Genomic DNA, 144179 nt, shown 5'->3' with positions numbered 1-144179 from the left:
TGGACTACACGTCTCGAATGTTCAGAAAGTTAAGCTTACGTAGCAAGAATCTTATTGACTAAAATGATTAAAATAATACAGTACTGCTGAAGTAGGCTAGCTGGCAGTGGCTGCGTTGTTGACTTTGTAGGCTAGCTGGCAGTGGCTGCGTTGTTGACACTACACTAATCAAGTCGTTCCGTTGAGTGTAATAGTTTCTGCAGTGCTGCTATTCGGGGGCTAGCTGGCTAGCTAGCAGTGTTGTTTACGTTACGTTACGTTTAAAAGAACACCAGGTTATAAAGTTTTTTTTTTAATTCCATATTCACAACTGCTTCCAAATTACCATAGCTCTCTGTTACTGTCTATGGAAATATATACAGGGACTTCAAAACGTATTCACACCCCTTGACTTTTTACACATGTTCTGTTAGCCTGAATTTAAAATGGATTCAATTGAGATTTTTGTCACAGGCAATACCACATACCTCATAATGTCAAAGTGGAATTGTTATGCAGGTGAATGAGGACCCAAAAGCGACTTGGCGAAAACAGAGTATTTAATCCAGTAAAGTTACTTTACAAACAAAAGGCATAATACTACTCGTAATGACGAGAACAGACAGGAGACTTGATCAAGAACTGCAGGTTGCCTCGGGAAGGCACTTGAACGTAGCAGACTCAGACACCTGCTCACCACGCAGCATCTGAGGGAAACACGACACGACAGGGCAATACATAGACACAGCACGGTGAGCAATAGATAAGGATCCGACAGGACAGGAACGGAAAACAAGGGAAGAAATAGGGACTCTAATCAGGGGAAAAGATAAGGAACAGGTGTGGGAAGACTAAATGATGATTAGGGGAATAGGAACAGCTGGGAGCAGGAACGGAACGATAGAGAGAGGAGAGAGAGGGAGGGGGAGAGAGAGGGATAGAAAAAGGGAACGAACCTAAAAAGACCAGCAGGGGGAAACGAACAGAAGGGAAAGCATAATGACAAGACAATCTAAGACAAAACATGACAGTACCCCCCCACTCACCGAGCGCCTCCTGGCGCACTCGAGGAGGAATCCTGGCGGCAACGGAGGAAATCATCAATAAGTGAACGGTCCAGCACGTCCCGAGACGGAACCCAACTCCTCTCCTCAGGACCGTAACCCTCCCAATCCACTAAGTATTGGTGACCCCGTCCCGAGAACGCATGTCCATGATCTTACGTACCTTGTAAATAGGTGCGCTCTCGACAAGGACGGGAGGGGGAGGGAAGACGAACGGGGGTGCGAAGAAAGGGCTTGACACAGGAGACATGGAAGACAGGATGGACGCGACGAAGATGTCGCGGAAGAAGCAGTTGCACAGCGACAGGATTGACGACCTGGGAGACACGGAACGGACCAATGAACCGCGGAGTCAACTTACGAGAAGCTGTCGTAAGAGGAAGGTTGCGAGTGGAAAGCCACACTCTCTGGCCGCAACAATACCTTGGACTCTTAATCCTGCGTTTATTGGCGGCTCTCACAGTCTGTGCCCTGTAACGGCAAAGTGCAGACCTCACCCTCCTCCAGGTGCGCTCACAACGTTGGACAAACGCTTGAGCGGAGGGAACGCTGGACTCGGCAAGCTGGGATGAGAACAGAGGAGGCTGGTAACCCAGACTACTCTGAAACGGAGATAACCCGGTAGCAGACGAAGGAAGCGAGTTGTGAGCGTATTCTGCCCAGGGGAGCTGTTCTGCCCAAGACGCAGGGTTTCTGAAAGAAAGGCTGCGTAGTATGCGACCAATCGTCTGATTGGCCCTCTCTGCTTGACCGTTAGACTGGGGATGAAACCCGGAAGAGAGACTGACGGACGCACCAATCAAACGACAGAACTCCCTCCAAAACTGTGACGTGAATTGCGGGCCTCTGTCTGAAACGGCGTCTAACGGGAGGCCATGAATTCTGAACACATTCTCGATAATGATTTGTGCCGTCTCCTTAGCGGAAGGAAGTTTAGCGAGGGGAATGAAATGTGCCGCCTTAGAGAACCTATCGACAACCGTAAGAATCACAGTCTTCCCCGCAGACAAAGGCAGACCGGTAATGAAGTCTAGGGCGATGTGAGACCATGGTCGAGAAGGAATGGGGAGCGGTCTGAGACGACCGGCAGGAGGAGAGTTACCCGACTTAGTCTGCGCGCAGTCCGAACAAGCAGCCACGAAACGGCGCGTGTCACGCTCCTGAGTCGGCCACCAAAAGCGCTGGCGAATAGACGCAAGAGTGCCTCGAACACCGGGATGACCAGCTAACTTGGCAGAGTGAGCCCACTGAAGAACAGCCAGACGAGTGGAAACAGGAACGAAAAGGAGGTTACTAGGACAAGCGCGCGGCGACGCAGTGTGCGTGAGTGCTTGCTTAACCTGTCTTTCAATTCCCCAGACTGTCAACCCGACAACACGCCCATAAGGAAGAATCCCCTCGGGATCAGTAGAAGCCACAGAAGAACTAAACAGACGGGATAAGGCATCAGGCTTGGTGTTCTTGCTACCCGGACGGTAAGAAATCACAAACTCGAAACGAGCGAAAAACAACGCCCAACGAGCTTGACGGGCATTAAGTCGTTTGGCAGAACGGATGTACTCAAGGTTCTTATGGTCTGTCCAAACGACAAAAGGAACGGTCGCCCCCTCCAACCACTGTCGCCATTCGCCTAGGGCTAAGCGGATGGCGAGCAGTTCACGGTTACCCACATCATAGTTGCGCTCAGATGGCGACAGGCGATGAGAAAAATAAGCGCAAGGATGAACCTTATCGTCAGACTGGAAGCGCTGGGATAGAATGGCTCCCACGCCTACCTCTGAAGCGTCAACCTCGACAATGAATTGTCTAGTGACGTCAGGAGTAACGAGGATAGGAGCGGACGTAAAACGTTCTTTTAGAAGATCAAAAGCTCCCTGGGCGGAACCGGACCACTTAAAACACGTCTTGACAGAAGTAAGAGCTGTGAGAGGGGCAGCAACTTGACCGAAATTACGAATGAAACGCCGATAGAAATTAGCGAAACCTAAAAAGCGCTGCAACTCGACACGTGACCTTGGAACGGGCCAATCACTGACAGCTTGGACCTTAGCGGAATCCATCTGAATGCCTTCAGCGGAAATAACGGAACCGAGAAAAGTAACGGAGGAGACATGAAAAGAGCACTTCTCAGCCTTTACGTAGAGACAATTCTCTAAAAGGCGCTGTAGAACACGTCGAACGTGCTGAACATGAATCTCGAGTGACGGTGAAAAAATCAGGATATCGTCAAGATAGACAAAAACAAAGATGTTCAGCATGTCTCTCAGAACATCATTAACTAATGCCTGAAAAACAGCTGGCGCATTGGCGAGACCAAACGGCAGAACCCGGTACTCAAAATGCCCTAACGGAGTGTTAAACGCCGTTTTCCACTCGTCCCCCTCTCTGATGCGCACGAGATGGTAAGCGTTACGAAGGTCCAACTTAGTAAAGCACCTGGCTCCCTGCAGAATCTCGAAGGCTGATGACATAAGGGGAAGCGGATAACGATTCTTAACCGTTATGTCATTCAGCCCTCGATAATCCACGCAGGGGCGCAGAGTACCGTCCTTCTTCTTAACAAAAAAGAACCCCGCCCCGGCCGGAGAGGAAGAAGGCACTATGGTACCGGCGTCAAGAGACACAGATAAATAATCCTCGAGAGCCTTACGTTCGGGAGCCGACAGAGAGTATAGTCTACCCCGAGGAGGAGTGGTCCCCGGAAGGAGATCAATACTACAATCATACGACCGGTGAGGAGGAAGGGAGTTGGCTCGGGACCGACTGAAGACCGTGCGCAGATCATGATATTCCTCCGGCACTCCTGTCAAATCGCCAGGTTCCTCCTGAGAAGTGGGGACAGAAGAAATGGGAGGGATGGCAGACATTAAACACTTCACATGACAAGAAACGTTCCAGGATAGGATAGAATTACTAGACCAATTAATAGAAGGATTATGACATACTAGCCAGGGATGACCCAAAACAACAGGTGTAAAAGGTGAACGAAAAATCAAAAAAGAAATAGTCTCACTGTGGTTACCAGATACTGTGAGAGTTAAAGGTAGTGTCTCAAATCTGATACTGGGAAGATGACTACCATCTAAGGCAAACATGGGCGTAGGCTTGTCTAACTGTCTGAAAGGAATGTCATGTTTCCGAGCCCATGCTTCGTCCATGAAACAACCCTCAGCCCCAGAGTCAATCAAGGCACTGCATGTAGCACCCGAACCGGTCCAGCGTAGATGGACCGACATAGTAGTACAGGATCTAGATGAAGAGACCTGAGTAGTAGCGCTCACCAGTAGCCCTCCGCTTACTGATGAGCTCTGGCCTTTAACTGGACATGAATTGACAAAATGTCCATCAAATCCGCAATAGAGGCACAGGCGGTTGGTGATCCTCCGTTCCCTCTCCTTAGTCGAGATGCGAATCCCTCCCAGCTGCATGGGCTCAGTCTCTGAGCCAGAGGAGGGAGATGGTTGCGATGCGGAGCAGGGAAACACCGTTGATGCGAGCTCTCTTCCACGAGCCCGGTGACGAAGATCTACCCGTCGTTCTATGCGGGTGGCGAGAGCAATCAAAGAGTCCACATCTGAAGGAACCTCCCGGGAGAGAATCTCATCCTTAACCACTGCGTGGAGTCCCTCCAGAAAACGAGCGAGCAGCGCCGGCTCGTTCCACTCACTAGAGGCAGCAAGAGTGCGAAACTCAATAGAGTAATCCGTTATGGATCGATCACCTTGGCATAGGGAAGCCAGGGCCCTAGAAGCCTCCCTACCAAAAACTGAACGGTCAAAAACCCGAATCATCTCCTCTTTAAAGTTCTGGTATTTGTTAGAGCAATCAGCCCTTGCCTCCCAGATAGCTGTGCCCCACTCTCGAGCCCGGCCAGTAAGGAGTGAAATGACGTAAGCAACCCGAGCTCTCTCTCTAGAGTATGTGTTGGGTTGGAGAGAGAACACAATCTCACACTGGGTGAGAAAGGAGCGGCACTCAGTGGGCTGCCCGGAGTAGCAAGGTGGGTTATTAACCCTAGGTTCTGGAGGCTCGGCAGGCCAGGAAGTAACAGGTGGCACGAGACGAAGACTCTGGAACTGTCCAGAGAGGTCGGAAACCTGAGCGGCCAGGTTCTCCACGGCATGGCGAGCAGCAGACAATTCCTGCTCGTGTCTGCCGAGCATGGCTCCTTGGATCTCGACGGCAGTGTTACGAACGTCTGTAGTCGCTGGGTCCATTCCTTGGTCGGATCCTTCTGTCATGCAGGTGAATAAGGACCCAAAAGCGACTTGGCGAAAACAGAGTTTTTAATCCAGTAAGATACTTAACAAAACAAAAGGCATAATACTACTCGTAAAGACGAGAACAGACTGGAGACATGATCAAGAACTGCAGGTTGCCTCGGGAAGGCACTTGAACCTAGCAGACTCAGACACCTGCTCACCACGCAGCATCTGAGGGAAACACGAGACGACAGGGCAAAACATAGACACAGCACGGTGAATATAGACAAGGATCCGACAGGGCAGGTACGGAAAACAAGGAGAGAAATAGGGACTCTAATCAGGGAAAAGGATCGGGAACAGGTGTGGGAAGACTAAATGATTGATTAGGGGAATAGGAACAGCTGGGAGCAGGAACGGAACGATAGAGAGAAGAGAGAGCGAGAGAGTGAGAGAGGGAGGGGGAGAGAGAGGGATAGAAAGAGGGAAAGAACCTAATAAGACCAGCAGAGGGAAACGAATAGAAGGGGAAGCACAGGGACAAGACATGATAATTAATGACAAAACATGACAGATAGGTGACAGCACTACACTGTTCCATCAGAAAGCAGCATAACGAACCATCGTTCTTCTCGGGAATGCAGATTGTGATTCCTCATGTCCCCTCTCCTTTCACCCTTCTCAAAATTCGAGAAGATTCCAGGTTCCTGCCCTTTGTCGTGTCCTGACTAGCATTAATGTGATTATTCTGTAAAATAACAGTCAATTGCATACCACGTTAAGTTATTATGCAATTAGATTACTCATGTAACAATTCATTAATTAGTAATCTGGGACACCACATAAAAAGTTATTTAACAAGTTAAATAACAATCTCCCGACTAAACTCTAAATATAAAAATCTCTTACATCAGTCACAGTCAATTCATTCATTCTTATTTACCTTCAGTCTCATTCTGAATGTCGCAAAATCCTTGGATATCTGCACGAACTCTAGTATAAATGATGAATCAGAGATGTACACATTGGCTTAATTATTTATTCACTAACTAATCACACAGAATGACAAACAGACAAACATAATAGTTTAAACATTGATTACTACATAATGCAACTAAACTGGTATGGCGGGTTGTTCCACAAAATGTTGGATTCAAAAGAGAGGGAAAGGGAGGGGCATGAAAGAAAGAGCGGGAGAAGAAACAAAGAACTTCCCTACGCACATACAGCTGATAACTATGCTCATGAAAATGTGAATACTTTGCACATGAATGGCCGCTCATTCAAAAAGAATTGCAATGTACATATATACGTGTGTATGTCTTGTCTCTCTGTTGAAATCGCCGGTCCATCTGGAGAGTAATTCAACAGAAAGTCTCTGGGTTGTCCACCAGAGATGAAAATCTTTCGTAGTTGTAGCTCTGTTATAATGTGTACGTCAGACGTACCAATGGTCGTTTAGAATGGATCTTTCAGAGTACCACTCATGTTTACTAGACTAAAGTACTTAAACAGCTGCAGACTGAATGTTCCTGTGTAGTCTTCATCTTCTGGGTACAGCTAAAGACCACTTTCCACACCAGCAGCAACCCGCCATGTTTTGGTCTAATCGATTCCAACTATTTGTGACGTCCAGTTCACACTGTCCGCCTGCTTGGTCTCTAGTTTTAATCCATTTCTCAGCCATGTAGCCACCGCGTCACACTTTCTGGTCTTTGTAAATTTTCTTAGAAGTAGGTTTTATACTCTCTGGGAAAAGGAGGCGTTCCATAACGCCGACGTAATGTCTGTGCACACGTGGGTGTGGTCAATGACTAGTTAAGGCTTTATATGAAAAACAATTCTCTCATTTACAAGGCTAACATCACATTTCATCTTCTCACAAATAGTTTCATATTTAATCACATAAGTTCCAACATTTGGATATAACTCTGACAACTGGGAAATATACACATTCAGAGATAGGACAGTATAACTGTTCGACAGGATTGTTCTGTAAGTACCCACGGACCATTCCAATTACTTGGATTACAGAAATATTGTTTCATTATTCAATCTTTTTATGTTACCGTTTTGGCGGGAGGAATCTCCTTGTGACAAAGAAGAGGCTTCTTTCCCCTCAATCCTGCCAAACACAAAAGGCAGAGATTCTACAAGGTATTTATGACCGTCATAAAACTGGTGGGGGAGAGAGAGAGGCGGGGGGGGGGAATCTGGCGCCTATGATCTTCACCCTTCTCAACCAATGCATTTCTGGAAGGACACAAGGAAATGGACACATGGGATCAAGGACAGACAAATTGAGATCCACCACCTGTGTTCTTGGGAGGCGCGTGGGCATGTGGGAGAGGGGTGGGCCCTCGCAGGCTAAACGTATCAAGACGGGGCCTTCCCACACACCAGAGAAGGCTCCGCCTCCGATCTCTATGGCTCGCTTGTAGAGCTTTGCTTCTTTCTCAAAGTCCCCTTCCTCATAGCTGGGGAAAAGAGAGGGAGGAGGATGGACAGAGACAAAACAAGGTTGATGACGATGTTCAGCTCATAGTACTGTATGTATACTACCAATAACACTGTGTGTGTGTAACCGCTCTAGTAGCACAAAATTGAAAATAACATTGAGGATAAAGTCTGGAATGTGTACTACATCAAAAGACCTGCATCACTATACTGAGAGCGTTTCAGTTTCTAAAAGTATATATTTAGGTCTTTTTGGAGCCTTTGTTCATGTTTTCGGCACCCCCATACTGCACAATGAGGATAAGGAAGTGCTTCTTCTGTCAGACACAATAACACACAGACAGAATATGGGAGAAACACTCTAAATTTCCATTTGAAATCTAATTAAGCTGGGAATCCAATTAAAATCAAACCACACACAGCTGTCCCTAGTATGCATGCAGCAGACCAGGGGTTCAAATATATGAAAAATCATTTCAAACACGTTTGTGCCTGTTCCAGCTTGACTGGCTTAATAAACCAATCGAAGAGTCCCAAAACTGCAACCCCCCACACATCTGGCACTCCAGGCAGACTCAACCAAACGATCATCTATTTGAAAGGATTTTTAAACTCCAATCTGGTATGCAGTGAACTGTAAGCAGTATTGGTCCTCTCACCAGTTTGCTGTAGAATACAGCCAGGTTGACCAATACTGTGGCCATACTGGGGTGTTTAAGTCCAAAACTCTTCTCCCTGATGTCCAGAGCCAGCTCATACAGGAGCAGCCTTCTCCAGCTTCCCCTGGACATCACACATATCCTCTGTCAGCGTCACAAATCAGGATTACACAACCTACAACCCAATAGAATTTGAGTTGAGTGAGGAATAAGAATTCAAGGTCCCTAAGCTAACTTTCAAAACAGAAACGTTATAGAAGAGAATACTTTTGCGATTTCCCTTGCTTTAGAGAAACTTTCCCCACCAGCGATACACTTCCTCATTGCTCGTTCTGCATTATGGGGGCCGTGGGTAAACATGAACAAAGGCTCCAAAAATACCCAAATACGTCCTTTAGAAACGGCAAAGCTCTCAGTATTAGGGATGCAGGTCTTTAGATGTTGTATACGAGAAATACTGTCAATCAAAACTTTAGAAGTGATACCTCTGTCCATTCTAGCAGCAGGCTACACGGAGACTAGAACAGCTGGATAGGGGAAACCGCTCAATCGCACAAAATGGAATAACTTTGCAGATAAAGTTCAGAATGACACAATGTCATATGTACAAAATCTAAAGACCTTCATCACAACAATGAGTGTTTCCATTTCTAAGAGGACATACGTTTTGAGTGTTCATGTTTTTTGTCTCCCCACGCATCTATAACATGTCATTTACATCCAAAATACAGAATTGGTTGTAAAAAAAAGAGTGAACTTCTCCTGGTCTAGGACTTGGTTTAATGGGATTATATGCAACAGCCCTGTGGTGGCTTGGTTGGAAACATCCCATCCCCTCAACATACCCTGTGTTTGTAGAGCATTCCCAGGGGTTTGGGGGTGTAGGCCAGGGAGGAGTGGTCAGGGTACAGGGCTCTCATCCTGATATCCGGGGCTCTCTCGTACATTTCCTCTGCATTGTCATACTCCCTCCTCTCAGTGTGGCAGGCAGGTTGGTTGTTGAGGGACTGGGCACAATCCGAGCAGACTGGCCCCAACACACTCTGTCCCATCTCCAGATGGGTCAAGAGCTCAAGAACACTTTGGCTGCCCTGGAATACACTGTAGGGAGTGACATGGAACGTTAAAATGGTTCTGGACCATTCTGACCAACATTTTTTGTGTACAGATCGCTCTGTGAACTGTGCAACATCAATTCCTGTGCACCCGGTGACGCCTCTGGTTGTCCCGCATCGTATGCCTTTCCTCATCTGAGATGCAGTATGTGAAATCTGAAATCTAATTTGCATTGGGAGCGAAGCATCACATTCTCTTTTCATCAAGACAAGATCGAACTTCGCAGCTCTTCTCAACATGAAAAAGATACTAAATCATTTCTTAGAATTTAAACAAGACCACTTTTGTTTACATTTCCATTTAAGTCATTTAGCAGACGCTCTTATCCAGAGCGACTTACAAATTGGTGCATTCACCTTATGACATCCAGTGGGACAGTCACTTAACAATAGTGCATCTAAAACTTAGGGGGGGGGGGGGTGAGAGGGATTACTTATCCTATCCTAGGTATTCCTTAAAGAGGTGGGGTTTCAGGTGTCTCCGGAAGGTGGTGTACTGTCACTAAGCATTTATTTCATAGTTAGAAGAATAGTGAAATATAGTTTGACTGTTACTATATTTAGAAAGCATTTCAATAGTTTCAAGCTTTATTCCCCTTTATTATTGTGTTGAATAGAAAACATATATAATATCTATACTGTGTATAGAGCTTGTGTCCTCAAAAGTGACTACAAATCAGCAATTTATAACTATTTTTATTTTTATTTCTGGCAGTATAAGCAATACTAGGTATTGTTTATGGCCCTCATCATTTAACAGGTTAATGCCACAACATGATCAAAACCATTAGATGTAGCAAGTGAAATTAGTATATATATATTTTTTTTAAAATTTGTTTTACCATTTAAATAGGTAAGTCAGTTAAGAACAAGTTCTTATTTTCAATGATGGCCTAGGAACAGTGGGTTAACTGCCCAGAACGACAGATTTTTACCTTGTCAGCTCTGGGATTCGATCTTGCAAAAACAGCACATCATGTGGTAAAAAAACATTGGTGACACTTTCCATGCAGCTTCTGTCATGTGTGCTTTACATTTGATTGTAATAGGCCACAACACTGTCAATTACAACTGTACTTAGTCATATACATCCCCTCACACACCTTAGGTCATGATGGGAGAGGTAGAGAGAGAAACAGAGAGGAGATAGAGACAAACAGGAAGAGAGAGAGAGAAACACAGCGACCACCAGAGACAGAAAGTGAGAGCGAGAGGAAGGAACCTTCGTTACCTTATAGCTGTCCTGCTGTTTTCTGCAGTGGCGGTCATCACACTTGGGGTTGGTCTGCAGTGGCGGTCATCACACCTGGGGTTGGCCTGCAGTGGCGGTCATCACACCTGGGGTTGTCATCACACGTGGGGTTGGCCTGCAGTGGCGGTCATCACACCTGGGGTTGGCCTGCAGTGGCGGTCATCACACCTGGGGTTGGCCTGCAGTGGCGGTCATCACACCTGGGGTTGGCCTGCAGTGGTGGTCATCACACCTGGGGTTGGCCTGCAGTGGCGGTCATCACATGTGGGGTTGGCCTGCAGTGGCGGTCATCACACGTGGGGTTGGCCTGCAGTGGCGGTCATCACACGTGGGGTTGGCCTGCAGTGGCGGTCATCACACCTGGGGTTGGCCTGCAGTGGCGGTCATCATACCTGGGGTTGGCCTGCAGTGGCGGTCATCACACCTGGGGTTGGCCTGCAGTGGCGGTCATCACACCTGGGGTTGGCCTGCAGTGGCGGTCATCACATGTGGGGTTGGCCTGCAGTGGCGGTCATCACACGTGGGGTTGGCCTGCAGTGGCGGTCATCACACGTGGGGTTGGCCTGCAGTGGCGGTCATCACACGTGGGGTTGGCCTGCAGTGGCGGTCATCACATGTGGGGTTGGCCTGCAGTGGCCATAGTGGAAAAGAAGTCCTGCATAGTGTTGTAGCCCAGGTAGGGTCTGACAGTGCCAAACTTCAACAGGTACCTGTAAGAGAACCACAAACCATTGTTAGGGGCTACGATCAGGGTTGGTATTCATTAGGGCAAACTGTTGTAAAACATTTCACAACAGGAAAACATGTGTTTCCTATTGGACAAGTTCAGGTAGTGTCTCCCTGTTTTAGTAAATGTTATTTCCATTTGGTTCCTAATGAATATTGGGGACGCAAACAAATGTCATTCAGATCTTACTTCAGGACATTTTGGTTTTGGGTTGGCTGGCAGCACACCCCCCCATCTTATCATCAATGTTAGCCGCCACCACCAGGGGAGGAGCGCACTGTCACAGGGACAAAGAGATTAGTACACTGCACAGCACTGAAAACTCACTAACATATTTTTTATCTCTATTGCAGTAACTTGTGTTATGTATACATATGAACAAAAATATAAAATGCAACATGTAAAGTGTTGGTCCCATGTTTCATGAGCTGAAATAAAAGATCCCAAAAATTGTCCATATGCAAAAAAAGCTTAGTTCTCTCAAATGTGTTTACCAGTGGAGGCTTGTCAGAGGAGGAAGGGGAGAACCATCCTCCTCAGTGAATTACATAAAAATAGTGAAATATAAAGTTATACATTTTAGATACTAAATATATTCATGTCACTAAATAATTGGTTAAAACACATCGTTTTGCAATGAAAGTCTACAGTAGCACTCTTTAGGGTAGCACCATGGTGTAGCTGGAGGACAGGTAACTTCTGTCTTCCTCTGGGTACATTCACTTCAATACTAAACCTGGGAGGCTCATGGTTCTCACCCCTTTCCATAGACTTACACAGTAATTATGACAACCTCCAGAGGACGTCCTCTAACCTATCAGAGCTCTTGCAGCATGAACTGACATGTCCATCCAATCAAAGGATCAGAGAATGAATCTTGTACTGAAAGAATAAGCTACAGCTAGCTAGCACTGCAGTGCATAAAAATGTGGTGAGTAGTTGACTCAGAGAGAGAAAGACAATAGTTGAACAGTTTAACAAATTAATTTATTCAAAAATGAAGGAGAACAGGCCTCCCGAGTGGCGCAGTGGTCTAAGGCACTTCCTCGCAGTGCTAGCTGTGCCACTAGAGATTCTGGGTTCTAGTCCAGGCTCTGTCGCAGCCGGCCGCGACCGGGAAGCCCATGGGGCGGCGCACAATCGGCCCAACGTCGGCCGGCAGGGATATCCTTGTCTCATCGCGCACTAGCGCCTCCTGTGGCGGGCCGGGCACAGTGCACGCTGACAAGGTCGCCAGGTGTACAGTGTTTCCTCCGACACATTGGTGCGGCTGGCTTCCGGGTTGGATGGGAATTGTGTCAAGAAGCAGTGTGGCTTGGTTGGGCTGTGTTTCAGAGGACGCATGGCTCTCGACCGTCGCCTCTCCCGAGTCCATGCAGAGATGAGAAGACTGTAAATATTACCAGTTGGATACCATAAAATTGGGGAGAAAAAAGGGGTGAAAAATACACTAAATAAAAATTAAGTAGAACCAATGGTCATGGGCAGGCATAAGTTACAGACAACAAACACAATTGCATTTTATCGATGGAAATTTGAATACACAAAGATACCGTGAGGAGATCCTGAGGATCATTGTTGTGCCATTCATCCGCCACCATCACCTCATGTTTCAGCATGATAATGCACGGCCCAACGTCGCAAGGTTCTGTAATCAATTCCTGGAAGCAGTTCTTCCATGGCCTGCATACTCACCAGACAGGTCACCCAATGGGCATGTGTGGGATGCTCTGGATCGATGTGCATGACAGATTGTTCCAGTTCCCGCCAACATTCAGAAAGAAATACAGTGCCTTGCGAAAGTATTCGGCCCCCTTGAACTTTGCGACCTTTTGCCACATTTCAGGATTCAAACATAAAGATATAAAACTGTATTTTTTTGTGAAGAATCAACAACAAGTGGGACACAATCATGAAGTGGAACGACATTTATTGGATATTTCAAATCAAAAACTGAAAAATTGGGCGTGCAAAATTATTTCCTGAGTGGTGATGTGGTGAACGCTGTTGGAGTTCAGGACCATGTGGAGATGTAATGGAGAGATGAAATGCCCTATGGTGACGAGTTCTTTGAGTTAACATGGAACAGACACACGCAGTGCTCTACCCCAGGGTGTGTGTGTGTGTGTGTGTGTGTGTGTGTGTGTGTGTGTGTGTGTGTGTGTGTGTGTGTGTGTGTGTGTGTGTGTGTGTGTGTGTGTGTGTGTGTGTGTGTGTGTGTGTGTGTGTGTGTGTGTGTGTGTGTGTGTGTGTGTGTGTGTGTGTGTGTGTGTGTGTGTGCGTGTGTGCGTGCACATGTGTGTGTATTCATGTGTGCATATGTGTAGAGAGGGGATTACTTTGGGTTGGAGGTTAAGGACATTTTGTCAGCATGAGTGCTTTGTGCCATGTGAAAGCTCTTGGGCTATTGTTCATTTTTTAACCAATGGGGTTCACCACTTAAAATAGACAGGGTATTTGCTGAGTGACTGTACGAATGTACCAGCCTCATCTCTGGGAGCCATTCTTTTAGTTTTTGTTTGGTTTTGTGACAAATTAACTGATCTCAGGTCATAATATTCAGCAGTCAGTGGACTCCACTGTGACTGCTGCTACTAGGTATTACTACTGCCTATTTCGACCAAATCCAAGAGTATGGCACACTAATACCATTACAGTCCATTACAATGCAGGAATGACCAAACTAAATGCTGGCTCCACTGTTCCTCCAATTTATGTCAACCTAACCAGGAAGGTCTGATAGGAGATGGCTAATTGTGAGCTAAAAAAAGTAACAGACTAAAATCCAGACTAAGACGTCATTTTTTAAAAGTCTGTGGATATACCGTATTTACTACAGAGGTCGTTTTTTTCTTTGGAGCGCTTCACTAAGCTGGGCTTGTCAAGATGTCAACACATGCTATGAATAATGCAATAGATGACTTGTGTTAATGTTTCTTTCTTAATTATTAATTGGACCTTCTTTCTGAATACATCAGTATTCTTTCTCTTTATGATATGCCTATCTTGAAAGAAAGTAACACTAAAGTAACACTATATTGTGAAGCCACCTGGCGTTTTTAAGACCTCAGTGACCTATACTGTCAAGGACATTTACATATACTGTAGGATAAAGTATTCACTCTATAGGGGTCGAAACACACACGGTTGCATCAAACAGTAAAAGCATGTCTTGTATCGTTCCTATTGGCTAATTCTATTCAGACTGGCTTAGAAACAACAAACTCTATGCTATTGGAATGATTGTTTATCCATAATAACTAAACACCCTGATACCTGTCATAGCTAGGGGTTTGCAATAGTTACCCTTTTATATGGAACATGTACTAGAAGCTAGGGAGTTAATATATGATGGGTTGTTCTTGACTGTTATGGTGTATGACAGTGATGCACATTATGCATTACAATGCTGTCTCTGGTAACTCACTGTAGAAAGTGTCATGGCCGTTGAATGAAGAGGACCAAAGCGCAGCGTGGTGAGCGTACATATTCCCTTTATTTAGAAATGACGCCGACAAAAACAATAAACAATACAAAACAACCGTGAAGCTTAAGGGCTATGTGCCACAAACAAAGTAAACTTCCCACAAAGAAAGGAGGGAAAAGGGCTACCTAAGTATGGTTCCCAATCAGAGACAACGTTAGACAGCTGTCCCTGATTGAGAACCATACCCGGCCAAAACATAGAAATACAAAATCATAGAAAAACAAAACATAGAATGCCCACCCCACATCACACCCTGACCTAACCAAATAGAGAAATAAAACGTCTCTCTAAGGTCAGGGCGTGACAGTCCCCCCCCCCAAAGGTGCGGGCTCCGGCCAGAAAACCTGAACCTATAGGGGAGGGTCCGGTTGGACATTTATCCGCGGTGGCGGCTCTGGTGTGGTACGTAGACCCCGCTCCACCTATGGCTCACTCCGCTTTGGTGGCGCCTCTGGTGTGGGGACCCTTGCCGCCGACCCCGGACTGGGGACCCTCTCTGCGGGCCCCGGACTGAGGACCCTCGCTGGGGGCTCCGGACTGGAGGACGTCGCTGGAGGCTTTGTGCCATGGATCACCACTGGAGGCTTTTTGCCATGGATCATCACTGGAGGCTTCGTGCCATGGATCATCACTGGAGGCTTCGTGCCATGGACCATCACGGGAGGCTTCATACCATGGATCCACACTGGTGGCTTCGTGCCATGGATCATCACTGGAGGCTTCGTGCCATGGATCATCACTGGAGGCTTCGTGCCATGGATCATCACTGGTGGCTTTGTGCCATGGATCATCACCGGAGGCTTCGTGCCATGGATCATCACTGGAGGCTTCGTGCCATGGATCATCACTGGAGGCTTCGTGCCATGGATCATTACTAGAGGCTTCTTTCCATGGATCATCGCTGGAGGCTTCTTGCCATGGATCATCGCTGGAGTGGAGAGACACACAGGAGGCCTGGCTCTGGGAGCAGGCACAGGACTCACCAGGCTGGGGAGACATAAAGGAGGCTTAGTTCTGGGCACAGGCACAGGACTCACCAGGCTGGGAAGACATATGTCCTTGGCCGAGGCACCGGATACACTGGGCCATGGAGGCGCACTGGAGGTCTCAAGCTTAGAGCCTGCACAACCCATCCTGGCTGGGTGGTTATCTTCGCCCTGCAAATACGGGGCGCTGGCACAGGACGCACTGGGCTGCGCAAGATATCCTGGGCCGAAGAGACGCACTGGAGACCAGGCGCGCTGAGCCGGCACCATCCGTCCTGGCTGGATGCTCACCCCGCAGATGCGGGGAGCTGGGATGTAGCACACCAGGCTGTGAATAGGGCACTGGAGACACTGTGCCCTCCACCGCATAACACGGTGCCTGACCAGTACAACGCTCGCCACGGTAAGTACGGGGAGTTGGCTCAGGTCTCCAACCTGACTCAGTCAAACTCCCTATGTGCCCCTTCCCAAAATGTTTTTGGGGCTGCCTCTCGGGCTTCCTTGCCAGCCCTGTTCCCTCATAACGCTGGGCCCCTTTACCAGCTGCCTTTGCCTTCCTCTCTGCTTCTACCTGCTCCCACGGCAGGCGATCCTTTCCGGTCAGGATCTCCTCCCACGTCCAGGATCCTTCCCTTGCCATTCAAAATGTCCTCCCACGTCCATTCCTCCTTACCACGCTGCTTGGTGTGTTTGTGGTGTGAAGTTCTGTCACGGCCATCGAATGAAGAGGACCAAAGCGCAGCATGGTGAGCGTACATATTCCCTTTATTAGAAATGATGCCAACAATAAACAATACAAAACAACTGTGAAGCTTAAGGACTATGTGCCACAAACAAAGTTAACTTCCCACAGAGAAAGGAGGGAAAAGGACTACGTAAGTATGGTTGCCAATCAGAGACAACTATAGACAGCTGTCCCTGATTGAGAACCATACCCGACCAAAACATAGAAATACAAAATCATAGAAAAACAAAACATAGAATGCCCACCCCACATCACACCCTGACCTAACCAAATAGAGAAATAAAACGTCTCTCTAAGGTCAGGGTGTGACAGAAAGAAATTACCCAACTGTTAAATATGAAAGTAAAGTCTTGATGAAAGTTTTATTTGACACAAATAGGTATCATTTAATGTTGTTGATAACACAGGCTGCCATGTACGACAATATGAATGCCTTGTCTTTGAACGGTATTTTGAGTTAGTTTTGGATGTTCTTGGCAGCAATAATTTCATTCTGAGATTCAAAAGTCATTGTTTTATATTTACATTTACATTTAAGTCATTTAGCAGACGCTCTTATCCAGAGCGACTTACAAATTGGTGCATTCACCTTATGACATCCAGTAGGACAGTCACTTTACAATACTGCATCTAAATCTTAAAGGGGGGGGGGGTGAGAGGGATTACTTATCCTATCCTAGGTATTCCTTAAAGAGGTGGGGTTATATCAATCACCTAGTCTCCGACAGGTCTTCAAGTTAGGTCTTATTTTCAATTTCCTCAAGAATCTCCTAGTGGGGTACATGTGGATATGTGAATGTGTGTGTAAAAAATATTGTGATTAAAGTACTTTAGTCCACGCCTCTAAATAAGCTCACTTCACTCTTAGAAAAATGGGTTCCGTAACAGTTATTCGGCTGTCCCCAAAGCAGCTCTTTTGAGTTCCATGTAGAACCCTGTATGTAACCAAAAGGGTTCTACCTGCAACCAAAAAGGGTTCTTCATAGGGTTCTCTTATGGGGACAGCCAAGAAAACAGTTTAGGTTCTAGATAGCACCTTTTATTCTAAGTGTATAAAAACAAGGAATCCAGGGAGACAAATGAAGTTTGCAATTTACCTGGAACATTTCATCATTCATTTTGACACTTTGAGCCCGACAGCGGCCTGTTTAAGCTTGATTAAGTAGCCAGTGTCTTCTCCCTTCCCTCTCCATCTGATTATGTATCATGTTCACCTTCACACATTCTGAAAAGAGAGAGACGGATCGTGTTCTGCCGTTATTAGCATGCAGGGCATATGGCAACTCACATGCTGAGTGTGAGAATGGACTTTTCCCGGCAGGCCCAAAGCAGGGGGGAAAGAGATTTGACTTCAAACGCAGAAGCAGTTGCTTCCTGTGCCGAGACCAAATGTGTGAGCGGGCTGCAACAGTAGCGTCATTACAACAGGGTAGGATTCGCCAGACATAAACCCTTCTCTAGCAGCCAGTCAAGGGAACCGAAAGAACAAATGGTCTCCCAAGGCTACCATGTGAGAAGCATACTCTTAAATGTGTGTAGAAATCCAATTGTGAGGCATGAGGACGAATACAAAACAACCAAATGGGACTTACAGGGATTGCTTTGTCTGCTGATTGTTATGCATGGGGCTTATTTATAATCAGCATGGAAAATCTAATTAAGCTGTTTTCAAGTAATTAACTGATTAAGGGGCTTATGAATGATTATTACCTTGTCATTTCATGGTTATTATATCAATGTAATAACAAGGAAATTGATGACAAGACATTCACAAGTTAAAGGAGAGACATGACACGCTCTTCGTCTTTGTTATGAATCTCAGAGGGACTTGTCATTGAGTAAGCTGCTTTAGAATGGTCAATGGGCCTGGCCGGTGCAGAATTCATGGAGAGCACTGAACCACACATTAGTCTACCAGTCACAGTCAGCTACAGCATCTCAATCGAGGGGAACCATCGTCGAGGTGATGAAATGTGTTTGGAACGACAAAACGCCCTGCGAGTGTTGGTGGTTTTGCCGGCGTGAGCGTCGTTAACAGGCGATAACATTTCATTAGAGCTGAGCGGGCCAGTCATTGGATCAATCACGACCTCTAACTCGCTCTCCTAAGATGGCCCCTTTTAATGGCGTCGTTCGTCAGAGGTTCCCCCTTAGTCGTGCAAACAATGGCAACCTGTCTGGATAATGATCATTATGTAGGTAATGCTTTTTCACTGATGAGACACACATACTTACAGTATATGGATGTATATTTCGTATCATTCGCATCCCCACAGCTGTTCGTGCGAACCGGAAGTCCCTGGTGTTGTGTATGTGGTTGCTGTCAGCACATTGCAATTGTCACTGACAATAGACACACCTGGAAACATTTTGTGCCAAGTCAAATACATCTAAGTATTATTGGGAAGTTGGTAGGGTGGCTTTCATCACTTCCACCCATTCGGAACGGACATCTTTATACACCTGACGCTGAGTACCATATGGGAGGCATTAATAATAATAATAATAATAATAATATGCCATTTAGCAGACGCTTTTATCCAAAGCGACTTACAGTCATGTGTGCATACATTGTACGTATTGAATCAAGGCAGTCATTGTCAACCTAACTGAACCTGTGGCACCCCAAAACCCATTGCATGCAAGCCCATAGGAACAGCCAAAGAGAGAGAGCGACATTTTACTTAAAGTCTGTTGGTCTGATAGTTGCTGGAATATTTATGCATACAGATTTGGAGTAAGTGTAATTATTGTAAAATGTTGACGGTTTGTGTTAGAAAGCATATCTAAACCGATTGTTTTCCGAAGCCAACCATTTTAGTCATATTTTTTAATGAAGTGTTTATCTACATTGAGTGAGTGATGCAGGGAAGGGTTTTGTTTTGTCTTTCCTACTTGCCCACTTTAGTGGCAATTACAGACTAATTAAGAGGAAGACACCAGGAGGTATAGACATCAAAAACGCCTGGGTGCTGATTGGTTGATAGCAGGGAGTTATTCACAATAATCCCTGGGTAATCCCCAAATAATGCCTGCATTTATCAATGCGCATCCACTATCCAACAGCCCAGCCAGGCAATTCATAAACTTAATCTCCCCTGGAAAAATGGATCTAGACATTTCTTCCACATGCTTATAGCCAAGCATTTGGTTTGCAAATGTTGGGGTTTGTCTTAACCTTGCTGCCATAGAGAATGAACGTGTGTGGACGAGACTGACAGCTTCTCTGAGCCACCCAAATAAATGACAATAGAAACAAAGGTTAAACAAATTAAATGTACATAGTTTGCTGTCATTTCAACTGCTTGATGATTGTGTGTTTGCTTTGGTTGTCTAGCTAGCAAAGGAGAAGTAGCTAACCTCCATAGTGTAACGACGTTCGTCTGTTGTATGAAGAGAGTCAGACCGAAATGCAGCGTGTAAGTTACTCATGACTTAAATGAAAATAATCGCGGTACATGAAAATAACTGTATATGAAAACAACAAACGAAATGTGAAACCTATTACAGCCTATCTGGTGACTACAACACTAAGACAGGAACAAACACCCACAAATTACAACGCGAAAGTCAGGCTGTCTAAATACGGTTCTCAATCAGAGACAACGACAAGCACCTGACTCTGATTGAGAATCGCCCCAGGCAGCCAAGCTTAACTAGACACACCCCTAATCATACACAATCCCAATTACCACAAACCCCAATACGAAACACAACATATAAACCCATGTCACACCCTGGCTTACCCAAACATATACCAAAAACACAAAATACAATGACCAAGGCGTGACAGAACCCCCCCCCCCTAAGGTGCGGACTCCGGGACGCACCTCAAGAGCATAGGGAGGGTCTGGGTGGGCGTCTGTCCATGGTGGCGGTTCTGGCTCGGGACGTGGACCCCACTCCATAAATGTCCTAGTTTCTCCCCTACGCGTCCTGGGATAATCCACCTTCTCCGCCGACCATGGCCTAATAGTCCTCACCCAAATCCCCACATAACTGAGGAGCAGCTCAGGACAGAGGGGCATCTTGGGACAGAGGGGCAGCTCGGGACAGAGGGGCAGCTCAGGACAGAGGGGCAGCTCTGGACAGAAGGGCATCTCAGGACAGAGGGGCAGCTCGGGACAGAAGGGCATCTCAGGACAGAGGGGCAGCCCGGGACTGAGGGGCAGCTCGGGACAGAAGCAGCCTGGTACTGAAAGGAAGCCCAGTACTGAGAGGAAGCTCAGTACTGAGAGGAAGCTCAGGCAGGTAGTAGGCTCCGGTAAATCCTGGCTGGCTGGTGGAACTGGATGATTCAGGTTGTCTGGCCGATCTAGAAGATCTTGGCAGACTGGCACTTCTGGCGGATCCTGGCAGACTAGCACTTCTGGCGGATCCTGGCAGACTGGCGACGCTGGGCCGACTGGCAGCGCTGGGCAGACTGGGAGCACTGGGCAGACTGGGAACACTGGGCAGACTGGGAGCACTGGGCAGACTGGGAGCACTGGGCAGACTGGGAGCACTGGGCAGACTGGGAGCACTGGCGGCGCTGGGCAGACTGGGAGCACTGGCCGCGCTGGGCAGACTGGGAGCACTGGCGGAGCAGGGCAGACTGGGAGCACTGGGCAGACTGGCAGCACTGGGCAGACTGGGAGCACTGGCGGTGCTGGACAGACAGGAGACTCCGGCAGCGCAGGAGAGGAGAAAGAATCTGGCTGCGCTAAACAGGCGGGAGACTCCGGCAGCGCAGGAGAGGAGAAAAGCTCTGGCTGTGCTAAACAGGTGGGAGACTCCAACAGCGCAGGAGAGGAGAAAAGCGCTGGCTGCGCTGAACAGGCGAGGCGCACTGGAGGCCTGGTGCGTGGTGCTGGAACTGGTGGTACTGGATCGAGGACACGCACAGGAAGCCTGGTGCGGGGAGCTGCTACCGGAGGACTGGTGTGTGGAGGTGGCACAGGATGGGCTAGACCGTGAAGGCATACTGGAGATCTTGAGAGCAGTGTAGGCACAGGACGTGCAAGGCTAGGGATGTGCACAGCAGGCCTGGTGCGTGAGGCTGGCACCAAATTCACCAGCTGACTAACACGCACCTCAGGTTGAGTATAGAGCACTAACTCAGGTGCTATCAAATCCCCGACACGATCCGTCGGACGAATATTATATCTATAGCACCAAGCTAGCAACTCCCTCATTACTCTCCACTCCACTTTCCCCATTAACTCCTTCACAGTCTCTGCTTCGCTCACCTCTAACACTGGCTCTAGTTCTGGTCTCCTCCTTGGCTCCTCACGATGAACAAGGAGAGTTGGCTCAGGTCTATCTCCTGACTCAGCCATACTCTCCCTAAGCCCCCCCCAATACATTTTTTGGGGTGACTTTCCGGTTTCCAACCACGTCGCCGTGCTGCCTCCTCATACCTGCGCCTCTCCGCTTTAGCTGCTTCTATTTCCTCCTTGGGACGGCGATATTCTCCCGGCTGCGCCCAGGGTCCTTTTCCGTCTAATTCCTCCTCCCATGTCCAAATCTCCAAATGGTGCAGTCTCTCCCACTGCAACTGCTCTTCACGATTAACAGGGAGAGTAGGCTCAGGTCTGACTCCTGACTCAGCCACTCTCTCTCTGCGCTTTCCCGTTACTTTCGGTTTTCGCTCTGTATAGCCGTGCTCTCCTTTTCGACTCCATGCGTCTATAGCCCTCTTCGCATTGCTGTAGAGAATCCCAGGCGGGCGCCTGCACTCTCTCTGGGTCGGCCGCCCACCTGTCAATTTCTTCCCACGACGTATACTTCATGCTTCTGCTGTCCATAATGTCCTCCTTAGGCTCCTGCCAGTTCACACGCTGCTCGGTCTGTGAGTGGTGGGTGTTTCTGTAAGTCGTTCGTCTGTTGTATGAAGAGAGTCAGACCGAAATGCAGCGTGTAGGTTACTCATGACTTTAATGAAAATAATCGCGGTACATGAAAATAACTGTATATGAAAACAACAAACGAAACGTGAAACCTATTACAGCCTATCTGGTGACTACAACACTAAGACAGGAACAAACACCCACAAATTACAACGCGAAAGTCAGGCTGTCTAAATACGGTTCTCAATCAGAGACAACGACAAGCACCTGACTCTGATTGAGAATCGCCCCAGGCAGCCAAGCTTAACTAGACACACCCCTAATCATACACAATCCCAATTACCACAAACCCCAATACGAAACACAACATATAAACCCATGTCACACCCTGGCTTACCCAAACATATACCAAAAACACAAAATACAATGACCAAGGCGTGACACAAAGCAAACTTTTTTGCTTAGAATGGAAGAATGGACCACCAGCCTGTTTGGCTAGCAAAGTCAGAATCTCAGAACTAGCGACTAGCTTTTGCCCAGACTATATTATATGGATGGAAGGATGAAATAAAAATAATTTATTTGTGAAAATAACTTTTTGTTAATGTAAAACATTTTCACACAATCATGTTGGCAACCGTTTTATTAAAGCAATAGGGACCCTTGAACCCTGGAGTTATCAAATTTCACTTATGTTTTAGCTAGTCTGTATAAAAAAATGTATATGAACATTTCATAAATGGTAAAATTGCGTGTGATATGATTGCATTTTGGAACCCAGCGCCCCTTTTGATTGGTGCAGCTAGATACCACAAGTTTCTCTATCCTATTCTCGTGGTGGCTGCCTATTATAGGATCTGGAGGTGTAGCATGTTGGAGGCATGGCCTTGGGCTAGCTCTGTTGGACAAACTGTGGGTGAAAGTGTCATGCCAGTCCATGTATTATGTTATACTCTGTTAATAAAGAATAAGCTTGTAAACTGCCAGTTCTGCAATCTTCCTGAGACTGACATAAGTGCATGTGATACCTACTAGAGTTCCATTGTTAAGACAGTCACCATTTTACATTACGTTACATTATAATGAAAAGACGCCTACGAAAACAAATTCCACAAACGTGTTTGTCTATTATGTTGTGCTGTTGCTACATTTGTATTGGTGTTTTATTTCGTGTCCGATGCGCTTAGGGTGTTGTTACATATCATTAGCGGCGTACATACTGAGCAAAGTCATTGTTGCCTATCATTTCACTTCTCCGATCTGTAAGATCCATGGCATGAGCACGGGCTGACTTGGCATTGCTGTAGCGCAGCCGAATAGCCTGTCAGCAGCTTATCAAATGTCGCACCGTGTCCATTACAAAGTAGAAAAACGTGTGTCTAGTCCAACCGCTCAATTGCCAGGCTATCCATATTACCGGAGCTTTATCTTATTCTTTATATTTCTATGGCGATTCACGGCCGCAATTTATGGAAGATGCCAAAACTTTGGAGGTAACAAGAGATGGCAAAGTCAAAGATCTTGATTTCCCCTATCCATCTGTGGTGAGTTTTTCCATAAATACCTATGACAAATCCAGCTCCAGAACCAGCCATAGCATTGCCAACCAGGTAATATTTTGAATTATTTATTTAACCTTTATTGAACTAGGCAAGTCAGTTAAGAACAAATGATTTACAATGATTGCCTACCAAAAGGCAAAAGGCAAAAGGCCTCCTGTGGGGACGTGGGTCTGGGATTATTTTTTATTTATTTTTATAAATACAATATAAAAAACACACATCACAACAAGAGAGACACAACACTACTACGACCTAAAACAACAACATAACAAGACAGAAAATCATGACAACACAGCATGGTAGCAACACAACATGACAACAACATGGTAGCAAAACAACATGGTAGCAGCACAAAAACATGGTACAAACATTATTGGGCAAAGTCAACAGCACAAAGGACAAGAAGGTAGAGACAACAATACATCATACAAAGCAGCCACAACTGTCAGTAAGAGTGTCCATGATTGAGTCTTTAAATGAAGAGATTGAGATAAAATTGTCCAGTTTGAGTGTTTGTTGCAGCTCGTTCCAGTCGCCAGCTGCAGCGAACTGAAAAGAGGAGCGACCCAGGGATGTGTGTGCTTTGGGGACCTTTAACAGAATGTGACTGGCATAGCGGGTGTTGTATGTGGAGAGTGAGGGCTGCATTACATATCTCAGATAGGGGGGAGTGAGGCCTAAGAGGGTATTATAAATAAGCATCAACCAGTAGGTCTTGCGACGAGTATACAGAGATGACCAGTTTACAGAGGATTATAGAGTGCAGTGAGGTGTCCTATAAGTAGCATTGGTGGCAAATCTGATGGCCAAATGGTAAAGAACATCTAGCCGCTCGAGAGCACCCAATCTATAAATTATGGCTCCGTGATCTAGCATGGGTAGGGTGGTCATCTGAATTATGGTTAGTTTGGCAGCTGGGGTGAAAGAGGAGCAATTACGATTGAGGAAACCAAGCCTAGATTTAACTTTAGCCTGCAGCTTTGATATGTGCTGAGAGAAGGACAGTGCACCCAAGTACTTGTATGAGGTGACTACCTCAAGCTCTAAACCCTCAGAGGTAGTAATACCACCTGTGGGAAGTATGGTGGGGGCAGCATCACCCTGTGGGGATGGTTTTCAGTGGCAGGGAGACTATCAGGATCGAGGGAAAGATGAACGGAGAAAAGTACAGAGAGATCCTTGATGGAAACCTGCTCCAGAGTGCTCGGGACCTCAGACTGGGGGGGAAGGTTCACCTTCCAATAGGACAACAACCCTGAGCACATAGCCAAGACAATGCAGGAGTGGCTTTGAGACTTGTCCCAAAGCCTCTCCTGAATTGTCCTTGAGTGGCCCAGCCAGAGCCCGGACTTGAACCCAATCGGACATCTCCGGAGAGACCTGAAAATAGCTGTGCAGCGACACTCCCAATCCAAAATGACAGAGCTTGAGAGGATCTGCAGAGAGGAATGGGAGAAACTCCCCAAATACAGGTGTGCCAAGCTTCTAGCATCATACCCAAGAAGACTTTAGGCTGTAATCGCTGCCAAAGGTACTTCAACAAAGTACTGCATAAAGGGTCAGAATATTTATGTTATGTTATGGGGTATTGTGTATAGATAGATGAGCAAAAACAGATATTTAATGAATTTTAGAATAAGGCTGTAACATAACAAAATTTTGAAAAAGTCAAATTACAGATTAATGGCTCAGGCCCATCCGATGGTAAGAGTCAGGGAAAATCCAATAGCTATAGTGAGAAAAATCCAAAATAGATAGAGTACAGATGAGGTACTTACATTACACAATTACAACAAGCAGGTATGAAAGTAGCCTCCAGAGCCTGCAGTGCTAATGGGTTCCCACTAGACAACACAGCCACAAAGTCCATGAAGAGCATGAGGTGTGGCTAACGTCAGTCAGCTTGAGCTATCTACCGAGCTAGCATACGAGCTACCGAGCTAGCATCGGTAGCACAGAGCAGATCCTCCATATGACGTTGACAAATAGTGCATTATGGGTAGATTAGAAGATATCCAAAATAACTTAATAAATATGGAATAACCCAACACCATAACAATGTTTGTACTTATAGGTAACCAGATTGTGACTACAACTAAGCCTTTGAGCACAATGAGTTGCTACATTGGTGACTAAAAACTCATGATTTCTACCCTATAAGGTGACTTTAGCTGTTTATTTAAACTCCTGAAGTATTACGACACCTCTCCAATTCACAATTTTCTTCGGGCTGAGAAGTTATAAACAAAACGGCATGATGAATAATTGATCAGACACTCTTTTTTTTCAGATGGACATGAACCATATGCTGCATCTGCCATGCTGTCATGACCTTCTGAAACATTCAAGTCAGTCGTCTTTAGCCAAGCTCAGCAGGGAACCGCAATGACAAAGAAGATGACGAAGAAGGCGAAGAAGTGGAAAAGAAAACGTGTTAAGAACAGACCTAATAGCTATCACTTTGAAGCAATAAGCAATTCAAATCAAAGAGAATAATGATGCATGCACTCAACCTGAGGACAAGAGAGGGAATAAGGAGGAAGGAAACAGCACAGACAGCAAAGGAGACGACAACAAACACCTTTGAAAGGTTGCTGGCTGAAGCTGAGAGGCAGGAGGTTGCTTTTAGGGGAGGCAGCATGTGGAAGGTGGTGTCAAAGCCTGGAAGTCGGTCAGCATTTGAGGAGCTTTTTGTTTTGGCTGCTCACTCGTGGTCTGGAGAGGTTTTTGCTCATTCGAAAAAGACCCCTTTACAAGGGACAACTCTCCTCCTCTAATATCCTTCATTAAACAAGGGTCACTTCTTATCGTCTTATCACCGATCTTTCAGATAAATGGCATCAGGAGTGGTCCTAACCTCCACCCAAGCACCGGAAGTAAATAATCAAGTGAATGAATGGATAACAACATGCAAGAGACATGTCATCATAGATAACAGATCTTTAGCACGAAAGAAGGAATGCATGAATGACTGAAAAAACAAATGTCCGAAAGTAATTAAACATATGATGAACTGAATGACTGCATGTCAGATTGCTCCATGAGGCACTTCTAAGAAGGTTAATAATTAGCGTCGGCTCAGTTTTTCTAGAAAACACAGAAGGTTATGTTTCCCAGAATGCCACCTGTTTCCACCAGCAAGGACAGTGACATCCTGCAAAGTCAGGTGTGGGTCAGACGAAATCCCGGGGGTAAAAACTTGATGTCTAAAAAAAAAAATGCTTTGATGAATTAACAGCTCTCAAAGGCCTTATTTAGCTTTAATTATATTCAATGGAATAACTGTGTGTTAGTGGTGGTGGTGGTGTAAAAAGGAATAACTCTCCTCTAATATCTCCCAGTCACTCTTCTTATCGTATTCTCACGATCTTCCCAATAAATGGCATGTGGTCCTTACCTCAACCCAAGCATCGCAAGTAAATAATCAAGTGAATAAATGAATAACAACATGAAAGAGACATGAGATCATAAATAACAGCAGCTAGGTTTCCATCCAATTGGCAACAGATTTTATGCAAATTTTTACAAATCTGCATAAAGAAAATACATGCATTTTCGCACCAGTGGTGTGTTTCCATCAAACGGACTAGTTGCAGATAAGAATCTGTGCCTTTTGGCTTAAGTTTTCCTTTACCGAATATAAATTGCATGTTCAATGTGTTTCCATTGCATTTTCCAGTAGTTTTATCTCAAACTGTTGAGTTAAAAAAGCAAATGTGTCTATTCTGGTCTTGGCACGTACGCTCTAGCCAACAGCTCACAGATACAGTGGGTAGGCTCTGCCGGTAGGTCAGGGATGGGCAATTTTGATGGGGGTGGGGGCCACAAAAAACCTGTCTGCGTACCCACATCCATACACCCATTTTTGCAGCACCCCTCATGACAGAGAAGATAATTGTTTCCCTGCAATTCTAAAGCAAGTTTGCTGCTATTCTACAAATTTTGCCATGGGGCAGAGAGATGAATTTGCAATTTTACAACTAAATTCATGCAATTGTACTTTTGGGGGGGGGTTCTGAGGTGCCAGTTGCCCATCCCTGGTCTACATGATGAGATTATTATGGATAAGAGCGAGAATACGTCAAACGGCTGTCAAGCATTGATCATTAAGTCACCAGAATAAGACCCTCTACATCTATTGGAAAGGAGTATCAAAATCACTGTGCACTTTCACAACCCTGCGAAGTTCATCATAAGTTATTTAATCTGTAGTCTAATAAACTCCATGGTTTCCGGAGTCGTTGTCACGCCCTGACCTTAGAGAGCCTTTTTATTTCTCTCTTTGGTTAGGTCGGGGTGTGATTTGGGTGGGCATTCTAGTTTTTCTATTTCTTTGTTGGCCGGGTATGGCTCCCAATCAGAGGCAGCTGTCTATCGTTGTCTGTGATTGGGGATCATACTTAGGCAGCCTTTTTTCCCACCTTAGGTTGTGGGATCTTGTTTTTGTGTAGTGCCTGTGAGCACTCCAGTCGTTACGTCTCGTTTGCTGTTCATTGTTTTGTTTGTGAGTTTCATTTGAATAAACATGTGGAACTCTATGCATGCTACGCCTTGGTCCACTCATTTCAGCGAACGTGACAGTCGTAGTGGGAGGACCACACTCCATGTCGTCGCGAGACTGCAAGTTTACTTCGATATGATGGTTGCTATATCAATATTTGTGCATAATTATTTTTTACTTATCTAGGCAAGTCAGTTAAGAACAAATTCTTATTTACAATGACGGACTAGGAGCAGTGGGTTAACTGCCTTGTTCGGGGACAGAACAACAGATTTTTACCTTGTCAGCTCATGGATTCGATCTAGCAACCTTTCGGTTAATGGCCCAACGCTCTAACCAATAGGCTACCTGCCACTCCGGTTCCACTGCCATTTCTCTGAAAATTAATTCCCACCATGTCGAACTAACAAATGATCTGTTGGCATTTATAAAATTGTACAGAAACTTCCTGTTTCCATCACAGCTGTCATGATTATTTTTTAAAATATGGTATGACTTTACTCTCATAGCAACTGTGGATGGAAATGTGGTTACAGACTGAGAGTTAGATTCTAGAAGTCAACCACATTGACTGTCTTGTGTTTTAGGAACATACTGATCCAGACAGATTCCATTCCTGACATCAATGACCTAAACCGAAGACGTCTGTACCGAGAGGCTTTGGCCTAACTAACCCAGCAGAGCTGACCTATAGGACCAGCATTGGCATGGCTTCTACACCACTGCACTTATCCCCGATGTCAGTGGGCATGAAATTACTTGAATGATAATTAGAGACTGATGCGATGACTTGTGATCATCTTTGGAAATGAAGCTAAATAAAGAGAGAACATGGAGATGGTGCCATGTAGTTTTTGGCCAGATAGCTCACGATTGCCTGAGTTGATCTCATCATGGAGATCACAGTGACTTTAATATTCTAAATGTGTGGATGTTGGAGGTGGCTGGTGGAGATGATCATGATGATGACGACGATTATGACAATGGTAACAATTATTCCAGTTTAAGGTACAGATTGAATTTACTGGGGGGAATTTTATTTATTTTTATTTCACCTTTATTTAACCAGGTAGGCAAGTTGAGAACAAGTTCTCATTTACAATTGCGACCTGGCCAAGATAAAGCAAAGCAGTTCGACAGATACAATGACACAGAGTTACACATGGAGTAAAACAAACATACAGTCAATAATACAGTATAAACAAGTCTATATACAATGTGAGCAAATGAGGTGAGAAGGGAGGTAAAGGCAAAAAAGGCCATGGTGGCAAAGTAAATACAATATAGCAAGTAAAACACTGGAATGGTAGTTTTGCAATGGAAGAATGTGCAAAGTAGACATAAAAATAATGGGGTGCAAAGGAGCAAAATAAATTAATTAATTAAATACAGTTGGGAAAGAGGTAGTTGTTTGGGCTAAATTATAGGTGGGCTATGTACAGGTGCAGTAATCTGTAAGATGCTCTGACAGTTGGTGCTTAAAGCTAGTGAGGGAGATAAGTGTTTCCAGTTTCAGAGATTTTTGCAGTTCGTTCCAGTCACTGGCAGCAGAGAACTGGAAGGAGAGGCGGCCAAAGAAAGAATTGGTTTTGGGGGTGGCCAGAGAGATATACCTGCTGGAGCGTGTGCTACTGGTGGGAGATGCTATGGTGACCAGCGAGCTGAGATAAGGGGGGACTTTACCTAGCAGGGTCTTGTAGATGACATGGAGCCAGTGGGTTTGGCGAAGAGTATGAAGCGAGGGCCAGCCAACGAGAGCGTACAGGTCGCAATGGTGGGTAGTATATGGGGCTTTGGTGACAAAACGGATTGCACTGTGATAGACTGCATCCAATTTGTTGAGTAGGGTATTGGAGGCTATTTTGTAAATGACATCGCCAAAGTCGAGGATTGGTAGGATGGTCAGTTTTACAAGGGTATGTTTGGCAGCATGAGTGAAGGATGCTTTGTTGCGAAATAGGAAGCCAATTCTAGATTTAACTTTGGATTGGAGATGTTTGATATGGGTCTGGAAGGAGAGTTTACAGTCTAACCAGACACCTAAGTATTTGTAGTTGTCCACGTATTCTAAGTCAGAGCCGTCCAGAGTAGTGATGTTGGACAGGCGGGTAGGTGCAGGTAGCGATCGGTTGAAGAGCATGGATTTAGTTTTACTTGTATTTAAGAGCAATTGGAGGCCACGGAAGGAGAGTTGTATGGCGTTGAAGCTTGCCTGGAGGGTTGTTAACACAGTGTCCAAAGAAGGGCCGGAAGTATACAGAATGGTGTCGTCTGCGTAGAGGTGGATCAGGGACTCACCAGCAGCAAGAGCGACCTCATTGATGTATACAGAGAAGAGAGTCGGTCCAAAAATTGAACCCTGTGGCACCCCCATAGAGACTGCCAGAGGTCCGGACAGCAGACCCTCCGATTTGACACACTGAACTCTATCAGAGAAGTAGTTGGTGAACCAGGCGAGGAAATCATTTGAGAAACCAAGGCTGTCGAGTCTGCCGATGAGGATGTGGTGGTTGACAGAATCGAAAGCCTTGGCCAGATCAATGAATACGGCTGCACAGTAATGTTTCTTATCGATGGCGGTTAAGATATCGTTTAGGACCTTGAGCGTGGCTGAGGTGCACCCATGACCAGCTCTGAAACCAGATTGCATAGCAGAGAAGGTATGGTTAGATTCGAAATGGTCGGTAATCTGTTTGTTGACTTGGCTTTCGAAGACCTTAGAAAGGCATGGTAGGATAGATATAGGTCTGTAGCAGTTTGGGTCAAGAGTGTCCCCCCCTTTGAAGAGGGGGATGACCGCAGCTGCTTTCCAATCTTTGGGAATCTCAGACGACACGAAAGAGAGGTTGAACAGGCTAGTAATAGGGGTGGCAACAATGGGGTGGGTGGGAAGGGGTGGTCCAAAATAAAGGAGGATCGTCCAACTTTTTTTTGTTGCTTTGGGGAGGGTTGTTTGGTTTTTTATTGGGCACGGGGGAGGAAAGTGCATTCTGCTCGTATTTTCTCTAATAAACAATGGCTTGACTTACTTTTTATATTATTACCCTGATAAAGTTTAGAAACATTTGTGAAGGTTTGGTATGGTGTGACTATTCCTAAGCTTTAGCTACTGCAGGCCTATGATATGAAACCAGTGTGCTCATTCGCTCCAACTGACTCAGACAGTTGAACTTGAGGTGAGGAAGTCTGTTTCTGTCACCCCCTGATCTGTTTCACCTGTCTTCGTGCTTGTCTCCACCCCCCTCCAGGTGTCGCCCATCTTCCCCATTATCCCCTGTGTATTTATACCTGTGTTCGCTGTTTGTCTGTTGACAATTTGTTTTGTTCGTAGAACCTACCAGCATTTTGTTTCCTTGCTTCCGCCTGTACCTTACTCCTGTTTTCTAGTTTCCCGGTTCTGACCCTGAGCCTGCCTGTCGTACTGTACCTTTGCCCCACTACTCTGGATTACCGACCTCTGCCTGACCTGACCCTAAACCCGCCTGCTGTTCCGGTGCTTTACACCCTCTCTGGATTATTGACCCCTGCCTGCCTTGACCTGTCGTTTGCCTGCCCCTGTTTAAAGAATAAACGTTGGTTTCTTCAACACTGTCTGCACCTGGGTCATACCTTAAAACGTGATAGTTTCAGGCCTGCCAGAGTTATTCGTTATACAAAATATTTGGATCGAAAATTAAGAATTAGATTCCTTCTGCACATCTATATCTCTATAGCAGACGCAGTAGCCATCTGTCATAAATAAATGCATGTCGGTGTCGTAGCATGCCACCATCATATCTCTACCACTCTCTCTCTCTCTGGGGTTAAGCCCAAACTTCTCTTCCTGTATGTATATGTATATATATATATGTATACAGTACCAGTCAAAAGTTTGGACACACCTATTCATTCCAGGGTTTTTCTTTATTTTTACTATTTTCTACATTGTAGAATAATAGTGAAGACATCACAACTATGAAATAACACATATATAATCATGTAGTAACCAAAAAAGTGTTAAACAAATCAAAATATATTTTATATTTGACAATCTTCAAAGTAGCCACCCTTTGCCTTGACAGCTTTACACACTCTTGGCAAGCGTCATGAGGTAGTCACCTGCAATACATTTCAATTGATCGGTGTGCCTTGTTAAAAGTTCATTTGTGGAATTTCTTTCCTCCTTACTGCATTTGAGCCAATCAGTTAGTTGTGTTGTGACAAGATAGGGGTGGTATACAGAAGATAGCCCATCTCCACAGAGGAACTCTGGAGCTCTGTCAGAGTGACCATCGGGTTCTTGGTCACCTCCCTGACAAAGGCCCTTCTCCCCTGATTGCTCAAGGAAGAGTCTTGGGGGCTCCAAACTTATTTCATTTAAGAGGCCACTGTTTTCCTGGGGAACTTCAATGCTGCAGACAATTTTTTGGTACCTTTCCCCAGATCTGTGCCTCAACACAATCCTGTCTCGGAGCTCTACGAACAATTCCTTCAACCTCATGGCTTGGTTTTTTTCTCTGACATGCACTGTCAATCGTGGGACCTTATACAGGCAGGTGTGTGCCTTTCCAAATCATGTCCAATCAATTGAATTTACCACAGGTGAACTCCAATCGAGTTGTAGAAACATCTCAAGGATGATCAATGGAAACCGGATGCACCTGAGCTCAATTTAGATTCTAATAGCAAAGGGTCTGAATACTTGTGTAAAAAGTCAAGGGTCTGAATTCTTTCAGAAGGCAATGTATTTATGTAAAAACAAAAATAGGGACGACAATTGAAATAAGTTCCCAACTTCATTGTGCAATCCCGCTCACTTTTACACTTTTAAAAATCTTTGTGTATATTTGTCTTTTTTTTACTGACAAATAAAAGCAATCAATCAATCCAAACTGTGCAGTGGCCAATGGATGAATGTAAAGAGACATCTATTACAAAACACAAAAATGTTTAATGACATTCGGAGATTGTCAAGCCTTCAATACCGAGTAAGCCTACGAGGTAGGGAGGGATTTGTTTTCTGCTTGTCCAGATTTACATAGTCTATTTACTGTTTTTTTTGATGACACCTTGAGTTGGACCAGCCCCTCCCCCCTAGCAAAAGTCCTTTCATGTATTCACTCCTATTATATCTGTCTTTAAAGTGAGATATTTCAACCTCCATGCAAAGTGAAAATTTGGCTCGAAGCTGGTTGGGAACAACATCAGGCTATGTTTAATGGCTCATCTTCAAACAGCTCCTGACCTTTAGTTTGTTTGTCAGTTTGTTAGCTGAGGCTGGGGAAACAATGCAGGTTCCCTGCTCTTACCATATTCTCCCCACGCAGCATACTGACGCTACAAACAAGTCCACTATGACTTTGAAACGTTTAAGCACTATCTATGATCAACTAACATTTAGAGCTTACAATATTCTGAAATATTATATTAATATATTAACTGACCATAACGTGGTACAATCATAATCATGCTTTCCATGTTTTAACAGAATAGGTGGTCGTCACGTTCGTTGTAAGGCATGGACCAAAGCGCAGCGTGGTAAGTGTTCATGATTCTTTATTGCTCAAAACACTCGAACAAGAAAACAAAGAGAAAAACAAACAGTTCTGTAAGGCAAATCAACTATACAGAAAACAACTACCCACATAAACCAGGTTGGGAAAAGGCTGCCTAAGTATGATTCCCAATCAGAGACAACGATAGACAGCTGCTTCTGATTGGGAACCACACTCGGCCAAAAACGAAGAAATAGAAAACATAGAAATAAAGAAACTAGAATGCCCACCCTAGTCACACCCTGGCCTACCCAAAATAGAGAATAAAAGCCTCTCTATGGCCAGAGCGTGACAGTGGTAGATTTGACTGATTTGGCAGTACACAAAAATATAGGATTTAATTGGGTCTTGCTTCTCCAAAAATATTCCATCAGGAGTTGCATATAGTTTATATTCAACATACTGTACTTGATCATTGGTTTCGCAATAATAAAAATAAAATGAACATATACTCTTACATCATACTCTGCCTGGTTACATGAGTGAATAACATTTGTTGCGCGAATGAGGGATACATGTGCATTGAGAAGTAAATTAAAGGGTGAAGTATATGTCAATATAATGGTTACACGAAATGAATGACTTTGACATTAAAGCTTGCATTGTGTTACTTTCATTTCCGGTCAAAAGGGCTGCTTCTGGTTTTACACTTATTTGTGTTTGTAGTAACAGGACTTCCTTATCTAGCTCAATCAAATGACTCATTATGCAACGTTTAAAGTGTTGGTAGAAGTACAGTATGTACAGGAGACACATTGTATGCACCGTTCAACTAAATGTTTCCTTGCAGGTTCCCTCTCAGTAATGCACAACAATAAGAAAGGATAACACATACAAATAAAGTATAAATACAAGGGACCCAACAATTTATAGTACAATATTTACATGTGTGTCGGATAAGGGGGGATAATGTGTGTGAATGCATGTATGCTAAGGTATGGAGATTCAGTGCAGGTGATCAGTCCAGTGTTCAGCAGCCTGATGACTTGTGGTTAGAAACTGTCTCTGAACCTGTTGGTCTGAGACCCGATGCTCCGATACCATCTGCCTGACGGTAAGGGAGTGAACAGTCTGTGGGAGGGGTGAGTGGGGTCCTTAATGTTGCTGTGGGACTTCCTCAGGCACCATTTTGAGTGGATGTCCTGAATGGGTGGGAGGATGGCCTCAGTGACGTGCTGGGCCGTCTTCACCACCTGCTGGAGGGCCTTGCGGTCGTAGGCTTCTCTGTCAGGTTCTCTGTATACACTGAGGAACTTCAAACTGCTGACTCTCTCCACTGCAGTCGCGTCAATGTGTATCAGGCCCAGGACCCTGAGCTTGGTGACAACCTTATCAATAGTATTGAATGCCGAACTGGGAACAATAGTATTGAATATTGAACGGTAGTCCATGAACAGCATTCTCAAATAGGTGTTCCTCTATTCCAGGTGTGTTAGGGCGTGGATCTGTTGTGGGCAAATTGGAGTGGGTCCAGTGTGTCTGACATTCTGGCCTTGATGTGGGCCATGACCAGCCTCTCAAAACAATTCATGACAGGGGTGAATACAATGGGGCGATAGTCATTCAGGCAGGTCACCTCTGTTTTCTTGGGCACTGTGACAATGGTGGTCTCCTTGAAACAAGTGGGGGCTACAGCCCGGGACATGAAAATGTCTGAGAAGATGCCTTCCAGCTGCTCAGCGCACGCTATGAAGAAGCAGCCAGAGATGCCTTCTGGGCCAGTGGCTTTTTGAGTATTCACTCCCTTCAGAGTTTTCCTCACATCAGCCTCGGAGAGCGAAATCACCTGGTTATCCGGCGCAGCGATTGCCCTCCTGTGTGGCTCGGTGTTGTCTGCCTCGAAGAGAGCATAGAATGTATTAAGCTTGTCTAGGAGAAAGGCTTCAGTGGGCATCACACCTGGATTTGCCTTTGTACTCTGTGATAGCTTGTAGTCCTTGCCACATGCGTCGCGAGTCTGAGTTACCGAACAGTGATTCAAGTTTGAGTCAATATTGTCTTTTAGCATCCCTAATTGTTTTGCGGAGCTCGTACCTGCTTGCCTTGTATGCATCGTGTGCAACCTGGTCATCAGGGTTTGTTTTACTGACCTTGAATGCTGCAGTACGGGCTCTCAGCATGGCATGTACTTCTCCGTTCATCCATTGTTTTTGTTTGGGCTATGTCTGGATTGTTATTGTGGGTATAACATCATCAACACATTTCATGATGAAGCCTGTGACTGACAATGTATATTTTTCAATGTTGATGGATGAGGCCTGGTTGGATGAGTGTTTGATCATATTCCAGTCAGTATTCTCAAAGCAGTCCTGCAGCATTGAGTCTGCATCCGTCTAGCACCTCATTATTCTCTGTGCTTGTGGCTTCCTCTTGAAGAGCTTGCTTGTAGTCATTTATTTCACCTTTATTTAACCAGGTAGGCTAGTTGAGAACAGGTTCTCATTTGCAACTGCGACCTGGCCAAGATAAAGCATAGCAGTGTGAACAGACAACACAGAGTTACACATGGAGTAAACAATTAACAAGTCAATAACACAGAGAAAAAAAGGGGAGTCTATATACAATGTGTGCAAAAGGCATGAGGAGGTAGGCGAATAATTACAATATTGCAGATTAACACTGGAGTGATAAATGATCAGATGATCATGTACAGGTAGAGATATTGGTGTGCAAAAGAGCAGAAAAGTAAATAAATAAAATCTGTGGGGATGAGGTAGGTGAAAATGGGTGTGCTATTTACCAATAGATTATGTACAGCTGCAGCGATCAGTTAGCTGCTCAGCTAGCTGATGTTTGAAGTTGGTGAGGGAGATAAAAGTCTCCAACTTCAGCGATTTTTGCAATTCGTTCCAGTCATGGAGTAGGAACAAAGAGACGTGATCTGATTGGTCAAAGTGGGGGCGGGGAATGGCCATGGCTTATTACCTCGGCAGATAGTGGGGTCTGCATTTTAGCATACACCTCCCCCTACTCTGCGGTTTGATCCATATCGGAAGACGGAGAAACCGTCTGGTTGAATAGCTGAGGTTGGTGTATTGTTCGTCAGCCATGTTTCTGTGAAGACTAAAAACACAGCATTCCCTGATGTCCCTCTGCGATTGAAGCCTTGCTCTGAGTTAGTCAATTTTATTATCCAGTGATTGGCCATTAGCCATCAGAATACTAGCAAGAGGAGGCCGTGGTGCGTGTCCTTTCAGCCTAGCTTGGTGTCCCCTTTGCAGTCCGCCGGTCAGTAGCAACAGGTAAGAGCAAATGAGGGAATATATTCCAGATCTAATGTCCAGAAGTGTTTGTCAGTCATAGGCAATTGTTACATTAATATTCTGAGCAAACAAAGTAATAATTATAGAAATTGCCATACAATCGACCAGGAACCGGCAAGACGAGCACCCTACCCAGCACCGCCATCTTACTTTTACCGTAGCCTATAAGTAAGAGGAGGAAAGAACATTTCCATAAATCTTCAGAAGAATATAAGGGGAAGTGTATAGAGTCCCCACATAATGACATTGTGGCTTTCCCCATGACTCCAGCAAATGTAGATACAATAGACCTTTTGTATATGCCATTATCAGTTCAGTTGGCTGAACGCAACCCAGATATTTCATACATCAGAACGTCTTTCCCCTCCATCTGCACAAATTATGCGTGTTGCGCCCAGTCAATATGAAACAAGGAATCATGGTGCACTCTCAACTATATATCCATCGGGAGAAGTCAGTATTTTAATCACTTCGGCAAGCGAGAGCTGACTGTGAGTGCTGTGTGTGTGCCAGCAAGTCAGCCTGGCTAAAACAAACGTGCTCCTATCACCCCTCCTGAAAGCCAGCAGCCTTTCTTCTCAAATGTAGTTCCCCCCCCCCCGACAATATCTCCCATAGATAGTAATAAAACACTTGGAAAGTGAAAGTTAATAGATATTCGAGTCGGGTTGCCTAGCGCCTGCATTAGTAATGTCGCTCCTTTGTCGGCAGCAGACTTGAGCTAAATTAGAGTTTGATTGCTATGGCGTCATTGACAAATTACAATTGAATTTGGGGTTTTGAAGGGTCTTCTAATTGGCTCCGAACGGAGCCAGCGACTTCTGCCATGAATCACATTTATTGGTGATCATATCAACAAGCATTAGAGGCTAAGGCATGAATGTGTCACATATTGGCCAGTAGAGTCAAGGATGTCTATACTTTTTATTAACTAGTGGTGCGGAAAACAACTGTAGGTGACTAAGGCTTCTGTGAAGCAGCATCATACAGTATACCCTGTGAGGGCCTATCTGTCCTCAAATACAGGATATCACAATACCTAAACTCTTGTGGACAGACTACGTAAAAAAAAAATGGTATCATAGATCTGTCATGACACAACGGGATGTGTGAGATAATGAGCAGCATTAGTTTCGGTGCTTGGGTTTTTCGTCACTGGTTATTTGGACAAATCACAATTTCGCTGGTGTTAGCGTCTTTCGCTGGTGTTAGCGTCTTTCGCTGGTGTTAGCGTCTTTCGCTGGTTTTAGCGTCTTTCGCTGCTGTTAGCATCTTTCGCTGGTGTTAGCGTCTTTCGAATTTCAGAAGGGGATGGGACATTTGACCAATAGACTTGGACGTAACTTGCAAAGAGACAGGGTTGAGCGCTTAGTTCCGTTTCCGATCCTCATTCTATCTCTTCACTTAACAAGTTTGCAAGACTTTAGTTCTGGGTAAACTGAGATTACATAACTTAACTATATTCAAACCAACCAATATCGTCAATGACAATAGCAAAGTCGTAGCTGTGAGGAGACGACAGCCTAGCTTGAAAGAGGTAAACATAAGTATTTCGCTCCTGACATTACATTTTACTTTATCAATAGCATCACACAACGAGTATTACTTACATTGGTTCTAGTTGGCCTACTGTATTCCCCCTGTGTATCAGCTCAGGAAACATAATGGATATACACTGAGTGTACAAAACATTATGAACACTTACTCTTTCCATGACAGACTGACCAGGTGAATCCAGGGGGAAAGCTATGATCCCTTAATGATGTCACTTGTTTAATCCACTTCAAATCAGTGTAGATGAAGGGAAGGAGACAGTTTAAAGAATAATAGTTAGGTCTTGAGACATTGATTTGTGTATGTGTGCCATTAAGAGGGTGAATTGGCAAGAAAAAGTGAACGGGGTAAGGTAGTAGGTGCCAGGCGCACCGGGGATGTCAAGAATTGCAATGCTATGTGTTTTTCACACACACAACAGTTTCCCATGTGTATCACACACACAACAGTTTCCCATGTGTATCACACACACACAACAGTTTCCCATGTGTATCACACACACACAACAGTTTCCCATGTGTATCACACACACACAACAGTTTCCCATGTGTATCACACACACAACAGTTTCCCATGTATATCACACACACAACAGTTTCCCATGTGTATCACACACACAACAGTTTCCCATGTGTATCACACACACAACAGTTTCCCTAGTGTATCACACACACACAACAGTTTCCCATGTGTATCACACACACAACAGTTTCCCATATGTATCACACACGCAACAGTTTCCCATATGTATCACACACACAACAGTTTCCCATGTGTATCACACACACAACAGTTTCCCATATGTATCCTGTGGTAGCGAACCATTCCGGTAAACTTGCTAGAACAGGTGGCCTGCAAGGCTAGCATTTATCTTTATTGCAGTTTATTCCCTTTCAGAGCGTCCTTGACTATTGCACAGATGGGAAACCTGGACAAATTGGAAATAACAGGAATTTGACCAAATTACCGTAACCGCAACCTCATTCACCTCAACCTCATTCACAAAAAAAAGTAATATGACAGTTTGACATAAGGATGTGAAAGAAGAGTTCTCTCAAGCTCCAAATTAATTGTCATGACTGTGCCATTACTTCTCCATGGCAACTGGTTCAAGCAGGCTTCAACGACAGTGCATTAGACCTTTCAAAAGATACTAATAACATGAAAGAGACTACAACAATGACAATTGTCTTAATTTCATTGCCAAGTAATTTCCTACAGCATATTCTTAGACATCTATTGTAGTCTCTCTACTCTCCACAATGATTATCTATCATCTTTTGCCAATCGTATCTTTGTTGTAGGAGGTATCTCGCAAATGATTCATGATTTAGTTTAGTTGGTTGATAGTCAAGCTCAGTCATATTCAATTCAACTCAAGATGTAGCCTTAAAATGTAAATTAATGTATCTTTCTGCAAAAACTCAAAGGCCATGAATTTCAAGTTCACATGGCCTTTATGAAGCAGGTTAGGATCCAAGCCTTTTCTGGGTCAGTCCTCGGGACACAATTCTTAATTGAAAGAGACAGGGGAACAGGGACTAGGCACGGAGCACATGAGAGGGTAGAGTACCTCATCTCGTTCATCCATCAGAACTAGCCTATATGCCAAACCACCAAAAGGCCAGGCTCAGCACAGGAATTAAAGGGATAGTTTGTGATTTTGGAAGTGAAGACCTTTATCTACTTCCCCAGAGTCAGATGTGATCATGGATAACATTTTTATGACTCTGCGTGCTGTTTGAAAGAAGCTGCTAACTAATGTTAGTGCAATTGCTAACTATTGGCTAGCGAAACTACCTCTAACTTCCTTCACACTGGACTCTGGGGAAGTAGATAATGGGCTTCATTGCCCAAATCCCGAACTATCCCTTTAAGAGAGTTGACTCCAGAAAATGTCTGCTTACATTTTGGTCTCCTGTTTGAGGATCATTCCTAGTTAAAGATCCCCAAATAGAAGTAGGTTACCTTTCCACCATAGCCTACAGAGCAGCATGTCAACGTCATGATGGTAGATAAATGATAATGGATGCTGTGAGACCCTATGGAATCTCACAACCTGGGGTATGTTCAATGAGCTGAAACATTAGTTGTGAACATTCTACACAATGCATTTATGTCTAAATGTTCTGTCATTGACGGCCTACCAAAAGGCAAAAGGCAAAAGGCCTCCTGCATTCTATATAAATAAATATAGGACAAAACATACATCACGACAAGAGAGACAACACAACACTACATAAAGAGAGACCTAAAGACAACAACATAGCAAGGCAGCAACACATGACAACAACATGGTAGCAACACAACACTGTGTTGGTAGCAGCACAAAACATGGTACACACATTATTGGGCACTAACAACAGCACAAAGGGCAAGAAGGTAGAGACAACAATACATCATGCAGAGCAGCCACAACTGTCAGTAAGAGTGACCATGATTGAGTCTTTGAATGATTGAGAATAAACTGTCCAGTTTTAGAGTTTGTGTCCTGCTCGTTCCAGTCACTAGCTGCAGCGAACTGAAAAGAGGAGCGACCCAGGGATGTGTGTGCTTTGATCTTTAACAGAATGAGACTGGCAGAACGGGTGTTGTATGTGGAGGATGAGGACTGCAGTAGATATATCAGATAGGGGAGTGAGGCCTAAGAGGGTTTTATAAATACCATCAACCAGTGGGTTTTGCGACGGGTATACAGAGGAGTATAGAGTGCAGTGATGTGTCCTATAAGGAGCATTAGTGGCAAATCTGATGGCCGAATGGTAAAGCACATCCAGCCGCTCGAGAGCACCCTTACCTGTCGATCTATAAATTATGTCTCCATAATCTAGCAGGGGTAGGATGGTCATCTGAATCAGGGTTAGTTTGGCAGCTGGGGTGAAAGAGGAACAATTACTATAGAGGAAATCTGTCTAGATTTAACTTTAGCCTGCAGCTTAGATATGTGCTGAGAGAACGACAGTGTACCACCTAGCCATACTCCCAAGTAGTTGTATGAGGTGACTACCTCAAGCTCTAAACCCTCAGAGGTAGTAATCACACCTGTCGGGAGAGGGGCATTCTTCTTACCAAACAACAGGACCTTTGTTTTGGAGGTATTTAGAATAAGGTTAAGGGTAGAGAAAGCTTGTTGGACACTAAGAAAGCTTTGTTGTAGAGCATTTAACACAAAACCAAGGGAGGGGCCATGTGAGTATCAGACTGTATCATCTGCATATAAATATTTGAGAGACCTTCTTACTGCCTGAGCTATGTTGTTGATGTCAATTGAGAAGAGCGTGGCGCCTAGGATTGAGCCTTGTGGTTCTCCCTTGGTGACAGGTAGTGGCTGAGACAGCAGATTCTGACTTTATACACTGCACTCTTTGAGAGAGGTAGTTAGCAAACCAGGCCAAAGACCCCTCAGAGACACCAATACTCCTTAGCCGGTCCACAAGAATGGAATGGTCTACCGTATCAAAAACTTTGGCCAAGTCAATAAAAATAGCAGCACAACATTGCTTAGATTCAAGGGCAATGGTGACATCATTGAGGACATTTAAGGTTGCAGTGACACATCCATAACCTGAGCAGAAACCATATTGCATACCAGAGAGAATACTATAGACATCAAGAAAGCCAGTCAATTGATTTTTGACACATTTGTCCAACTTTTGATAAACAGGGCAAAAAAGGGGTTGTATATACAGTGGGACAAAAAAGTATTTAGTCAGCCACCAATTGTGCAAGCTCTCCCACTTAAAAATATGAGAGAGGCCTGTAATTTTAATCATAGGTACAATTCAACTATGACAGACAAAATGAGGACGAAAAAAATCCAGAAAATCACATTGTAGGATTTTTTATGAAGTTATTTGCACATTTTGGTGGAAAATAAGTATGAAAATTACAGGCCTCTCATCTTTTTAAGTGGGAGAACTTGCACAATTGGTGGCTGACTAAATACTTTTTTGCCTCACTGTAAAAAATAGCCCTAAGACATGAAGTTCAGTCAATCCGGAACATTTCAAGAACTATAGCGATGTGGAAATGTCAATGAAAATACTCACAAGAAGTCGACAGAATGTTGAAATTCTGAATTACAGTGAAAACTCTAAAATTAGACCAGCCGTAGACAGAGCTGTATCTACATATGAGGACAACTAAGGTCCGGACCTCTGTAAAAAAATTATAATAATCCTAATAACAGATATAAACACGACCGGTCAAAAGTTTTAGAACACTCATGCAAGGGTTTATCTTTATTTTGTACTATTTCTACATTGTAGAATTGTAGTGAAGATATCAAAACTATGAAATAACACATATGGAATCATAAGATAGCCCTAAGACATGAAGTTCAGTCAATCCGGAATATTTCAAGAACTTTGAAAGTTTCTTCAAGTGCAGTCACAAAAACCATCAAGCACTATGATGAAACTGGCACTCATGAGGACCGCCACAGGAAAGGAAGACCCGGAGTTACCTCTGCTGCAGAGGATAAGTTCATTAGAGTTACTAGCCTCAGAAATGGCAGCCCAAATAAATGCTTCACAGGGTTCAAGTAACAGACCCATCTCAAAATCAACTGTTCAGAGGAGACTGCGTGTATCAGGCCTTCATGGTCGAAAGGATCATATTGGTGACCACAGGGCAACAGGTTTGAATCATAATGCGCTCTACTCGCCCATGTGAGTAATGACACAACATCACCTGAATTCCTTCAGTAAATGATTTAAAAGGACTGTTGAATAAAGACATCTCAAATCTTTGAGGAAATCTTTAAAATAATTGCCAACTGAAAGCTATGCCTCAGTCTATATATCCCTTTTCAAATCAACCTTTTTCTGCCTGCAACTGATATTGACTTTTAAGAATAGTTTGTTATGCATTTTATCTTATTTTCAGTGCTACCTAAGTCAGGTCGAGTGCTCCTGGGTAGCTTGGATGTTAAATTGTATTGGAAAAGAGGAAAGTTCAATAATGAAAAAGTCAGGAGGAAAATCATTCACTATCACACTTCATCAAACCCAAGCTCAAGAGTAAAACATGAGAGTTGTCAGCAATCTATCTTGCGACGCAGGAAATGGAACGGTTCATTTAGTTAAGAAGTGGAACATAAAATACATTAATTCAAACCGGAATAATTCATGTTGGAGCTGAGGTGTGGTAGGATGAAGAGGGTGCTATAAGTCATAGGAGTCACCAGCCTCGACTGACCGAGCCTGGCAGCAGACCCAGAACTTCTCTGACGTCCATGCCAACCCACTGGCGTACCACCTCACTGATACTTGCAAATGCTGCTGCTATAGCAATGTGGAAATGTCAATAGAAATACTCACAAGAAGTCAACAGAATGTTGAAAATCTGAATTACATTGAAAACTCAAAATGTAGTGTCACGGCGGGCTATGTGTGTAGAGAGGAATCAGGCGCAGAGAGCAGAGAGGTCCAGGGGAAAGATGCATTAATGCGGCACCAAAATGAAATGTCCAAACACGCAGGGCGCAAACACTGACCAACCCATAACAACGGGTAACAAGGTCCAGAGCACTAACAACACCAACAACACAACGTGAACATCAAAATAATCCCGCACAACAAAGGGGCGGGTTCCATACGCTAAATAGGGAAGCAAATCAAGCACACACAAAATAGGAACAGGTGTAACAAATGAGACAAAACTAACTCAAAAAGAAAAAGGGATCGGTGGCGGCTGGTAGGCCGGTCCGAACCTCTGTAAAAATTATTTTTAGAATGATCATAATAATAAATATAAACACAAATTTCAATGTTTTTTCTTTATTTGGACTATTTTCTACATTGTAGAATAATAGTGAAGACACCAAAACAATGAAGTAACACATGGAATAATGTACTAATCAAAAAAGTGTAGTAACCAAAAAGGGGTTGTATACAGAAGATAGCCCTAAGACATGAAGTTCGGTCAATTCGGATCTTGCTTTGGTCTTATGAGTCCAAATTTGAGATTGTCTTTGTGTGATGATGGTTGCTGAAAATGGGCCTCTGTGCGCCTATGTAGATATTCCATAAAAAATCTGCTGTTTCCAGCTACAATAGTAATTTACAAGATTGAAACTACTTCAGGCTAGGCTATTTTTCTCCACTTCCTGTCTGAATGACGTGCCCAAAGTTAACTGCCTGTTACTCAGACCCAGAAGCCAGGATATGCATATAATTTGTACCATTGGATAGAAAACACATTGAAGTTTGTAGATATGTTAAAACAATGTATGAGACTATAACACAATTGATATGGTAGGTGAAAATCCAAAGAAAAACCAACCAGAATTGTTTTTTTCAGAGCCCATACTCTTTCAATGGAATGCTATTTTTTACCCCTTTTTCTCCCCAATTTCGTGGTATCCAATTGTTGTAGTAGCTATTATCTTGTCTCATCGCTACAACTCCCGTACGGGCTCTGGAGAGACGAAGGTTGAAAGTAATGCGTCCTCCGATACACAACTCAACCAAGCCGCACTGCTTCTTAACACAGTGCGCATCCAACCCGGAAGCCAGCCGCACCAATGCGCCGGAGGAAACACCGTGCACCTGGCCACCTTGGCTAGCGCACACTGCGCCCAGCCCGCCACAGGAATCGCTGGTGCGCGATGAGACAAGGACACCCCTACCGACCAAGCCCTCCCTAACCCGGGCGACGGTAGGCCAATTGTGCATCGCCCCACGGACCTCCCGGTTGTGGCCGGTTACGACAGAGCCTGGGCACGAACCCAGGGACTCTGATGGCACAGCTGGCGCTGCAGTACAGTGCCCTTAAGCACTGCGCCACCCGGGAGGCCAGATTAACAAGGATTTCAACCTGACTGACGGGCGGCTCCGGCAGCTCCTGACTGACGGGCGGCTCCGGCAGCTCCTGACTGACGGGCGGCTCTGGCAGCTCCTTACTAACGAGGTGTACCTGTGGATGTATTTTAAGGCCTACCTGCAAACTCAGTGCCTCATTGCTTGACATCATGGGAAAATCAAAAGAAATCAACCAAGGGACCACCATGGGACCACGCAGCTGTAACACCGCTCAGGAAGGAGACACGTTCTGTCTCCTAGAGATGAACGTACTTTGGTGCGAAAAGTGTGAATCAATCCCAGAACAACAGCAAATGACCTTGTGAAGATGCTGGAGGAAACAGGTACAAAAGCACAGAAGAAGCCACTGCTCCAAAACTGCCATAAAAATGCCAGATTACGGTTTGCAACTGCACATGGGGACAAAGATTGTACTTTTTGGAGAAATGTCCTCTGTTCTGATCATCGACCTGGCCAAGGCTTTCGACTCTGTCAATCACCATATTCTTATCGGCAGACTCAGCAGCCTCGGTTTTTCTAATGACTGCCTTGCCTGGTTCACCAACTACTTTGCAGACAGAGTTCAGTGTGTCAAATCAGAGGGCATGTTGTCCGGTCCTCTGGCAGTCTCTATGGGGGTGCCACAGGGTTCAATTCTCGGGCCGACGCTTTTCTCTGTATATATCAATGATGCTCTTGCTGCGGGCGATTCCCTGATCCACCTCTTTGCAGACCTCCGGCCCGTCCTTGGACACTGTGCTATCTAACCTACAAACGAGCTTCAATGCCATACAACACTCCTTCTGTGGCCTCCAACTGCTCTTAAACGCTAGTAAAACCAAATGCATGCTTTTCAAACATTCGCTGCCTGCACCCGCACGCCCGACTAGCATCACCACCCTGGATAGTTCCGACCTAGAATATGTGGACATCTATAAGTACCTAGGTGTCTGGTGTCTCCTTCCAGACTCATATCAAACATCTCCAATCTAAAATCAAATCTAGAGTTGGCTTTCTATTCCGCAACAAAGCCTCCTTCACTCACGCCGCCAAACTTATTATCCTCGTAAAACTGACTACTGTCATCTACAAAATAGCTTCCAATACTCTACTCAGCAAACTGGATGCAGTTTATCACAGTGCCATCCGTTTTGTTACTAAAGCACCTTATACCACCCACCACTGCGACCTGTATGCTCTAGTCGGCTGGTCCTCGCTACATATTCGTTGCCAGACCCACTGGCTCCAGGTCATCTACAAGTCCATGCTAGGTAAAGCTCTGCCTTATCTCAGTTCACTGGTCACGATGGCAACACCCAACCGTAGCACGCACTCCAGCAGGTCTATCTCACTGACATCCCTAAAGCCAACACCTGATTTGGCCGCCTTTCCTTCCAGTTCTCTGCTGCCTGTGACTGGAACGAAATGCAAAAATCGCTGAAGTTGGAGACTTTTATCTCCCTCACCAACTTTAAACATCTGCTATCTGAGCAGCTAACCGATCGCTGCAGCTGTACAAGTCCATCGGTAAATAGCCCACCCAATTCACCTCCCTCATCCCCATACTGTTTTTATTTATTTACTTTTCTGCTCTTTTGCACACTAATATCTCTACCTGCACATAACCATTTGATAATTTATCACTCCAGTGCTAATCTGCTAAATTGTAAATTGTAATTATTCGCCTACCTCATGCCTTTTGCACACAATGTATAATGACTATTTTTTCCTTTTTTCTACTGTGTTATTGACTTGTTTATTGTTTACTCCATGTGTAACTTTGTGTTGTTGTCTGTTCACACTGCCAGGTCGCAGTTGTAAATGAGAACTTGTTCTCAACTAGCCTACCTGGTTAAATAAAGGTGGGGGGGGGTAGAACTGTTTATCCATAATGACCATCATTATGTTTGGAGGAAAAGGGGGATGCTTTCAAGCGGGAGAACACCATCCCAACCTTGAAACATGGGGGTGGCAGCATCATGTTGTGGGGGTGCTTTGATGGAGGAGGGACTGGTGCACTTCACAAAATAGATGGCATCATGAGTGAGGAAAATTATATGGATATATTTGAAGCAACATCTCAAGACATCATTCAGGGAGTTAAACCTGGGACCAACACTTTACAAGTTCCGTTGAAATACCTGTATATATACATTTGGATGCCTCCCGGGTGGCACAGTGGTTTAAGGCACTGCATCACAGTGCTAGCTGTGCGCAGCGCATGCTGACCAGGTTGCTAGGTGTACGGTGTTTCCTCCAACACATTGGTGCGGCTGGCTTCCGGGTTGGATGTGCGTTGTGTCAAGAAGCATGGTTGGGTTGTGTTTCAGAGGACGCATGGCTCTCGACCTTCACCTCTCCCGAGCCTGTACGGGAGTTGCAGCAATGAGACCAGACAGTAACTACTACCAATCGGGGAGAAAAAAGGGGGGGTTAAAATATATATATATATTTCAACTTACTGTTGAGAGTTGGAATAGTAGAATACAAAAGGTGCCATTTCAAAACGTAGTTGTGCATTAGCAGTTTTCCTCTTGTTATCTAGATCACCTGTACTCCACACAGAGAGACACGTACAAAGCTCTCCCTCGCCCTTCATTAGGCAAATCTGACCATAATTATATCCTCCTGATTCCTGCTTACAAGCAAAAATTTAAGCTGGAAGCACCAGTGACTCTATCAATAAAAAAGTGGTCAGATGAAGCAGATGCTAAAATACAGGACTGGTTTGCTAGCACAGACTGGACTATGTTCCGGCATTCTTCCTATGGCATTGAGGAGTACACCACATCAGTCATTGGCTTCATCAATAAGTGCATCAATGACGTCGTCCCCACAGTGACGTACATACATACCCCAACCAGAAGCCATGGATTACAGGCAACATCCACACTGAGCTAATGACTAGAGCTGCTGCTTTCAAGGAGCGGGACTCTAACCCGGAAGCTTATAAGAAAACCCGCTATGCCCTCCGACAAACCATCAAATAGGCAAAGTGTCAATACGGGACTAAGATCGAATCGTACAACATCGGCTCCGGTCGGATGTGGCAGGGCTTGCAAACCATTACAGACTACAAAGGGAAGCACAGCCGAGAGCCTACAAGACAAGCTAAACTACTTCTATGCTCGCTTCAACGCAAGCAACACTGAAACATGCATGAGAGCACCAGCTGTTCTGGATGACTGTGTGATCTCGCACTCCGCAGCCGATGTGAGTAAGACCTTTAAACAGGTCAACATTCAGAAGGCCGCAGGGCCAGATGGATTACCAGGACACTGCGAGCATGATTACCTCGTACTCGCACCTCGCATGCTCTGACAAACTGGCAAGTGTCTTCACTGACATTTTCATCCTCTCCCTATCCGAGTCTGTAATACCAACATGTTTTACGCAGACCACCATAGTCGCTGTGCCTAAGAAAAGTAAGGTAACCTGCCTAAATGACTATTGACCCATAGCACTCACATCTGTAGCCATGAAATGCTTTGAAAGGCTGGTCATGGCTCACATCAACACCATTATCCCAGAAACCCTAGACCCACTCCAATTTGCATACCGAACGATGACGACGATGATGTAATCTCTATTGCACTCCACACGGCCCTTTCCCACCTGGACAAGAGGAACACCTATGTGAGAATGCTATTCATTGACTACAGCTCAGCGATCAACAACATAGTGCCTTAGCTAATCAATAAGCTAATAAGCTAATCAATAAGCTAAGGATCCTGGGACTAAACACCTTACTCTGCAACTGGATCCTAGACTTCCTGACAGGCCAACCCAGGTGGTAAGGGTAGGTAACAACACATCTGCCACGCTGATCCTCAACACGGGCCTATAGGGAGGAGGTCAGATACCTGACCTTGTGGTGCAAGGACAACAACCTCTCCCTCAGCGTGATCAAGACAAAGGAGATGATTGGGGACTACAGGAAAAGGAGGACCGAGCACGCCACCCATTCTCACCGACGGGGCTGTAGTGGAGCAGGTTGAGAGCTTCATGTTCCTTGGTGTCCACATTACCAACAAACTAACATGGTCCAAGCACACCAAGGCAGTCATGAAGAGGGCAGGACAAAACCTATTCTCCCTCAGGAGACTGAAAAGATTTGGCATGGGTCCACAGATCCTCAAAAGGTTTTACAGCTGCACCATCAAGAGCAGGCCTCCTAATTGTCCCTAGAATTTCTAAGCAAACAGCTGGAGGCAGGGCTTTCTCCTATAGAGCTCCATTTTTATGGAATGGTCTGCCTACCCATGTAAGAGACGCAAACTCGGTCTCAACCTTTAAGTCTTTACTGAAGACTCATTTCTTCAGTGGGTCATATGATTGACTGTTGTCTGGCCCAGGAGTGGGAAGGTGAACGGAAAGGCTCTGGCGCAACGAACCACCCTTGCTGCCTCTGCCTGGCCGGTTCCCCTCTTTCCACTGGGATTCTCTGCCTCTAACCCTATTACAGGGGCTGAGTCACTGGCTTTCATACCGTCCCTAGGAGGGGTGCGTCACTTGAGTGGGTTGAGTCACTGATGTGATCTTCCTGTCCCGGGTTGCCCCCCCCCCCCCCCTTGTGTTGTGCCGTGGCAGAGATCTTTGTGGGCTATACTCGGCCTTGTCTCAGGATGGTAAGTTGGTGGTTGAAGATATCCCTCTAGTGGTGTGGGGGCTGTGCTTTGGCAAAGTGGGTGGGGTTATATCCTTCCTGTTTGGCCCTCGGATGGGGTGTCCTCGGATAGGGCCACAGTGTCTCCTGACCCCACCTGTCTCAGCCTCCAGTATTTATGCTGCAGTAGTTTATGTGTTGGGGGGCTAGGATCAGTTTGTTATATCTAGAGTACTTCTCCTGTCCTATTCATTTACATTACATTTAAGTCATTTAGCAGACGCTCTTATCCAGAGCGACTTACAAATTGGTGCATTCACCTTATGACATCCAGTGGGACAGTCACTATTCGGTGTCCTGTGTGAATTTAAGTGTGCTCTCTCTAATTTTCTCTTTCTCTCTTTCTTTCTCTCTCTCTGAGGACTTGAGCCCTAGGACCATGCCTTAGGACTACCTGACATGATGACTCCTTGTTGTCCCCAGTCCACCTGGTCGTGCTGCTGCTCCAGTTTCAACTGTTCTGCCTTATTATTATTTGACCATGCTGGTCATTTATTAACATTTGAACATCTTGGCCATGTTCTGCTATAGTCTCCACCCGGCAAAGCCAGAAGAAGACTGGCAACCCCACATAGCCTGGTTCCTCTCTAGGTTTCTTCCTAGGTTTTGGCCTTTCTAGGGAGTTTTTCCTAGCCACCGTGCTTCTACACCTGCATTGCTTGCTGTTTGGGGTTTTAGGCTGGGTTTCTGTACAGCACTTTGAGATATCAGCTGATGTACGAAGGGCTATATAAATCAATTTGATTGGATTTGATTTGATCCTGAGTGGTTGCATCACTGCCTGGTATGGCAACTGCTCTGCCTCCGACCGCAAGGTATTACAGAGGGTAGTGTGTACGGCCCAGTACATCACTGGGGCCACGCTTCCTGCCATTCAGGACCTCTATACCAGGCGGTGTCAGAGGAAGGCCCTAAAAATTGTCAAAGACTCCAGTCACCCTAGTCATAGACTATTCTCTCTGCTACCACACGGCAAGTGGTACCGTCTAGGTCCAAGAGGCTTCTAAACAGTTTCTACCCCCAAGCCATAAGACTCCTGAACATCTAATCAAATGGCTACCCAGACTATTTGCATACCCCCCCCCCCTTTTACGCCGCTGCTACTCTCTGTTGTTATCTATGCTTAGTCACTTCAATAACTCTACCTACATGTACATATTACCACAATTACCTTGACTAACCGGTGCCCCCGCACATGGACTCTGAACCGGTACCCCCTGTATACTTGTTACTTTTATTTCTTATTCTTATTAATATTTGTTCAACTGCATTGTTGGTTAGGGGCTTGTAAATAAGCATTTCACTGTAAGCAGTTGTATTAAGCACGTGTGTCATGTTTTGTCATTTATTATCATGTCTTGTCTCTGTGCTTCCCTTCTATTCGTTTCCCTCTGCTGGTCTTATTAGGTTCTTTCCCTCTTTCTATCCCTCTCTCTCCCCCTCCCTCTCTCCCTCTCTCGCTCTCTCTCTCTATCGTTCCGTTCCTGCTCCCAGCTGTTCCTCATTCTCCTAACTACCTCATTTACTCTTTTCACACCTGTCCCCTATTTTGCCCTCTGATTAGAGTCCCTATTTCTCCCTCTGTTTTCCGCTTCTGTCCTTGTCGGATCCTTGTATGATGTTCGCTGTTCTGTGTCCTTGTTCCGCCCTGTCGTGTTTTACCTTCTTCAGATGCTGCGGGTGAGCAGGTGTCATTGTCAGCTACGGCCGATGCCTTCCCGAAGCGACCTGCAGTCTGTGGTCGCGTCTCCAGTCATTCCTCTCTACTGATGAGTGGATTTCAGTTTTCCTGTGTTTGCTTTCACCTAGATAATATCCAGGATTATCGCTTTTGTCTAATACTGGAATAAAGACTCTGTTTTCGTTAAGTCGCTTTTGGGTCCTCATTCACCTGCATAACAGAAGGATCCGACCAAGAATGGACCCAGCGACTACGGATTCTCGCAACACTGCCGTCGAGATCCAGGGAGCAATGCTCGGCAGACACGAGCAGGAATTGTCTGCTGCTCGTCATGCCGTTGAGACCCTGGCCGCTCAGGTTTCCGACCTCTCAGGACAGTTTCAGAGTCTTCGTCTCGTGCCACCAGCTACTTCCTGGTCTTCCGAGTCTCCGGAACCTAGGGTTAATAACCCACCATGTTACTCTGGGCAGCCCACTGAGTGCCGCTCCTTTCTCACCCAGTGTGATATTGTGTTCTCTCTCCAACCCAACACATACTCAGAGAGAGAGCTCGGATCGCTTACGTCATTTCACTCCTTACTGGTCGGGCTCGGGAGTGGGGCACAGCTATCTGGGAGGCAAGCGCTGAGTGTTCTAACAATTATCTGAACTTTAAAGAGGAGATGATACGGGTTTTTGATCGTTCAGTTTTTGGTAAGGAGGCTTCCAGGGCCCTGGCTTCCCTATGTCAAGGTGATCGATCCATAACGGATTACTCTATAGAGTTTCGCACTCTTGCTGCCTCCAGTGACTGGAACGAGCCGGCGTTGCTCGCTCGTTTTCTGGAGGGACTCCACGCTGAGGTTAAAGATGAGATTCTCTCCCGGGAGGTTCCTTCCAGCGTGGACTCTTTGATTGCACTCGCCATCCACATAGAACGACGGGTAGATCTTCATCACCGAGCTCGTGGAAGAGAGCTCGCGTTAACGGTGTTCCCCCTCTCCGCATCTCAACCATCGCCTCCCTCCGGCTCAGAGACTGAGCCCATGCAGCTGGGAGGTATTCGCATCTCGACTAAGGAGAGGGAACGGAGGATCACCAACCGCCTTTGCCTCTATTGCGGTTCTGCTGGACATTTTGTCATTTCATGTCCAGTAAAAGCCAGAGCTCATCAGTAAGCGGAGGGCTACTGGTGAGCGCTACTACTCAGGTCTCTCCATCAAGATCCTGTACTACCTTGTCGGTCCATCTACGCTGGACCGGTTCGGCTGCTTCCTGCAGTGCCTTGATAGACTCTGGGGCTGAGGATTGTTTTATGGACGAAGCATGGGCTCGGAAACATGACATTCCTCTCAGACAGTTAGGGAAGCCCACGCCCATGTTCGCCTTAGATGGTAGTCTTCTCCCCAGTATCAGATGTGAGACACTACCTTTAACCCTCACAGTATCTGGTAACCACAGTGAGACCATTTCTTTTTTGATTTTTCGTTCACCTTTTACACCTGTTGTTTTGGGTCATCCCTGGCTAGTATGTCATAATCCTTCTATTAATTGGTCTAGTAATTCTATCCTATCCTGGAACGTTTCTTGTCATGTGAAGTGTTTAATGTCTGCTATCCCTCCTGTTTCTTCTGTCCCCTCTTCTCAGGAGGAACCTGGTGATTTGACAGGAGTGCCGGAGGAATATCATGATCTGCGCACGGTCTTCAGTCGGTCCAGAGCCAACTCCCTTCCTCCTCACCGGTCGTATGATTGTTGTATTGATCTCCTTCCGGGGACCACTCCCCCTCGGGGTAGACTATACTCTCTGTCGGCTCCCGAACGTAAGGCTCTCGAGGATTATTTGTCTGTTTCTCTCGACACCGGTACCGTGGTGCCTTCTTCCTCTCCCGCCGGAGCGGGGTTTATTTGTTAAGAAGAAGGACGGTACTCTGCGCCCCTGCGTGGATTATCGAGGGTTGAATGACATAACGGTTCCCCTTATGTCGTCAGCCTTCGAGATTCTGCAGGGAGCCAGGTTCTTTACTAAGTTGGACCTTCGTAACGCTTACCATCTCGTGCGCATCAGAGAGGGGGACGAGTGGAAAACGGCGTTTAACACTCCATTAGGGCATTTTGAATACCGGGTTCTGCCGTTCGGTCTCGCTAATGCTCCAGCTGTCTTTCAGGCATTAGTTAATGATGTACTGAGAGACATGCTGAACATCTTTGTTTTCGTCTACCTTGACGATATCCTGATTTTTTCACCGTCACTCGAGATTCATGTTCAGCACGTTCGACGTGTACTCCAGCGCCTTTTAGAGAATTGTCTCTACGTGAAGGCTGAGAAGTGCGCCTTTCATGTCTCCTCTGTCACATTTCTCGGTTCTGTTATTTCCGCTGAAGGCATTCAGATGGATCCCGCTAAGGTCCAGGCTGTCAGTGATTGGCCCGTTCCTAAGTCACGTGTCGAGTTGCAGCGCTTTCTAGGTTTCGCTAATTTCTATCGGCGTTTCATTCGTAATTTCGGTCAAGTTGCTGCCCCTCTCACAGCTCTTACTTCTGTCAAGACGTGCTTTAAGTGGTCCGGTTCCGCCCAGGGAGCTTTTGATCTCCTCAAGAAGCGTTTTACATCCGCTCCTATCCTTGTTACTCCTGACGTCACTAACCAATTCATTGTCGAGGTTGACGCTTCAGAGGTGGGCGTGGGAGCCATTCTATCCCATCGCTTCCATTCTGACGATAAGGTCCATCCTTGCGCTTATTTTTCTCATCGCCTGTCGCCATCGGAACGCAACTATGATGTGGGTAACCGCGAACTGCTCGCCATCTGCTTAGCCCTAGGCGAATGGCGACAGTGGTTGGAGGGGGCGACCGTTCCTTTTGTCGTTTGGACTGACCATAAGAACCTTGAGTACATCCGTTCTGCCAAACGACTTAATGCACGTCAAGCTCGTTGGGCGTTGTTTTTCGCTCGTTTCGAGTTCGTGATTTCTTATTGCCCGGGTAATAAGAACACCAAGCCTGATGCCTTATCCCGTCTCTTTAGTTCTTCTGTGGCTTCTACCGACCCCGAGGGGATTCTCCCTGAAGGACGTGTTGTCGGGTTGACTGTCTGGGGAATTGAGAGACAGGTAAAACAAGCACTCACTCACACTGCATCGCCGCGCGCTTGTCCTAGTAACCTTCTTTTCGTTCCTGTCTCTACTCGTCTGGCTGTTCTTCAGTGGGCTCACTCTGCCAAGTTAGCTGGCCACCCCGGCGTTCGGGGTACGCTTGCTTCTATTCGCCAGCGGTTTTGGTGGCCTACTCAGGAGCGTGACACGCTCCGTTTCGTGGCTGCTTGTTCGGACTGCGAGCAGACTAAGTCAGGTAACTCTCCTCCTGCCGGTCGTCTCAGACCGCTTCCCATTCCTTCTCGACCATGGTCTCACATCGCCTTAGACTTTATTACCGGTCTGCCTTCGTCTGCGGGGAAGACTGTGATACTTACGGTTGTCGATAGGTTCTCTAAGGCGGCACATTTCATTCCCCTCGCTAAGCTTCCTTCCGCTAAGGAGACGGCACAAATCATCATTGAGAATGTATTCAGAATTCATGGCCTCCCGTTAGACGCCGTTTCAGACAGAGGCCCGCAATTCACGTCACAGTTTTGGAGGGAGTTCTGTCGTTTGATTGGTGCTTCCGTCAGTCTCTCTTCCGGTTTTCATCCCCAGTCTAACGGTCAAGCAGAAAGGGCCAATCAGACGATTGGTCGCATATTACGCAGCCTTTCTTTTCGAAACCCTGCGTCTTGGGCAGAACAGCTCCCCTGGGCAGAATACGCTCACAACTCGCTTCCTTCGTCTGCTACCGGGCTATCTCCGTTTCAGAGTAGTCTGGGGTACCAGCCTCCTCTGTTCTCATCCCAGCTCGCCGAGTCCAGCGTTCCCTCCGCTCAGGCTTTTGTCCAACGTTGTGAGCGCACCTGGAGGAGGGTCAGGTCTGCACCTTGCCGTTACAGGGCGCAGACTGTGAGAGCCGCCAATAAACGTAGGATTAAGAGTCCTAGGTATTGTCGCGGTCAGAGAGTGTGGCTTTCCACTCGTAACCTTCCCCTTACGACAGCTTCTCGCAAGTTGACTCCGCGGTTCATTGGTCCGTTCCGTGTCTCTCAGGTCATCAATTCTGTCGCTGTGCGACTGCTTCTTCCGCGACATCTTCGTCGCGTCCACCCTGTCTTCCATGCCTCCTGTGTCAAACCTTTTCTTCGCGCCCCCATTCGTCTTCCCCCCCCCCCCCCCCCCCCCGTCCTTGTCGAGGGCGCACCTATTTACAAGGTACGGAAGATCATGGACATGCGTTCTCGGGGACGTGGTCACCAGTACTTAGTGGATTGGGAGGGTTACGGTCCTGAGGAGAGGAGTTGGGTTCCATCTCGGGACGTGCTGGACCGTTCGTTGATTGATGATTTCCTCCGTTGCCGCCAGGGTTCCTCCTCGAGTGCGCCAGGAGGCGCTCGGTGAGTGGGGGGGGTACTGTCATGTTTTGTCATTTATTATCATGTCTTGTCTCTGTGCTTCCCTTCTATTCGTTTCCCTCTGCTGGTCTTATTAGGTTCTTTCCCTCTTTCTATCCCTCTCTCCCCCTCCCTCTCTCCCTCTCTCGCTCTCTCTCTCTATCGTTCCGTTCCTGCTCCCAGCTGTTCCTCATTCTCCTAACTACCTCATTTACTCTTTTCACACCTGTCCCCTATTTTGCCCTCTGATTAGAGTCCCTATTTCTCCCTCTGTTTTCCGCTTCTGTCCTTGTCGGATCCTTGTATGATGTTCGCTGTTCTGTGTCCTTGTTCCGCCCTGTCGTGTTTTACCTTCTTCAGATGCTGCGTGTGAGCAGGTGTCATTGTCAGCTACGGCCGATGCCTTCCCGAAGCGACCTGCAGTCTGTGGTCGCGTCTCCAGTCATTCCTCTCTACTGACGAGTGGATTTCAGTTTTCCTGTGTTTGCTTTCACCTAGATAATATCCAGGATTATCGCTTTTGTCTAATACTGGAATAAAGACTCTGTTTTCGTTAAGTCGCTTTTGGGTCCTCATTCACCTGCATAACAACGTGACTAATAAAATGTGATTTTATTTGAAATCACCTTGTAGAGTCCATGCCCAGACGAATTGAGGCTGTTATGAGTGCAACTCCATAATAAGAAGGTTTTTCAAATGTTTGATATACTCAATGTATGTTGGTTGTTTTTCGTCAATTTCAATTCACCGCAGAATTGTTTTTTTGCTGTGTGGTTGACTGTGTAATGGTCCAATGAAGAACCACTTTGGGTATTTCAGAGTAATTCTATTCGGTTTTGAAACACTTTATGTGTATCATGACGCTTACGTTGGGTTTACATTCAAACACCCTCCAAACACCAAATATCAGGTTAGGTGCATTACTTTCCATGGTTTTAATACACAATGATGGTGTTTTGAGTCGTTCTATTTTTACAGTGCATGTAATCTTATTCAAATCCAAATTATGCTGCCCACTTCTCTTAACATCCATGACCCTCTCCTCCAATTGGCAGTTATTGCAGTGTAACATGTCCACGCATCTCTCATCTCTGGCTCTACTACGCATTTGTCTCCCTGCCGCTATGTGAATACTAAATTAGACCAAGTAGCCGTCTGCTGCTTACTTGGGCATCGGTCCTCTCCAAGCATAACATCATCTCCCCGGGGCAGAGTTCAAAACATTTATCTTTTCATGCCTTCTCTCTATTCCTTAGCTTTTTGTTATCGCCTGCAATTTCTGTGATCTCCTAATTTGTGTTTAGGAGTTGTTGTCATGCAAGCCCCAGAGCAGTGGGATTGTGAAAGTGGAGGCACCTGATCACTGTCGCTGTTACCTCCTGGGAAGATCGTTGAGGGATAGCTGGGGTCAGAGGGAGGTCATGGGTCATTCCCACGCATGGCAGGCCCATCTGTGACCATATCCCAGACTGCACTTCAAGGACCATGTGGTTGTTACCTTGAACAAGGGGGCTTCACGGTCATTACTTACTTTCATGGTTGTTACTAGGCTACCATGCCATGCTGGAGAAAAGCACAAATGAGAAGTAAATACCTTACCCGAACCTTAACCCTATGTAAAGCACATACAGTAGAGCTCATTTACTTGCTCAGCGGCCCGCTGTTCTGATGTCAATTCCACTGTAGCATGGCTGGGGATTCATTACATGGCTATTGGATAGTACAGGGTTTATTCCTCAAAAACCCAGTGATATTGGAAACTGACCTTCTGTGTCAGCCATTTTATTCAGCAGAAAATAATTACGTGCCAAAAGACAATATGCTTTGTGTTACAGTGGATTCTAGAGTGGCCTAACTACAGTTTCTACCATAAAAATGATTCATACTCTGTGTATGGGTACCGGATTTCACTTATGAACTGAGCTATGTGGGCTCATCTGAAATGGATCTGTGGTCAGCTTCGGATCAAAACTAGTTCGCTGTTCTTAGAAGATATTACTTTTACATTATAAATAGTATATTTTAATACAAAGGAAACCTTATTCAAATCGCTTCTTAAATACATTAAACGCCACAGTAAAGATGAATGTCACTGTAAAACATGTTTGCCACTAAGTGAGTCAAATCTAAGCATCTTAGAATTGCACAGTGCTGTTCAGATTAGTTAAGGATGTTACATAAAGCATATTTTCGCATGTCGGCAGATTTGTTCAAACAAAAGCAATGAGAAAGTCAGCTCCATTGTGAACAGGATTGAGTGATTACATTGCAAATTTGTATTCTTTATGCGCTGGGCTTTGAAGTAAAATATTTTAGTTGTCAAAATAGAAATGAAAGAGGGGGAGTTTTGTGGGGAAAATGGGCAACTCTCTCAGTGTGTGTCATAGACTGTGACAGAAAGCTGGAGTCAGTGAAAAAGGAGTGAGGAGAAAGCTAAGATGATAGAGAGCGAATAATGGCGAAGATCAGTCTGAATTGAAACGTTGCAAATAAAAACTTCAAATTAAGAGTCATTTAGAAACAGGGGTTTGAGATACAATGCATATACAATGCATATTCTGAGAAATGGTTATATTGTGCAGTTATTTAACATCCACAAATAGCGCATTAACTGATTATTAGCAGCAATTTGTGCAATTAGAAAGCCTAATATTTATGTGATGGCATGGTCTTTACATTTTCCCTATAAGTTAATTGAGAATCATTAGAAGACAGGTACTGCTATTAGTGTTCCGAAAGGTCGGGACGTATTTCATATCGGAATGGTCAGTCCGGTTTTACACTGAACAAAAATCGAAACGCAACATGTAAAGTGTAAGTCCCATGTTTCATGAGCTGAAATAAAAGATCCCAGAAATGTTCCGTACACACAAAAAAGCTTATTTTTCAAAAATGTAAAAATGTAAAAATTTGTTTACATCCCTGTTAGTGATCATTTCTCATTTGCCAAGTAAATCCATAACACCTGACAGGTGTGGCATATCAAGAAGCTGATTAAACAACATGATCTTTACACAGGTGCACCTTGTGCTGGTGACAATAAAAGACCACACTAAAATGTGCAGTTTTGTCACAAAACACAATGCCACAGATGTCTCCACCAGAGCTGTTGCCAGATAACTGAATGTTCATTTTTCCTACATAAGTTTGCTCCACGTCATTTTCGAGAATTTGGCAGAACGTCCAACCGGTATCACACCCGTAAATCAAGTGTATGGCGTTGTGTGGGTGAGCGGTTTGCTGATGTCAACATTGTGAACAAAGTTCTCCATGGTGACAGTGGCCTGCATACTCACCAGACATGTCACCCATTGAGCATGTTTGGGATGCTCTGGGTCGACGTGTATGACAGCGTGTTCCAGTTCCCGCCATTATCCAGCAACTTCACACAGCCACTGAAGAGGAGTGGGACAACATTCCACAGACCACAATCAACTGCCTGATCAACTCTATGCAAAGGAGATGTGCACGAGGCAAATTGTGGTCACAGCAGATACTGACTGGTTTGCCTATCTGTATTCCCAGTCATGTGAAATCCATAGTTTAGATCCTAATGAATGTATTTCAATTGACTGATTTCCTTCTGTGAACTGTAACTCTGAAAAATCTTTAAATTGTTGCATGTAGCATTCATATTTTTGTTCAGTATAGCTGCAGCCACTAGACTTGATCCATCACCAGAATTCCCCTTTCTCAGAGCTTAACAGTTTGTACTACTACAGCTATAACATTGTCAACATCGACAGCTACTGTACAGCATGTCACTTGTGCGCGTGCATGTATGCATGTTCCATCCATTATTTTACCTTGATGTAGAAATTGGACAAAGAGCACAAGGCTAGAAGCATGCATACATCACAACAAGTTTCAGTGCACACGAAGAGGAAAACACAGAGAGATAAGGAGTCATATCAGTCACATCTGTTCTTCCCCCGCCCGCCTCACACACAGACTGGTATTATGTGATCCGTTTTCAAGTCAGTGACATGTACAATTGGGTGGGCTGTTTATGCATTGAATGTCTCGCAGCGGCATGTTCATTGTTTGCCCGTCTTCATGTATGTGTGACATTTACCACAATTAAAAACACAATTAAAAGTCGCTTTTTTATTTAAAACAATTAAAGGTTATTGTTTACATTTCAAACGTTGTATATTTAGCCTATTGTTGAAGCATGAAACATCACATAGGGACATTCAGAACAAGACTTTTAAGAAGCTTTTATATGCTCAGCGGGAACGATTTCATGGAAGTGACCTTCGTCTTTTGGTTCTCCAGATGAGATTTGTATTTCAATATTTACTCAATTTCTGTTTGGTGCTTTCTGCCATTGTGAGGCGTTTTGATTAACCCCTTAGGGCAGGGGAAGGCAACTAGATTCAGCCGCGGGCCAATTTTTGTCGGAGCGCGTGGTCGGTGGCCAGAACATAATTATAATAATTTGTACACTGCAAATTGACCACAACTAAGGCCAAAAAATTATTTTACAAAATTGATTTTGAAATTACAATCATTTCAAACCTTGATTACATTGAGATCATATTCGTGGGAATACTACAGATGTCCTTTAGCTGAATTCCTGGTGATTTTACAGTCTTTTTTGACCAGATTTGTAAGTCGCTCTGGATAAGAGCGTCTGCTAAATGACTTAAATGTAAATGTAAATGTAGAAATGAAAATGTTATATAACTTCTTCACACACAATGAGGCAGAGGAGAGAGAACCTTTGCTGTTTGACAAGTTTGAGATGAGTGCTATGGCGAGTTGTCCCAGAGGACAGGGCACTTGAGAAAACTGAAATTAATTTGAAGGATGTTATGAAACACTTTTTCTACAGAGGCAGGATTAGCAACTTTAGTATGCATTGTTAACATGACATTTAATCAGTGGTATAAAGTATTTTAGTAAAAATACTTTAAAGTACTTCTTAAGTAGTTTTGGGGGGGATATCTCTGTACTTTACTTTACTCTTTATATTTTTGACTAATTTTACTTTTACTTCACCACATTCCTAAAGAAAATAATGTACTTTTTTCCCTAGCACCCAAAAGTAGTTACATATGAAATTCTTAGCAGGACAGAAAATGGTCCAATTCACACACTTATCAAAATAACATTCCTGGACATCCCTAATGCCTCTGATCTGGTGGACTCATTCAACATAAATGCTTTGTTTGTAAATTAGTGTTGGAGAGTGCCCCTGGCTATCCATAAAAAAATGTAAAACAAGAAAATTGTGCCGTCTGGTTTTCTTAATATAAATATTTTTTAATAATTCATACTTTTACTTTTGATACTTAAGTATATTTTAACAATTACATTTACTTTTGATACTTAAGTATATTTAAAACCAAATACTTTTAGACTTTTACTCAAATAGTATTTTACTGGGTGACTTTCACTTTTACTTGAGTCATTTTCTAGTAAATTATCTTTACTTTTACTCAAGTATAACATTTGGGTACTTTTTCCACCACTGCATTTAATGTTATTCGAAACTATAAATAGTTAAGTTTCGAAGTACTTTACAGGTCATAAATTGAGACGTACACTCAGATACAAGCAATCTCACTGTATATTTTGAACACGGTATAGTGGGGTGTTGGGTAAGTTGAGTCAAAGGGGTAAGTTGAGCGACCCTTGTTTGAAGGAAACCATACACAAAATGTATCATTTTACCAAATATTTAGGAAGAGGTCATCATTTCATGATCAAGGAAGAAGCCCCATGGAAAAAAAGTGATAAGCAAGTTAAGTCCACAAAACAGTCAAATTAATTTATTGTGTTAGACATTTCATGATGCTTGTATCTAAACCAAAATAGATAATTTCAAGATTGTTCTACAGTATACATCAGTTGGGGTCTCTATAAGCTTCAATATGAGGTCCTAAACCTAGCATGAAAGTGCATCCTTGTAGCTGTGTGAGATAATGTAGTCAAAATGTTTACCATGGGGTAAGTTGAGCCAATGGCCATGGTGTAGAGAAAATTGAAGTGTTTTCTTCGACGAACGTAATGCAAGGTATTATCACTGTGAGGTAACAGCAGGGCCTGGCCTATGTTAAAAGTATTTTAAAAAGTACAAAGTGTTTGCTAGGTGTGTTAAAAGATGCTTAAAATGACTAAAATACAAAAAGGTGATTGTTTTGAATTGTGTTTGGGAAAGAAAGATAGACATGGTTTTATATGATTACATCAAGCTTGTGAGTCTACAAACTTGTTGGATGCATTTGCTGTTTGTTTTGGTTGTGTTTCAGATTATTTGGTGGCCAATAGAAATTCATGGTAAATCATATATTTTGTCATTTTGGAGTCACTTTTATTGTAAATAAGAATAGAATATGTTTCTAAACACTTCTACATTCATTAGGATGCTACCGTTATTACAGCTGGTCCTGAATGAATCGTGATTAATGATGAGTGAGAAAGTTAGACGCACAAATTTCATACCCTAAAGACATGCTAACCTCTCACCATTACAATAACAGGGGAGGTTAGCATTTTTGGTGGGTATGATATTTATGCCTCTGACACTTTCTCACTCATCATTAATCATGATTCAGTCAGGACTATCCGTAAACATGGTAGCATCAACAAATCAAAGAAATCAGCTGTAATCAAAGTCAAAAATAGGATATACATAGTTGATAGCACGTTATACTGTACATCATTATTATCAAACCGGCGAATGAGGAACTTTACTTTCTGACATGATAAAAAGGATATTTAAGAAATGTTTTAACCACTGATAAACAGCTGGGTTGACCCTGTATTAAACTATAAATATCTATTCACACTCCTGTTACCTGACAGTTATTTCAATGTCAAGGCACATACAGTATATTAATTTGTCCAAAGCTGTATTTTTACCCCACCAACAGAAAACTCATACTATACACTAAATGAAACGTTATAGGTTATCTAAAAACTTGCCATTGGCTTGAAATCCAGTTGTTTCTGTTCAATTGTTAAGCGGTAATTAGGTCTTGTTAGAATGCTAGAATGACGCAATGACTTCTAAGAATGCTTGTTAGAAGTCATTGCGTTGTTAACTGACTTACAGACAGATTCATTTCACCAGTGCATTGGAATCTCACAGAGCTGAATGTGTTGACTATTACTGCAAGTGCAATGTGTGTGCGTTACAGAGTGAAGGTAAGAGTGAAGGTTAGAGTTGTATCTGCCGCCCCAATGGTTTACAGTACTTGGTCACTTACAGAACAAGATGACTGTGTTTCAAGATGTCAATGACTTAAGGAGGCCAGGATCTCAAGTCATGGCTTGTACAGAAAGAGGTCTGATACTCATTTTTACTATAGGTTCATGAGATGAACTAGAACAGCCCAACCACCTTTGAAACTGCTGTTCACTTATTGGTTTTGTGAAACTTCCCAGAACATTGGTTTGGTCGCATCAAATGTTCTCATGACACAAAAACAAAACAGTCCGGTCGTGGTGACGATTACAGAATTGTTTGTATAAAATATTTGCCTGATGTTGCAAGAATGTTCCAGAACACATTTCATACTGTTCTTTAATGGTTCCCAGAATGTTTCTTTCGGTTGTGGGAACAGTCTGGGACAAAAAAACAAGTCCTTCCCGGAGGAAGAGCACATCTTGCCGAGGTTCAGCTTGAGGTGGTTGTGGCAGATGTGCCACCTGGTCAGAAGGGGGGAAAGGAGAAGAAGGCAGAAGTCACAAAACATATGTTCCCAAAACACAAAAACTGTCCAGTTGTGTGGATGATTCCACAATGTTTCTATTAGGGTGCAGAAAAGGTTATTTAGATGTTGCAAGAATGTGGACAGAACAACCTTTCTGAGCTCTTTAAAGGTTCCTAGAAAATGTAATTAGGTTGTTGGAGCAGTGTGGGTACATTACAAGAGGCAGGTTCCCAAAACATAAAATATGCTCAGTTGTGATGACATTCATGCAATGTTTAAGTTAGGTTGCACAAGACATTCCTTTAATGTTGTAAGAATGAAATTGTCCGTTTTTATTACCACAACCTAATAGAGTGCAATGAGAAAAGTAAAGACCCTCCCCCCACCTGGACCAATTGTGCGCCGCCCTATGGGACTTCAGATCACAACCGGTTGTGATACAGCCCATGATCAAACCCAGGTCTGTAGTGATCCTGCATACATTTTCATACTTTTTCATACTGATCCTCTGTGGGAATTGAACCCACAACCCTGGTGTTGCAAGCACCATGCTCTAACAACTGAGCCACACCAACTTAGCCACATTGGACATGACATCACTATATACCATTCATCAGACCATCGTATAACCGAGATCAATTGAAATCAATAAAAAAAATGATGTAAAGAAATACTTTTAAAAAAGTCTAAATCTCATCAAGGATAAGCTCTGGGCTGCATAATCAACACAGTGACGTCATTGATAAGTGGATTGTTTTTGTGATTATATCGCCTTTAGTTTTGAGGACAGGGAGGATGCTCTGCAGGCACCCCAAGGTGCTTGCGCACGACAGTCAAAGCTCCATGTACGAGCTGCGGATTTTGATGCGGCTTAAGTGCTAGTCATCACATCCTCTGGTTGGCCAGAAGTAACCTTGTCGAGTTCTGATGACAGCACCTCTCTGACGCTTACCATTTCATCCTAATTAGCCTACACGTAGCACACTATACTGGTTAACTGGTAATGTTGTTCTGAGCCTACCTTGAGCCATGTTTACCTCCCCGAATATTCAATTTCACCCTAGCTAGTCTACACGACTCATAGCACACTATACTGCGGCGAGTTGCAAAGACAAAGGTAATTAACTTATAATGTTGTTCTGTACCTTGAGCCTTGTTTGTGCCTCTGGAATCTTCCATGAAGACATCACAGAGCCGGTCTTGTGTCCCCCACTGGCAGTCATTCTGTCAAGGAAGGGCCTAACACAGACAATAAACAGGTTTGAGTATACCCATTCACGTTATTCATTTATTTTCTTATTTGAACTTTATTCATTCCAGATTTATTTCGGGAACATCACTTCTGTAGTTTTAGCAACAACAACATTCTCATCAAGGTGGGGTCAAACAATTTGAAATAGTGTAACATCAGTATAACATGTGTACCATAGAGAGAGAGAGAGAGAGAGAGAGAGAGAGAGAGAGAGAGAGAGAGAGAGAGAGAGAGAGAGAGAGAGAGAGAGAGAGAGAGAGAGAGAGAGAGAGAGAGAGAGAGAGAGAGAGAGAGAGAGAGAGAGAGACCAAATCAAGAGAGCATCAACTAGTGGAGCAGCAGTAACAACAACAACAACAACAGAGAGAAAGAAAGAAAGAAAGAAAGAAAGAAAGAAAGAAAGAAAGAAAGAAAGAAAGAAAGAAAGAAAAGAGGGTATTATACATGAAAAACAACGAGATTAGGACATCTCTCCTCCACAATGCCTCCTGGGTACTGCCTGTAAGAGCTACTTTCTGTGGGACATTAGGGGCTGTAATCGAGTTACGTTCAACGAGGCCAATGACCAGGGCCCAATGACCAGGACGGAAAGGTCAGTGGCCAAGGTTTATTGGGTTGCCAGGCGTTTGGAAATGTTACCCAGCCCTCCAGGCCTTGACCATTCACAACAAATCACGTCCGACAGCTAAACTGATAAGCTGCTATTTGTGGAGGCATAGCATTTACTTAGAATCGATGCAGGTTGAAGGTTGGAGCGCCAATGTGCGTCAAAGACCATTTTAAAACACTTGGAGACCATTTCCTAAACACTTATGAGGACGAGCATGACACCTGTGAGTTGACATGATTGCCATGATAGTCGTGATGCTCACTCACAGAGATGCTTTAGTGGAGGGGGTACGTACGAGGTCGTTTACCATTCTTACATAAGCATAATATGACACTCAACATTAGTACTACATGTCATTTGAATTGACACGTGCATTATTGTACTTTCACATTGCGTGCAACACACTGAACGAGTGCAAAGGCATTCAAATGTCAAACGAACGTGTCAAGTGTGTCACGCTTCTGTTTTCCGGTGCTCAACTGAAAGCCTTTTCAAGTGTGACTCCGTCCTTTCTGCCGTATACACCCAGCTGCATGAACGACTCAAGAGCAAAAAAAAAAAAGATTAATGTAGATCGAAACAACGTCGGGGGAAAAAGGCGATTAAGTCAATCGACAATGATGTTGATCGATAAAGTCAAATGGCTAAAATACTTCCGTGGCTAATGTATTGTATCTATTATATCACTCAATATGTACTTTTGTAAAGTTGACCCGCACAGTGCCTTCCGGGGGGCCTTTGAAAAGGTTTGTTGGGGAAACTGATGGAGACAGGATGGGGGAAGAGGGGACCTATCACCTGGTTCTAATCATAGAGCTGGTCGTTATGCATTTACACCTTCAGGGGGGTTTCTTTCCATCTGCCCTTCACTCCTCTAGTTGGCCAGCCCTCTTTTCTCTCTCCTGCGCGTAATTATCAAGTAAAAACAACAGATAAGGGTGAGATATTGGTGACCTTTTGGATGGAAAAAGGTAACAAAACGGGATGGAGAAAAAAAGGAGAAAAGCAGAGGGGAAGAAGTGAGAAAGGTCATTGTGTGGTCTTGTTGTCATGAGAGAACTGACATGGTGTTATGCTGACTCATTCCCGACCATGTCACCATATACTCTGGAAATCTAATATCATCATATTCTCAATGTTATTAACTAAAGCTTAATAAACCATGCCCAGGCTCGGCTATTCCTGTGTTGTCCGCTCTCTGTGTTTGATGATAAGGTGCGAATAAGGCTCAGTCTCCCTCTGTTGTTGAATTTTTTATTGAATTTGGTGGTTTATTCATTTTAAGTTGTTTGAAAAACCAGGAATTTAGACTGCTATAAAGCTGAGTAAGTATTTTCCAGCAGAATAGCGCCTGAATAATTGAGAAGTGTGCAGTTATTTGAATTTGTTTTTGACGAGACGTAAGATTGACAAATCAAACATCAGGTCTCATTTTCAGGTCTACATAACTAATTCAACAGTTGTAATTTTCTCCAACGCTAAAAGCTAGAGGGTTTCAGAGACAAAAAAAAACTCACTGAACTCGTTAAATGATCTCTCTCATATGTCAGCTACATCCTTGCTTTCATAGGCACCTCACATTGTAGTAGGAATCCTGCTTGGTGAGAGGAGGCTTGAACCAAAGATTATGGATATACTGACAATATACTGTACATGTCTTTCCACCCAAACAATGGGAGTTGTTGTCCACAAAGCGGCACGGCAGGCTGTCTAGCTCCCGCCTAATCCTGTCTTTGGATTGGTGGGATACATCTCATTATTGTAATCCTTTTTAAAATTTCGATGAGGATTGTTGACGTCAACCGCATTGCATTCAAGGGAGAGAGATGCTATTTTACTAGCCTCATGCCATGAATATGAATAGCCATCTCAAGACAACTCCAGTATAAAGTCTACTTATAGCAGTAGACTCGTAACAACTTAAGCATTCCAAAACTACTATTCGATCAAATAAACCTCACGCAGCAAATAAGCCATTGATTTTTTTTGTTGACCAACTTCTACACTCTCATTGACCTCCAAACAAAAGCTTCTTGCTTGGTGGGCGAAACAACAACAATAAAACGGGAGGGAGACAGAGGGAGACAGATTTTCCCCAGTTGGGCCTCTCTTCGTCTCTGCTTGAACATACAGTATTATGCATGCCAATTAAAAGAGGCAGGAGCATCACTTCAAACACACTTGAGTGACAGAAAGATTTCACTACACATGATTGGTCTTACTGCGGGCAGACAGAGCAGTCGGTTGGCATGGCTTCCTGAGGAAACCTCAGACCCATCTCCCTCTGGCTCGGAGCCTCGGATGAGGAGACCTCAACCTTTCCCATTTCAACAACAATCAATCAAAGTGTTGGTCAAAGTTTAAATGAAACTTAAAATACATTGAATGATGTGGTTGGCGGGTTGACTGTAAGTGTAAGTGTACCATATGTGTATTATTTCACATCCGGGAACACTTTTTACTTGGCCAAGATCCCAAGCTTGTGGGTATCTAGGTCTGTCTGCCTGTCCATGGGTTACCATGGTGACCTGGTTTGCCTAAAGCCCACCAAGCCAGTGTTTACAGTAAAACCAGGCTACACAATCCTAGAAATCAACGGAGACCACAGAGTTACTTGTGGGATTTACAAACAGCAGAAACAGTGCGAGAACAAGCAGCAGTTCTGATAAAAGCTTACCAGCTGCCATGTTGGGAGACTAAAGTGGTGTTAATTACAGCTCTGCTGTAGCTGGGTGATTTGGGGATGAGGCTCAGCTGTGTGGCTTTGGACAATGTTTGCCTTGTCTGTGGTGCTGATTTTGGCCAAGTCATATTGGCGTTGTGGTTTTCTGCCTATGTAGTCGATTCATAATGTTTTTATGAATAATTCACATCATGTTTGAGTAAAACATGTGAGCATGCTGTCTACATAGACCCAGAGGTATTGAAAAGAATACGCTGCGCCTGTGTCAAGTGAAGTTTATTTGCCATACGCACAGGATACACATGGCACACAATACAATGAAACGCTTACTTGCAGGTTCACTCTAGACAATGCCGCATAGTAAGAATTTAAAAAAAGGAACAATCAAATAGATTTAGCTCGATGGAATAGAAATAGAGTACATTTTTCAGAAATATAAATACAGGTAGGCATTTAAACAATTTAAAGGGGGCAAACATTTACAGTAGAATATTTACACGTGCCAGGAAGGTGGAATTGAGAGCAAATTGTTGAATGTGCAATAATAGTATGTAATAGCTGGAGTCGTGGATATGTACCGTGAAAGTATGTGTGTGTGTGCGTCCGTGTGTATACAGTATGTGTTTACTTTGTACGTACTGTATGTGTGCTAAGGTGTGAGTCCAGTGCAAGGAGACTGTTGGTATGCAGGTGGTCGGTCCTGATTCAGGTGTTCAGCAGTCAGATGGCTTGAGGGTGAAAACCGTCTCGGAGCCTCGAGGTCCGGATCTCGATTTACCGATACCACGATAAAGGAGTGAACAGTCAGTCAGTGGCTGGGGTGTGTGCGTCCTTGATGATGTTGCAGACCTTCCTGAGGAACCGCTTGGAATAAATGTCCTCTATGGGTGGGAGCTGGGCCCCAGTGATAGACTGGGCTATCTTCAGCACCCGTTGAAGGGCCTTGCGGGTCGGGAGCGGAGCAGTTTCCGTAACAGGCCATGATGCAGCCTGTCAGGACGCTATCAATTGTGCAGTGGTAGAAGTTGCAGATTGTTTGGGGGATATGCAAAATTTCTTCAGCCGCCTGTGGTAGAAGAGGCGCTGTTAAGCCTTTTTGACTAAAGTTGTCATGTTGTGGGTCCATGTCAAGTTCTCTGTGATGTGGATGCCGATTAACTTGAAGCGCTCTCTCCACTGTGGTCCCACTGACAGGTCTCTGACCTCCTCCCTGTAGGCCATCTCATCGCTGTTGGTGATCAGGCCTACAACCTCGGTGCCATCAGCAAGCTTGATAATGGAGTTGGTGTCGTGTTTCGCCACGCAGTCGTAGGTGAACAAGGAGTAGAGCAGTGGGCTAAGCACACATCCCTGAGGGTCCCCCGTGTTGAGAGCCATTGTGGAGGTGTTGTTGCCAACTCTCACAGCCTGTGGTCTGCCCGTCAGGATATACAGGATCCAGTTATAGAGGGTGGCCCTGAGCTTGGTGACAAGCTTGAAGTGAACAATGGTGTTGAATGCTGAACTATAGTCAATGAACAGCATTCTCACAGATGTTCTTCTTGTCCAAGTGTGATGGAGCTGTGTGGATTGAGATGGAAATGGCATCTTGATTGGATATGTTGGATGGGTAAGCAAATTGGAGTGTTTATGTCTGTCTGTCTGTCTGTCGGTCTGACTGTTTGTCTGTCTTATGAGTGTATATGTCTGTCTGTCTTATGAGTGTATATGTCTGTCTGTCTGTCTTTGTGGTTATGTCTGTCTGTCTGCCTGAGTCGCTAAACAATATCTCTATTGCAGCTTTATCACCAACTTTTTAAAAATGAAATGCAATGTCTTAACCTAAGCATCAACCACTGTGACGCTCATATTTTCCTATTGAATGTAATGTATTGACCTAAGCTTCAACTGCTGTGACGCTCATGTTTTGGCCTGGTTTGAAGCGGAATCACCCCATTGGTATAAAGCTGTCTGTTTATCAGAAGTGCTGTGCTTCACTTCTGTTCTACCTCAGGTATACAGTATGTGCTGGAGGAACAACGTGAAAAAAAGAGTACAGTTTACTATAGAATACTACAGTACTTACTATACTGTAGAATGCTATACTACACACTGTAGTATCCTTCTAACATATGTGGTACTACAGTATTATCGGCAAAAAAACATTATAGTGAATACTACAGTAATGTCTGCAAAAACATGACAGTCTGCAAAAACACTATACTTTTTTTTACTTTAGTAAATACGACAGTATTTAAAATGTTAATGTCCTGCCCATTCCCCTCCCCCATACCCCAATTTGTGCCACCCATAAGTGAGAAACCTGAACTCTGTTCAGACCCCAGTCCTATCTACCTACCAGTTATGGAAAATGTACTCTTTTAGTATTTATCCAGTAGGTTTCCTCAAGGAGAACGCTTTAACTTCAATGTCAAAGATAATAAAACAAAACCACTATAGTAAACGCTACAGTAAATATCATAGTATACTACATACAATCTGCAAAAACACTACATTAATTATATAGTATATATAGTACAATTTTCTTTTACACTATAGTTAACTGTAAATACTACAGTATAGTACAGTAAATACTACATCATGCTGACTTAAGTCCACAAAAACAGTACAGTGAATACTACTGTGAAGTCTGCAAAAACACTAGTGAATACTATAGTATTTATGCCATAGTATACTATAATATTTTTTTTCATGTGGGGTGGCCTGGTATACCCCAACCTGCTATAGTTGTTTTGGCAGAGTAGGTCTGATTTTGAGGTTTTTATTTAATTCAAATCAGTGTTTTGACAGTATTTGAGAATCTGCCTATTTTGTAAATATTTTTTGTAGTCCTATGTAAATATCCATTGGATTGCTTACACTTTTTGCACCGAATTCTGTTGCCTCCTGTTACTTACTGCCCTTAAGACAGCTCCAACATCCGGTCCCTATGACAAACAGGACTAGACTCTTTTACTCCAACCAAAACAAACAACCATTTGGTTGTAAAGGTTGTTGTAAGTGCAGTGTAACCATTGGCTTTATGTTCAATGAGCCACATGAGGATAAAAATAGTCCAATCAGTGAACCAGTACATAAAGAAATGAACTCAACACGTCAAAGCAATGGTTGTTATTTGTTATAAATAAAATGTTCAAAAAAAAAGGCTTCTGAAAAAATACAGACATCGTATGTAAAACTCTTAACATTGATCTGTACATACACATTATCTTCAAATATATGATGTACGGCAGTCCAAGACATCTAGAACAGAAACAGGGAAATGTATTTACAGATACCGGAGAAATATATATTGGTTTTAATACAAGTATATTTCTCTCTAGACAAGGTTACATTTGCGTATATGAAAAAGTGATATACGTACTAATATAATGAGAACCGCACTAACATCACAATAATGACTGTCTAAAGTATCAGCAAAACAAACACATACGTTCAACACACAGTAGGGAATATAGACAAGAAGAAATTTCTATTCCAATAAGGTTACTTTTACATAGGAACTCTTGTCTTAAATGATCTAGCTATTTAAAAAAAAAAGATATATGTTTGCATAATGGGGGGCCACAGGCGCTTCTGACAAACATTTCCGGGATATTGTTTTTCATTTTTCCTTTCTGCGAAGCTGAAAAAAATCCAATGAATTATTTATAGGGTGTATGTTGCTGAAGCTCTGTCTGTCTGTCTGTCTGTCTGTCTGTCTGTCTGTCTGTCTGTCTGTCTGTCTGTCTGTCTGTCTGTCTGTCTGTCTGTCTGTCTGTCTGTCTGTCTGTCTGTCTGTCTGTCTGTCTGTCTGTCTGTCTGTCTGTCTGTCTGTCTGTCTGTCTGTCTGTCTGTCTGTCTGTCCCTCAGCGAAGCCATGTGAACCGTGTAGTTGAAAAACAAATGGAGAGCGCCCAGAAACGAACGCTACGGATGTGGTCAACAGCGGGCAATTAGGCACACTCAAGCCAACCAAAGTTCATTTAGCCAACGCGGAACAATTACAAGCCTGGGCTGAGTCACCAGAACCCAATAATGAGGGCTTAATCGCGTTGGTCTCATTGGTATACAAACACCGCCGGAACGTCTATGCCCACTTTGTTGCATTAGCTTCATAAAGGTCTCAAAAAGTTTGTTGAACGTCGCTGTAGCTACGACATTCTGAATGAGTAAGACTGCATGTACTGTACAGGATAAATATAGACTGATTATCCATTATCTATCTGGCCCTGTGCTAAACTAAACTAGTCTCTTTCAAAAGGCCTCAATCAAGGCTTTCATACAAGTAAACACTATAGAATTAGTAAAACGATAATCAGAGAGGAGTTAGAGGGTGATGCTTTTTTCCAACTCCCTCCTCATCTCCCCCAAACGAGGTACTAACCGTATTGTATTAGATTAGGGGTGGCACAGACGAGGCTGTGAAAAACCCACTGCTCCTCCGGGGGTTTGTGCCTGGGTAATGACTCAGTTCCAAGACTGGCACTTTCAGCCCCCCACTCCTCCCAAGTCTGCCCAGGGCTGTGACAGTGACAGTGATGCCTTCTAATGAGATGTCTGGTTCCACAAGGGATTGAAATGTCCCCTTTACATCCCTTAAATCCATGCAGCAGCTTTTGTCTTTTTAATTACAGTTTGTTTTCATGTTGCTTTCGTGATTGCAGAATGACAGTACTGTCCGAAGACATCAACAATTGATGTTAGAGAAATCAAATGTGGCAGATCTCGGAGGAGTTTGACATCATGGCAGCTGGAGGTGCCCCAGGAAATCCATGTTTCTGGTGAATTCTAGAGATTTATACAACAGTGTGGTCTGGGCCAGCGGCCCTGTGGAGGTCAAGATTGGAGGTGTGATATCACTGTGGTACTCCTCTCCTCCTCTGCTCCAGGGTGCGAAGACCCTCCTCTCGCCCCAGGGCATGCTGGGTACCCGTTTTGTGGGCGGCATCCGTAGCATTGATGTCAATCTGGGCATATTTAGTGGAACTTTTCCCTGTAGAGGGAAGAAAACAGGCAGTCTATGAGATGAGTAATAATGAGTATTGTTGACCCTTCTTTCAGGGTGTCATGCATAAAAATAAAATAAACATGGTAGAGAGGTTTATTCAAAAACACAGTGACCACACTTATGTACGATTATCATTCAAATGAGAGAAAACAGTAATATCTTCCTGTCTGTGAACTACAGAGGAAGCATTAAGTACCATTGCTTCAGTTATACTTTCTCCCGGCAGTTTCATGAAGTGGAAAAATGAACAAACACACAACACAGTCTGGGAAGATGACCCCATTAGAGCAAGTGAATTCACTGCGGTATTCTGAACGCCCTACGACCTTTCATCCCGGCTACACTGGCACACTCCTCCAAATGACAGAACCCGTCAAGATGACCTTGGAAATGAACCTTTCTCGCCGCGAGCAAGAGCGTCCCTCATATTCCCGGAGAGTAACCACGTTATTAGACCCGCGCTGTCGCATCCCCGCACCTGACGACAGCAGCTCGAGTGTCGCTCGGCCAGACGGGGAGCGAATCAACGTGAGCGCTGGAGGGTTATTTTCTTATCTCTGACTAAGCGGGGAATCGAATTGAAGGAGTATCATTTACTAAGAGTCTATTGAGTCTGATTTGAATCGATACGCTAGTGGTCGCAAGCTACCCTGTCGCTCCTCACCCTTCTGTCCCTCTTTGCCATTCTAGTTGTGAGCAAAAAACAAGAAATCTGGAGGACCCAGTGCAGTCAAAAATGTATATATATTTCCACAGTATGAGGTTGGAGTAATACTGTGAAATTGTGAACATTGTGATAATGCACTTTCAGTGTAAGAGCTGTTTGAAATGAATGTCAGCCTGTTTTGGTGGGGATGGAGTTTTAGCCTGCCTGTTGACATTTCGGGCAGTAAATTAGTTAAAGGCCCAATGCAGCCATTTTTATATCAATATCAAATAATTTCTGGTTACAAGCATGAATTTGACTTGGACTCTGTGGGAGTGGTCTGAGTGGGGACCCACTGGACAAAAAGTGGTTGAATCAAACTTTCCACATCATACATTTTTTTAAATCAATGCGATGACAACGTGGAAAACTGATTGGATTTTTAAAAAGTCACCAATGTAAGGGAATTCCGCTTTTTCCCCACAAAACTTTCAACTAAACTAAATCACCATGGAAATCCAAAACTCCCACCCATGCAAACCCGCTAGTTAGATGTTTTGTGTCGATTGTATTTTCAACCAGCAACTATCAGGAAATAACACTGATCAAATTCACACTTTTACAGTGTTAGTTTCATCAGCTGCTGTACAATAGTAGATAAAACACAGGGAAATCTGATTTGTTGACTGCACCGGGCCGTTAATTGACCAATAAGAAAGAGAGTTCCAAATCTCTCTGCCAATAACTCCCAAACAGTCCTAGCAAAATTCTTGCTTGAGAAATTGCTCTTTGCTAAGAAGCAATTTTTGTTTATTTTTTACCATTCACAATTAGGTACCTATAAATTGATATTGAGATTAAAAATAATGGCTGCATTGGACCTTTAAATAAAAATGGTCACGTTTGAGTACTCTGCTCACACAAGAAATATCATGTTTACCACTTTTTTTTCTTTGACCACAACATCACTTTTGAATATAGTGTACCTGCATGTACACTATTGCACTTCAAGAGGCACATCATGTCGATTGGCTATAGAAACATTTGTAGCAAGATCAAAGACATTGGAACCACAACCGCCAATGACCTACAAAAAAAACGGGTTGTTATTGAGAAAATGGGCCCTTACTCTGTCCTGGGAGGTGTTGACCAGTCCCCCTGACCCCAGTTTGCTCCTGATGCTCCAGCTCCATGTAGTTCAGCTGTTTCTTGGACGTGGGGCTGATGGGAATATTGACGTAGGTCACTCCATCACCGCGGGGTCTTTCTGGAGCCGCCATTTCTGTCGGGAACACAAACATGGCCCCTGCCAATGGAGAAATACCAGGATGTTATTGAACCACAAATCAGTCTGGGTGGCCTAATGAGGCCGGTTTATCAGCAGGCACAGGTGAGGTTAGCCCAATAATGGACTAAAGGAGCCTCACGTTACTCCTTCTAGTCCAAGGACCTTACATGTTCTGTTTCGAGGAGAATTGGCTCTGGCAGGCAAAACAGACAAATAATCCATCTGAACGTGAATCGATTCTCAATCGCGGTATAATTCTAGAAACATATCAGGTCAAAATAACTTCACAGATGCAAAATATCTATGGTTTTAACACAGTTGCAGCCAACAACACGTTTGTTGTTTCCGTCTTCCGTTTACACACAGGTGTTCGGAGACACAGACAGCTAATTAGCACAGGTAAGCCTATGTCTTCCATCTGTTTGATAGGACCTACAAGCTACAACATGCGTTAGCAAATGTGTGCAACTGAACATACTATACATAATACGACACAGTACTAGAGTCATAGTTTATTGATGAACAGTTGAAATGCTGTGAAAAATGTTTATACAACCAATTATATCCATTTGTTTATACAGTCTATTATATCCATTTGTCAGGAAAGTATTTTCTGCCAAACACACAAATGAGAGAAATACAGTGAGTCAATATGTTAAATCAACATGCTTTGAACCAGCTCTTTGATGTGCACAGTGATAAGAGGAGATCTCCAAAGTGCTTTGCCTGTCATAAAGCTGAAAGCCATTCAGGGTAAAGAGGGCTACATTGCTGTGTTGCTGAGTGCCATTGACCTCAATGTCTTATTCATACAAGGGTATAGACCACAGCTAAAATATGTGCATTTCAGAGAAGTGGCTTTTTATCAGCTACAGTAAGTGTCAACACTTTTCTTTTAATCCCCCAAAAAACACCCTAGTCCTTGCTGATGACAAGCATGCCCATAACATGATGCAGCCACCACCGTGTTGAAAATATTAAGAGTGGTACTCAGCGATGTGTTGTGTTTTCTCCAAAGATGACGCTTTGTATTCAGGACGAAAAGTGTATTTCTTCGTCACATATTTGCAGTTTTACTTTAGTGCCTTGTTGCAAACAGGATGGATGTTTGGGAATATCTGTATTATGTACAGACTTTTTTCAATATGTCATTTAGGTTAGTATTGTGAAGCAACTACAATGTTGTTGATCCTTCCTTAGTTTTCTTATATCACAACCATTAAACTCTATGCGTTTTGAAATCCCCTTTGGCCTCATTGTGAAATCCCTGAGCAGTTTCCTTCCTCTCCGGCAACTGAGTTAGGAAGGACGCCTGTATCTTTGTAATGACTAATTAATAAATTCACCATGCTCAAAGGGATATTCAGCATCTGTTTTTTAAATTATTTTACACATTTACCAATCGGTGCCCTTCTTTGTGAGACATTGAAAACCCTCCCTGGTCTTTGTGGTTGAATCTCTACTTGAAATTCAACACTCAACAAATTGAGGGAACTTACAGATAATTGTATGTGTGGGGTACAGAGATGGGATAGTCATTCAGAAATCATGTTAACCACTATTATTGAATATGGAATGAGTCCATGCAACTTAATATGCGATTTGTTAAGCACATTTTCATTCCTGACCTTATTTAGTCATTTTTTTAAAACTACAAACAAAATTCCACTTTAACATTATGGAGTATTGTGTATAGATCTGGGACACAAGGCTAAATGTAATACATTTTAAATTCAAGTTGTAACACAACAAAATGTGGGAAAAGTAAAGGGGTGTGAATAATTTCTGAAAGCACTGTAAATCATTACTGCTATCGTGACTACATCTGCTATTCTAGCCTACTTATCTACTACCACCAATGGCAAGGTGCAAAACACTTGAAGCAGCTCTTCTTTAGTAAACATGATTAAATCCACACATCAAATTAACATTTTTAGGTCAGTGTATCTAGCTACTCTCAAAAGCCAGGGGCCATTTTATGGAAGAACAAACACTGCATTAAAGGCCCTGTATTATATAAAACAGTTGTGTGAAAACAGTGGGATATGAAAACAGATATACTTGTATCTCTGCACAGACAGCTCTAAACAGACCATGGGAGGTGAGACATCACTTTTTCCTAGCGAGCTTCCTTCGGGATCTAAAAGCACCGAATACAACACGCTTCACAGATACAACTAGGACAAAACCTTTTATTCAGACATTTGGAACAACACAAATAAATGAATCATAACATTTAAAATGATATAAATATATACACAAATAAGTGACAAAGACAAATAGAAACCAATTGTAGTATATAAATACAAATAAAAACAGATAAATCAAATTATTACACTATTACCCTATTGCTAACAAAAAACACAAATAAAACTAAATTGCACAAATACTATATCACACAAATACACAAATATAATAACACACTTATAAAGAAGATAACCTGAAACACACAAACTAAATTGCACAACTGCCATCTGGCAAGTCAGGAAGTTCTTCAATTCCTGTGCAAGCTCTCTGCCATCCAATTCTGAATGTTCTTTGTAGTTCAGTGTCATACTAAGGGCCTCACACTGTTCTGTCAGCTCCTCATTTGAGAGACTTTGGAAGGTTGACAGGACTCCAAACTTCTCTCCCACATTTTCCAAGGTTGCAGGTTGAGGTTGCAGCATCAACAACAAATTTGAAAAATGTCACCCCCAGATTCTTCAGGGCATCATTCAAAGGCTCATCAAATGATTCGTATGATATGTGCCTCTCCGTAGACCGCAAACTTTTTTGTTGTAGAACGGCCTCTACATTCATTCCCACGCAAATATCCTTGGCTGACGTTTGTGCAGTCATAAAGCCTGTTGACCTGTAGTTGCTGAGACCTCTCTCTGTCTTTCTGAGAAGACGGACTGCAACATCCACATGCACATACGGCATCAGCTTGCTCACATGTTGGATCTGGCTCAAGATGTCATACCACACCACTGTAGATGCTGAAGCGGTATAATCCCACCTCCTCTGACAAGGACTGGGCCTCAATCTTTATCACAGGATCGTTGCTTTGATCCCTCACCTCAATCAGCGCCTCTCTCACCGCTGCTGCCTGATACCGCAGTGGCTCAACACTCTAAACTTTACTCTCCCGCCTTGTCTCAGTCCACATCTTCAAAGTGATGTCCACATGTTTTTTTCAGGATGGCCCATCGCTGTGTGGAGGCTGAGAACAAGGTGTACAGTTTGTGTAAGATGCCAAAGTAACCTGTGGCATCGACAGAACTTTTAGCAGCATCAGCCACAACCAGGTTCAATGTGTGAGCTCCACATGGCACAAATAGAGCTCTTGGATTCATTTCCAGGAGTCTGGCTTGGGCACCTTTGTTTTTGCCTTTCACGTTGGCCCCATTATCATAAAACTGTCCTCTGCAGTCCTCAAAATGAATTTTTTGAGAATCAGGGATGCCAAACGTTGGCCCGTGGACTCCTCTGCCTCCAAAACTCCTGTAAAACGTTCCTTTATCTGGGGCTCCTCCTTCAGGGACACAATTCTAATCACAACTGACAACTGTTCAGTGTGGCTGACATCTGAGGTGCAATCTAGAATGATAGAGAGTCATTTTGCCAGCTTGATGTCACTCACCATTATTGAAATGCTGCTCAACAAATCAATGAGTTCATTCTGTATTTGGTGGCCAAGGTGGTGTGACTTGAAGTCCCTTTTTGGACACGGTTAAGGTTCTCATTCATGACTGGATCAAATTGTGCCATCAGTTCAACCTCTTTGAGGATATTTCCATTTGATGGAGAGTACAGTGTTTCCGTGTGTCCCCTTAGTGCCAGATTTCTAATTGCCAGAGACTGCACAATAGCAGTCAGATGTGTCAACACCTCTCTCCATCTCATCCTCTCAGCCTCCATAAGTGCCATCTCATGCTTATCAATTGTTTCCCCTTTTGTGATCCTCATTGTCAGTTCTCTCCATGTTTTCATGCAGTTTTGGTGTTCTGGACTGCTGTCGTGTGAAGTCAGCAAAGAACTTGCATGTTTCCAAATACATTTTCTTCCTAGAAAAGAGTTTGCAGCAGGAGCAGAAGAGGCTGTTGTTTCTTTCAGAATACACCAACCAACTTCTAGGGATTGTTTCAACACTCACCAAGGTCTTCCTGAAATACTGGTGGTGGCAACTTATTCTATCACTCTCATTCCTAGGGAAAACAAAGTTAGGTGGTACCTCACTTGGTCCTCTGCAAACTAGTTGTGTCCGAATTCTGTCAGTGAGAACTGAAGGCCAGTCAGTAGGGTCTGTAGACAGTGGTTCATCCTCAGCAGCAGGGTCTGTAGACAGTGGTTCATCCTCAGCAGCAGGGTCTGTAGACAGTGGTTCATCCTCAGTCACCAGGGTCTGTAGACAGTGATTCATCCTCAGTCACCAGGGTCTGTAGACAGTGGTTCATCCTCAGTCACCAGGGTCTGTAGACAGTGGTTCATCCTCAGCAGCAGGGTCTGTAGACAGTGGTTCATCCTCAGCAGCAGGGTCTGTAGACAGTGGTTCATCCTCAGCAGCAGGGTCTGTAGACAGTGGTTCATCCTCAGTCACCAGGGTCTGTAGACAGTGATTCATCCTCAGTCACCAGGGTCTGTAGACAGTGGTTCATCCTCAGCAGCAGGGTCTGTAGACAGTGGTTCATCCTCAGTCACCAGGGTCTGTAGACAGTGATTCATCCTCAGTCACCAGGGTCTGTAGACAGTGGTTCATCCTCAGTCACCAGGGTCTGTAGACAGTGGTTCATCCTCAGCAGCAGGGTCTGTAGACAGTGGTTCATCCTCAGCAGCAGGGTCTGTAGACAGTGGTTCATCCTCAGCAGCAGGGTATGTAGACAGTGGTTCATCCTCAGCAGCAGGGTCTGTAGACAGTGATTCATCCTCAGCAGCAGGGTCTGTAGACAGTGGTTCATCCTCAGCAGCAGGGTCTGTAGACAGGATTTTGTGGGGATGCTGCTACAGGCATTTCCAATGGGCATTAGTTTACACACGTTATTCACAGAATTTATAGTGGTGGAACATCCCACATACACACCCAGTAATAATAAAAGCATCATTGTTACCTACAAGATGGAAACTTAAAACTTGGCAAAGGGAAATGATTGATTTTGCTTATGTTATACAGGTATGCACACATAAACACATGTACGTGTACCCACACACACACCTGAAGAATCCTGCAGAATCCTGTTGGGGAGAAGTGGAAGCAAATGGGTCTTTATCCTCAGTCTCAGACATTTGTGAAGACACCTGTGTGGCTGAGGAGGTGGATGGCTCCTCATCTTGAGGCTCCGAGATAATTTCTGAAGAGGCCTGTGTGGCTGAGGAGGTAGATGCCTCCTCATCCTGGCCAGTGCCAGAGGGTGCTCCAAAATATTTCAGAAGTGCCTCTGAATTTGCATTGAAATACAGTATATGAGTCTGACACCCTAAATACATTTGTTGCACAATTAAATATACATGTCATTATGCACAATTGATCAAACTTTCAGAATAGGAACCAAATGAACCATACAACCTCCTTGTCTAATTCTAGGGCTCAATATATCACAAAAGATACAAAATATCAGCATAATATATTTTAAGTTAGCCTACATTGGAAATTCCCCTTACTGAGCTCAGGACCTAGTCAATACAATCACAGAAAACCTTTATGATGTCACCTCAATGAAAGTTAACCAAATCAATAATGTGCTAGTTAGGTTGTAATCGTTCTTCTGCAGGCTACACACATAATCATGATGAAACTGTGTTAAATTATATCCAATGTTATGTAAGCTAGTTGGACAGAAACCAGAATATTGTCGCCTTAGCAACATAGACTAACAAACATAAGTGTTATACTAGCCTATTACGTGCATAATATTATACTCATAAAGAGATGACATAGCTGCAAACCTTTATCTTTTGTACGTTTCTCCTCTTCTTCTTTCCTCTTTTTCCTAAACTGGGCACCTGATGGCTTAGACCTTTTCGTGTCCATTTGTGCTGATTTGGCACTCGAGCATCAATACATTACCCATCCCCCAACACTGTCAACCAAGAGTCGACTACATTACCCATCCCCCAACACTGTCAACCTAGAGTCAAGACTAAACCAATTCACCTTGGTGGTGTGCAGACTGGTTTTATATTATTCTTAATGCCAGTCCCTCCAGGATTTGGCCGATTTTTTTAAATATATATTTGCGGGCAAAAATGCTTGATTTTGCTGCGGCAATTCTGACATTTTGCATGGCAATATGCAATGATTTTTATCCAATTTCTCACGAAAATGCGTTGACGAGAGAAAACGTTTGTTGACGTGTGGCTTGCTTGATTTTACCATTATGAGATAACTGTGCAGCGATTGGTTGAAATTGCGAGCCATCTTCTTGTACTGCGGTGATGGGTCATTTTTATGCAATGAGAAATAATAAAGTAAATACAATTATGTTAGAGTACTAGCGTCCTATGCACAGGCTGTACCTGTACATCAAGCTGCCTCACACTACAGAAACAGTAAATAGGCTCCTGCCCTGAGGGCTATTCTGGCTCGGACAAAGCTACTTCTACAGTGATTCCTTTCCTTCATTCCATTTAAATCCTTCAAAATGGCAACATGGACCCCCTAATCAGCTGCGCACCAACAGTTACAGGGCAATATTTCTCCACAGTCATTGCGAAGCCATTAGAGACTGCCAGAGTCTCTGCGGGTCTGTCCTTTGGCATCATCTGTGAGGTCTGATGCCTAATTGATCACATTAACCGGCCCTCACAATCACAACAGGCCATAATGGCTGCCCATTACAACAGTGGGCATGCCAACAGCTTAGTGCAGGGGCCCTTTAGACAGCGTTGACACGGAGTTAGCCCAGCATGGGGCAGGCCATTTTGGCAGATGGCTCTTTGTGAAGCAGCACCGCTCTGTGGATTCTCTTTGAAAGTGGATGTCACGGAGGTAACCCCTGGCGAAGGTTAGCGACGGGAGCTCAGCACAGTCGACTGCTCCAGCTTTTAGAACAAAGTGCCAATGGTCGGTGCCGATGCAGTAAGCAGGGGCTCTGTGCTTCTATGCTATCTTTTTGTTTGGGGACACTGGCAGTGAGGATTTGTTTCATTGAGCCCATGTGAAAGATTATGTTGTCACAGACGTTCTGTGAATTTTAAGAAGAACGGTTGTTTTTAATAAGGAGCTAAAGGTGGCCAGTTTTGAGAAGCTCAAGGAATTGTGCAGCACAGGTTGTTGGGCATAAAAATGTACAGTCGCTAGACAGCTAATGCCTTCGTACGGTTAACAACACTGTCCCCAGTGGTCATGACCAAAGACCTGTCCTAAAGAGGGAGTTCTAGAGGGAGTTCTTGCACTAATTAATAATGTTATGGCTTCAACAGGAGGAGGGTGGGAAGGTGGCGTGGGAACTAAAGCCAGGTGCGGCAGGCAAATGAGCGGTGGAGTGAGTGATGGATGTGGTGCCAATGTGTGACAGCGGTAAGGATAGTTCTAGAACAGGTGTGTAAAGGACTACGGTGACGTATCAGGAAGTGACCGGTGCTCCCCTGTGTACGTATGTGTGCGTGTTCTTCTCACAGCTGTAGCACAAGAATGTGCGCTCATTATGCAACATTAGTTTGTAAGTCGCTCTGGATAAGAGCGTCTGCTAAATGACTTAAATGTAAATGTAAATTAGTTACTGAGTTACATAAATACACAGCCAGAATGAATCTCTCAGCAATTTTCATAGGCACAGGTGAGGTGAGCCACTCAGACATGGAAACAGACAGAGGCCTGAGAAGTGTACAGTGTGTTAACAAAACAAGTTCTGACTCACTGTACTGTACAATACTTCAACGCATAAAGCTAGCCTGACACAGGCACTACTGTGCATTCACCTATTATAGTCCATTCTGTAATGCCATTTACAGATGCTAGGTAAGGCACTCTAGGGGTCCGAATCAGATAGAGGGAATGTACTCCTTTCTTACTCATGCCTTTCCTTCTCAGCGTAGTTCTCTTTGCGTGCACTGAATACATTTAATTCAACCTCTGAAAACCCTCCCACTTGCTGGCCAACAGAGTTTTAATTCAATAGGGTTTCTGTACATTTTCTAAAGCCATCCCTTCAAATTTGGTGTACCTTTTCATTCAAAGTTTATTTGAATTTTCTCTCCAGACTAATGCACAAAATATATTGGTGAATAACTAAATAGTGGTTGGATTCATCCTGAAAGTTGTCAAATGTAATTGTTCAATCGATTAAATATTGGAAGGTGAGAAAAGTGTACAATAGGGGCTGAGCAGTAGTGCTATAGACCAACCCTAATTATCCTCACTAATCATGGAACTGTGATGACAACAGTCCAGTCATCGTGAACCATGCGCCAGGCTCCAGGTTTAAAATGGCTACAAATGGACTACGTTCCATATTGATTCAAATTGGCTACATCCTAAATGATTTGCCAAATTGTAATACGTTAGCCTAATTTCATCCACTATTGCTAGCGGTCCTCAGGAACTTCCACACGAATGTGACAGAGGAAAGAAAGGTAAACTAACTATGTAATGCAACGATGCAAAATGTATGGAAAGTACCACTAAAGTGACAGCTATAAATGTATGTGGGTGTATAACTAACATTGGCTACTGATAGTGGCTAATTTAACACAAAACACATTTTGTAAAAAAATACAGTTAAAAGTCAAGGCATATAATTAAAACATTGTAGAAATCATAAATCAACTCGGTAGGTTTGGCGCTCTACTGTCATTTGAGCATGGCTACAGAAGCCTATTACTTGGGTCTCCAAATGGCATTCTTGAAAGTTATATGGTCAGCATTTCATAAACTTCACTGTGGAAAAGGTTTAGTAAATAATAGCTATTTTTCAAGAACTGCATTGTTGGTTAAGGGCTTGTAAGTAAAGCCTTTCACGGTAAGGTCTACACTATTTGTATTCGGCACATGTGATAAATAACATTTGATTTGAAAAGATTCGCCATTGCCAGATGATCCTCAGAAAGTTCTACAGCTGCACCATTGAGAGCTTCTAGACTGTGTCGTGTCTTTGGCATCATTAAACTGAAGACTTATTTTTATCAAAAAGTCTCTGTAATTATATTATTATATTATAGGTGATTAAACTAACTTAATCATGTAACTGTAATTAACTAGGAAGTTGGGGCACCAAGGAAAATATTCAGATTACAAAGTTATAATTTTCCTAATATAGCTTTCAGATATTTTAAAATCTGATTAATTTGTCTTCCGATTAATCAATTATTCTTTACCTCACGTTAGTCTCATTCCAAACATCGTAAATTGTTGGTTACCTCCACGAACCCAGTTTTCACTATGAGTCATCCATACATCAATTGTCTAAAATCATTGATTTACTAACTAAATAATCACAGAAATGCACACAAACAAAGAGTAGATGTAGTTACAAGGAAATGATAGCAGAGTTTCCCTAGTGGGATAAACCGGTATCGCGGCTTGGTGGACAAAAGGGAAGTGGGGGTCGACTGAGATAAAAGTTGAATTGAAATGCTAATCCTTTGCACATGAACACTCACTCATTCGGGCATAATTGCAAACAATATATATATATATTTCAGTGTGTCGCCGTGATCTCTGTTTGAACGTTTGTTTCTGTTGGAGAGTTTGTCTGCCCTCTCTCTCTGCCGTGGTTAGAATGGATAGTTCAGAGTAACATTCAGCAATGTTGTTATAGAATAGATGTTTCGGCGGTTGTCGGTCTATGCGTTCAATGATGTCGAATTCCTAGCTTCAGACTATTAATTAGTATCAAAGAAGTGTTCTTATTCTGTAGGTTAGATAGTCTCAGAGTTAAACACGTGATATGGTTAAGAATTCAGCAATGGGCTCAAACCTTAGCCCTCTCGTAATTGAGAGAAGCATGATCTGAAGATAAATTCCCAAGGTGGGGTTTATATTTGGAAGAGCAGAAAGGGGCGGTCCCATGACGCCAGATCAATGTCTGCACTCATTGGGCGGGCCCATGACTTAGTTAAACTCCAAAGAGAATTGAGAGTTTCCTTCATTAAACAGTCTAAAATCACATTACACAAATAGTTTAATCTTTACTCATTCATCCCATACAACAATTAGATGCAAGCCCCACAACAGAGACTCTTGTATAAACAGGGTTATGGTAATGTGGCTGTATTGTCTCTCATGAGTTTCACAAAATTGTACCAAACGGACCAGTTCGTAGCTGGCTACTTCACCGACTTTTTATACATTCTCCAGAACATGAATATTGCTCAGTTCTCAAGTTCTGTGAGGTGGAAGAAATTCCTTTGTTCTCTCTATGAAAACTCAGAGAGGGGGATGGTGCTCGCTGTACCCAAAGAGGGCAATGTCATGACAACTGCCTGCATCACCGCTTGGTATGGCAACTGCTTGGCATCCGACTGCAAGGCGCTACAGAGGTTAGTGCGTACGGCCCAGTAGATAACTGGGGCCGAGCTCGCTCCCTCCCATCCAGGACATCTATACCAGGCGGTGTCAGAGGAACGTGGCCGAGGGAAGAGGTTTAGTGGTGGGGTGCTGAGAAAATGTTTGTCGACTCCAGCCACCCAAGTCATACTGTTCTCTTTGCTACTGCACAGCAAGCGGTACCGATGCACCAAGTCTGGATCCAATATTTTATTTTACCTTTATTTTACTAGGCAAGACAGTTAAGAACAAATTCTTATTTTCAATGACGGCCTAGGAACATTGGGTTAACTGCCTGTTCAGGGGCAGAACGACAGATCTGTACCTTGTCAGCTCGGGGATTCGAACTTGCAACCTTTCGGTTACTAGTCCAACGCTCTAACCACTAGGCTACCCTGCCGCCCCAATAGGACCCTGAAGTGTATAAAATGTGTGGAATTCTGAGGGAATTCAGTCAGAATACAGTGTAGACACAACTCCACCACAAACAAATAACAGGTGAATAGCATGCTATTCTCATGCTTAGATGTTCTACAGAAGTTGTGTACACCTCTTCAAATTAAGTTTTACCTGTCAGGCACTAGTCCATTAGCTTGGCTCAATTTCACAGAGCACTCCAGGTGTCGCAGACCTGTCTGTACCTCGTCACCCGCTTCTGAGACTTCACCATTGCCCTCTCTGACCCTTGCATCTGATTTCTGTATAAATCCACCAGGGTGCTGTCTGTCTTCCATTCCACACGGTCATGCACACAGAGTAACAGGTGAGGGAGGGGATATGTTGATTCAAGATAGATGACTCATCAAAATGATCCACTTTAATGGAGAGAGAGCACAGGAAGTTGTGTCAGAAAGGGCAAGGTGAAATTCAGCTGAGACAGACAGCTGAGAACTGAGAACTGTTTTGATTGACTCCGCATTCAGACAAAAACAAAGACCACAAATAACTGTAACATCAATGACAGACTGGATTATTTTGCTCTCTCCGTGCTCATTTCTGTCTATGGTGAGACAGAACACTGGAATAGAGGGCTGCATTCGGTCAGGCGGACAATTTGAGATGAAAAAATGTATTTATTTCGTAAGTTATTTGGAAACAGACATCTATATCGTTCTGCTTTCTATGAGTTAGCCTAGGCCTACTGATTGTATTGAAAGCACCTCTGGCGCATTATTCACACGCTCTCAGCAATCCCTGCTTCAAGTTCAGTAGCCTCTCTTCTACTAGTTGGGTGTGCAAGATCAAGTGTGGTCTCAAAAGAGGTGGCACCACAGGTTCAACAGTGGTGTGTCAAAATGTATTTTATTTTCTGGGGCCTGGAGTTTTCCCAGATCTCATGACCTGGTCAGGCAAAACAGGTCCCAAATGGGTCCTATTTGTAGGCTATGACACGGTCCAACATTCAAGGGATACTTCGGGATTTTGGCAATAAGACCATTTATCTACCCTTTATCTACTTCTCTGTGTGCAGTATGAAGTTAAGTAGTTAGCACAATTACTGGGAGTCTATGGTATCTGCTAGCCGTTGGTCAAAAATCTACTGGCCCAAACAACATTTCTACTGTCCCGGACATGGTGTAGTTTTTAAATGCATTGGGGTCATGCAGAACCTATAGCTTGGCATGCTTTCTCTCTATATTCAACAGTTAACAGGCTATATTTGGTTATTATGATATGTATTAAACATCAGTTTAATATAATTTAGCAATGTAAGTCATTACGCTATTTTTTAGAATGACATTTTTGTACATATTTCGTTCTAAAAAGGAATATCTCAAAATAAGACTCTCCCCCTTAATTAAAAACAATTGCGTTCCAAAATACAGTAGATATCGACCTGGCTACAGTAGGCTAGCCAAGACAAATGCCAACGTGTATTTTTGTAGCTTTCTTTTTGCGGACTATCCACAGTAGCCAGCATATTCAATAGTATGTTCACTATTGAAGCTTAACTTTTGAAAAATCCCTTTCCCTAAAATAAACAAGCTCGGCAAGTAGATTGACGGCCCCTTTTTTTTAGCTCAGGACAACTCGCGTGTGCTGTGTGAACGTAGCTGTCAATAACTGTACTGCTCGAGTGCTTGACGCGGGAGCATGGGTCTCAATGGAATAGAGTACGCCTAGGTTGCCAATTCAATGGGTGGAGAATCACGTGGCATTTGGGCTTTCCAAAGAAATTATCTTAAATATGATTAGGCTATTGTTTACCACATTGTCTGTAAATAAATATTGGTAATGGAAAGAAGTGAAGGGCGCTTAACCAACGTGATTTGAGCTGCAATCAAAAATGTTATCATCAATGAAAAGGAAAAGGCGCAATGCACGCATAACTTAGCCCTTTCCTTTTCAATAAATATTGATAACCTAATTATTTGTCACTGCTTGCAAATAGTCCCACTGCTATAAGGTGGGCTACATCCTATATGCAATACGTAGGTCAAGAGAAAGTGCAAGTGTTTGCTCTCATCATTCGTGCTGCATCAAGTTCAGTAGCTTACCTCTCCTCTCCTAGTTGGGCATGCGTGTGGGGGAGTGCTACGCTAACATGGAATTGTTTTAAGATGGTCATACAATGGATCATTTAGCTATTTGATTTGAAATTGTAGGACCCCTTTAGGTATATATATATATTTAATTTGACCTTCACCACTATAGCCCATAGAAACGCATTGAATAACACATTCATAATGGCAAAAAAAATATCATAAATCATATGGAATAAGGTTTTGAAGTGTCTGTCCTATATTTAGGAGATGTAAGAAAGCTCTGGAAATATTTTTGTCTTTTGGACACATAAGCTGTGTTTGAAGAATCATACTAACTGCACTAACTATGTACAGTCGTAGCCCAAAATTTTGAGAATGACACAAATATTAATTTCCACAAAGTTTGCTGCTTCGGTGTCTTTAGATATTTTTGTCAGATGTTACTATGGAATACTGAAGTATAATGACAAGCATTTCATAAGTGTCAAATTACATGAAGTTGATGCAAAGAGTCAATATTTGCCAGTGTTGACCCTTATTACATTTACATTTACATTTAAGTCGTTTAGCAGATGCTCTTATCCAGAGCGACTTACAAATTGGTGCATTCACCTTATGACATCCAGTGGAACAGCCACTTTACAATAGTGCATCTAAATCTTTTAAGGGGGGGGGTAGAAGGATTACTTTATCCTATCCTAGGTATTCCTTAAAGAGGTGGGGTTTCAGGTGTCTCTTGAAGGTGGTGATTGACTCCGCTGTCCTGGCGTCGTGAGGGAGTTTGTTCCACCATTGGGGGGCCTGAGCAGCGAACAGTTTTGACTGGGCTGAGCGGGAACTGTACTTCCTCAGTGGTAGGGAGGCGAGCAGGCCAGAGGTGGATGAACGCAGTGCCCTTGTTTGGGTGTAGGGCCTGATCAGAGCCTGGAGGTACTGAGGTGCCGTTCCCCTCACAGCTCCGTAGGCAAGACCTCTGCAATCCGCCCTGGCATGCTGTCAAATAACTTATGGGCCACATCCTGACTGATGGCAGCCCATTCTTGCATAATCAGTGCTTGCAGTTTGTCAGAATTTGTGGGGTTTTGTTTGTCCACCCGCCTCTTGAGGATTGACCACAAGTTCTCAATGGGATTAAGGTCTGTGGAGTTTCCTGGCCATGGACCCAAAATATGGATGTTTTGTTCCCAGAGCCACTTAGTTATCACTTTTGCCTTATAGCAAGGTGCTCCATCATGTTGGAAAAGGCATTGTTCGTCACCACAAAGTGAGTAAGCCCACTCCCTTGGCTGAGAAGCAATCACACACATGAATGGTCTCAGGATGCTTTACTGTTGGCATGACACAGGACTGATGGTAGTGCTCACCTTGTCTTCTCTGGGCAAGCTTTTTTCCGGATGCCCCAATCAATCGGAAAAGGGGATTCATCAGAGAAAATGACTTTATCCCAGTCCTCAGCAGTCCAATCCCTGTACCTTTTGCAGAATATCAGTCTGTCCATGATGTTTTTCCCAGAGAGAAGTGGCTTCTTTGCTGCCCTTCTTGAGACCAGGCCATCTTCCAAAATTCTACCCCTCACTGTGTGTGCAGATGCACTCACACCTGCCTGCTGCCATTCCTGAGCAAGCTCTGTACTGGTGGTGCCCCGATCCTGCAGCTGAATCAACTTTAGGAGACGGTCCTGGCGCTTGCTGGACTTTCTTGGGCGCCTTGAAACCTTCTTCACAACAGTTGAACCGCTCTCCTTGAAGTTCTTGATGATCCGATAAATGGTTGATTTAGGTGCAATCTTACTGGCAGCAATATCCCTGCCTGTGAAGCCCTTTTTGTGCAAAGCAATGATGACAGCACGTGTTTCCTTGCCAGTAACCATGTTTGACAGAGCAAGAACAATGATTCCAAGCACCACCGTCATTTTGAAGCTTCCAGTCTGTTATTCGAACTCAATCAGCATGACAGAGTGATCTCCAGCCTTGTCCTCGTCAACACTCACACCTGTGTTAACGAGAGAATCACTGACATAATGTCAGCTGGTCCTTTTGTGGCAGGGCTAAAATGCAGTGAAAATGTTTTTGGGGGATTCAGTTTATTTGCATAGCAAAGAGGGACTTTGCAATTAATTGCAATTCATCTGGTCACTATTCATAACATTCTGGAGTATATGCAAATTGCCATCATACAAACTGAGGCAGCAGACTTTGTGAAAATTAATATTTGTGTCATTCTCAAAACTTTTGGCCACAACTGTAGTATGATAATTAGTCATAGTATGGATATAGTTTTAGTATGCCAAAAGTTCCAGGATGTCGTACTAAAACACGTCGTAATTTGAAGTATAGAAGCAGTAGACACTATTTCCGTGCTTTTAGGGCCCATAATGCAGTTCTTCTGAAAATGGCCGTGGCTTCACAACGTTGTCAGATTTGAAGAAAATGGCGGAAAATATGCAGACGAAGTCCGACGAGACGGATACAAATTCATTGCAAATGTTAAGAAAATTTTGAGGAAAGTAATAAAGCAAATAAGTTACGTTGCATGTTGTTGGCTGACAATTTGTTAGCTATGCTATCCTTATGAACCGCATAGCATTGCAGCAGTATGTACCTGTATGTTAGCTAGTTACCTCACGTTAGTTGGCTACTAATACATCGAACTTGCCAGGCAGTATATTAACTAAATTCTAACTAACTATTTAATGTTTATTGCCTTGATTATTCATGTAGTTCTTACCTAAGCGGTAGAGTCGTTGTGAGCTCTCAATGGACATTGTCAATTATATCTAGCTACTCCGATTTCAGAGCACTCTCCTCTTAGTGTGCCAGAGTGCAGAATAACTGATGCATTTATGAACGCTCAACACCCGTTGAATATATGGCCGGTGTCAGTAAACATTCGCAAAAAAAGCGTAATTAAATTGTTGCCAGCAGCACAGTTACAGTCACCAATGCTTTGGATAACATGAAGACAGTCTAACCAGCTCTGCTAGGGAAAGTAAAATGGTCAGAGTGAGGTGTTTTTTCATTTGTGCCTGGAAATAGCTCGCAAACTAGATAACGTTAGCCAGTTAGCTTGGGTGCTTGACTGCCGTTGTGAGGTCAGAACGCACGGATCAACCCTACTCTTCTGCCAGAGCGTCCAGTGACGCGCTCTGAAAGCTAAACACTCTGAATTTACGAATGTACAATCTAACAATGCTCTGGATTTAGGAACGCCCAGAGCGCACTTTGGCACTTCAAATTGAATTCAAGAACACACCAGAAATCGTCAAATGTCTAGCTAGTCATTTGTTATGCTGACAAACTAACAAGAGGTTGCATAGCAACAGCATCAACTTCCGGTATGTTTTTACTTTTTTATTTCACCTTTATTTAACCAGGTAGGCAAGTTGAGAACAAGTTCTCATTTACAATTGCGACCTGGCCAAGATAAAGCAAAGCAGTGCGACAGATACAACTACACAGAGTTACACGTGGAGTAAAACAAACATACAGTCAATAATATAGTATAAATAAGTCTATATACAACGTGAGCAAATGAGGTGAGAAGGGAGGTAAAGGCAAAAAAGGCCATGGTGGCAAAGTAAATACAATATAGCAAGTAAAACACTGGAATGGTAGTTTTGCAATGGAAGAATGTGCAAAGTAGAAATACAAATAATGGGGTGCAAAGGAGCAAAATAAATAAATTAATTAAATACAGTTGGGAAAGAGGTAGTTGATTGGGCTAAATTATAGGTGGGCTATGTACAGGTGCAGTAATCTGTGAGCTGCTCTGACAGTTGGTGCTTAAAGCTAGTGAGGGAGATAGTGTGTTTCCAGTTTCAGAGATTTTTGTAGTTCGTTCCAGTCATTGGCAGCAGAGAACTGGAAGGAGAGGCGGCCAAAGAAATAATTGGTTTTGGGGGTGACTTGAGAGATATACCTGCTGGAGCGTGTGCTACAGGTGGGAGATGCTATGGTGACCAGCGAGCTGAGATAAGGGGGACTTTACCTAGCAGGGTCTTGTAGATGACATGGAGCCAGTGGGTTTGGCGACGAGTATGAAGCGGGGGCCAGCCAACGAGAACGTACAGGTCGCAATGGTGGGTAGTATATGGGGCTTTGGTGACAAAACGGATTGCACTGTGATAGACTGCATCCAATTTGTTGAGTAGGGTATTGGAGGCTATTTTGTAAATGACATCGCCAAAGTCGAGGATTGGTAGGATGGTCAGTTTTACAAGGGTATGTTTGGCAGCATGAGTGAATGATGCTTTGTTGCGAAATAGGAAGCCAATTCTAGATTTAACTTTGGATTGGAGATGTTTGATATGGGTCTGGAAGGAGAGTTTACAGTCTAACCAGACAAAAATAAGTATGTGTAATTGTCCACGTATTCTAAGTCAGAGCCGTCCAGAGTAGTGATGTTGGACAGGCGGGTAGGTGCAGGTAGCGATCGGTTGAAGAGCATGCATTTAGTTTTACTTGTATTTAAGAGCAATTGGAGGCCACGGAAGGAGAGTTGTATGGCATTGAAGCTTGCCTGGAGGGTTGTTAACACAGTGTCCAAAGAAGGGCCGGAAGTATACAGAATGGTGTCGTCTGCGTAGAGGTGGATCAGAGACTCACCAGCAGCAAGAGCGACCTCATTGATGTATACAGAGAAGAGAGTCGGTCCAAGAATAGAACCCTGTGGCACCCCCATAGAGACTGCCAGAGGTCCGGACACAGACCCTCCGATTTGACACACTGAACTCTATCAGAGAAGTAGTTGGTGAACCAGGCGAGGCAATCATTTGAGAAACCAAGGCTGTCGAGTCTGCCGATGAGGATGTGGTGATTGACAGAGTCGAAAGCCTTGGCCAGATCAATGAATACGGCTGCACAGTAATGTTTCTTATCGATGGCGGTTAACATATCGTTTAGGACCTTGAGCGTGGTTGAGGTGCACCCATGACAAGCTCTGAAACCAGATCGCATAGCAGAGAAGGTATGGTGAGATTCGAAATGGTCGGTAATCTGTTTGTTGACTTGGCTTTCGAAGACCTTAGAAAGGCATAGTAGGATAGATATAGGTCTGTAACAGTTTGGGTCAAGAGTGTCCCCCCCTTTGAAGTGGGGGATGACCGCAGCTGCTTTCCAATCTTTGGGAATCTCAGACGACACGAACGGGAGGTTGAACAGGCTAGTAATAGGGGTGGCAACAATTTTGGCAGATCATTTTAGAAAGAAAGGGTCCAGATTGTCTAGCCCGGCTGATTTGTAGGGGTCCAGATTTTGCAGCTCTTTCAGAACATCAGCTGAATGGATTTGGGAGAAGGAGAAATGGGGAAGGCTTGGGCGAGTTGCTGTTGGGGGTGCAGTGCTGTTGACCGGGGTAGGAGTAGCCAGGTGGAAAGCATGACCAGCCGTAGAAAAATGCTTATTGAAATTCTCAATTATGGTGGATTTATCAGTGGTGACAGTGTTTCCTATCTTCAGTGCAGTGGGCAGCTGGGAGGAGGTGTTCTTATTCTCCATGGACTTTACAGTGTCCCAGAACTTTTTTGAGTTAGTGTTGCAAGAAGCAAATTTCTGCTTGAAAAAGCTAGCCGTGGCTTTTCTAACTGCCTGTGTATAATGGTTTCTAGCTTCCCTGAACAGCTGAATATCACGGGGGCTGTTCGATGCTAATGCAGAACGCCATAGGATGTTTTTGTGTTGGTTAAGGGCAGTCAGGTCTGGGGAGAACCAAGGGCTATATCTGTTCCTGGTTCTAAATTTCTTGAGTGGGGCATGTTTATTTAAGGCATTTAAAAAAAATATCCAGGCATCCTCTACTGACGGGATGAGATCAATATCCTTCCAGGATATTGAAAGGATACCGTTCGGAGAACATCATCGTATTCATGAGAGTCTCCCCATAGTGAAGTCATATTAGTTTGTAGCTCAAACGTTTCAGATCCTACAGACAGAAGTTGGCACATCAGCATTACCGACTTCAGATGAGTCCTGTGACACTCTGTGGGGGTCATAGAGCAGCAAAACGGAGAACGCCATCATGTTCCGTCTCCCCTTTCCATAGAGTCTAGGCCAAACCGTTTGGACGCTACAGACGTTATCGCGAGGAGACCGGTCTGACAGCTGTATCTCGGCCACCTCCCACCGCAGATGCGGAAGGACATAGGCAGATGTGGTGGATTGAGATGCAGCCCAATGCAAAAAACCTGATATCTCTATCTTAAACTGACAGATTTTGATGGGGAATATTTTATTATGTTACTTAGATTGACAGGTGCGCACAGGTGAGTCAATAGACTCTTAAATTAAATAGGAGTAGGCACTGGACAGGTATCTTTCCAAGGAAATGTACTTCCTAAATATGATTAGGCTACAGTTTACTACATTGCCAGGAAATAAATATTGATCACCCATATTTGTCTCCGTCTGAATATCGCCCCATTCCAAAAAAGGATATATGTAAAACGCAGCTCAAGAGAAAGTGTCGGCTCTCTCTCCAACTCAGCTCTCTTCAAACTACGTCTAGCATATTAGCAGATATAGCCCAGTAATACTGATAGCCTCATATAATGGGCAACGTGAGAATCGCTGGTAATTTAATCTATTTCTTAGGATATTTTTGCAGAGTGGGCAGGTCCAGTATAAAAACCTGCGAGAGTGGACAGGAGTGGGATGAAGAAATCAGTCCTGCACAGTCCTCTACACTGGAACATAAAACACACTCACCTTCAGTCTCATGAAGGAACCGTTGTTGTCCACAACTGCCCATCAGCTCGTACTTGCTTTTCTCTTCTGGCTGAAAGACACAGTACACAGTAAATAAGATGCTGGTTTCTAAGTGGTAGCTTAGGCTACATCTAACTAAGGTCAAGCCTGAGGCTTGAATTAATTACAAAGATTTCAGTCCATGTTGAGTAAAACAAAATTATACCGCAGACAAATGCTAATCTCTATTTAACAGTTCACTGGAGGCACTCGAGTTAGATTTAGACTTGACTAATTTGAGTGTACTGAATGAAACCTCACAGACTTGTCTACTTAAGTTGAAAAAAATAATGTAGCCTGAAGTGTCTCTTGTCCTTATTGAAGCTTATTCATGCCTTTCCAACTGAGTCAAGTGTTCCGGAGGTTTTGCTAGTCTCTGGTGTGAAAACATGGTGGAAAGGTGCATCCTCATTGCCCTCTGTCTGACTGAAAAGTGGGATGTGACTGAGGTAACACTCTCACACAATGTGTTCTGTCTGTTCTGCCCTACAGTACCATAACACTATGTTACACTGACTTCCACAGTCCTCACAAAAAGAACTGTAACTTACTTAAGAGCATTATTGTCTGAGCATTGCTGACATTAAATGAACATTGTTGACATTTGCCAATGTTTTTTCCACTCATGTTAAATGCCAGCCTCACAAGGAAATGGCATATACTAAATGTATGGGACAATTATAAAAGCAGTATAAACAGCCCTGTCATATCTTGCTGTTATAAAGGACTTCCATACTGCAGTGTACACCCTTTAAAGTATTCCTCTTTCTTTCACAGACATTGGCCTCACAGGTATATAATTATAAGTTTGGACCATAGTAAGAATACAATTGAAACAGGTGAGTGTGATGATCTTAAGAGGATTGAGTAATCCCACTTCCTGATGCTCCACCTCTGAACTCTTCTCCAACGCCCGGCTCTCCATGATCTCATACTCGACTTTGTGCCTCTCCTCCTTACTCTTCTGCTTCTTGTCTGGTGGAAAGAGGGAAATAAAGTGTGATTGAGATGTGCAACAATACAACAGACTCCTATTACACTGCAGTACAGCCGGTGAGGATAAGATCCCTATGTCATGTTCTCCTTTTCGTCTACTACATGCTGTGAACTAATGCAGTCGAAGCGGCGTCTCTCGGTCCCCAAACACACATAACTTGTTTGATCCAAGGATGGGAAACGACTTGGAAGACGATTGCAAGGGACAGATTAATCATCGTTGTACAAGACCGCAACATGTCAGAGGACAGGATATAGCATTACATTGTTGATGTTGTCTAGAGCTCCCTAGTGTGGTTGGGATAAGTGCTGTATTACTCATGGGGATGGCTTTGTTACGAGCACAGCAGCCAACACAGTGGCCCTGATGTAGTTTCCAGTACAAATGGAAACCTCCACAAAACCACATAGTCTAAATAACTGTCAGAGCGATGGTATACAATCTGGGGTCATGCTGAACAAATATGACAATAGTCATTTCAGTTTGTAATTTTCTTGTGTACTGTCACAGTCATGTAAAATGCCATTGTATCTAGTCACATTTTGTTTCATACTGCAGCAGCTGGTTGAGCTTCTCTGCATCTATCCCAACCTTCAAAGCAGCTCAATCACAAAATGAACACAGCATGGAGAGAACATAGAGGCATCACCAGCTTGCAGAGGGAGGAGAAATAGTCCCCCCCCAAAAACAGAGGAAACGAAGACGAAAGGATATTTTTTAAATTAAAGTCAAAGAAAAGAACAGGGAGGAAAACATTAAAGAAACAATTTTAGGGGCGCAGATGAGAAGGAAGGAAGGAGGAAGCCAGGAAGGAAGAGGCTGACTTTGTTTGTTAGCATGAAGTTCATTCCATGAAGAGAGGAGAAGAATAAATCAGTCGTGGGCATTCTCTTACCTTCAACCGATACTGAATGATCTTTCACCTCCACACATGGAAGGTCTCCATCTTGGAGTGTAGGGTCCAGCAGTTGCACTTCAATAGGCTGCTCTTCATTAGATGTCTTTTCACAGTCCACACTGTTCTTCAAGGGCTCAGAGGGTAGTGGCTGTCCAAAACATACACCACTGTGGTGCATTTGACCAACCTGTAGGACAAAGCTGTTCCGGGGAAATGCTGGTGTCCCCCAAGGAGGCGGGTGGCATTCCTCCCCTTTCTTGCACTTGAAGCAATTTTCGTAAATGATAGTCCCTTTGTCCCCTTGTCTTGCTGAGTTCAGATCACACAAAAGTTCACAGTTGATAACAGGTTGTTGGGATCTAAGCTCACGTCCCAAAGCAGAAGCCATTGATTCATAAAGATTCAGGTCGTTTGTCTTTGTACCTGGCTCTCCGGATGTGCCTAATAGGTCTGTGCCTATGCCTAATAGGTCTGCTAAGACGTCAGCTAATTTCCCCTTGCCTTTCTTCTGTAGAGGTGCTGATTCCTCATTCCTCATCTTTAGCTTCTCAGAGCTGTGATTGGTCACTGAGGCAGGTGCGAACGTGGTCTCTGTAGTTTTCCTCAGTGCGTCAACCTTGATATATTCTGAGGAGCTGCTGTTGGGTCTGCACGGGCACTTATCAATACTTTCACCTGCTGGATTTTCAAAATGGGAGGTTCTGAGGCAAAATTGCCAATCCTCAGTCCATAGGTTATGTCCTTGGAGCTTAACGCATCTCCTTTCTAGTTATACAGGTTAGGAAATCTGCACATCGGTTTAATAATTCATTGGATTCATTCATAAGAACAAACGACTTATCTAAACACGCTGCAAAGTAAACACAGGTCTAAAAAATCTGTTCATGCTTGGACAGGGATATTGAAGGGAAATCATTGCATCGGGTGCGCACACACACCTAGTGGAGCTGACTTACCTGGTACGGCTGGCATTGCTGAGCCCCCAGTGTAGGAGAGTGGAGTCCCCTGTGAGAAGATGAGGAAAGAGAACATCTTCAATAACTAGATGAACCAGTGTCAGCAGGTACTTCCTTTCACAATATTATTTTTGTACCAGAGTCTTTCAATGAATACTACTAGGGCATTGTGTATTGGTAAAAACATGAGAGCTGCTATTGCTTGTTCACATAGAGTTACAATGAGTTATTGGAACCCATGGGCCCTTAAGGGTCTTTGTTTTCCTAGCTGATAACTGAGGTTGAGTATTACAACTGTGTTGATAGATGTCCACCCACACAATGCTTTATCCCATAGGACTGGTGCTAGGCAACGAACAGAGGAATTGTTGCACTGTAAGGCTGGAGCTTTACATCACTCTCGGGAAATATCCTTCAAAGAGACTGAAGGCTAGACTTAAGAAAAGTCAGAGGAAACAACAGAAATTACATTTTTGTTTTCTACAAAGATCATCAGAAATTAACCTTGATAAATGTCTCTCCAACCCGTTTTGGATGATTAATGTCTAAATGCACCACCAGCAGATGGGGCTCTAAGTTTAAACAATCAATAGAAAGTCACTCATATACGGGGTAGTAAAAAAACATAAACATCAATTGAAGTTGTTTCATCAGAGAGTAAAAGAGACCCAATTTGAGAAAAGAAAAGCACTTTGTTATTCATTGATTTGGATGTCTTTTTAATATAATCAAAAGCCATGCTTAATAAAAGAGATATATTGTGGATGACAAAAAAAAGATCAATGACTATTATCAGTTATTTTATTCCACAGATAATTTTTTATGAATAAATTGGGATCTAATCACGTCATACTCTGTATGAATATGTCCTCTTTCAAAGTATATGAGTATGAGGCTTTATGTTGTAAATCACTTGTAAACGAGATTCATCTTCAAAGATCAAACGGAAGGGCTATCCTTTCTAGTTTCCATAACAAGCAAAGACGGAGGAAGAAAAAGTTTGCGATGAGAAGAAGTTCAAATCAATTTCTTGCACTTGGATGACCTCAAAGAGAGAGAAGAAGAGTATCCGTTGGAAAAGCCCAAGACAACCCAGACTGATATTACAATCCCAAAATGGAGGCCCAATTAGAAGAGCCATAATTATGGTGACACAGAGGCTCTTATGAAGACACTTCTTACAGAGATGGGAGTGTTTGAGAGACTATAAGAACAACATCTACGCACAGAGAAGCATGTCCAGACCTTTTTGAGTGAAAGGACAGCTAGAACCTCAAATGTCTAGTAGAGTGCACACCTTGCCAGACAGATAGGCAGCAAGAATGTTAATGTTCCAACACCAATTGCTGTGAGATTTCACAGTAAAGGCCATATTGACAGCTATAGCCGGCAACAGGTGATACCAAGATGACTAAGCCTTACTTGCAGTCATACAAGCTGTTATAAAGACTTGTTATACAAGAGGAGCAGAGCTGCAGAAAAGACTGAGTTGGAGTTGGATGGACATGCTACAGTATATGAGAGTGGGAGGGAGCTATGTTTTTTAATGCAAAAATTCAGATACAAACCAAAAAAGGAAGCAATTGCCATAAATTCTTCTGTCCAAGACTGCTTTGTTTGTGAATCTGAATGATGAAGTCTAATCGAAAGCTGCTGACAGTATTTTTGTACTTTGGTAGTTGGTACTCATGAGACAAACAAAGCAATTCTGAAGAAATGTAACATTTTGGCCCAACCTGTATCAATTTGATGATGTTCATCTCATGATGTGAGATGAACCAGTGGAATACAGTAAATTGGATGAAAATAAACAAACGGTACACTTTTCAACCATAGAGTAATAAAAGTAACCAGGGCAGCATCTCAATTGTATTTCCTTAATTCATCGTGTCTACTCTCCTCGCGCCTCCTTCACAAAACGCATTGGAGAGGATCAAAAGTTCCTCCACTCCAATAAGTTTTGAGAAGTAAGTCAGGAGAGAGGACACACAACCAAGCTAGCACATTTGGTTCCTTGGAAGTTGTGGGAACGTACAATTTTGTTTTCTCGTTGGTTCTGGGAACGAAGCTGTACGATTTCTGACCAGTAAAACGGAAAGTTATTTTATTGTCCTGAGAACAGAAGTAAAACTGTCGCCTTTTCTGGGACCGTTAATTTTGTGGTTGCAGGAAGATTCTGAGAATGTTTTACTATGATTCCCTGAAAGTTTTCCTGAGAGGTTTTATTAAGATTCTGGGAATATAAATTATAAGTTATTTGAATGTAATTAAATGACATTATGAGAAAATATTTTAATAAGACTGCTAGCTCAACTGTTTTGAACTGCATGCACAGAACATATGGAAATAAATGTGTTTATTCATTCAAACACATTTATTTTTATTGTGGCATGGGGGTCAGTGAGACTCTAACCTATGATCTTCTGTTCTCTATATATGGCAATAATCCACTGCCCCACCAGGATGGAGCTAGCATGCCATGTTTATTACTCATACAAAGCTGTTCCTTTTAGTCTATTCAAACTGACCACATTTCAAAGAAAACAAGCACTCATTATGATCAGGTGTGGCCAAAATAGTGGGTGCAGCCAACACAGCTGAACACACTTAACGAGACAGAGGATAGAGAGAGTTTTGTTGACGCTGAGAACGGAATGTATATGTTTTTATAATAATAATCATTATGGAATGTTACAAATGTTCTATTGGTATGTTTTCTTAATGTTCTGAGAACATTAATTTAAATAGAACCATAAGGAAACCTGAAGAAAACGTTATGCTAAAGTACTGTACAAGTTTGTATGCAAAATAACAATAGGACAACCAACCTCTCACCAAGCTCTAAGAAACATATGGTTCTCAGAATGTTATGTGCTCGCTTGGAAGGAATTAAGGAAATACAATAACCCCAGCTGTCTGTACCTTGAATCCTCCACAGGTGGCGCAGATGGTTAGGAGGGTTTTGGAGGCAGTGGCTTGGGAACTGCTGCATATCTGATAGGAGTCTGGATGTTGACTGTCACTAGAGGGCGCCACCCCGCTCTTACTCTCCTCTGAGTGGCCCTGTAAGAGATCAGCCATCGAGCGCCTCGCAACAGTGTCCGAGCGACCCCCGAGAGGACCCTCTTTTTCCCTCTGTACTGACTTACATGATGGGTGTGATTGGGGTGAACTACCCGCCTGGTCCTTAGATGTTGTGGAGGTCTGATGCCTCCTGGCCCCTCCTGTTCCCCCCTGCAGTAGATTCCGGGGGGTGTCGTAGAGGTATCTCAGTGACGTGGGTACCTGGTACTCCTGTCCTGGGGCTGGGGGGCATGTACAGGGGGCCAGGTCCAGGTGAGGGGGCAGGCTGAGCATGGAGCCAAAGTCATCCCCCCCAGAACCAATGTCCAGGCTACCTGCATAGGAGGAGAAACTCCCAGAGTAGGAGGAGTGGCTTCCTGTGGCGATGCCGCTGTCGGATGAGCTCTGTCGACCAATCTCCTGCAGCTGCCGGGACCGAGGGGGCTTGGCTACTGCACGAGCTCCACCCACCTGGATGACGGACAGTTTATCATCGGCCTGTAAGGCCACCTTGGGCCCAGACTGGCCAATGATGGTCTCTGTGGGGGCGGAGCTTGTTGTGACGGGCTCAGTCCAAATGGCCAGCCGGCTGCCGATGCTGGAGTCTGATTGGCTGGTGTCGGAGGTGTCAGAGGAGCCTGATATGCTGCGGTCGTCTCCCGCCACAGACAGACCATACGTGGAGGAGGCTTCCAAAACCACATAAGAAAACAGATTATTTATTCTACAAAAACAAAACTATTACTTATACACCTTATCTACACAAGCACATCAATAAAGCATAACATCAGATTCTCCAAAATAGGTCTCCTCACTTGTCTGACTGGTAGTCACAGTCACAATACTCACAATAAATCAACAACATAAGACACATTTATACATGACGCTATAGAAACTTGCTTTTAGAAAGTTACGATAATGCAACAAGCACCATTACTGGGCAATGTATCATTTCCCATGGATTAGCCATGGAGAATACTAACTCTAATACATGTTCCATAAATTGTTGAAGGAAGATGAATGGTGAGTAGTGGATGCTGGTGTCCCTTTTGTCACTCATAAACTATATTGTAGTAGTATGTTCATTAGCCCATTGTTAATACAATCCCTCCAAAAAGGTGCATGTCAGCAGTCAAGTTTTCAAGATAGAGTACTTTCAGGACAGCGGAATGACTGTGATGGTTTTGCATTGAAGGACAGGTTCATTCTAATGGCTGGAATAGACTGAACGGTGAGGTAACGCACCTGTGCTGCTCTGGTGAGACAGCATGCTAAGGCGTTTCTCCAGCTCCTGGGCCTCATGGTTCACCCTCTCCTCAGAGTAGGCCTGGTTGGCGGCGGCGTTGGGGTCTATCGGCGTGAAACACAACGGTATTCATGTTACTTTACCTTTATTTTAATAGTAGTCAACAACAATACATAGTATCAATAACACACCATAGCAATGATAAAGTAATTCCAATAAACAATATTCTACTGCTCTTTGGTCATTTACTACAGTATTCTAAAATAATATATCCGTTTATGCAGGCCCTTGTGAGACAATTCAGTGGAAAGGACAAAATTCTGTTTTATGTTTGTTGATTAATAGTCGTAAATCTTGATAGGAGGCCTAATGATAATCGTATACATAGTTATCTGTGAGGAGAGGTTAACCTTGGGTGCCTTTCTGATGTCACAGTGACATGGGATCAAAAGAGTGACGCAGAGTGTCTCGTATTGAGGCTCGGATGCATCCAGTTTTCAGGGGAAATGGAAAGAGAGCCTGTGACGTGACTTCCCCTTTTGGACGTTAACAAGGCAACACTCTATCTTAACTCCTCCTCCACATTGACTGGATTGGTTCAACAGTGCAGAAGAGAACATCCCCTGACAGGACTAGAAAGAAAGAAGCGCTGCTCAGGCGTTCATTTTCTGCCTGCTGCATTAGGTGCATGAGGTGACACTGGGAAAGATGTGCACATAAATCACCAGTGTGCCAATGAATCCTTGAGGGGCCGCTGTGATGAGGGTGATTACATGTCCCGGAATGTGTGGCAGAGTCCCGCATTTTAACGCTTCGTCCCGTGTCCCACAACCAAACAATCATGTACCACATTTTATCATAACAGTTCTAACACCTTTCAATTTTTTTTGTATTTGTTCCATATTTTAGTCAGGCATTCTAACATGTCTCTTTTGCAAAAGAGAGGAAGAGGCAAAGAGAGAGGTTTCACTCCCCCAAATCTGTCCAAAATAAGCACAATCCTCCCAGACCTCGACTAAAGCATCCGCCAACTCCTGGACAGCCTGTGGTACAATGTGGCGTTGGTGGATGGAGCGAGACATGATGTCCCAGATGTGCTCAATTGGATTCAGGTCTGGGGAACGGGCGGGCCAGTCCATTGCATCAATTCCTTCCTCTTGCAGGAACTGCTGACACACTCCAGCCACATGAGGTCTAGCATTGTCTTGCATTAGGAGGAACCCAGGGCCAACCGCACCAGCATATGATCTCACAAGGGGTCTGAGGATCTCATCTCTGTACCTAATGGCAGTCAGGCTACCTCTGGCGAGCACATGGAGGGCTGTGCGGCCCCCCAAAGAAATGCCACCCCACACCATAACTGACCCACCGCAAAACCGGTCACGCTGGAGGATGTTTCAGGCAGCAGAACGTTCTCCACGGCGTCTCCAGACTCTGTCACGTCTGTCACATGTGCTCAGTGTAAATCTGCTTTCATCTGTGAAGAGCACAGGGCGCCAGTGGCGAATTTGCCAATCTTGGTGTTCTCTGGCAAATGCCAAACGTCCTGCACGGTGTTGGGCTGTAAGCACAACCCCCACTTGTGGACGTCGGGCCCTCATACCACCCTCATGGAGTCTGTTCCTGACCATTTGAGCAGACACATGCACATTTGTGGCCTGCTGGAGGTCATTTTGCAGGGCTCTGGCAGTGCTCCTCCTGCTCCTCCTTGCACAAAGAAGAAGGTAGCGGTCCTGCTGCTGGGTTGTTGCCCTCCTACGGCCTCCTCCACGTCTCCTGATGTACTGGCCTGTCTCCTGGTATCGTCTCCATGCTCTGGACACTACGCTGACAGACACAGCAAACCTTCTTGCCACAGCTCGCATTGATGTGCCCTCCTGGATGAGCTGCACTACCTGAGCCACTTGTGTGGGTTGTAGACTCCGTCTCATGCTACCACTAGAGTGAAAGCACCGCCAGCATTCAAAAGTGACCAAAACATCAGCCAGGAAGCATAGGAACTGAGAAGTGGTCTGTGGTAACCACCTGCAGAAACACTCCTTTAATGGGGGTGTCTTGCTAATTGCCTAGAATTTCCACCTGTTGTCTATTCCATTTGCACAACAGCATGTGAAATTTATTGTCAATCAGTGTTGCTTCCTAAGTGGACAGTTTGATTTCACAGAAGTGTGATTGACTTGGAGTTACATTGTGTTGTTTAAGTGTTCCGTTTATTTTTTTGAGCAGTGTATATCATAAGGATGTGGTACCGGAGATGTTAAACACTTCTCCAATCGTTGTTGAGATATGATATTCTGCACAGCATAAGGTGAGACGTAGGCCAATGTCATCGTCAACCAATCAAATCCTTTCGGTCGAGAGGACAGTTAAAGCAGCATGCTTCTGAGGAAGAGTTACGGAAGTAAGTAAACATCCGTATTAGACTGAAAATATATATAAGGTGATTAAACTGAAAACGTGTAAAGTAATTTTTTCAAACTTGAGGCTCTCCATTCTCATTTAACATATTCGCTGCTACTTCACTCTGCTACTTCACTCTGCTACTTCACTCAATCCAATTTTCAGTCTCCCTCCCTAACTGTTTTAAATTCACTGAGACTGACCAGAATATTCCCAGATATTACTTCAATTAGCTTGTTTGGGCTTTTTGTGTGTGTGTGTGTGGGGGGGGGGGGGGGGGGGGAGAAAACGGACCTTAAACGAAGTCAAACCGAAAGGTAATACCTGAACGTATCCAATAAGAATAGAGATGTTTGTGTTCCTATGCAAATCCTTTTGCTACGGTGTGCCTTACTGAACATGACCCAGTACTGAGTGCTATCGTGCTATCGTTATTCTGTCACGATGCCCTCTATCTGTGAGGGTGAATACGCCAGGCCTTTAGTGAGGTAATACAGAACAGGGTCACACAGGGGTACACCTTGCTGTTTGTGCAACACTACATGTGTTTATTAATAGCACTGCTTGCCACGTGGCCCCTGTGGTACGCGTAATGGAGATGGTGTGGCTATGGATCATTAGTACCGCGCCGAGGATCTAATGTAAGTTACCTTAGTCCCAACCCAAGGTCAGCTGTTATTGCTAAGTTACATTGATTTCCTGGTCAACCAATATGTTGCCAAGGGTCATTTCCAAGGGTCATTGTCATTTTGATTGTGCAAGTAGTGTGGAAAATGACATACAAATGGCAAAAGACTCGCATGAGAATTTCAAAAGGATTGCCATTAATGTGATACCGGCATATCTATCAGTTCCCGAAAGGACTGCAATCAACAAGATGTAACAGCTGACATCTGCTTCAGCTTCTTGTCAACAACCATGTTCCCTTTGCATGAGAAGGGACAGTGGTGTTTACAGGAGAGTAGGGATATTAGAAACACACACACAGAGAGAGAGAGAGAGAGAGAGAGAGAGAGAGAGAGAGAGAGAGAGAGAGAGAGAGAGAGAGAGAGAGAGAGAGAGAGAGAGAGAGAGAGAGAGAGAGAGAGAGAGAGAGAGAGAGAGAGAGAGAGAGAGAGAGGGGGGGGCAAAGCAAGGGGAAAATGTGAAAGAGACAAAGAGAGAGGCACAGAGTGTGTGCTTTTGGTGGTGGGGTTGGGGGCGCAGTGACACAGGAATCCTGGGGATGAGGTTACACACATGCCCAGAGTGATTAGAAGGGTTTGGTGTGCTCTGCTTGTGTGAACTGTGACTTTGACCTCCCGCTCTCCCTCTGACATCGTCCCCTGCTATTTATTCTACTACAGGCAACAATAATAGGAGATGAGCTCAATGCCTGATTGGCCGAGAGGATGTGTGAAACCAGGAACACCCAGTGGGACAAGCCACAGCTGCAGTGCCCACCCTAACCCCTACTGTACCTCTCTCACGGCGCGAAAGACTATACAGAGGTGACTGGATTGAATTTGCTGCTATAATTACAGTTATTACAGTGGTTATCCTATTACATATGTATAAGGTGGCCCCGTTGTATACGCTGCTTGCGGTACAGTTAGTCCAGTGGTTATCAAATTATATTCACTAATATTATAGTCTGTACCCAGCTAATCCAATTATGTATATAACAGCTGTCAGTCATAATGCTGCTGGATCAAAGTACATTGGATGGAATCCATGGGTCTCAGAGTAACAACCTCTGGAAGTGGCTGCATTCCAGAAAGCACATGGTGGGCCATTATTATAGTGAGGATAAATCCCACACAAAGTATCTCTTGAAGAACACTTGTTTGAATTAAGACAGCAAGTGTTCGATTAAAGTGTTTGCCAAATCAGAAGGCGAAAGGGCAATGGATAATATCCCTCTACATAACTTACCTCAGAATGACCACAAGGATACATTAAGGCTACATTTCATCCATATTCTCCATTTAAATGCCCAGAAATTTGATAAAAATACTCCTAACTCCCATATGTCATGTACTATAAATTCACCACCCTGGTCTGTATGTACTTGTTTGGGCAAGCCGTATAGCCAGCAGTAAACACCTTTGGTACTGACCAGGCAGGATTGGCCTCAGTCCAAAAGGGCCTCTGGTGGGGGAGATGCCCCTGACGATGCAGTCGAACAGAAAGCTGATCTGCTCTCCCTCCATGGACGATAGGAAGAAGACGCCAGCCCCTGTAGGAAACACACATAGTCCGCCGGCTTAATGTCACATTTCGCTCTTTAGATAGAATGTTTTACCACACCCCTCTGGGTCAATTATAACTGGATGGAAGTAGTGTACAGAGATACATCTTTGTACTGGCCAGTTGGCACACAAGCGCACTAATAGCTAGCACCCACTCATTTTGTTTGCAGACTGAATGGACATCACCTTGGATTGTCATCCATCTGGTAATTGACATCCATTTCAACTGAGCCTGATACTGAAATAAGAGCAGCATTGAACTTCTTTAGATATTAAAAAAATGCTGAGGTGAATTAAATGATGTTAACCCACTACATTCCAGAATACAGATATATGATCTTAATTTGAGCCAGTTTGCTGCAGCAGGAAAATATTCATGCAACAATTTCAAAGATTTTACTGAGTTACAGTTCATACAGGGAAATCAGTCAATTGAAATAAATTCATTAGGCCCTAATCTATAGATTTCACATGACTGGGAATACAGATGAGCATCTGTTGGTCACAGATACTTTTAAAAAACAAGGTAAGGCCAGTGATCAGAAAACCAGTCAGTATCTGGTAACCACCATTTGCCTCATGCAGCGTGACACATCCCTTTTGCATAGAGTTGATCAGGCTATTGATTGTGACCTGTGGATTGTTGTCACACTACTCTTCAAAGGCTATGCGAAGTTGGTGGATTTTGGCAGGAACTGGAACATGCTGTCATTATCGTCAATTTAGAGCATCCTAAACATGCTCAATGGGTGGCATGTCTGCGAAGTATGCAGGCCATGGAAGAACTGGGACATTTTCAGCTTCCAGCAATTGTGTACAGATCCTTGCGACATGGGGCTGTGCATTATCATGCTGAAATATGAGGTCATGGCACTGGATGAATGGCAAGACAATGGGCTTCAGGATCTCGTCACAGGATCTCTATGCATTCAAAATGACATTGCTTAAATTAAATTGTGTTCATGTTCAGACACTACTCTAGTTCGTGTATTCACTTTGTTTGTTCATATTAAACTCACCGACTGCACCTGCTTCATGACTCCCTGCGTCTTTGTCACACAATGTGTTGTGTGACAAAACTGCACATTTTAGAGTAACCTTTTATAGTACCCGGCACAAGGTACACTTGTGTGATGACCATGCTATTTAATCAGCTTCTTGATATGGCTTACCTGTCAGGTGGATGGATTATCTTGGCAAAGGAGAAATGCTCACGAACAGGGATTACGTCGACAACATTTGAGAGAAATAAGCTTTTTGTGTGAATGGAACATTTCTGGGATCTTTCATTTCAGGTCATGAAAAATGTAACCAACCCTTTACATGTTGTGTTTATATTTTTGTTCAGTGTAGTATGTGGATTAAAATTAATAGCCATTTTCTGTAGGTAAATCAAGTCTTTAGAAGCCTTTTCAAACCTTAAATACATGACAAATGTGCATTTCCTGCTGTGATCAAATTCAGATCCTACATCTGTATGCTAAATAACCTAGGCTAAATAAAGCCTCACACAACACGAATGAACGGTCAAAATTCTAAATCTCTCATATACAGCTCCGGTTACTCAAAATGTCAAATGAAAAGTATAAAGGTGGTAAAGGGTACAAGGGTGTGAGGGTTAATGGGTCAGGAACTCTCCTGCCCTCTTGCCATTCCCAAGCCCAAGACACACCAGGGGGTGTCACCAAGAGGGTCTTTCTGTCACCTGGTCGTCGTGAGACCACCCACCACAGAGCTACCCCCTGTCGCATGTTTTAGATGCCACCGACCCTAAGAAGGGGTCAGAGGTTAGCAGCTAAAACCACTCAGATGTTTACACTGAGGGGGACTCAAGACATATGTTTCAACTAGTGGCGGTCGGTGCCGTTTAAGATGAGGGAGGATGATCATTTTTTTAATGAGCATCGCCTTATTTCTATTACAGCATATTGGATGACTGTCATTCATATTCCATTCACCCAGCTCAATGTAACATCGATAGGTTTAGACTACTACATGATCCTCAAATTGTCCCTATACCCATCATGAAGTTGCTACAACCTATCCTATGAATGACAGTTTACAACATACTGTAAGTGCACAGATCGAGAGAAATTTGAAGGTGACAGACACTTACACATTCAATACTGCCTTGCACAATCTTGCCTGCGTTTAGCTGATCTAGGGTGTAATCAGTCCAGCAGTTGCAAACGAGAGTTTCTATTGAACAAATTCAGTTATGTTTATCTCCGTTTTGTTCCATTTGCTTACGTTTAACGGATGTTTTTCAACAGAATTGGAGGAATAAATACGTCCCTGATCACACACAAACACATTTCACTTTCATAGCAGCCAGCCAGATCGTTGTATAATTCCTTCTTGCATCTACGCCACAGTGTATAAAGGATTTTGGAGACAGGCGTAGGAATACACAATAGGGGTTTTTCATACACCCATAACAAACACATATACAAAAACACTGGGCTGTACCCAAACAAAAGGGTGAGGGTAAATGAGGGTAACACCACGGGACAATACCCGTAATACACAATATATATATATAGCATGCAGCATAACAGCTGCACCAACGCATAGGAACGCACAGCACCAGCGGACATAGGAACAATAACCGACAAAGACAGAGGGAACAGAGGGCACATATATAACATACTAATCAGGGGAAATGGGAACCAGGTGTGTATAATCAGACAAGACAGTCCGGGGTTGATGATAATGAATCCCATTCAGTGAAGCCTAGAAAGTCTGTGACGTAGACCTCCCGGAACTGGTGAACAGAATGAGCATCAGTACCGGGGGGGATACGTGACTCAGGAGGCTGGTGAGGGGAAGACGCTTCATAATAATGTCTGGAACAGAGCGAATGAAATTGCATCAAACACATAGAAACAATGTGTTTGATTTATTTCATAACATTCCACTGATAACGCTCCAGCCATTACTACGAGACAGTCCTCCCCAATTAAGATGCCACCAACCTCCTGTGATCGACACGGTCTCTTCCTCACACCTTTTCCCTTTGCTTGTGGACACACAGCTTAGATAGTTGTCACCATATTAGCTAACGTCAAGTCAATAACATAGCTACTATAACTAATGCCTTAGTAAATTCGCTACAATCATGCAGTACAGTGTACAGTTAGCAAGCAGTTTAGCAGTTACACCGGCGAGCCCCGGTGGCAATAAATTAATAAAGCCAAAAGCTTACCGTGACTTGGAAGAGTTCTAGAGTTGGATAACCATTGTCAGCTAGGTAACATATCATCCCTCTGTTTGAGCAGGGTGTTTGAGTAGGCTCAACTAGCTAGCTGGAAGTGGGTGGGAGCCTCCTAGGTTTTGTATTGAAGTCAATGTACCCAGAAGAGGATGGAAACTAGCTGTCCTCCGGCTAAACCACGGTGCTACCCTACAGAGTGCTGTTGAGCCTACTGAAGACCTCCATTGAAAACAGTGTGTTAAATTCAGTTATTTGGTGACGTGAATATATTTAGTATAGTGTTATCTAAAAAGGATAACTTTTGAAATGTTTCACTATTTAAATGTTTATGAAATTCACTGAGGGGGATGGTCCTCCCTTTCCTCCAATGAAGAGCCTCCACTGTTTACAACATCTCCTGTCTGCAGTAATCTGTTGTCAAATATCATCTGGTTCTGAATAAAATGGCCAATTCAAAATACTAGTTGACTTGAGTATCATTTACAGTATAAATGGGTTCAACAGATGCAATGTCTACTACTGCATCGATTTATTTCCGTACTTGAGTGAAAAGTCATCTGTCATTGAGTGGTGCTTTGAATGAATGAGTGGAATGAGTGGTGCTTTGAGGACAACTCAAGGCTCTGGCTGCAACAAAGACAACAAGCAACAGGTGAGATAACTAACTTCCTTAATAATGACATCATAAAAAGGTTTCAACAAAGCTACACAGCACACATCACACCATCCCCACCCCCACCCTAACGTGATGGACCTCTCCACTTCTACCTAATAATGTCTGAACCATAGTAGCAAACCAGGGAGCCGCCATTCGGTGCGGGGATAGGGTTTTAGACTGGCGTGTAAATAAGTTCTGCAGCGAAGGAATTGTCTGTAGAGCTCCGAGACAAGATTGTTTCGAGGCACAGATCTGGGGAAGGGTACAAAATAAATTCTGCGGCATTGAAGGTCCCCAAGAACACAGTCTCCATCATTCTTAAATGGAAGAAGTTTGGAACCACCAAGACTTCCTAGAGCTGGCCGCCCGGACAAACTGAGAAATCGGAAGAGAAGGGCCTTGGTCAGGGAGGTGACCAAGAAACCGTTGGTCACTCTGACAGAGCTCCATAATTCCTCTGTGGAGATGGGAGAACCTTCTAGAAGGACAACCATCTCTGCAGCACTCCACCAATCAGGCCTTCATGGTAGAGAGGTGAGACGTAAGCAAATCCTCAGTAAAAAGGCACATGACAGACAGTTTAGAGTTTGCCAAAAGGCACCTAAAAGACTCTCACATGAGAAACATGATTCTTTGGCCTGAATACCAAGCATCACGTCTGGAGGAAACCTGGCACCATCCCTACGGTGAAGCATGGTGGTGGCAGCATCATGCTGTGGTGATGTTTTTCAGCGGTAGGAACTGGGAGACTAGTCAGGAACGAGGGAAAGATGAACGGAGCAAAGTACAGAGAGATCCTTGATGAAAACCTGCTCCAGAGCGTTCAAGACCTCAGACTGAGGCGAAGATTCACTTTCCAACAGGACAAGTCTCTGAATGTCCTTGAGTGGCCCAGCCAGAGCCCAGACTTGAACCTGATTTAACATCTCTGGAGAGACCTGAAAATAGCTGTGCGGCGACGCTCCCCATCCAACCTGACAGAGCCTGAGAGGATCTGCAGAGAAGAATGGGAAAACTCCCCAAATACAGGTGTGCCAAGCTTGTAGCGTCATACCCAAGGAGACTCGAGACTGTAATCGCTGTCAAAGGGGCTTCAACAAAGTACTGAGTGAAGGGTCTGAATAATTATGTAAATGTCATATTTCCGGGATTGTTGTTTTTTTTGCAAAAATGTCTAAAAACCTGGTGTTGCTTTGTCATTGTGGAGTATTGTGTGTAGATTGTGTGTAGATAAAACAACAACATATATTTTAGAATAAGGCTGTAATGCAACAAAATGTGGAAAAAGTGATAGGGTCTGAATACTTTCTGAATGCACTGTAGATCCCATGTGCACACAAACACACGCACATTTTTCCCCATCTTTAAAAAAAGGGATGTGCTTTCCTTTTTTTACGACGCATGGATTGGAAAACTCTCCCCGATGTGACCTTCACGATATTAAGTTGTGCCTCTAGTGGAAGACTGAATGGAGCTAAATAAATCACGGTTCACATACTGGAGTCTCGTGTTTCCAGTGGATCGTGTGTATTAATATTGATTTCTTCAGCTATGTGGCGTACTTTGCGTGCCTGTCGGTGTCCACTCCAGGTGTTGACACGCGTCCATTCCCCCTCTAACGGTTTTGTGTTTATTCCAGGAAGTAAACTGCAAAATACCATACCGCAAATCACATACCCATGTTTCAGATATGTAAATGAACTTAAAGCGCTCTCTGACTTCTCAAGTATGACTTCTCATGGACTTTTTTATATTTACAGATGAAGTCTTGCTGGACCAAGGCTAACTGAGATTGGATTTCTATTCAAAGCCTGCAAGCTTAGTGAAACAAAATCGCCTATGACACCAAGTCCTTTATCTCATGTTGTTACCAAAGCAGATGCAATACACAATACTTCATATACACAACGATACATTTGTATGTTTCTGTCTCGCCAAACACCATTGAGCACATTTAATGTGAGTTGGCCCCAAGGAGAGCTACACTGGAGTCTGAAAAATGAAGAAACACCCAGCAACTCTGTTCATCCCTCTAGTCACTAGTCGTAGTTCCGACACTAATGTTCTCTGTCTGATTGATGCCAGCTCTTCCAACAGGGTAGAGGAATCTAAGAGTAAAAACCCATGGAAGTGTAATGATTTAATCCTCCGAAATGCCTAAACGTGTCTTTCATGCTCTCGATGAAAAAGTCCCGAAGAGCAGATCAATCATAGAAACATGTCAGTTAGACCAACTTGTGGTGTGATACAACAGGCTGAAAGAACAAGTCAACATACTCTGCATGTGAATGAGGTGTGAAACAAGGCAAATGTGTAGTTTGAATGCACTTCTGTAACTGTCCACTTTCCAGTCATTAAAATCCTCTCATCATCTTAGATCGATAAAATCAAGCCTTTTGTCCTTTCAAAGTAGGTCATCGGAAATAATAACAGTGTAACCTACAGAAAATGCCAGAGTGCCATTTGACTCCATCAACATTTTACTGTGGGGGGGGGGGATCATTCTCTCTTGCCACATACTGTTATGTACTGTGTTGGATTAGTATTCTTATGACTTCGCTCAAGCAGATGCATCCTCTTTCCTACCTCCATGGTACTTAATCAGATCACATAGACATAGATGTTTGTGCCAGTTCTTAGAAAACAGTCCAGGTCTAAACTTATTGGGTTTAGGTTCAAAGGATCCACATGCCCGAAGCCAAATGTCGAACTGGAAAGCACCAGTGACGATGCCATTCTTCTTTTTTCGTTAGGCAACAGAACAGCTCAATGGTTAATAGACGTAGCGCGACCACAACAGCAACATCAGTCAACTCACAGTAGCCGCAGCGTGTTCCCCCCTCAAAGACGAAGCCGTTTGGTACAGGTCCATATCTGCGTAGGTCCGGGAGGTTCCACTGACCGATGATAACAGGGGGGATGTCTCTGGCCAGAACCAGTAGGTTGTTACACAAGTGAAGGATTGCAGGCCCACTCTCCAACTTGGTGCCTGGTAAGATGCCAACGCTAAACCTATGGACTGGACAGAGAAGAGGAGAAGTTGAAAACCACTTAAACAAAAGACAATAAAAACAAATGAGGTCATTGACTTTATAAAAACGCATCCCATCATAGACTATGCCTCCCTCGGCTTTAATGGTAGGCAATAACTGTAGAGGGACAGAGAAAACTATTTAATTCCAAACATTATTGCTCCAGTATGGCTTTGATTTAATTGCACAATAAAAAGAAGGGGAAACAGTTGAGCGCATTGAGAGTGAGATCAGTAAGCTGAATTAAGAACAGAGTAGAGCTCAGATCCGAAACCCAAACGTAATCAATCAGAGCCTGTCACTAACAACAATGTAATGGACTCAATATTTCCGTTAATGAGCAACATAAGAGGAAAGACGGGCCTGGCCAGAGTAGGAACATGTGTTGTGTGTCTGTTTATCTATTTGTTTTAAGCGGTGTGTGTGTGTGTGTGTGTGCGTGCGCGTGCATGTGAATTGTAAGTGTTTGAGAAACAGGGATTGTGTATGTGCATAGGTTGGAGTTCCTCGATGCTAAACAGTAACTACATTAAAACACATGACTGATAGCAGTGAGTAAACTCTGATAGGTGAGAGATTGATGGCTTCGATGATGAAAAAATGTCGGCCAGTCCCGTCACATCAACGCTCAGTTTAAGAGATTCATGGGGTGACACAACTCACAACAAAAGCGCTGGCACACAGCAGACCTCAGCCATGGGCTGGCAGGTGACATTTCTACGTGCCTGGACACACTTCAGACCAGAGCACGACAATCAGTACACACTCACACACACAGTGGAACACATACACAGTGGAGTGGAACAGACACACATTGGCATACACATTGTACACACACACACACACACACAAATTGGCGTAAACTTTGGACACACAGACACACACAGCACAGGGCAGCTGTGATATGTTCGCCTGACCGTTCCAATTATACTCCACACAATATATGAATTACCTCTGTGATTTGTGACCTCTTTTACACTCATTTGTTCCACAACACAAATCAGTTGGACTCTGTGGAGTAATTGAGATTCCTACAAAATCTGACTTGCATTAATAAACATTCAAAACAACACCAGAACATCGAAAAGTCGAAGCAGATGTAAATGAATAGGTATTTCCAGGTGCTGACAGGGATATCATCAGACACAACCCGTTATAACCTTTGTTTCCACACTAAATCAGTTATGAAACTGACATCTAAAACACCTCACTATAACATTATTTGGTTTGATGCCCATGTTACATGAATCCATATTACACAACACATGGGTCACCCAGAAGAGCATGTAATTGGAGAACACTGTCAACAGGGACCTACGCATCAGACTACCTGCTGCCTATGCTGTAGCAGATATCGATGTGCCAGGTCAAGTTATACCAAGCTGATTGGACGCAGCGCCTCACAGAGTAATACATATTATCCACTACCTACCTGGTGGCATAACACTTTCTTAGCCCCAGGCTTTGTTTTGGCCCCATGTTGATTCAACCACGGAAACACAAAAGCCTAAGACTTTGGGCCAAAACCTTTTGGAAGTTAAAACTTCGAAGTGGAAAAGACCTATGGTTTTGCACACCTATTCATTTATTCTTTGGTTCTAAAAAAAAAAAGAAGGGAAAAAAATAAAAAAAGAAGGCGGATCTAGGTACAAAAACAAAACCCCAAATGAATTAACGCTCCCAAAAGGGATGTTTGGTTGTTAACAACTTCAGAAAAGAAAGTGTCCTACCTTCACCAAGACTGTAGCGGATGCGGATATCCCAGGCCAGCAGAGCCTCCTTGCCGTCGAAGCCCAGCACAGCAACCTGGCCCAGGCAGAGGATAGCCAGCGTGTAGTTTACCCCCTCATAGGAGAGACCTGTCTCCAGTCCACAGATATCCTCCAAGGTGATGCTGCCCTTCTCCCGGTGGCCGTGGGCTTTATCCGACTTGTCTTTGTAGACGAGAAGTACCAAACAGTCTAGGAAAATGGGGAGAAAAAAAGAGAACATAACAAAAACCTTACAATTGACAAAATACTGATGGTCTGTAACATACAGGTTCTGTTTTCTGGACACAGACGACAACTTAAAAGTATGTTCAAAGGAAACCTCCAATGAAAGTGCTTTTTAGTCCAGGACTAGTCTTAATCTGTGTCCAGGAACCTAGCTCACGGTCTAAAAACAGTCCTAGTTGTTGGTGAATGTTGAGGCTAGGTATTTTATTTATTTTATTTCACCTTTATTTAACCAGGTAGGCTAGTTGAGAACAAGTTCTCATTTGCAACTGCGACCTGGCCAATATTAAGCATAGCAGTGTGAACAGACAACACAGAGTTACACATGGAGTAAACAATTAACAAGTCAATAACACAGTAGAAAAAAAGAGAGTCTATATACATTGTGTGCAAAAGGCATGAGGAGGTAGGCGAATAATTACAATTTTGCAGATTAACACTGGAGTGATAAATGATCAGATGGTCATGTACAGGTAGAGATATTGGTGTGCAAAAGAGCAGAAAAGTAAATAAATAAAAACAGTATGGGGATGAGGTAGGTAAAATTGGGTGAGCCATTTACCGATAGACTATGTACAGCTGCAGCGATCAGTTAGCTGCTCAGATAGCAGATGTTTGAAATTGGTGAGGGAGATAAAAATTCTCCAACTTCAGTGATTTTTGCATTTCGTTCCAGTCACAGGCAGCAGAGAACTGGAACGAAAGGTGGCCAAATGACGTGTTGGCTTTAGGGATGATCAGTGAGATACGCCTGCTGGTAAACGTGCTACGGGTGGGTGTTGCCATCGTGACCAGTGAACTGAGATAAGGCGGAGCTTTACCTAGCATGGACTTGTAGATGACCTGGAGCCAGTGGGTCTGGCGACGAATATGTAGCGAGCGCCAGCCGACTAGAGCATACAGGTCGCAGTGGTGGGTGGTATAAGGTGCTTTAGTAACAAAACGGATGGCACTGTGATAAACTGCATCCAGTTTGCTGAGTAGAGTGTTGGAAGCTATTTTGTAGATGACATTGCCGAAGTCGAGGATCGGTAGGATAGTCAATTTTACCATGGTAAGTTTGGCGGCGTGAGTGAAGGAGGCTTTGTTGCGGAATAGAAAGCCGACTCTAGATTTGATTTTAGATTGGAGATGTTTGATATGAGTCTGGAAGGAGAGTTTACAGTCTAGCCAGACACCTAAGTACTTATAGATGTCCACATATTCTAGGTCGGAACCATCCAGGGTGGTGATGCTAGTCGGGCGTGCGGGTGCAGGCAGTGAACAGTTGAAAAGCATGTATGACAGGAACTTAAATACAACCAGAAAAGTGTGTTATAAATTGAGTTACCATAGTACTGAGAAACTTTCCGGGGAATAGGGTGAAGTGAGAATCAATTTGAGCTTTTAAAAAACAGGTATTCCTTGAACAGTTAGGCAAAAAAGTTAAACGTGTATTGTATTGTATCGTAACACATCGTCCTATACTGTATTATATTGCACTGTACTAAATTGAAGTGTAGTGTACTGTACTGACTGTTCGGATGTGAGAGGACGAGATGGGGAGGGGAAAAAAAAGAGAGAGAAAAGTAACATTAGATGTCAGTTCTTCAGTGGATCCCTGCTGTCTAGGGAAGAAATTTGGCTGAAATAAATGGTCCAAAAGATCAAAAGGACTCTGACTTCACTATAAAATCCTGGAATGCTACACTCAACACAATAACTCCATAAGCAACATTTGCACTTTCAGCCAGCCTGTTGACAGCACCTGGCTCCTGTAAGACATGGCTAAATCCCATTATAGGCCTATGCCATTTAAAACATGCTGATTGTTCTCTAGTCCAGTCTCATCATCACTCAAGGCGATAAAACGATAACAGGCCTACTGTAAGTACCAGTACCCTTTGACACGGCATGAAAGTCAGAGGGTAGCCTACAGATATCTTGAATGCTTGGCATTTACTGTGGCTGTACAGGCACGGTGAAGATAGACAGTAGTCGGTGACGGAGGCCTCCTCGCACCTCTCTTTGGCACTTTCGAAGTACAATCACAGTGTCAACTGACAAAACAAGACCTTTTATTATCTCTGTCACATACACACTGGCGCCAAGCGCACGCACACACACACACACACACACACACACACACACACACACACACACACACACACACACACACACACACACACACACACACACACACACACACACACACACACACACACACACACACACACACACACACACACACACACACAGCTCACGCATGACTGTGGACAGCTGAGATAACAGGGACTTCAAAGGGACGAGGAATGGTTGCATCCAACCTCGGCCTAGTCCATTAAACACCTAGGGACGGTCAGAGCCCAGATAGGCAAAGAGAAGGAGGCTATAGTGTAACACAATATGGCTGCTCCATCTATTTCCACTGCGGTTGCATAATCAAAGTGCGGAAGAGCACGAAAGCCCATGTCTTTTTGAGTTACCCCACTTTAAAGCATGAAATGTCAGTCAATGGTGCAAAACAGTTGGCGCCCGCTGCCCTACAAGTCTTCAATGCGTGCAAATGATTTCCATTGGAGAATAGTAGGCTATTCATGTGGTATCCCAGAATCACAATAAGATGCACTGAAGAAAAGTCAACACTTCCCTAGAGTGCATTATCTGAACATATAATAAATAAACACAATAATTATAACATAGTAAGGGTAATCACTTCCAATCAGAAGACTATAGTTTAAATTCTTTATAATTAAAGACATTTTACTATAGGCCTACATTTTCTACATTGTATTTACAGCTTAATTGACTGATATTCATGGTTATAAACCAGTTATACCCTGAAGAAGGCACAGTGATTCCCGAAACGTTGGCGTTTTAACCAATTACTTGGGAGTTTATACATATGGATGTGCGACTCTGTTTTTATACACCAGTTATGAACACACGCTGCAGAAGCGTCTGTAAATGTAGCCTAGTAGCCTACCAGAACACATGAACTTTAATACATGGGCCACCGGGATAGCCTAAGTTCTGAATGAGCAACCTGAAATTCAAACCTATCTGATATCAGCACAGTGGCCTATGCATGAGAACATATTTCATTCCATGGCATGCAGTAATGAAACTTCGTTTCCAGTTGCTTTTCATTTGGGATGTTTAGTAAATGACAAGCATAAATTATTTATCAATTTACTAGGGTAGTAATAGACCACTGTAGAAAACTTCCGAATGAAATGGTTTTAAATTACCACATACATTTAACGAAGACAAACGTTGTAAAGCTGTGCGCTGTTATTCCAACAACGTGTATGGTATTACGCGCGTTGAAATGTCGAACAGAATGAGCGACGTACCTGCTACAGGCGATGGCTTGCGAAGTACGACCCACCTAGTCTTCCACTGAAAGAGATAAGCGTACAAAATAGACGCTAGCGTTAATATGCCGAATAACTTTGAAGCACATGGTAATTCAATTAATTATTTAGTTTTGTAAACACCTTTTTTCCATCTCTGAATTTGACATATCCTTCCACGACAACCGAATCCGTCATCTTCAGTCATGGTTCCAAACAGCTGCAGTGTCGCTGTCCCGTGCCCGAATGAGGGGTCACTTTCAAAATAGCTTTAGACTACTGGTGAGGGGCGCACACTCGTTTCGTGCACCCCCCTCTGGCACCAACACACAGAACCGCACACACCCAATTAAGACATTTTCCTGGATATTTTTTCAGCAGGTGATTTTTCAAGAGGTGAAGTTTAACCGAAATATAAGTATAATAAAATCTGCTTGCAATTGACTCTAAGATTAATTCCAATTAATAAAATATTAAATTGTTATTATCTGGGAGTGGTTCACTAAGACAGAAATAATGTACAGTTACAGGGACCCCTTCATCAAATTACGATTTTTCAAGACAGGTGGACATACACGTTTAACAACATTTAAAATGTTTATTCAGTCACAAAATAATATTTATTTCACAGTTGTGTAAATATCACTATTCTTCCACAGTATGTACACATCGTACATATAAAAAATACCAGCGGTAATGTCCATTTATTTAGACTTGGGCTTGCGCTTGATAATTGTGTTGATCCAGTTCACATAGTTAACGACTTTGGTGTAGACGCCAGGCTTCCCAGTCTTTCCACAGCCATCGCCCCAGCTGATAACTCCATACAGGAAGCTGACATCATCCTTCACACAAGCCAGGGGGCCTCCTGAGTCACCCTGGGGGAACACACATACACAGACACACACACACATACACGCACACACACACACAAACAACAAACAATGAGTCATCCCCTTGAAACTTTATATTACACACACCAATATAAACCAATTCCATTCCTACCTAAACACAATATTTGTCATTACAACCCATAAACAAGGTGGGAAGTTAACCATAGCTTTATATTAAAGAGAAAGCAACTGAAGGCCATGCAATTCTTACAGCAGCCTCCATGTGCATGTTCTGTGAACCAAAAGCGCCACTAGCATTTTGGGGGCAGTAAGCTAGATTTGGTTGGGGCCCCCTCACCCCCACCCCCATCTTGAGGGCAAAACATTTTAGTGGCCTCCATTTTGACGGCGGAGTGAACAATTGCAGCATTAAAGTTCATGTCCTGCAATTCTACAAATGTTTCCATAGAGCATAGGGAAAAATGTGTATAGGCAGAGCTGCTTGTTCTGTAAACTTTGCCCAGTGGTTCCTCCATATTATACAGTATATATATTTTTATTTTATGTTATTTAACTAGGCAAGTCAGTTAAGAACAAATTCTTATTTACAATGACGGACTACCCTGGCCAAACCTGGACGACGCTGGGCCAATTGTGCGCAGCCCTATGGGACTCCCAATCACGGCCGGATGTGATTCAGCCTGATTCACACAATACACATCGTTATCTCATGGCTGGCTGTACCATCTACAAGAAAACATGATCTAAATCATTCTATTTCAATTTGGGTCCAGAGAGCCCATGATCTATGCACCATTACCTGGCAGGCATCCACACATCGGTTGGTCCCGGCACAGACCATGTTGGAGGTCACATGGTTGCCGTAGACTTCAGGCAGGTTACACCTCTCAAACGGGACAATCCTCACCCCGGCCTCCTGCAGGTTGGTGTATTTATTTGCCTCTTTGGAAAAACAAGACCAACAAATCAGTAATGAAAGGGATATAGTCATATACTATAAGCATTTGGTCATATGGAAACAGTGTCATCCATGAGACATTCATGTAAAGACATGAATAGGAAGGAGGGGCCTATATGGGAGCACACATGATTGGATATGATGCATATATGCCTATTTGAGGTGTTACCATGTAGTTTTCAAGGTGATATGAAAACATTCAAGACCATAATGACATAGCTGACCACCACACAATGAAGCAGAAGCAATGAAGCAAGGAAGTTTTTGACACAACACTTACTCTCATGCATGTGGCCCCAGCCAGTAATCTGACAGCAGTATTGGTCCGGGAAGGTCATGTCTTTATCGGGCAGGCAGATTGGCCGTATAAACGGGCTCTTTTTTACACAGCGGCCATCTTGTTTTTTCAGTTTCACAAGAACTGTTGGAATAGAAACATTCTCATCATAACACAGGAAAATGTGACAAGGAGTCAATAGCAGGTGTTATTTTTCTGAACCTGTATTTAACCTTCAAGTAGGTCAAATCGAGAACCCCTGATCATTTTCCAATGATAACGCCCTTGATCAGGTGAAACATCCAAAATAAGTTACAGCACGCTGTATGATGTACTGTCATCGTTTACTCAAATGTTGAATCATGAAATCACAGAACGATTGCTGCACTATTGAATAATGTCTGTTTTGCTTTCAGAAAAGAGAAGAAAAAGAGAGAAGTGTAAGTCCCCTCGGAATGGATGCAGATGCCCGGAGACTGTCACACTCAAATGTGTGTGTCAGTGTGTGTGTGTTCAGATTGGAGCCAGCTGTTCCAAGATGCACAGCTGTGAGTGCAGACAGAGTGTGTGCTGCAGACAGGCAGACTGGCATGTGTGAGTGTTTTTGTTAGTCTGTGTGTGGGCGAGTGTGGTAGTTTTTGGATGATGTGTGTGAGTCAGTGTACGAGCGTGTGCTATAATGTCAACTTTGTGTGAGTGTTTGAGCGTGTGTGTTTGCTAATAGTCAGTGTGAGTGAATAGGAAAGTGAAATAATAGATTTACCAATGTCATGGAGAGTTGGATTGAAAACAGAGAAACGCTCTGGAAAGATGTACTTCTCCACTCCAAAGGTTTTGGTGTCAGGAGTCGTAACGTTGAACTTATGCTGACCCAGAATCACACGAATCTTTGACACAAGGGGACTGAGGACAGACACATCATTCTCTGTCATTAGTAGCACATTGTAGGATAATTATGTCACATGAATTAAACTGAATGCAATGACACTTATTTTGTATGATATTCATACCCTGGGGCTTTATGTATCAAGTATCTCAGAGTAAGAGTACTGATCTAGGGCCAGGTTCCCCCCCCGTCCATGTAATTTCTGTCATTGTAATCTAAAAGGTGAAACTGATCCTAAGCACTCCTACAGAGATGCTTGATACATACAGTGCCTGAACTGAAAAGTTTAAACCTAAAGACCCAAGACCATAGTAACCATGAAAACCCTCCCCTATTGACCTACAAAGGGCATTTGAAAAGCTTTCCTCAAACTGAATATTTGCATCTAAATATAGTGTGTTCATAAAACGGGAAATGTTGAGGTCAAAGTCCAGAATGTCAATCATCTCTCTACTGACCACTAGTGTCTGTGATGTGCTGTGCCAAAATGTGAGGTTAAAGGTTGAATGTGAAAGTAATCACACAAAATACCCTACTCTCCACTGTCTTTACGTACCTGTGCAACATGCTAACTCCTAAGATATTAATTATTCTTTATTTAACAAGGCCTATATGTGGGGCCTCCCGAATGACGCAGCAGTCTGAGGCACTGCATCGCATGACTCTCGACCTTCGCCTCTCCCGACTCGGGATGGGAGTGGCCAAGTTGCAGCGATGGGATAAGACTGTAACTACCAATTGGAAATCACGACAAAGGTGTAAAAAGTACCCAGAAATATCATAAACCATTTATTATTATTTTTTCATTAGAAGGCTTAAATATGTGCATGGTCCCTCAAAGAATATAAGGACTAACTCATAGATCCATACCACACAAACAGGTGACAAAATAAACGTAAATGCCAATGTAGTGTCCAACTGTCTATATGCTCTATTTAGAAATAGAGCATATACTCTATATGCTCTATTTCTACGGTCTAATAGGCTCAGTGTTGCATAACACAAACAGGTGAAAAAATATATAAACACAAGTGGATGCTCCAAATAGTGCTGTACAGGTGTAGGATATTCATTTGAGTCAGTATGTGAATTATTATGTGGATTACAGTTAATGGACATTTTTGTAGGGATTGATACACTAAATGACCAAAAGTATGTGGACACCTGCTCATTCCAAGATCATGGGCATTAATATAGAGTTTGTCCCCCATTTGCTGCTTTAAACAGCCTCCACTTTTCTGGGAAGGCTTTCCACTAGATGTTGGAACATTGCTGTGGTGACTTCCATTTTGTCACAAGAGCATTAGTTCCAATTCCAATTCATCCCAAAGGTGATCGATGGGGTTGAGATCAAGGCTCTGTGCATGCAAGTCGAGTTCTTCCACACCGATCCCGACAAACCATTTCTGTATGGACCTCGTTTTGTGCAAACGGGCCATTGTCATGCTGAAACAGGAAAGAGCCTTCCCCAAACTGTATCCACAAAGTTGAAGTCATAGTATTGTATATAATGTAATTGTATGCTGTAGTGTTAAGATTTCCCTTCATTGGAACTAAGGGGCCTAGCCCAAACCATAAAAAACAGACCCACACTATTATTCCTCCTCCACCAAACTTTACCGTTGGCACTATGCATTTGGGCAGGTAGCGTTCTCCTGGCATCCGCCAAACCCAGATTCATCCGTCGGACTGCCAGATGATGAAGCATGATTCATCATTCCAGAGAATGCGTTTGCACTGCTCCACAGTCTAATGGCGGCGAGCTTTACACGACTCCAGCCGACGCTTGGCATAGCACATTGGTGATCTTAAGCTTGTGTACGGCTATGTTGCTTCCAGAGGCAATTTGGAACTCGGTAGTGAGTGTTGCAGCTCTAACAGGGCAGAAAATTGACAAACTGACCAGTTGGAAAGGTGGCATCCTATGACGGCGCCACGTTGAAAGTCCCAGAGCTCTTCAGAAAGTGCATTCTACTGCCAATGTTTGTCTATGGAGATGGCATGGTTGTCTGCTCAATTTCATACACCTGTCAGCAACGGGTGTGGCGGAAATAACAGAATAGACTCATTTGAAGGGGTGTCCACATACTATTGTGTATATAGTGCACATTTTTCGTATGTGGAAATTACAAACTTCAGAAGACTTTTCAAACCTCAAATAAACTACAAGTTTTAAATGACCTGCATTGCAGAAAGGTTATCCTGCAACAAACTGATACAATTAAGATCATACATCTGTAGTGTCTATATGCTGTATTTCTACTGTACCTGCGGAAGAAGCAGTGGGCAGCAGAGACCACCCAGCAGGACGAGACCAGGGTACCCGCACAAAAGATGTCATCTCCTATGTAGAGGGCTGCCATCCAGGGATGGGTACCGGGCAGGGCAGAGCTGCCACCCAGGATACGACCCCTGGCCACCGGTATCCTCTTATTGTTCCTCTTTCCGCACACAGGCTTCTTGTCTGGCTTGGTGTGGTTGGTTTGGTTGGTGTCAGGAAGGACATTAGCTGGCGATGGCAGCTGTGGCAATGGAACCACTCTCCGCAAAGAAGCTGTGTAAACGAATATGGAAGCAGAGTTAAGTTTACAAGGGCTTCCTTTCTAATCAGTGCAAAATCAATTCACGTTTACTGAAGAGCATTGACTTCAGTGTCAACATGTGATAGGGTAATACTAGTCATAAACTGGTACTACTAAACTACTACTGCTGGTAGTCTTCTTCTACTACTACTGCTACTACTACTACTACTACTACTGCTACTACTACTACTACTACTACTACTACTACTACTAGTGCTACTACTACTAGTGCTACTACTACTAGTAGTAGTGCAACTACTACTACTGCTACTACTACTACTACTACTACTACTAGTAGTGCTACTACTACTACTACTAGTGCTACTACTTCTACTACTACTGCTACTACTACTACTACTACTGATACTACTACTACTACTACCACTAGTGCTACTACTACTACTACTACTACTGCTACTACTACTACTACTGCTACTGCTACTGCTGCTACTGCTACTGCTACTGCTACTGCTACTGCTACTGCTACTGCTACTGCTACTAGTGCTACTACTACTACTACTAGTGCTACTACTACTACTACTACTACTAGTGCTACTACTACTACTACTACTAATAAGAATAAGAATATTCCTACTGACACTTCTACTAGTAGTGCTACTACTGCTACTCCTACAGCTACTACTACTACTAGTGCTACTACTACTACTACTAGTGCTACTACTACTACTACTAGTGCTACTACTACTACTACTACTACTAGTAGTGCTACTACTACTACTACTACTACTACTAGTGCTACTACTACTAGTGCGACTACTACTACAACTACTACCAGTACTAGTGCTACTGCTACTACTACTAGTGCTACTACTACTACCCACTTCTCAGAAGTTCAGAATTGCATACAATTTGCCACCCAACAATTAACATTAACAAAAGTGGTGAAATAGTGGTTGGCCAAAGAATGTGCTTTCTGTGCATACTCATGGCATCATGACATCGATATAACAGAGCCAAGTTGTCCCAGTCACTACAGAAGCATTTGGCAAACCTTGACATGTTGATTCTGAGTGACTCATACTTCCTCTCATCTAACCTATTCTCTTCAAACAGCAGGCTACATGTGTCAAGATACTATCCTGACTTTCTACTGAAACAGTACTTATGTAAAGTTAACATTCTCTTCTGGCACAGGGAAGGTAAGTGCAGTACATTTCCATGAAGCTTATTTTTAATGCCTAACGCAGACATCTTTTTAATTAAAAAAGTGATGCTTTTTAATTAAGTTTGCAGAGTGCTTTTGAATGTTACGGAGGCGTCGTGTCATGGGGTTGTCATAGTTCTGTGAAACCGGAGCACAACATTTTTAGAGGGAATATAAAGAGAGAGGATGTTCTATTCTACTTAAATGAGAAGCAGCTGCTGGTGGGATTCAAAATGCTGTCAAACTCTTCATAGCTCATAACAATACAGTAAACGTTTTAAGGGAGAAGAAATTGAAGACTGCCAAATGCATATTTCACCGTTGATTAAAGACAAAGCCCCTCACGGATCAGAGAGACTCGCCGAGCTCTATAATTTGAAGCAGGTTCAATTGGAGACATGTAACTCAACACTGTTTTTTTTTTTTAAAGTAAGCTTTATCCACAAAGGTATAATCAATCAATCCGTTAAACCAGAGTTCTTTTTTCAAGAATTTGGACACGCGGCTCACACCTGAAAATATTTGATCAAGTGGCTTGCGGCTCTTTTCGCGCTGGGAAGAACTAAGCTTCCAGCGTAGCAACTAAAAAACCCGCTGCTTTTGCGATGCCCCATTATAGCACTTTCAGGCCCGTAGCTACATATGAGGACACCATTTTTTCAAGGAACTCAGTCGGGGCCTCAATTTACTGTTGAGAATTAGAGCAGTAGAATACAAAAGGTGCAATTTCGAAACTTGGTAGTGCATCAGCAGTTTTCCTCTTCTTATGTCACTCACTGAGTCACTCAATTTCGCCCATAGACAGTAAAACATTTTTAGATTGGTAAATTAGTCCAGCCAGCTATCTAAACTTGTAGTAATCTTGGCCGAATTACCGACCGAGCACGCGGTCGCAGGGCCCCACGTGGGCATTGATTTTGTTCGTCACTCTCCTTCAAATATCATATTAACATGACATAAGTCATGGCAAAATGTGTAGAATTGCAGAAATGTTGCTATAACACTGCAATTTAAAAAAAGTTCTGTAAAGCAAACTTATTTGTTAAACCTTTGCTAATAAAAATGTTTTTTTTTCTGCTAACAGATCCATCTGTACGTATTAAATTATCGTTTTTAATCTCAGTTTCTGAGTTAATGTGAGTTCATGTGTAGCGGCTAACTGTAACTGTGATAATGGCTGGGGACATTTTGTTTTTGTTTTTGCCGTTTTCCAAATAACATGGACGTCACTAAAATTCAGACCATGGCTACAGCCCTGAGCACTTATGCTACTCACATGAACTTATGACACAAGACGGAATATCATACATCTCCCAGGAGATGGCTCCATCACTGAGAATGTAGCACCACGGCATCTTGTCCCTATCTGGGTTTCTGGACACAGTGGAAATGTTACACTGCTGTTATGACACTTAACAGTACCCTGGCCTGGACTCACAAAGAGTAAGCAGAAGCACAGTGCCAAAAAACAAATCCCAAGAAGGAAGAAACCTTCAAATTAATCAGAGTCAGAGGGGAAGCCCATCCTTTTCTGTCTGTACCAGGTAGAATAACCATATCAGCATCAAGGCCTGACAGACAGGGGAAGGTGAATGACCATATTACCATCAAGGCCTGACAGACAGGGGAAGGTGAATGACCATATCAGCATCAAGGCCTGACAGACAGGGGAAGGTGAATGACCATATTACCATCAAGGCCTGACAGACAGGGGAAGGTGAATGACCATATCAGCATCAAGGCCTGACAGACAGGGGAAGGTGAATGACCATATTACCATCAAGGCCTGACAGACAGGGGAAGGTGAATGACCATATCAGCATCAAGGCCTGACAGACAAGGGAAGGTGAATGACCATATTACCATCAAGGCCTGACAGACAGGGGAAGGTGAATGACCATATCAGCATCAAGGCCTGACAGACAGGGGAAGGTGAATGACCATATTACCATCAAGGCCTGACAGACAGGGGAAGGTGAATGACCATATCAGCATCAAGGCCTGACAGACAGGGGAAGGTGAATGACCATATCAGCATCAAGGCCTGACAGACAGGGGAAGGTGAATGACCATATTACCATCAAGGCCTGACAGACAGGGGAAGGTGAATGACCATATTACCATCAAGGCCTGACAGACAGGGGAAGGTGAATGACCATATCAGCATCAAGGCCTGACAGACAGGGGAAGGTGAATGACCATATCAGCATCAAGGCCTGACAGACAGGGGAAGGTGAATGACCATATTACCATCAAGGCCTGACAGACAGGGGAAGGTGAATGACCATATTACCATCAAGGCCAGACAAAGGGGAAGGTGAATGACCATATTACCATCAAGGCCTGACAGACAGGGGAAGGTGAATGACCATATTACCATCAAGGCCTGACAGACAGGGGAAGGTGAATGACCATATTACCATCAAGGCCAGACAAAGGGGAAGGTGAATGACCATATTACCATCAAGGCCTGACAGACAGGGGAAGGTAAATGACCATATTACCATCAAGGCCTGACAGACAGGGGAAGGTGAATGACCATATTACCATCAAGGCCAGACAAAGGGGAAGGTGAATGACCATATTACCATCAAGGCCAGACAGATTGAGGGAGGTGGATGATAGTGGTGAGATAGTGCTGACATGACAGGCATGAAGCATAGACTTCAGCTTCTGTTTTGGGTTGCCAGATTGGTTGTCAATAAAGACATAGAAATAAAGAAAGGAAGACAACCTAATGCTGGACACACGCCTGCAGTAGGAGATTTCCCCCAAGCCCCTGAGGGGGGCGCTCACCACGGCAGAAAGCGGGCACCAGAGACAGTGGTGCCCACCACGCCACGGTAAGTCTGTTCCCTTGTTGTCATAGCACTCCACCTCCGGAGCTGAACAACAAGAGATGTGGGGGATGAGACAGTATACCATGTATATGACAGTTTCCTGTGTTTAAGTGTTATGAGAGTGTGTGCGTGTCTATCTGTTTACCTTATTTGTATTGGACTATCTAAATGTTTGTAGTCACAGAGCAGAATAAACATCATAAAATGTCTTCTCTATCCCAGTGTATGACCTCTGGCTAAGACCAGTAATGCTAAACTACAGCTATGCTAAGCTAGGCTAACCTAGCAATGTAAATCGAACAGTGACTGTGTTAGCATGTAGCAGTTGGACTCACCAATGCTACAGTAGGGTCCACTGTAACCAGGCCTGCAGGCACACACCTCCTCCCTGGTGGCTGTGATGAGTCGGCACGTACCATCGTTCTCACAGGGGTTCTCACTGCAGACTGAGGACAGTTACACACATCAGGTATAATACATTATGACAAACCACAGCACTGGGATCAGTTCCAACCACCTTTATCCTGCCTCCCGCTGCTGCATGATAAACACAGGAGCTGTTCTTGCATCAGTGCTTAAAGCGTGTTTACTTTGATCAAAACACACAAGCATTAGATTACCCACGTAGTCGAGCACTTATGGTTCAGGGTTGCAAAAGTAGAATGGGAGAAATGCTTTCACAAACACAAACACAAACACCGGTATACAGTAGTTGTCTGATTTTGTTCTTGGAGTGGCCATGTGGGGGCAGTATGAGTGGGAATAGCATATATAACAGGCTGGGAAGGTGGGGTGCAGGAAATGGTAGCACTAAATCAAATCTGTTTGCAGAACCTTGTAAAAATCCTAATACCATGACAAAACAAAACAGGTTTGGTTCAAGGGGCTCTCCAAAGTGTCTTTTCAACACCCATCAAACGTCCACCGTAGAGACGAAAGCACCTTTATATTTTGGCTGAGAGGTTTCTCTCACGCGTTCTGAGGGGCCTCAAAAGGAGAGTGGGAGTTCAGAGGGTTTCTCAAGGCCTGGTAGGCTCGCCCGAACCACTCCCAACCATTAAGGCATTGAGAATACAGTGAGATGCCTGGCAACACAGTCGAGGCTAGAGATCTGATCATCCAAAAGGTGTGGGAGATTGAGGAATGTCGGGATGGGAAGATTTTCAACTAGAGAAGCCCTCATACTCCAAAGGTTTAAGGGGGCCCTCAACTCAGGGGCCCATCCAGGGACCAAGTTCTAAGCCAAGAGACAGCACCTCATCAACTCTAAGGTTCCACTCTCATTTTCAACAACGACAAAAAAGCACAGAGTGGCTGAAGCTAAAGTAACAAAGGATCTGAGTAAGAATGTCTTTTACCAGTATAGCGGACTCTCTCACAGGAGATCTCCCCGTCCACACATGTGCACCGTTCCACGTTACGAAGGTAGATCCTTCCCCATGATTTTCCAGTGTCGTAATATCTCAGGTGTATGGTTTCATAGCACTTCCCTGACAAAGGGGAGAATAGAGAGATCAAAGGTAGTTGGGTAAAACAAGAGAAGAGGAAAAAGTGAACAGGCCAATGAGGAGTTAGGGGGGCATGTTTTGTGGTAAGTGTTTGGCATTGTGAAGAGCAAAATAAGGGTTAATGCACTAAAGGTACTTCTCAAAAGGGAAGACAGTTTCTCTACCACCCCCACACTTTGTCATACCGCAATGAGAAATAAAACCCCATTGACAATTGACTCTAACCTAAAATGTATAATTGGTTTAGTTTAATTGAAACTGCTTTGAAACACAAGTCCATATAGAAAGTATGATACTGGAAGTTACTCACTCTGATCACAGTGCTTCCCAGTGAAGCTCTCTGGACAGGAGCACTCGAAGGAGCGTCTGCGGGGTACCAGAGTGCACATGCCGCCATTTTGACATGGATTCACCTGACAAGGGTCTGTGAATCTGCGTGATGAGTGGACGAACACTAAAACACAACAACTGAGAACATTAGTGAAAACATTACAAAGAAACAGCATGCTACCTCAGTAACATAAGAATAAAGAATTGACCAACTTTGGTGTTTTTAATTTGAACACTGTTTGACAATTGGATGGAAACCTAGCTAGTGATTAAAAAATATTATGTTTATGCATGCCACTACTGTAAATAGCAGGAAATGTATCTTTAAGATCGTATAAATACACAGAGACAACATAGACTTTGTAGATCTTGTCCACAGAATCTACAAGAATGACCTCTCACCAATGGGTTGAGTGTTCGCAGGTGCACAGTATCCCCAGAGAAAGTCCCGATCAAAGTTGTGCGTCAGAGAACACCTATGATGCGGAAATAAAAACATTCCTGTAGCTCACATGCAACAGTTTCAACCTGGCCATTGAGATCAAGGAGTCAGATAGGAAATCAACAGCACATTGAACACGATCAGTCACCTGACTAAGAACCATAAGGATACTCCGCAGAAACCTGCATATCTCCAGCAAGTACAAGAAGTGGGTTTTAAACTGATACCATACTTATTAACTGTCTTTCATAATAGTTGAGGAGCACTGCACTTTAATCCTTTTGGGACCAAAGCTATATTACCAAAATGGGTTAGACGTTTTATTGATTCCCCCACCCATCCATCCACACCCGCTAACTACAGTAACTACACCCAATACACCAAACCAAAAGACTTGGCTTTCAAAATCCCTTGAGAAACTAATGGAGAAACATTGAGATCAAAGTGACTTTCAAGCTGGGATCCCAGTGGCTGAGTTCATAAGCAGACACACACACACACACACACACACACACACACACACACACACACACACACACACACACACACACACACACACACACACACACACACACACACACACACACACACACACACACACACACACACACACACACACAACCATGCATACATATACACACACACACACACACACACACACACACACACACACACACACACACACACACACACACACACACACACACACACACACACACACACACACACACACACACACACACACACACACACACACACACACACACACACACCTACACAACCATGCATACATATACACACACACACACACACACACACACACACACACACACACACACACACACACACACACACACACACACACACACACACACACACACACACACACACACACACACACACACACACACACACACACACCTACACAACCATGCATACATACACACACACACACACACACACACACACACACACACACACACACACACACACACACACACACACACACACACACACACACACACACACACACACACACACACACACACACACACACACACACACACACACACACACACACCTACACAACCATGCATACATATACATATACACGCACACACACACCTGCACAACCATGCATACATATACACACACACACACCCTCGAAAACCCTCAGAGTTTAAGATGAGCCAGCACTGAGCACTTGCTGTTACTTGAGGACTGAGTGGGAGAGGGCAAGAGCATGATTCATATTGAATTACATCCTAGTTGTTCATACTTGCAGACGCCAACCAGCCATGTCATAGCCTGAGTGGATTTACTCTGCAGCTGCAGCGCAGTCACACAGATTACTTTATCATAGCACTCCCTATCCAACAGCTCTGTGGTTATGAGACACAGATCTGTGGTCTAGTTGTTTTCACAAGAAGGCAGTGAGGCATCTTGCTGTGTCACAATTTGTGGAAAGTAAATAGTTAGTTCTGAGACATGAGACAGTCATTACTATAAACCATGAACTCAAACCTAGGCTATAAAACCTGCGCAACCGTGTCATAAGCATGTTATAACATGACATTAGCATTTATGACAGTTTTTGGGGAATAAATTAGCAGTGCTGACTAGCGTTGGCATATGAAGCCATTTAGGATAGCCCAATTAGGTCGTGGAAGTTTGCATACAGTCACCTCGTTACTTTTTAGGGCAATACCACATGGATTAACGAGGACTATAATTAAGTTTAAGTCTTTATATTTACTGTAGTAATATAGGGTCTTGAGACAGTCACAGTGCAGATGCATGTCTCAATGAATGTCTGTTAATGGTTAGAATGTCTGTCAGTGGTTACATTTTCAAATCATGTTGTGTTCGTCACATGCTTGGTAAACAACAGGTGTGGACCTACAGTGAAATGCTTACTTACGGGCCCTTCCCAACAGTGAGGAGAGAAAGAACATACCAAAATAATACAAAAGTAATAACACGTAATAATAAAGGTAATAATAGATACACATTGAGAAACGATAACTTGGCTATATACAGGGGCACCAGTACTGAGTCGATGTGCAGGGGTACGAGGTATTTGAGGTAGACATATACATATAACTAAGAATAAAATGACTAGGCAACAGGATAGATAATAAACAGTAACAGTCACGTATGTGATTTAGTCAAAGAAGTTAGTGCAAAAAGTGTCAATGCAGACAGTCCGGGTAGCTATTTGGTGAACTATTTAACCAACTATATAGCAGTCTTATGACTTGGAGGCAGAAGCTGTTCGGGGTCCTGTTGGTTCCAGACTTGGTGCATAGGTATCGTTTGGAGCTCGGCCCCAGTGATATTTATTTTTTTATTTTTTATTTTACCTTTATTTAACCAGGCAAGTCAGTTAAGAACAAATTCTTATTTTCAATGACGGCCTAGGAACAGCGGGTTAACTGCCTGTTCAGGGGCAGAATGACAGATTTGTACCTTGTCAGCTCGGGGGTTTGAACTTGCAACCTTCCGGTTACTAGTCCAACGCTCTAACCACTAGGCTACCCTGCCGCCGCAACTGGGCCGTACGCACTACCCGCTGTAGCGGCTTGCGGGTCGGATGCCATACTAAGCGGTGATGCAGCCAGTCAAGATGCTCTCAATGGTGCAGCTGTAGAACCTTTTGAGGATCTGCGGGCACATGGCAAATCTTTTCGGCCTCCTGAGGGGGAAGAGGCGTTGTCGTGGTCTCTTCATGCATGTGCTGGTGTGTTTAGACCATGACAGATGCTTAGTGATGTGGACACGGCATGGCTTTCACATGGCTCTCGTGTGCGTGTGTGCGTGGGTGTCTCACCTCACCAATCTATGACTGGGAAACCCCTTTGTGTGTACAAGAGTGAGGTACACTACATGGCCAAAACTATGTGGACACCTGCTCATCGAACATCTCATTCTAAAATCATGGGCATTAATATGGAGTTGGTCCCCCCTTCGCAGCTTTAACAGCCTCCACTCTTCTGGGAAGGCTTTCCATTAGACGTTGGAACATTGCTGCATGGACTTGCTTCCATTCAGCCACAAGAGCATTAGTGAGGTCGGGCACTGATGTTGGGAGATTAGGCCTGGCAGTGGCCATTCCAATTCATCCCAAAGGTGTTTGATGGAGTTGAGGTCAGGACTCAGTGCAGGCCAGTCAAGTTCTTCTACACCGATCTCGACAAAACATTTCTGTATGGAACTTGCTTTGTGCACAGCGGCATTGTCATGCTGAGACAGGAAAGGGCCTTCCCCAAACTGTTCCCACAAAGTTGGAAGCACAGAATCGTCTAGAATGTTATTGTGTGCTGTAGCATTAATATTTCCCTTCACTGGAACTTAGGGGCTTAGCCCAAACCATAAAAAACAGCCCCAGACCATTATTTATCCTCCACCAAACTTTGAGGTTGGCACTATACATTCGGCAAGTAGCGTTCTCCTGGCATCTGCCACACCCAGATTCGGCCGTTGAACTTCCAGATGGTGAAGCGTGACTCATCACTCCAGAGAATGAAATTCCACTGCTCCAGAGTCCAACGGCGGCAAGCTTTACACTACTTGGCATTGCGCATGGTGATATTAGGCTTGTGTGCAGCTGCTCAGCCATTGAAACCCATTTCATGTATCTCCCGACGAACAGTTCTTGAGCTGATGTTGCTTCCAGAGGCAGTTTGGAACTCCGTAGTGAGTGTTGCAACAAAGGACAGAGGATTTTTACACGCTACGCGCTTCAGCATTCGGTGGTACCATTCTGTGAGCTTGTGTGGCCTACCACCTTGCGGCGGAGCCGTTGTTGCTCCAAGACGTTTTCACTTCACAATAACAGCCCTTACAATTGACCGGGGCAGGTCTAGCAGGGCAGAAATTTAACGAACTGACTTGTTGGAAAGGTGGCATCCTATGACGGTGCCACGTTGAAAGTCACTGAGCTCTTCAGTTAAGGCCATTCCACTGGAAATGTTTGTCTATGGAGATTGCATGGCGGTGTGCTCAATTTATAACACCTGAAATAGCCAAAATCCACACATTGTGTGGCAATGTTACGCTGAATGTGTGTGTGGTTGAAGTGCTTGTTTGTGTCTCTAAAACATTGGATACTAAAGTGACCAAGAGACACTTGAAATGGATGACACTGGACTCACCAAGAGCTGGAGAAGCTGATGGTGATACAGTGATGGTGAATGCTTTCTCCATGACGGAATGGGAATTGACATTCTTTCCCCTCTACTGTAAGGACTGGATCCACAGAAACAGGAGTAGATACATATGGTTATTAGTGAACATATTGTGAACATATTGTGAACATATTGTGAACATATTGTATTTTACACATATTCTAGTCATAAATTCCTCATTCTCCGCAAGAACATTTAAAAAATCTGTATTTCATTAAGTTTACTGCAGAAGATCAGTTCAACACCAATATTGAAAGTAGAAACAATACCAACCCTAAAACACTTTGCGGCAAAATAGAGGCCACTTGAATATGAGAAAGCAGGTGTTCTCCCATGGCTTGGGATCACAGCATATGATAGACAATTAATCTTTTGAGGTTGACAGTGGCTCCTGCCAGGACCCAATCAAATTATATTACTAGGGAAGCACAGTAGAAGGGATGCATAGATCTCAGCACTATATCATTCCCCTAGACAGCCTAATCGTTGTTCTGTTATGAAAAGAGATTGTGTACCCTTGCCAACACAAGATGAATAATTCTGGATTCCAACTCCATCGACTAAAGAGGTCATTATCATTGAGTTCTTGACTGGTAAATTGGTTGATGGGCTGTATGGCACAGTTGTGTAAACATATTATATAAACAACATTTTATAAACAACATTGAAACAGGATAGTGAAGACTACGCACAAAACTGTAGTCAATTAAACAGGTAATGTATGTTGTTAATGTTAATAGTAATGATTACCTTTATGACTATCTCTGTTCACATTTCTTGCACTAAACGTTTCATATCTTGGGAGTACCATTCGCTGGAACCAAAGTGAAAACAGTATTAAAGTAATGCACGGTTAGTTTACTTTTTTGGGCAAATTATGCACGCCCAAATATGCCTATCCAAACGCAAACCGTGCACTTGTTGCACTCTTGAAGAACTGCTATAATTGTAAGAAATGGCTTCACTTACCGTTCGTACACTGATGACATACGGCAGGAAAAGTAGCACAAAGTATAGCATCATAATATTTTGGGTTATGTAGTCTCTGTTATCGTGCGCAAAATTATTTGAAGTTAATTTCTTGAATCAGGTCCGTCAGATAAATGTCACGTTTTATCTGTCAATTCCAGAGAACTAAGTCTGCTTTTGGTCATGGAGAACGTGGGATATGCTGCAAGAGCGAGCCTGTTCCCTGCAAACTCTATTGAGTAAATCAAATGCGTCATTAGACCTACTTTTTGATTATGGCCATCACTCTACGCAAAACATCGAATTGCAACTAATTTCCCCTACGAGACGCCCACGATTAAACATGCAAGATCTTGAAAGTGCTGATCTTTGATGTAATGGAAAGTCACATTTTGGAGGAGGTGGCGGGTGATGGTTTCGGATCCCTCCTCTTATAGCTTGGTAACCATGCATAAACATTCCAAGTGCTGCGTGCTGTGGCAAGAACACCCCCTGTCCCATAACCAAGCCTCTAATTTTCAAAGATTGCAGTAATTGAAATGCCTGCTATAGTAAACTACACTCGGAGATATATTATTCTTACTGACAAGACACGACTTACTGACAAGACTGGTCTAAAATGGGTTTATAATGTGTGACTCGAAGAAATTGTTCACTTATAATTACTAATACTCTTAATAACTGACCACCATTCTGACCAACTGGGCAAACAGATTTAAGAAGACAAAACACACTTGGGAGAATTCTGCAATGTGAATATCTTAAAGACCAATGATAATGGCTTTGACAGGTCTATGTTTGGAGCTGGTTGGGTATCAAGGATTTGCATTCTTACAAATCATTTTTATTTCAAACTAAGTTAATCATTAAAGGGGCCATCTTGGATTGGTACATCCATTTTTGGACGTTTAAATGAATGATATATAGCCCCACTGATTCTTGAAGAACATAACTTATAAATGCCTCACGAGCTTTCGACTGGGCAGACACTGGCTCAATCAAACTGTTTCCACATAATTTCAATGGAATTACGATGAACCAACATGGAATAGACGTTGAATTGACGTCTGTGCCCAGTGAGTTAGTTCAACTGTCATACCCCCATCAGTTGTGGTTGTTTAAATACCAGATTGACCCTTTAATAAAATCCTTTAACGTGACTAACGACAGAGGCTTCCATTCTGGCATTACAAAGGTGGGAATGTTTATTGAGTGGAATTTGAACAACCAAACATCAAGCCAGATCATAATAGATCAAATGTACAGGCATGAAGAGGAATCATATTTTGTTCACCACGAAACAGTGTACACTGAGTGTGCAAAATATTAAGAACACCTGCAGTTCTTGACACAAACCTGGCACCTGGCACCTACTACCATACCCTGTTCAAGGGCACTTAAATATTTTGTCTTACCCATCCACCCTCTGAATGGTACACATCCACAATCCATGTCTCAATTGTCTCAAGGCTTAAAAATCATTCTTTAACCTGCATCATCCACTTCATCTACACTGATTGAAATGTATTGAACAAGTGACGTCAATAAGAGATCATAGCTTTCACCTGGATTCATCTGGTCAGTCTATTATTATGGAGCAGATGTTTTTTACACTCAGTGTGTGACCAGAATAATACAGTAACGTGAACCAGAATTGCAAGGAGTTTCTCATGTTCCTACAATGTGTGAATCCTATAACCTACCTGAAAGAGGCTTAATTCTATAGCCCTTGTTTTACAGTATCTGTATTATCAGCATCTAAAACAAGGTATCTCCTAATACATTTCCAAACAATAGTTTATTACCAAATTGTTCATAATGTTTTAACTGGCAATTATTTTCCTTTTCATCACGTCTTGAAAATGTATAACCGCTAAACAGCACGGCATAGTCAGTGATGATCAATAATACAATATCTATCACCATACAATTATTATACATATACATCAGTTCTGGCATGAAAAACGACAGTTTTTTACAGTAAAAGTCCCTTGTTCATCAAGTAAGTTTCTTTTTGAACAGACCGTGAATCAAGCTTGGAAAGTGCTGGTGAGGGTTGGTCAGCCTCAGAGCTCACACAATGGTGGCCTTGTATATGTCAGTCTTGGAGTCTTTGTTCCCTTCTGATTGATCGTGGGTGCTGAGGGCCACCTGGGAGGTCTTCATTCGACTCTGGCACTGCCGGAGCTCAGCCGCGTACCCTTGGAAACTGACGCTGAGCTCCGAGACCTCTCCATGGGTGATGGTGACCTCCCTCACCTTCTCCTCCTCCTCTTCCTCCAGGCACACTCCCTCCACGTCCATCACCTCCTGCAGTGCTGGCTGAGAGCGGAGTGCTCCAAGACACGGCGACCTTTTGTGGGAGTGGTCAAGACCACATGCTCTTTGTCTTCTCTCTGGATAGAGGGGAGTGATGGGAGAATCAGACACGTTTTAACCACAGTGGTCAAACAAATCAAAAGCCCAGCTACAGTGTATGGAGGAGAGTTACCAATCTAGCATAGCCTTGAGGCCTCAAACACAGCATGCATTGGTTAACATGTCAATGATTTACTGATGGGTTACTACAAAACACACGTTATGGCTTGTCTACCACCTCCCTGGAAATGTACAAAGCCTTCCAGAGGATTTTATAATCTGTGTTCTAATCAGTCTAAAGCAGTGACATAGGCCAGTGAAGGCCACCAGTACTTTGTGTCTTGACCTACGCACTTTTTGGTGGTAGAGGACAAAAACAGTGAACAGGGGAGGAGTAGCGGAAGGGTTAATAAACCCTCTAGAATAGCTTTTTCCATCTCCATTATGATAGAGCTCTGACCCTTGAAATGCAGCACGTCCATTGAACTGATCTCAGAGCAGTGACCTGTGGGTGACAAAGCATCAGGCTCAGAGTATTTGGCTTGATGGCTTCTGGCCCCGGATCAGTTCAGAACATTGTGCCCTACGAACAAAATGAAACCATCTCAAACATCAAAAGCTCTATGCATGCCATTGGGTTCCCAGGGCGATCCACTTGGCTTCTCTTGAACAAACTGTAACAGTTTAACTGATTGGTTATTCGTTAGATCAACTGTGTACTGTACTGTACTACTGTCTACACCAGGGCTCTCCAACCCTGTTCCTGAAGAGCTACCATCCTGTAGGTTTTCGCTCCAACCCTAATCTAGCGCACCTGATTCTGATAATTAGCTGGTTGATAAACTGAAACAGTTCAGTTAAAATTGAGATTGGAGGGAAAACCTGCAGGAGGGTAGCTCTCCAGGAACATTGTTGGAGAGACCTGGTCTAAACTCTTAGAAAAATCTAGAACCTAAAGTGGTTCTTTGGCTGTCCCCATAGAAGAATCCTTTGAAGAACCCTTTTGGTCCCAGGTAGAACACTTTGGAGGTCCATGTAGAACCCTTTCCACAGAAGGTTCTACATGGAACCAAAAGGGGTTTTACATGGGACCAAAAACGGTTCTCCTATGGGGACTGCCGAAGAACCCTTTAGGAACCCTTTTTTCTAAGAGTGTAGACTTGTTGATGTCAACAAAACGTGGTGCTTGCCCACAAACTGAGCAGTGTTGCATTGATATGATACACTATTTAACAGGATTACATAATACAGAACTTTCTCAAAGGTGCATTTCTGGATCCAGATTAAAGTCTGTAGTCACAATGGAGCTGGATCACTATGACCGTTTCACATTTCTGTGCAGTTTTTAGCTGTATTCTTATCTTGACAAGTTGACAAAATTGAATATCGCAATGGAGAAAGAATATCTGACCTGAAGCCGGTGTATATAATGAGACATCACATGAGTAGAGGAAAGGGTTGTTAGAGTGCGTTGACTCATACAGTTCCTCCGCGACATTTCTCTATTAGATTAAGGATGCGTGAGTCGAGAGAGGCCAAAGCTAACCCTGAGTGATAATTCTCCTCGTCCCTCCTGCACTCAGTGACCCTCAGCTTTTCAAGAGTTCTAAGTGATTCATACATAGCACTCCAACGCACACACCTGACCTCCTACGTCTCTGATTCACAGTCAAAGCAGTTTTATTAACACAGCCTCCACAGCATTCCCTTGTCGCAGCTGAACACACAAACAGAACCTCTTTGCCAAAGGTAGCCCTACTTAACAAGTTGATGTGCTCAATATTTTCTCATGATTCTACAGTAACGATTTACACAGACTACATATTCATAATGCATTTATTACACATCTATAAGCATTTCATGAACATGTTATGACAGGTCCAAACAGCATTATTAAAGGTTCATGAAATATATCCTTACCATATCTATAGCACATTCATGTCATGCAGAGCTCATAATTAGGCATCTTAAGAAACATCATTACAATGACAGAGTAGGAGTGTCATCATTATGGCTGTTATCTAAAATTAAGCTTCTGCCATATCAGTGTTAGTGAATATTCCAAAAGGCCATGCTGATATGAAGCCTGTACTTGAGATATTGTGTGACTGACCTACACACAATACCCCATAACTGTCACACAGCCAGGAGTGGTGGGTGCGGAGTCAATCACAGAGAGCAGAGGATAATGGGGGGAACCAAACTTTATTACGGTATCCAAAAGTAACAAAAACAACAGGCGAAAACATGTGTCCAACCCAAAACTGGGCACCAAACAGACAGTGAACATAACATGCAACCAACCAAGACTAACAGAGAAGAGAAAAGGAAAAGGGGATCGGTGGCAGCTAGCGACGACGACCGCAGCTCAGACAGGCAGGGGAGCCACCTTCGGTGGAAGTCGTGACAGTACCCCACACCTGACGAGGGCGACCCGGAGGGCAAGGCGATCCGGATGGAGGCGGTGGAACTCCCTCAGTAGTGATGGATCCAAGATGTCCTCCACCGGTACCCAGCACCTCTCCTCCGTACCGTACCCCTCCAAGTCCACGAGGTACTGTAGGCCCCTCACCCGGGGACCCCTCGATGTCCAGAGGGGGGCAAAGGGGGCGGAGGGACCTCCGGCACCTCATCTTCCTTCAGGGGACCAGCTACCACCGGCCTGAGGATAGACACATGAAACGAGGGGTTAATACGATAGTAAGAAGGAAGCTGTAACCTATAAACACACCTCGTTTATCCTCCTCAGGACTTTAAATGGCCCCACACACTGCGGCCCCAGCTTCCGGCAGGTCAGACAGAGGGGCAGGTTTCGGGTCGAGAGCCAGACCCGGTCCCCCGGTGCGAACACCCCCAGATGCTCCATAAACGCCCTCCAAACTCTGGACGTGAACTGAGGACCCCGAAACGATGTCCTCGGGCACCCTGTAGTGCCGGAAGAACGTGGGTAAACAGGGCCTCCTCAGTCTGTAGGGCCGTAGGGAGACCGGGCAACGGGATGAGATGGCAGGACTTAGAAAACCGATCCACAACAACCAGGATCGTGGTGTTCCCCTGAGACGGGGGAAGGTTGGTTAGAAAATCCACCGACAAATGCGACCACGGCCGTTGTGGAATGGGGAGGGGCTGTAACTTCCCTCTAGGCAGGTGTCTAGGAGCCTTGCTCTGAGCGCACACAGAGCAGGAGAAAACCTCACGTCCTTCGCTAAAGTGGGCCACCAGTACCTTCCCCTAAGACCTCGCACTGTCCTCTCAATACCAGGATGATCCGAAGAGGGTAGCGTATGGGCCCATCGAATTAAACGATCACGAACACCAAGTGGCACGTACTGAACACCTGCTGGACACTGAGGAGGTGCAGGTTCCAACCGATATGCCCGGTCGATTTCCCCGTCAACCTCCCATACCACCGGTGCTACCAGACATGAATCTGGAAGGATGGGAGTAGGATCGATTGACTGCTCCTCGGTGTCATAGAGAGGGGACAGTGTGTTGGCCTTAGTATTAAGGGAGCCTGGCCTATAGGAGATCATGAACCAAAATCTGTTTGTTTTTTAAACATGGCCCACCTTGCCCGACGCGGGTTCAATCTCCTCGCTGCCCGGATTTACTCCAGATTATGATGGTCGGTCCAGATGAGGAAAGGGTGCTTGGACCCCTCAAGCCAATGTCTCCACACCTTCAGAGCTTTTACCACAGCTAACAACTCCCAGTCCCCCACGACATAGTTCCGCTCTGCTGGACCGAGCTTCCTCGAAAAGAAAGCGCAGGGGCGTCGGTGGCGTGCCGAGCGCTGTGACAGCACGGCTCCAACCCCAGCCTCGGACGCCTCCACCTCAACTATGAATGCCAAAGAGTGGTCCGGATGAGCCAGCATGGGAGCGTCGGTGAACAGCTCCTTCAAACAACGGAAGGCTCTGTCCGCCTCCGCTGACCACAGCAAACGCGCCAGCCCCCCCTTCAGCAGTGAAGTAATGGGAGCAGCCACCTGATCAAAACCCAGGATAAACCTCCGGTAGTAATTGGCAAACCCTAAAAACCACTGCACCTCCTTTACAGTGGTCGGAGTCGGCCAATTACGCACGGCTGTAACGCGGTCACACTCCATCACCACCCAAGAGATGAAAATGCGATAACCCAGGAAGGAAACGGCTTGTTTGGAGAACACACATTTCTCAGCCTTGACATACAGGTTATGCTCCAGCAGTCGACCAAGTACTTTACTCACAAAAGACACATGCGCGACGCGTGTAGCAGAATAGATCAGTATATCATTGATATACACCACCACACCCTGCCCGTGCAGGTCTCAGAGTATCTCGTCTACGAAAGATTGAAAGACGGCTGTAGCATTCTTCAACCCATACGGCATGACGAGGTACTCATAATGGCCAGATGTGGTACGAAACGCGGTCTTCCACTCATCTCCCTCCCGGATACACACCAAATTATACGCACTCCTAAGGTCCAGTTTTGTGAAAAAACACACCCCGTGAAAGGATTCCACCGCCGTGGCGATGAGAGGTAGCGGGTAACTAAACCCCACTGTAATGGAATTTAGACCTCTATAATCAATGCACGGACACAAACCTCCCTTCTTCACAAAAAAGAAACTCGAAGAGACGGGTGACGTGGAGGGCCGAATGAACCCCTGTCCCAGAGATTCAGTGACATATGTCTCCATAGCCACTGTCTCCTCCTGTGACAACGGGTACACTCCTGGGAAGTGCAGTGTTTACCAGGAGGTTTATCGTGCAATCCCCTCGTCGATGAGGTGGAAATTGGGTCCCCTTCATTTTACAGAAAGCAATAGCCTAATCGGCATATTCAGAGGGAATGTGCACAGTGGAAACCTGGTCTGGACTCTCCACCGTCGTTGCACCGATAGAAACTCCTCTGCACCTACCTGAACACTCCTCTGACCACCCTTGGAGAGCCCCCTGTTTCCATGAAATCTCAGGATTGTGATTAGCCAGCCAGGGAATCCCCAGCACCACTGGAAACGCAGGTGAATCAGTAAGGAAGAGACTAATGCACTACTTATGATCCCCCTGCGTTACCATGTCCAGTGGAACCGTGGCCTCCCTGACCAGCCCTGACCCTAATGGTCGGCTATCTAAGGAGTGCACGGGGTGGGTTGATCTAGCGGCACCAGTGGAATCCCTAGCCTCAACGCGAGTCCACGATCCATAAAGTTCCCAGCTGTACCTGAATTGACTAGCGCCTTATGCTGTAGAGAGGGAGAAAACTCAGAAAGAAATGAGTAAAAACATGTGACCAACAGGGAGCTCTGGGTGAGTCTGGTGCTGACTCACCTGGTGTGACCGAGAAGTGCTCTGCCTACCATCCTGACTCCCAGACGAGCTCCTCCAGCACCGATCGGCAGTGTGTCCTCTCCGACCACAACTGGTACAGGAGGAGCCTCCTCCTCCGGTCGCCCTCGATGCGCCC

At 43.9% G+C, this 144179-nt stretch overlaps 2 protein-coding genes across 3 annotated transcripts; both read right to left on the bottom strand.

Annotated features, from left to right (window-relative positions):
* Window positions 1–71418: 71418 nt before the first annotated feature.
* On the bottom strand, window positions 71419–119646 carry LOC124008877 (protein Dok-7-like). 2 transcript variants are annotated; one of them, XM_046320473.1, is made up of 13 exons: window positions 119517–119646; window positions 119373–119418; window positions 115771–116001; window positions 113827–114027; window positions 107004–107123; window positions 102505–102609; window positions 101119–101948; window positions 98197–98245; window positions 97238–97918; window positions 96238–96320; window positions 95307–95376; window positions 75496–75672; window positions 71419–73705 (listed from the first exon to the last, which is right to left on the bottom strand). In XM_046320473.1, the coding sequence occupies exons 1-13, from the start codon at window positions 119568–119570 to the stop codon at window positions 73569–73571; spliced, it is 2784 nt and encodes a 927-aa protein (XP_046176429.1). In that variant the 5' UTR covers window positions 119571–119646; the 3' UTR covers window positions 71419–73568. The 2 variants fall into 2 exon arrangements, with proteins under 2 accessions (XP_046176429.1, XP_046176430.1); XM_046320474.1 differs by lacking the exon at window positions 97238–97918 and having other exon boundaries at window positions 71422–73705; window positions 119517–119645.
* Window positions 119647–119956: 310 nt separating this feature from the next.
* LOC124008460 (hepatocyte growth factor activator-like) lies at window positions 119957–136770 on the bottom strand. Its single transcript, XM_046319757.1, has 12 exons — window positions 136371–136770; window positions 136152–136215; window positions 135369–135462; window positions 131175–131248; window positions 130753–130896; window positions 130293–130424; window positions 129270–129380; window positions 124616–124901; window positions 122225–122364; window positions 121465–121605; window positions 121026–121168; window positions 119957–120250 (listed from the first exon to the last, which is right to left on the bottom strand). The coding sequence occupies exons 1-12, from the start codon at window positions 136422–136424 to the stop codon at window positions 120077–120079; spliced, it is 1557 nt and encodes a 518-aa protein (XP_046175713.1). The 5' UTR covers window positions 136425–136770; the 3' UTR covers window positions 119957–120076.
* Window positions 136771–144179: the final 7409 nt, after the last annotated feature.

The sequence above is a fragment of the Oncorhynchus gorbuscha genome, linkage group LG21 (genome assembly GCF_021184085.1).
Source record: "Oncorhynchus gorbuscha isolate QuinsamMale2020 ecotype Even-year linkage group LG21, OgorEven_v1.0, whole genome shotgun sequence".
NCBI classification, from domain to species: Eukaryota; Metazoa; Chordata; class Actinopteri; order Salmoniformes; family Salmonidae; genus Oncorhynchus; species Oncorhynchus gorbuscha.
This window is presented reverse-complemented; position numbering and strand designations above follow the sequence as displayed.

Bases quoted from the DNA above. Each gene is read 5' to 3' on its own strand.
- LOC124008877 (XM_046320473.1), bottom strand. From the start codon at position 119,570: ATGACGGATTCGGTTGTCGTGGAAGGATATGTCAAATTCAGAGATGGA. The intron at 119,419-119,516 runs GTGTTTACAAAA...TATCTCTTTCAG, and splicing joins AATTCAGAGATGGAAAAAAG to TGGAAGACTAGGTGGGTCGT. The intron at 107,124-113,826 runs GTGAGTTGACTG...TGTTTCCTACAG, and splicing joins GGGAACACGCTGCGGCTACT to GGGCTGGCGTCTTCTTCCTA.
- LOC124008460 (XM_046319757.1), bottom strand. From the start codon at position 136,424: ATGATGCTATACTTTGTGCTACTTTTCCTGCCGTATGTCATCAGTGTA. The intron at 136,216-136,370 runs GTAAGTGAAGCC...CTTTGGTTCCAG, and splicing joins ATGTCATCAGTGTACGAACG to CGAATGGTACTCCCAAGATA. The intron at 131,249-135,368 runs GTGAGTCCAGTG...TCCGCATCATAG, and splicing joins ATCAGCTTCTCCAGCTCTTG to GTGTTCTCTGACGCACAACT.